The sequence below is a fragment of the Leptosomus discolor genome, chromosome 2, assembly GCF_034619465.1.
Source record: "Leptosomus discolor isolate bLepDis1 chromosome 2, bLepDis1.hap2, whole genome shotgun sequence".
In the NCBI taxonomy this organism is placed as follows: domain Eukaryota; kingdom Metazoa; phylum Chordata; class Aves; order Leptosomiformes; family Leptosomidae; genus Leptosomus; species Leptosomus discolor.
In genome coordinates this window covers 7,732,215-7,852,930 of record NC_141392.1, presented here as the reverse complement: position 1 = coordinate 7,852,930, position 120,716 = coordinate 7,732,215, and the positions used below count along the sequence as shown (strand labels likewise).

At 39.9% G+C, this 120,716-nt stretch overlaps 4 protein-coding genes across 5 annotated transcripts; 3 read left to right on the top strand and 1 right to left on the bottom strand.

Annotated features, from left to right (window-relative positions):
- The first annotated feature begins 214 nt into the window (after positions 1–214).
- Positions 215–58,110, top strand: PLEKHH2 (pleckstrin homology, MyTH4 and FERM domain containing H2). 2 transcript variants are annotated; one of them, XM_086460576.1, is made up of 30 exons: positions 215–316; positions 4,796–4,925; positions 21,513–21,575; positions 22,617–22,766; positions 23,194–23,277; positions 25,149–25,230; positions 27,030–27,212; positions 28,989–29,977; positions 30,980–31,055; positions 31,532–31,626; positions 32,245–32,389; positions 35,035–35,171; positions 36,270–36,380; positions 36,643–36,729; positions 37,254–37,412; positions 38,085–38,165; positions 41,319–41,498; positions 42,309–42,417; positions 42,521–42,633; positions 44,723–44,902; positions 46,708–46,805; positions 47,283–47,460; positions 49,272–49,427; positions 50,815–50,912; positions 51,306–51,447; positions 52,191–52,336; positions 53,933–54,062; positions 54,934–55,020; positions 56,694–56,831; positions 57,928–58,110. In XM_086460576.1, the coding sequence occupies exons 2-30, from the start codon at positions 4,803–4,805 to the stop codon at positions 58,108–58,110; spliced, it is 4,503 nt and encodes a 1,500-aa protein (XP_086316702.1). In that variant the 5' UTR covers positions 215–316; positions 4,796–4,802. The 2 variants fall into 2 exon arrangements, with proteins under 2 accessions (XP_086316702.1, XP_086316704.1); XM_086460578.1 differs by lacking the exon at positions 215–316 and having other exon boundaries at positions 4,803–4,925; positions 27,033–27,212.
- A 5,710-nt stretch (positions 58,111–63,820) lies between these two features.
- Positions 63,821–86,129, top strand: DYNC2LI1 (dynein cytoplasmic 2 light intermediate chain 1). The gene is made up of 13 exons (XM_086482292.1): positions 63,821–63,834; positions 64,562–64,679; positions 65,915–65,949; positions 66,344–66,413; positions 67,395–67,483; positions 69,582–69,768; positions 72,292–72,360; positions 73,753–73,830; positions 75,352–75,428; positions 75,788–75,858; positions 76,303–76,400; positions 78,253–78,345; positions 86,061–86,129. Exons 1-13 carry the CDS (start codon positions 63,821–63,823, stop codon positions 86,127–86,129), a joined length of 1,068 nt encoding a protein of 355 aa, XP_086338418.1.
- A 2,194-nt stretch (positions 86,130–88,323) lies between these two features.
- Positions 88,324–105,175, bottom strand: ABCG5 (ATP binding cassette subfamily G member 5). Its single transcript, XM_009950867.2, has 13 exons — positions 105,054–105,175; positions 104,260–104,381; positions 103,671–103,807; positions 103,356–103,454; positions 101,870–102,002; positions 100,378–100,517; positions 99,119–99,248; positions 96,447–96,660; positions 95,989–96,194; positions 95,015–95,153; positions 91,448–91,633; positions 89,653–89,765; positions 88,324–88,520 (listed from the first exon to the last, which is right to left on the bottom strand). The coding sequence occupies exons 1-13, from the start codon at positions 105,173–105,175 to the stop codon at positions 88,324–88,326; spliced, it is 1,938 nt and encodes a 645-aa protein (XP_009949169.2).
- A 472-nt stretch (positions 105,176–105,647) lies between these two features.
- On the top strand, positions 105,648–119,216 carry ABCG8 (ATP binding cassette subfamily G member 8). Its single transcript, XM_086460575.1, has 13 exons — positions 105,648–105,719; positions 107,084–107,188; positions 107,926–108,082; positions 110,038–110,276; positions 110,695–110,827; positions 112,540–112,809; positions 114,714–114,879; positions 114,969–115,061; positions 115,930–116,129; positions 116,256–116,332; positions 117,666–117,933; positions 118,462–118,589; positions 119,079–119,216. Exons 1-13 carry the CDS (start codon positions 105,648–105,650, stop codon positions 119,214–119,216), a joined length of 2,046 nt encoding a protein of 681 aa, XP_086316701.1.
- The last annotated feature ends 1,500 nt before the right edge of the window (positions 119,217–120,716 follow it).

The following is a 120,716-nucleotide window of genomic DNA, read 5'->3' as shown; positions in this document are numbered from 1 at the left end:
CAGCGGCCGTCTGGGGCAGCGGCGGCGGGGCAGAGGCCCCGGGAGCCCACCCCGCTGGCAGGACGACGGGACTGGCCCCCCCCCCCGGCGCCGAGCGGCTCCCGCCGCCGCCGAGCAGCGCAGGCCCCGCCCGGGCGCCCCGCCGGGGGCGGCCCCCCGCTCCTCAGTGGCCGTGGCGGCCGTCGCTCAGGCGCCCGCGCCGCTCGCCGCGGGGATGGTGGGGCGGGCGCCGAGGGGCGCGGGCAGCCGCGGCCCCGCAGCGCCCACAGCCCGGACGGCGCCCGGCGCGGCGGCGCGGCGAGCCACGGCCGGCCAGGTTTGACCTCCCTTTCGTTGCCCCCTTCCCTTCCTTCGCGAGCGGGGCCGCGCCGAGCGGGCGGCAGCGCCCGGGCCGGCCCCCCGGCTCTTCCCCCGGCGGGGCTGCCCCGGGGGCGCCGCCGCGGGGTGTCGCTCCCCGGCGGCGGGGCGCGGCGGGACAGCCGGCGCGGTGCCCCTGGGTGGCTCCGTCGGGCGTCGGAAGGCGTCACGCGGCGCCGTCACGGCGGAGGGTGACGTTGTGTTAGGTCACCGCGGTGTCGTTGAGTGCAGCGCCCCGGGGGTGCGTCAAGCGGTGTCCCTACGGCAGGGGACCGGCGAGCTTGAGGTCGCCTTAGGTCCCCTAAGGTCCAGGCACCTCTCGGCGGGTGGGCACTGCCATCGCCGTGTCCCCGCTGTCCTCCCAAAAGAGTGAGAAGATCACAGCTTCCAAACGAACATGCGAAATTACGATATTTTTAAGATATCTACGCCACCAGCTTTCAGAATTTCACATAAAAATGAAACATTTGTACCTAGTGTGATGTCACACTGTGACCTTTAAAATTGCAGCCATCAGAAGAAGGATGTAAAATGCTCTTCCACGCTTTAATGCTGTTTGTGACACATATGTGATGGCCCTCCACGGGTGAGCCATCGGTTGTGCCATTCCCCTGGGAAACCGAGCAGGCAGTGGCTCAGTAATGAGTTGGGAGGGGGCAGCCCGGCCCCGAAAATCAGGAGGGCTTGCAGGGGGCTGCCACCAGTGCTGGAGCAGGGCAGCCCTGGCTGACGCGTCGCTTCACGGGAACAACCTCATCAATATCTAGGAAGCAGCAGAAAAACCATTCGTAAGTCAGATTTTGAAGGAAGTTTTAAATAGCTTAGGCTACAGTTTGTCTGAGCAGAGAATTATGCAAAATGAGTCAAATGGAAAATAAAGTTACCACTGTTTCGAGATGAGTAAGGGCCCTGGCCAGGAGCAAACCTGAGAATGGCTTCCTTGATTCCCAAACAGGTCCACTTTGTGTCTCATCATTTCCCTTCCCCAGTCCAACTTTTACGGCTCCGAAAATATTTGAAAGTGCTGAGTTTGGGTGAAAAAGGTGGAAGAAAGGGGCCTGAAATTCAAGAGGTATGGTCCAACTGCGCTTGGGCTGGTGGACATTTTAGGATGGTGTGGGGTATCCCCACCACATACGGCGCAAACCCACTCCTGTTGAAACAGAAGGACTTGCCGAGCGTTCTCCAGCAGAGAAAGGACGTACAGAACGTATGGACAGAATATGAAGTGTTTAGTTAAACACAGCGTTTTGTTAAAAACAGAGGAAAACACTGTCAGTGCGATAAGGAATATGTAAATTTTTTAGCGTGCTTCAAAAAGCTAGAACATTGTTCCCTCCTTCCCCCTGAAATGTATTTTGATAATTTCCAAGCAGACAGCAAAGAGAAGGAAATTATATCAATCCCTTTGGGGAGAATGTGACATTCTGACTTCTTGAAGCCTATGAAGAGGTTTATAAACTTAAAAAATGAAAAAGACAAATTTAATCTTTCCAGACTTGTCAAACTTGTCTCAATTAATTTTTGATGACATGATTAGAACTTACCGCTTTAATGTGCACTTTTTTAGTTTACTTTTCAAAAGGTTTTATTTTTAAAGACTCGGGGAAAACGGTGGGAACTGGAGCAGGAAGAAGGGGAGGACTCTGTGTAGGTTCGACTGCTGATTCAGAGTACTCTATTAAGCCAAGAGAGATGAACTCATTTTTTTCCTCCCTTGGGGAATCAAACAAGAAACAGGAAGTCATTGATTCAGAGTAAGATCATTCACTCCACAATTGTAAACAGTGTATTATGTGCCTGTAAATATTTCCAGAACCCATTGGCTTGTTGGAAAATATGAAGTAAATTATTATAATCTCTAACAAACAACCCACAATAAAAGGGGTTATTTTCAAACTTTTTATCTGTAATGTTTATACAGTGGAATATTAATTAGCTTGGACATTGAGAAACTACTTGGCTGGACGCATTGTTCGCTGCCAGAAATCCATCTACTCAAATGTTTTGTCTGTTGAAAGACAAACATTTTTAACTCCACCCTGTAATATTGCGCCCTACCAAAAAGCAAAAATTAGTTCTCTGCTTGATCCGTTTGTGTTTTCGCTACCACAAACACTGAAATGTCTTACTGTTAACCAGATGTTGGCCGAGTTCATCTCTGTCTTACGTAGCTGTAATTAGTCAAAAAGGAAAAGCAGTGTAAAAAATCCTAAACGGACAGTCTGATAGGAAATTGCCATCCCTCGTTACTTAGGCGAGCAGAATCCAGGCTGTTCGTCCAAGTCAATCTGCGGCTGAAGCTTCTGCTTCCTCTGTAAAGCAGGAGAAGCTGCTGCCTGGAGGTGCCACCTTCCCCCGTGAACGTGGGGTCTTTGCACAAGGAGCGGGGATTAGGGCCAGGACAACGGTGAGCAGCCTGGTTCCCTGACAGTCCAGGGAGTTTTCTGCCAAGCTTAAAAGAAGAGGGGAAATGGTAAAAGGCACGGGCCAAGCAGAAGGCTTGCAGTTGAAATGACTGTGTGCTTCAAGTTTAGAATTTGGGTGTTGCAGGATTGGCTCAGGAAAGTATTTTAATAACGTGCTTAAATCCCAGCGATGCCGTGGGGAGTGGGGGATTCCTGAATAGGGATGGTTGTAACCTCAGGCTTAACAGCTTGAATCATAGCCTGCAGGACCAGGAGGAAGAGACAGTCCAGAATGGAGCAGTTACCTTCAGGCAAGTGATTGTGGTGATCCTCTTCTTCCTTCTAACGTAAGATATAGAATGAAAGGAACAAAAAACTTAGGGTATGTGAAAGGAAAGAAAGTTTTGAGACAGTGAAAGTTTTTCACCTGCTTAGCTGTGATGAACATGAGAGTAATTTGAGACATGGAAAATTTAGAACTAGAAAACGTTAATGTATTGAAGAAAAGTTAAGGACTTTTTGGAATCCTACTCATGGCTTTGACCTCTCTTGCGATGCTTTGCCTTTTCCTTTTTTCTTCCTGGTATCAGGAACAGAGGAAAAGATAAATACATAGGTCCTTCCCCTCTAGCTGATGAGAGCTTGGGGAAGGAACGGAACTGGGGCTGCCTTCTCCAACGGTGGGAGGAAGGGGAGTGCTTGAACCCAGGCTTCTGAAGGACTGGAGCAGTCATGGCCAGGGGGGATTTCAAAGGCATCGCTTAGTAAGCCGTGCTAACTAGGTCAGGAGTTGCAGTATAGAGATCTATATTATGTATGATTTTCCTGTGCCAGCCTCTTTCATCACACTGGAAACAGTTGCTACTCGCCTTTCCTTGCCAGTGTCTCCTTGTCCATGACAAAGGTGACGAACATGCAGCATAACCTTATGACTGGTATTTTTTAGTTTGTTGTGATCTTCCAGCTGCCTTCCACTGAATGGTGCTTTTATGGCTGTTTGTTATTTCAGCGATAAAATGGGTACTTAGGGGAATTCAAGCTTCACTTTCAAAGCCAAACCGATGTGTTCAGAGCCCTGCAAAGGCCAGGGCCTTTGCTTCAAGGGAGCTCCTTGGACTGAATGGATACATTCAGCCATCCACTTACTCTTTATTAGCCTGTGTACAAATAGTTGGAATACAACGGAGCCCATTCCTTCTGCTTCCACACAGATGATTTTCTTGGCTTCTCAGACTCAGACCATGATGAGCCAGCTCTCATCCTGAATAATATTTCCAGCCGTGCCTGTCCAAAAGGGCACTGAGATTAATTTCCAGAAAGCATGAGCAGTTAAATGTGGATGAAAGCACAGATTTGAACCCAAAACATGCACAAACCAGGATGTCCTGAGATCTGCAACAGCTAATGTAAAGGGATTGTTTTTCGTGTGGGGGATCCATGAGGGACTATTTGCTCACCTGCCTTTATATTTGGAACCATAAACTCCCCTTGCATCTCATTAAGGATATTAGATTTTAAAGGCAATTGGATGAAGCATAAGAATTTTAAAACACTTTTTAAAGAGTCATCTGCTAAACATTAAACTTACATAAAACCAAATGTGCTACTAACTCACAGGTAGTTAAACCTATATAAGGCATTTTCTTAGCAAAAGCTCAGTTCTCTACAAGCCTCTTCTATGTAAGAAGGGATATATATTGTAACCAAAGATTAAAATGCGTGATGTGTCTCTGCTTATAAAGGAAAACACATTGCCACCCCAAAATAATTGAAGAAATTAAATTACAATAAACCTAAATATTATCAACAGAGATTTCAGAAATCTCCCAGTTATGATAAGGGCCTTTGTAGACAAAAGGACTTTCACTAAGTTTTATGAAGCTGTACATGTACAAATGAAGCTGTCCATGTACAAAATTTGTGGGCTTTCTTGAGATTTATATAAATACGTTAGTATGTATATTAAAAAAAATCAGACATTAAATACAGACTCAGTTTCACGTGGGAATTTTTTCCCTTTCTTTTTTCAGCATAAATATGGCTGAACTTTCAGAGCCAGAAGGTACTGTAAACTGGAAGGAAAGATGTTTAACTCTGGAGTCACAGTTAATGAAATTTCGTCTCCAGGCAAGCAAGATCAGAGAATTGTTAGCAGAAAAGGTAGGTCTCACAGTATGAATTTTAATGCCATATAAATGATTTTATCTGATGATGGGGGCTGATCACATGTCATGGTTTGAGATTACAAGTACTGGCTTTTTTGGGGGAGGAAAAAAAAAGCATTTTAAAACAAAATATATGGAAAACAAGTATGTTTTAATGCTGTGAAAGAATTTCACACATTAGATTTGCCAGCAAGAAATGTTAATTTTCAAATAAGAACACACTGGCAACTCTCCCGTGGAGAAAATACATATCCAGTAATCACTTTTACAACATTGAAGTTAATATTTAACACAATTTCCTAAGTATTTAAGATCTGATTTAAGACACAGAAATCATTGGGGAGAAAATCTAGAAGTATTATTTTCCCCAGTATTCCTTATCAAATCATATAATTTACCAGACTTGCTTTTCCTATAATAAGACATCTCCAACTATGGCTCGTCATCTCAGTCTAGGGACCTGGGCAGTTGAAAAGTATTATAACATTTAATTTGAAGACTATTGTTTAAATATATACTTTATTTGTTTTTATAAAATATGTTGTATTTATTTCTGCAATAGAGAAACATTTCACTTGGCGTGTTCAAATATGTGTATCCCATTGGTCAACCATAACTGAGCCCACGTTTGACATCTGAAAAACCCCACCATTGTATTTACCTGGTAACATTTTGACCGAATAAGGCAATTACAAGAGTACAAGGGACGAAACATTTCAGAGAATCATTGGAACTATGTCATCATTAATATTCACTTCAATTAATTTCTAGTTAAAAAGTTATTTTGTCAAAACTGTTCTGTTCTTCCTGGAGCTAATTTTGCATCAATTGCTCCCCCCACAAAGAAAAATGAAATTCAGATCATTTTATAGCATGTTAAAGTGACAATGCTTTTCTTTTATACATTTATGTTAATGCTTCGCTTTTGTGAATTTAGCCATTCTCCCTTTGAAGCCATAAATACATTTAGCATCCACATTTAGCCCTCTGAATCATTCCCATTTTACTATAATTTGGTGAGGACAAGAACTAAATAGTATTAAAGCAGGAAGAAACATATATTTTTGCATTTATGAAGAGCTGTGGATGATGTACAAAGTTATGTGGTCCAGTCTTTTCCTAATAATGCTTAACGTTTTGTTTTCTTTGACAGCTAAATTAACCATGAAATATTTTTTCATTCAGATATCTGTCTTAATTACAGGATCTTACTCAAAGTCCTTTAGATTTCTATGTTACGTGTCATTTGTTATTTTATTGACTGATCACTAAATCTTGTAAGGACCTTCTTGTAAATCTTCCTTGTCAGAAAGCTTCTATTATCCTGAACAACAGAATATCATCAAAATCTTGGTCACTTCACTGCCCAATGCCCATGCCCAAATGCCTGCATTGAACAGCATGCAGCCTGAACAAATCTCTGCAGATCTCCACCGATAGTTGCCCGTCACTGTGAGAAGTCATCAATAACCTACTATTTTTATGGAGCCATTTTTTTAAGTCATGGAGGGACATTCCCTCTTACCCTGTGGCTTTGTTTCCTTTAAACACTTTCCAAAACGCAAGTCATTATATAAAGCAGATCCTCCCTATTTCCAGCCTCGGTGATCTTCTCAAAGAACTTCAATAGCTTTGTGAGTCCACACAAACCCTTTATAAGGGTCACTTTGTCTCTTCCCTTGTCTGTCATACTTACCCACATGCCCCCTAATTCTGCTCTTATGGTTTCCGCTAATTTGCTTACTACAGACATCAGACTTACGTATAAACAGTTGGTTCAACTGTATCATCCTGTTCTTGACTGAATATCATTTGGCAATTTGTTACTATTCATTTTATCTGTTTTTGCCCTTATCTCTTCTATAGAGGTACAAAACTTCAATTTGAGATGGAAAAAAAAAGCAATAAAGAATTTTTTTTTTTCATTATGTAGGTCTTTTTTATTAAAGCAAGCATGGAAATTTACAGTGATGTAAAATCATTGTTTAATAATACTGAGTTCCGCTGGAATTGTGTTTTTACAGTTAGTACTCCAAATAGCTCTGCTTTGGCATGACTAAAAATATTGCTGTTAGAAAGCAGTGTAATTGAAAACTCTTAATTGTTTACCTGATCCTGCAGTTTTTCTGTGTGGCAAACTCTCATTGAACAGGTATTGCAGAATAGGAGGTTTTGAAAGAACAACCGGCTGTACAAATGCCATCCTTTGAAATTTCATTTAAAAATAATAAAAGAGGAAAACTACTCGTGTCCTTCATTCCAGTTAGCAAGGCCCACAGATGAGTTAATAAATCATTATCATCAGCCTTGGAGGAAAACATGCATCAAAGAGTACAACACTGTCAGCTGTCGGGGGCGTTAGATGTCATGTGTCTCTTCTGTCTCCTTACCCCATTGGGATCACTACCGTTCGGGATGGAAGTCAAGTGGCTAAACACTGACCATGACTTTTCTAGGGACTTTCCGGCAGCCATAACTACCATGTTTTATGCAGCTGCTCCTGATTATAGTTTTGGCAACCAAAAACTTGAGATTCATGAACAACACAAAACTATCAAAGTTTAAAAAAAAAAAGTTTTGGGAAGTTTGAATTCTTTCTATTTGACTTTTCACTTTGTTCCTTACAGTGTGCATTTACAGGCTCTTAACTGCTAGAAATACCCTCTTAAGTGAGTAGAAATAATCATGTAATTTCAGAAGTCAGCATTTAAGAAATGCTGAGGGAATAAGAATAAGAGGGATAAATTCACAAATCTTCAGCACTGTGCCTGAAACAAAGCATTCAAAGGAAAAGTACTTATTCTCTCATCTGTGAGAAGCAATGACTCCAAAACAGATTAAAAAAACCCTAAGAACTTGTCATGTTACTGCCCTCTTAGTTTAGTTTGCCTTAGCTTTCTCAGAAATTTTAGAAAAAGCAAAGTGTTTACAGGAGGTAAAAATGGGAGAAATATTTTCTGTTGAAGACCATGGCTCCAACAAGTATTCAGTTGGGATAATTTGATATGTTACTCTCCAGAGCAGAGCATTAGCAAAAATGATCCTTCTCCTCACTTTGTCACTTTGACTTTTTAATATGAATCTTTCATTCATAAACTGGAATTCAATTGGGACATGCATCAAAGGCTGGTCAGAGCTCAACAAAATTAGACCATATTCATCTGCAGATTTATCAGTCTTGCACAATTCAAACCCAACAATTTTCAAAATGGGCACTAAAGGCTTGGCTGTATTTATTTGTATGTTGGGTTCATTTGTAACTATTGGTGGTTATTTGTCACATATTTTTATTTTTGAAATTACACAAACAATTCTCAGTATTTGTAAAAGGAAAGATAGACTTAACAGTAGTTTGAAATTAAACTGCATGGAATTGTTACTGAAAAATATATTTGGGCAATAGCGAAGAGAATAACGGAGACCTAATCAGCCAGTATTTGATGGGCATGCTGATACTAATGATGAGAGGAGAATACAGCTGATGTCAGCCTTTATAGGTACTTTCCAGATTTGTTAATTGTTATAGAATGAAAAAAATTTGCAAAGCACACAAATAATCAGTCAATCTTACCTTGATTAGATGATTAGCACAGGCCTGTATTTGTGGTTTTGTTTACAATCATCTCTGTCCTATGAAATGCGTACTAAACCATTGAACAATAGCACCAGACAGTGTTCTACTTAGAAATAGCGGCAGGAATCGCAGTACTGTGGCGTGACAGACGTAAAACCCTCATGGGTATTAAACTATGTAATTGTTGTAGAAAACAGAGTGAGAGTGATACTGTGACAAAGCAGGTGGTCTCTACAGGAACGTAAGGGAAATGAATTGCTGGTAATCCTCCGGCCTTCCTCCTCTGCGTGTATTTGAGAGGTATCTCTTCGAGACAGTGAATCAGGAAAAAGGAGTTTACATCCCATTACACTGTGTGTATGACTTGTCAGAAACTGCTACCGGGCTTTTGCCCTTATAGTTGTTCTATAACTTAGTTTAAAACCAGATTTTAATAAAGGTTTGCTTGAATCTGTCCTTTTTCAATATTTGTGCCTGTGACATATGCGATTCTGTAAATATATTCGGGCAGTGGAGTGATTAATTTAAGTACTCTTCTTATGCACTAGAAATCAAATACCTTTGCAAAGTTATTCTATTTAATAGTGCCCCTGCAAACAAATGAACGATCAACATGGGAAGTCTTCAGTATCTTTTTCTAATAGATGTGTTCTAATTTAGAAAAAAACCCCTATTTACTGGGTTTTGTAAGTCTGGCGAGTACTCATCCATGAACCTCAGTGGTTGAGGAGTTTGAGAAATTTGTATTCTAAGTGTGTTTCAGCAGTGCAGCTACCAGAACTTAGTTTTTTTAGTGAACGTGGGGAGAAGAAGAGAGAGAAGCAAAGGAATATACAATGTTTTCAGAAAACTAATCCATTCACTGTTGTTTATTTGGGGTTTTAATTTGTTTTCATTTTGCCAAGTAGAGACTCTATATTTATAAATCTAACATGCAAAGAAAGAGACTTTGTTGGGAGTTTTAAGCAGAAGCTGCTGCTGTAAGTGGGAGAGGTCTTTACAGGAATTTAAGGAATGATGTAGAAAGTATCCCTAGTACGCCAAATTTAGGATCGCTGTGGAACTGAGTTTTAAGTAGAAGCCTTTATTTTTATGCAGCTTGAATCTTATATATATGAAGAGTTTACTAAAAAAAAACCTTTGTTGAATAAAATATTACCGTATTCTACTGCAAGTTCAGCTCCTAGCTAGCATTTCATGTCATAGGAAAAGTTGGTGACCCTCATTCTTTTCATAGTAAGTACACTTTTCACCTAAAATATGTGTGCAACACCAGCTATAAAGTTAATGTTTTTCCTACCACTAACAGATCATTTTAGTAGAAGAACGACGTAGCTGTCTTAAATGTCCACTTAGGCAGCCTCCACTGAATTTCTTTTTCATCAGACCCCGTAAGGACTGGATATGGCACTATCCCAAATGTGGCACTATCCCAAATGTTGCACTATCCCAAATGTTGCACTATGGGCTGTCCAGTAATCCTCAACAGTCACATGAACGTCTCCAGGTTTGTTTCCTGCAGTGCTGTGTCATTATTTTATGCTTTGAGTGATTTTCAACAAATGTAAATGATTAAAAGAGAGGATTATTTTAATATGTGTATTGATTGGTTTGCTTTTAACCTTCCATTTGGATGTTCTCTGTATACATGCTCAGCTGGCAACTGAGTGTGTACATGACAAATGCAATAACATTTATCCTTTCTGTACAGATTATGCAAATTGAATGATAACTGATTTTTAGGCCAAATACTATTTCCAATATATTCCAAAGCATAACACAGTCTTGACTTTGTCTTACAAACCAATAGCGAAATCCATGTCCCACTGTATTTTTATTCATTTCACAGTCATATTTATGGTACGTCATTTGTCATTTCAAAGTGAAGCAGATGCAGTGTGTTTTGTTATCTGGTGGCATGACAATTTCAAGATTCATGTGTTTGGAGGAAAAGTCCATAACATGTTTGACTTGTGCAGTGATTGCCAATATGAAAATTGTAAAAAAGCACAATGAATATTTCCATTTACATTCAAAGGATTATGAAGGGTAAATTAAAAGGGAGCAAAGTACCATAGTACCAAAATTATTCAAATGAAGGTTATTTTTCCGTATTTCAGTTGCACTTTAAAAACTTATTGTCATGGAAAATAATTCAGATGCAATTAGGAAGATAGGAACAGGAGAAAGCAAGGAATGTTAAAGAGAATAAAAGTTTATATGGTTAGAGTCTTAGATTTGTTTACGCCTTTTTAATACCTGTACATTTTTTTCCTATAACTTCATTTTTATTCCTTGTCCATTATTAAGTTTATGCCATGCCTTTTTATAACAGTGGGGTGTTTTTATTGTTTTGTTGTTTCTGTACATTTTAAACCTTTGTGCTTTCTAAGGAGGATGAAGATGGGGAAAAAAAAAAAAGAGAACTCAGGAAGCAATAAATTAGCTGTTCTTGTAGAGGCCAGGCTGTGTAATGGCGTGAAGAGCACAGCCCCTGCTGTAAGGACAGAGGATAAATATCTTCCCTCTGGTGGTATGGAGATGAGGGCATCAGTTCTCTTCCAGCCCTCCTAAGATGGGGAAGCTGATGGAAGCTGTGTTAGTGGACAGCCACCTGTGCTGATCCTTAGCCGATCTAATACTTGTTTAACATTTCACTTCTAGGATCTACAAGATGTTTTTTCTCCATTTTTTCATGGAGGGAACTCTTTTTGCTCCTAGAAATTATGCATTTAATTTTCATTCTTTCAGAGAGTATTTTCAGGCTTTAAATATCTGTTGTCATGTCTTCAAACTGCATTATGCTGCCTTACATATATTTCTGGAATCTCTTGCTCCTTTACCATTTGTGTTTCCTAGGTGTCCTATACACTTTAATTTAATGAATAAATTAGGTTTCAGTCAAGTTTTCAATTTTTTAAACTTTGACAGTGAGCGGTACCTTTGATTCTTAAGCCGTCACCTGTCAGGCAGTGGCATGGAAAAAAGGCCTCCTATTGCAGATGTTCATGTTGTGGCTCTAATCAGAACTCACAATTCAGCGAGACAGACGTAGCGGAATTTCCACAACGGCAGTGCAATGATCAATGCAAAACAAAGCAGGCAGCAGCCTTTTGATGTAGATGAACAATCATAGAATCATAGAATGGTTGGGGTTGGAAGGGACCTTAAAGATCATCTAGTTCCAACCCCCCAGGGAGGGGGCATCCACCGCTTCTCTGGGCAACCTGTTCCAGTGCCTCACCACCCTCACAGTGAAGAACTTCTTCCTTAAATCTAATCCAAATCTACCATCTTTCAGTTTAAAGCCATTACCCCATGTCCTACATGCCCTTGTAAAACGTCCCTCTCCAGCTTTCCTGTAGGCCCCCTTTAGGTACTGGAAGGCTGCTATGTCTCCCCAGAGCCTTCTCTTCTCCAGGTTGAACAACCCCAATTCTCTCAGCCTGTCCTCATGGGGGAGGTGCTCCAGCCCCCTGATCATCTTCATGGCCCTCCTATGATTTACTTCAACAGGTCCATGTTCTTATGTTGGGGGCCCCAGAGCTGAACCCAGTGTTTCAGGTGAGGTCTCACAAGAGTGGAACTGAGGGGCAGAATCACTTCCCTTGACCTGCTGGCCAATTCTTTTGATGCAGCCCAGGATACGGTTGGCCTTCTGGGCTGCAAACACGCATTGCCAGGTCACATTGAGCTTCTCGTCAACTGAACACCCCCAAGTCATTCTTCTCAGGGCTGCTCTCAATCCATTCTCCGCCCAGCCTGTATTTGTGCTTGGGATTGCCCTCACCTGTGTGCAGGACCTTGCACTTGACCTCATTGAACTTCATGAGGTTTGCACTGGACCTCTCCAGCCTGTCAAGGTCCCTCTGGATGGCCTCTCTTCTCTCCAGCATGTTGACCACACCACACACCTTGGTATTGCTGGCAAATCTGCTGAGGGTGCACTCAACCCACTGTCCGTGTTGCTGACAAAGATGTTAAACAGCACTGGTCCCAATACCACCCCCTGAGGAACACCACTCGTCACTGGTCTCCTCTTGGACATTGAGCCATTGACCGCAACTCTGTGAATGTGACCATCCAGCCAATTCCTTATCCACTGAGTGGTCCATCCGTCAAATCCATGTCTCTCCAATTTAGAGACAAGGATATTGTGCATGACATTGTCAAGGTAGATGATGTCAGTTGCTCTTCCCTTATCCACCAACACTGAAACCCCATCGTAGAAGGCCACCAGTTGCTGATACATTTCTCTTTTCATTGTAAGCACTATGCGAGATTTCTTTTTCCTTGCCTGCCAAAGTGCTTTGGTACATTCTTCCATCTTGCTAAACAGTATCTTCATCTTCACTTCTTTCAAGATTTTGAATGTTAGGTAATGCCTGTTTGTGCTAGAGTGGTGGTCTACACAATTTGTATTTGATTGCATCTCTGCAATTTAACTATCAAGACAAGATCTGAGTTGGAAAAGATGACAGTGAGAAAGAGTGAACGTTCCTAGTATTTTACTAGGCTTAGGAAAGTCCTATGACTGATGTTGGGAAAAGCACAGTTATTCAGCCAATATTACATGCTGCTCATTTGTCCTTCACTACACTGCCTCCCCAAATCGCACTGCTGAATTTAAGTTTTTTAAGTCTGGATATTTGCTGGCAGCTGTCCTAGACTACTAATTCGGGAAGAGTTCCCCCTCTGGGCTCTTCTGTTCTGTATAGTTTATATAGTTTATATAGTTTCCAGAAGAAATCATTAATTTTACTACAAAGAGTTCTGCTGAAATGTGAAAGATTGTTTTTTCATATGTACTTTTCACTCATTTAATGAGCACTAGGAAAACCTTTTGAACTAAGTAATTACTCTTAAAATCATGTTTAAATATTGAAAAGAACTTGAAAGAAGTAAAACATAACTCAATGGTAAAACTGGTCTCTTGTCATGGAGACTGATAAAAATTTTGAGCCTGATCATTTTGGAAACTGAGCAGATGGAGACTGATAATTTTTTTAGGTTTCATTTTGTTCCAAAGAAAAGGCTTTTGTGCTAAACATAGTTCATGGGAATGAGCTAAAGCGCTAAAAAGGAGAGTTAAGAGACACTTGCAAGTAAGAAGTACCTTTTGCCTGACTAGGACAGCAGTGCCCGAAGTTGCTGTAGTTAGAAGTGGACAGGACTGTGGTTCTGCACATCAAGACTGTAGAACTACTAGCCATCTTCAGAAGCAGCAGAAGGAACGTATATATGAGTATGTATGTGTAGGGGTATATACATACATGCATAGATATATATGAAGTTGACATCAAAGACCCAAATTGCTTTTATGCTCCATATTTCTGACTACGATTGAGGCAGAGAAAAGAGATAATCCCTGTGGTGAACAGTCTGAACAGAGAAAGAGATAAAATTAAGAGCAATTGGTTAGATGGCAAATTTGCAGAGGAATAGTTGACACTTCTTTGTTCATGAGAAGAATTGTAGCCTTTTACCTTTTAATTGGTACTAAAAATGGAGAAGACAGGAGAAGGAAAAAATGGGAGTGCACTGAAAAGTGGCAGCTTGCGAGCTGCCAGGTTGTGAGCCCTAAGCTGAGTTTTGCAGTAGTCATAACCTAGGTGGGCATTCAGGTGGGATTTGAAGGAAGAATAAGGCTGTAGCTTTTGGGATTTAAGCCAGATGACTAATTCTTTCATCTAAAGATTTTTTTTTTTCATGTAGGAAATAATAACAAACAGTAAAATTCCATATACTCTGAACCAGTAAAATAGTGAAGGAAATTCACCATGCTTGATCTGTGAGTAGCCTCGAGAACGTTTGAGCCCCATTAAGATTTAGCCTTTAGCATTAGCCCTTTAGGAAGATCTATGACAAAAAGAAGACTGGGTTCAGAAAGCAGTTCTTCTTTTTGATGATTAAATCCACACCATTGAGGAGTATTTTGATAGGTTTCATCTTGTTGTAGGGAAAAGCTTTTGTGCCAAAGTATTCCATTTCATTTTTTGCTGAAGGAATAGTTAATTTTATAAATACAGGTAGGTCTGAAGTATCACTTCCTAAATTTATGAGACAGAATGGATTTCCATTATTTAGTTCAAATGCAAAGCTGTTCTGTAAAAGATAAGTCTTTCTAATTATTGTGTTGCCTTTGGGATAAAAAAAATCATCCAGTAAAGAACAAAGTATATCTTACCCAAGGCATGTGCTAATTCCTTCTTTACAAATTATCTTTTTGTTTATTTTTCCTGTGAAATATTAGTATCTTGATTTTACATCTCTGTTTTCTTTAGGTGTTTTGTCTATGTGGCTTAATTGGTCAGGTCATATTTTAACATTTGTTGTAGTTTATAAAGATTTAGTACTGTCCTTATGGAAGATACATAATATATAGAAGAGAAATCAGTGTCAAGAGAAAAGGAATCATGTTTGAAAATATGGATGGAACATACCCAGTGAGCTTTTTAATAAATGAGTTGCAGTAGCAGGAGGAATATTAGTGTCTTTTCCTAAGCTAAACCACCATAAGAGAGACCTTTATGTAAAAAGAGTAAGTCATGCTTCTAAAACAGTTGTACCATTGCTTGTAGCTAACAAATATATGCAAGGCTTTATACGTGTACAGATTGGGCATAGCATATATTAAAGCAGGAAAACTGGTGGTCATCGAAGCCACTGACAAACAGATGACTTGCTTTTAAGCAGTACTGGCTCTATTCTTAAGGAAATGCAGAGATTTATTGAAATATTTGGGTTTAAATGTAGGAATATAGAACCAAAAGGGGAAATCTTGGTCATATGCAGTGCTCTGGAATAACTGACAGGCATATCCTTCAAACCATTTGTAACTTATCAAGCACCACATAAAAAAATCAGGTCTTTTGCCTTTATAGCTTCTATTAGAAGGCAGTTCCAAAATCTTTTGTAATGTGGAAACTGAGGGTCTTCTAATTTCCAGCCTATGTTTCTTCATCCCCTGTACATATCTGCTTGCACCCTTCAAAGACAGCTGTAGGTGTGTTTATCCCTCACTTGCTTCTCCTGTTTGTCCTATTTATAGAAGCAACCATATACCCATGTTTCTTCGGATTTGGTAAGCCCTATGTGATGTGAGGAGTGATAGTTCACTAAATCTAAAAAAGGACAGGTTTACTATGTTTCTTTTTATGTGGAACATTATTTTTCAACCACAGATGGTTTGGGCCTTTTGTCAGATGAGGAAGAATTGAAAAATTGAAATGCAAGGAAAAAAGCAAACTCTAAAAATACCATTCTCAACTCACTGGAAGTTCTGCACTTAATCAATAGACAGACTGTATTTCTGCTTCAGAAACATTAGGGTTTAACTCATTTTTTTTGTTTTTGAAACCTCTGACCTATTATCAGCATGCTTTGAAAGGCTTGCAGAGAAGTGATGCTTTGCATTTTGTTCATTAATGGTCATATTTATTCCTGTACTTATTTCAAAAAGACTACCAAAAAGTCTGTGTGTTACAAGTGTGTTGTTTATAATATTAAAAATCAGAAGACAGTGTATTATGCATTGATTATAATGTAAATTTTAAATGTGAATGGGACAAGTGGATAATGGTGAAAATTGACTTGGATAAAAAATTAGGTTTTTCTTCCTATAAATAACATACATGTTCAGATCTCAAAAAGGAAAGAATTCCAACAATTTTTATTTTTAAAATAAAGGATTTCCTTTAAAATTATTAAATAACTACTTCAAATATCAGGAAAACTATCAATTTAGTGCTGTAATTTCTCTCTAATGTACATTACAGGAACAATGATCTGTATATATAGGTATACAAATGAAAGTATATATATACATATATGCATACAAAAGGAGTATTTTTGAAATTTATGAGTGATGACTTTTGGATTTATACCCTTTGGTGATTTCATGCAATACACATTTTAATAAAATGAACATTTTTTTTCTTGCAGAAAAATATATGTTGCACATTTCTGAATACAGTCAAGAAACTTCCAGGTGACCTTTGAAAAAGAATCACTGTATGATTTGCTTTTGTATTGTAAAAAATTCCCAGTGACTCTGTGTTGTGCTTCGATGTCCAGACCTCCAAGGCAGCACACCTCTCTGTTTTTATTGCTGCCATGGTTCTCCAAAGCATTCAGTATTTATTCACATGTGGCATTTCACTGTTCATTGTTTGAACAAAAATAGCTCAATTTGATGAGTGTCAGATGTAGAGTGGTTATTTCCTTACAAAGTTTAAAAACAAATCTGTTTCTAACAATAGATACTGTTTTCCATAATGCAGATAATTGATGCAGCATGCACTAACACGTTTTCTGAAAATTATGAGAGGATTTTTACACTTAAAAAGAGAAGGAGAAAGTGCGGGTTAAAGTAGCAGTCTTCTTCTGTACCTGTGTTGATGCTGTTCTTCAGTCAGCATCCGTGTATTTTTTGTTCATGGAGCCTAAAACATTTATTCTTTATATTTAAGACTGTAAAACCAAAACCAGTATAGATTATGACAGGACACCTCTGAATCCTTAATGAATTTGGGAAAGGGCCTGCACCAATCATAGATGTGCGTGACAAGAATATTCCTTACAAGAGGTTTGTTAAACTGGGGCATTATTTCAAATTATCTCATTCAAGACATGATAGAAAATGAAGTTTAACTATATCTCACAGGGCAAATGTCATCAATGACATGCTGGCCTTCCACGTTTCTCCTGGGAAGCCAACGTTATGATGTCTGCTGATACTTTACAGACTGTAGTTCATTCAAGAAATGTCTAGCCTAACAGCTGATAGATACCATTCAATTCCAGTGATACTGGTGATTTGCATAGATGTATATAGAAATAAGCTGGTAGGACAGAGGTCTAATTCAACAGACTTTTTTGGTTTTCAAATCACTTCATACAGTCAGAGTTGGTCATCAATACTCAAGTTGCAGCCATAGGTAAGAGTTGTTTCTTCTCTGCCTGTAAAGCACAGTGACCTTTGCCTCCAAATGTGGACATGGCTACGGTTACCTGCCACTTCCACCGTGAGGTTAAGTTTAGGTAGTATTTGCCCAGTTTGGTTTTTTTTTAATTTGAGGATCTTAAGCTATCTATCCATGGTCTGAAATTGTCTTCACAGTCACTGGGTAAAGAGAATTTACCGCTGCTTGTTATTCTTGACAAGTTCAAAGCATGACTTTTGATTTAAACAATTATCTATTAGCCCAGTCACATATTTTCACCTTCTCTCTCCCCTCTCTCTCTCTCAGTAATGCTGTGGTCATTGTTATGAAACTTCTTACTAACTTAAGAAGAAGGTTTAAGTTTAGGTTTTCTTTGCAAAGAGAAATCGTTTCCTTGGAACTAGTTCCTGTCTTTTGCCCAACAAGTTTGATAACCTTCAGAGTGTTGTAAAGCAATCATTTTTTCTCCTTAACTTCACAGGTCTGTAGAATAGCAAAGCAGTCAGAGTATAGATGTAAATCTTGTTTTTCAGGCAAAACCATTTTGTGGATTGGTTAGAGATTATTTATGCAAATGGGAAAAAAAATATATTTTTAAAGTTTCATTATTGTTATAATAGACACTGCAAAACAAACCTATATAAACTCTAAATAAAGGGAAAATCAGGACTTACTAAGTAATTGTTATGTTGCATCAAATTACTGAAATGCTGGCCAATTTAACTGTAATAGAAGTGCTCCTGTTTGGTAACTATGGTATTCCATTCTTGCTGAATAATATAGATTGCTTTTTTTTAACAGGAGCCTCCTAAAATAAATTGAAGACCCTTTAGCAATTTTCCAAATAAAATCTCACATTTAGTTGTTGCCAGGAAGCCGACTGACGTAGCTGTATTGTGAGACCACGCAAAGCTTCTTAGCATATCTTCTTGATATAGTTAACTCTTAAAGAAGCAAAAATAAACCTTGTTCTTCCATTTTTAATCTCCGAATGCTATTTTTCTTGGTAATTATTCTCTCAGCTCCCTTGGCTCCTAGCTTTACATTCATCTTAGCAACAGCTTTACTCAAATCATATTCTTTGTCTCAGTAGTCTACGTGAACACATTATTATGTTCCTGGTCCTGTGCAACAGTATATATTCCTAGTAAGAGGTGCAATGTGCAGCTTCAGTGCAGAAACATGGAAGGAACTTAGGTCTTTACTGCACTGTATTATCCAGAACTCAAATTGTTGTGTAGAAGAGCAGTGCTACTGCTTAATACTTGTACAGTCGTTCAGTGATTATTAGATACTGCTTGAGAGACTAGTTGTTTTCAGGTTTAAGCCAAGTTGGAGCTAGCTGAGCTGCAGTGGCAGCTGAGTGGACCTAGAAAGCAACATTTTCAGGTTTTATTTCCATTTATTAAATCTACCAGGTTTCTCATATGACCTTACAGCTGAAATTAATTTTACTTATGGGACAGAGATAAATTGCCAGTTACTGCCATGGCAATCACGTTCATTTACAACTTGTTTGACTGTGAAAACTGATTAACAGCTTGCTACTCATCAACAATGAATTTCACATTACAAATATCTGAAGGAGTTTTCTGTCATAATATTATAGAGTATTAACAATGGTCATTATTGATATAATAGCTGCACTCCTACTTGGTGTAGCATAGTGCTTTTACTGCAGTGCAATGTTAGCTGACTATATATTCAGAAATAACCTCAATTACTGAATCCTCAACTCACTGAAAAAGAAATGTCTTAAGAATTGTATTAAAGTGAGTTTTGTAAACCAAACTTCTGTTTGAATATACAAACAAAAAGACAGACGGAAAGTAACCTTACAATTCAAAATTCTAAAAATTAAACTGAAAGTTAAAATATCAACATGAACTCATATAAATATAAATATGAAATTAAATACATGTGACCAGAGAGGAACAAAGAAGGCTCATCTCCCTGTCCATCTGTCTCGACTGTTAGCACATGAATGACTGGGATGATCGTTTCCTTAGAAGTGTTCTTGCAAAACAACTCATTGAGGACCTGACCATAGCCATGCATATTCCGAAATGTTTGTTGCTTTTGTATCAATGGTGTGTTGGGGAACTATGATGTACACTTTGGGTTTTTGTATTACATGAGAAAGTACTAGAAGGTCAGTCACAGCTTTTTTTATGTTAGTGAAAACTCATTTTCTCCATTTTCAGTTTTTGATTGATAGAAAATGATGACTCTGTGTCCTTGTCTGGATGAGGTGCTAAAAGTACACAAAACTGTTTCATGTGATTGACAACATAATTGGGAAGAGAAAAAAAGAGATGAAGAGTGAAAAAGAAACTGAAAGATGCCAGAAATCAAATCGAGTACAAACAGGACAGAATGAAACTGATTATTTTAAAACCAAACAGTAACCTGGAGAAGGAATAAATGGTTTTCATTTGCATTATTTCTATCATATGCTTTTCTACTGAGTGTCTCAATGTTAATTAGTTGATGTTTCATACTCTCCAGATGAACTGAGGACTTAGCTAGGTGTTTCCTGAGAACCAGCAAGTCCTTAAGTCGTGAAATACCTTATGTACTTTCTAGTGTTATTTCAAACCACAGTTTTGGGGTTTTTTTCAAATAAGTCATAATTGTATTGTTCACTAAAATCAGACGAGAGGTCTTAACAAAATGTAAGCAAAGTCTTTCCTTCTGGCCTTTTCTCTTCCATATTCTTGGAAATGCTTTCAAAATAAATCATGTAAAATGCAGGGGGTTTATGAGGCCCGGGACAGAGGCTGAGCTTATGATTTATTAGGCATCATTATAAAATAACGGATCAGGGTCTCTCACTGCTCAAAGGTGACCTGGACTTCTCCATGTTGTGCTGGTCTCTGTCTTCATCCATACTGTGGCTCTTCACGTTTTTTGCTGTGGAGCACCTGAGTCCACCATCTCCCTTCTGCCACATACCTCCTTCTTCCCCGCAGAGGGTGAAGGAGTGTGGGGCAGGCCTCATAGCACAGTTCCTCCCAAAAGCTAAATTTGTTGACTTCATAAGAATTAGCCAAATTGTATAACGTGCCAAGTACCCTTTACTCTTGTTGGAAGGTGTCATGGTTTAACCCCAGCTAGCAACTAAGCACCACGCAGCTGCTCACTCACTCCTCCCGCCTGCTGGTGGGATGGGGAGGAGAATCAAAAAAAAACGAACAACTGGTGGGTTGAGACAAGAACAGTTTAGTAACTAAAATAAAATAAAGTATAATAATAACAATAACAATAATAATAATAAGTGTAATGAAAAGGAATATAACGGAAAAAGAAATAAAACCCAAGAAAGACAAGTGATGCACAATGCAGTTGCTCACCACCCGCTGACTGATGCCTGAGCAGCGATCCTACCCCCCAGCCACCCCCCTCAGTTACATACTGAGCATGACATCCTAGGGTATGGAATATCCCTTTGGCTAGTTCGGGTCAGCTGTCCTGGCCGTGCTCCCTCCCAGCTTCTTGTGCACCTCCTCGCTGGCAGAGCCTGGGAAACTGAAAAGTCCCTGACTTAGGAAGAGCGCTGCTCAGCAGCAACTAAACCATCAGTGCGTTATCAACATTGTTCTCACACTAAATCCAAAACACAGCACTGAAGCAGCTACAAGGAAGAACATTAACTCTATCCCAGCCGAAACCAGGACAAAGGATATTGAAGGAGCTTAGCACTTTCTAAGACTATGAGCTTACATGAGGAAAGTTTCGGGGCTACTGTCAAAGGAATTCCTGCTCTTGGCAGCAGGGAAAGAAAGCAGTATGTCATACAGCAGGCACAAAGTGATAATATGAGGAAAAGTCGTATTAATTTTTTTTCTGTAGAAGAATCTTAACAATGTTTTAATACGGTCATAATGATGAATTATCTTCCCAGTCCCACACACTGTTTATCCTTTTATTTATTTTTATGCTCCTGCCCACAACCTGTCTTTTCCTTTTTCAAAACAGACCATGAAAATACGTTTCACTGTGATATTTCTTGCTATGGGTAGAAGGCATGGCGATTTTACTGTATATTTTTGTGTACCTACAGATGCAGCAGCTTGAGAAACAAGTTATAGATGCTGACCGTCAAGCAGAGAGAGCTTTTCAGCAGGTATATGTATAAACTGAAAAATAACCCCACTAGCTATGTGCGTGTTACTCTAATGAAGGGAAATTGAGAAAATTGCTATTTTTTTTAAGTATTGCTCAAAAGGGAGACAACAGTTTCTTTTTACATCTATTGATTTGTCTTACCAGAGATGTTCTAACACCTTTCTCTGCTCACTATTCAGTTCAGTTCAATAAAGTCAAAGCTAACAGCACGAAACAAAAATAGATACATGCAATAAGCTTCTTCATTGATGCATCATGAGTCTTTGATATATGATGCACATGGAAACAAAAGGGAGAGGAAACAGTGACCTATTTTAGAAAACCGGTAAGAAAATAAAACAAGGCTATCCAATACAGTCTCTACATAGACATAAATTCTGTGCTGCTGGTTCTTCTTGTAGAAGTTACGTCATCTAAAGAAGGAGATTGTGGCTAAATACTTAACCAAAGTTGCCTTTTGGCTATAATGGCAACTGCAGACATTTTAGGAACTGATCTCTGGTATTCCTTAAAAATCCTTCATATCTTACTGTGAGACAGATAGAAACTGAAAATTGTAAGAATAAAAATGTTCATGTACTAATTTGGAGTTAGTCAACATTCCTGACTAGAAGCCAAGTACTTTTTAGCCATTTTTTAGAATGCTTCTGATAATTTGTTGGGGTTTTTTATGCTGTGCAATCATTTGTTTGTCAAAAAGTTGTTTGTTAAGCCCAACAACAGCTTCCTATACATATATTGCATTCTTCCCATCTTAGTGTGTCTAATAGCTTGTGTGTTACAAACCTAAAAGCCTCTCACTGATACTAACAAAGTCTGTATAAGGTCTGTCAATGTTTTGCCAGTCCTGTTGGTATTAAATGCATAGAGAGACATAACAAACTGTGGAATTTCTTCTCAAATAGGCTTCAGAACTTTGAAGGGTTGTCTTGAACCTTAAGTGTGGAGGCAATTTTAACAGTCCATTTTGTGATTAAATTACCAGCTTTAGCTTGGAGTATTGTGTTTCTTAAAGCCTTATGTTTGACCTTCCAAATAGGTGCAGGTCATGGAAGAAAAATTAAAAGCAGCTAATGTTCAAACGAGCGAATCAGAAACCAGGCTGTATAAGAGATGTCAAGATCTGGAGATCCTGATACAAGATAAAAATGACGTAATACAAAAATTGGAGCAACAACTTGAAGAACAGGTTAGAAATAATGGTGTAACAAAAGATGAGCATCAATTCCATTCTTAATTATACAAAAGGAAAATAAAAATTAAGATCAATAGAGGACAGAAAAGTTTAGCATCATTGCTGTTGTTTGATTGCAGAGGTTCCCATTAGAAGTATGTCGTTTGAATAACGTCTATTCACTTGCAAATTATGCTCTGGCTTCCTTTGAAAGACCGTCTAACTTTTAAGAGGGGAAAGAGTTCTTCCTCTTCACTGTTTCCTCTGAAGAGCTTTTATTTTTCCTAGAGGCAAGAGGAACAGCAGCCTCTGTGAAGGACCTATTCATCACTTTTTAAAAAATCACCATGTATAGCCCAGGAGACTGAATTATGTCTGAAGACACGACTCAGGCAGACTGTAGTACTCTGTGAAAAATACGCTTATGTCAATTTTTTTCCAGAAGCAAATAAGACTGCAAGAAGCAAAAATCATAGAAGAAAAAGCAGCTAAAATAAAAGAATGGGTGACGGTCAAGCTCCATGAGGTATAACTCTTGCTATAATACTTACACAGAAAATGTAATGGTGTGACTGGACAACCCTTAGGCTTTGGGGCTGTTAAAGGGCTTTGTGCCATAGTAAAACAAAATGCTTCCCAGTTTCATTGATCTATATAGTTACTTGCTTGAAAGAGGAAAAATGAAAACTGCAGCACAGAGGGCACAGTATCCATGTCACTTAAATTCTGATGTCTAATTTGGTCAGCTAGTATATCTGAGTCCTCTTTATGGAGAAGGGGCCCAGAACTGCTCTCTGGAAGGTCTACTTATCTCCACTAATTGAGAGAGATTAGCTGGCAAACTGAGCTGGCTCAAGCAGATGCCTAAAGTGTGAATATTCAATCCCCAGAAAGCCGACCAAGTCTGCTGGGGCTGGCAGAAAAAAAGACTCGATCATTTTTTATTTTCCAGTGCCCACAGTACTCTTCATCATGAATAGTTTCCAGGGCACCGGCTCTATTCTCGAAAGAGACCAGTTATTTCCCTTGCTCATCTGCTGTGGTGAGATAACCATGTCTTTGCCCTGCCTAAGGCTGCCAGTTTTGGTGTGCGGATGTGCTTTCTCTTCCTCGTGTGTATAGAATTTAAAGTTGCCCATGAAAATCCTACTCTGTTGTGGTTAACTAGAAATTATACTCACTCCAGTTGAAGAACAATTAAATTACTGTTTTTGAAGTAGGAAACTGGAAGTAACGTTTACTATTAGTCTGCGAGGGGAGTTTTTTAAACTATTTAATAAAAAAGCAATTAAGTTCAGCTAAAATTATCTTGAAAAAGATTGGACAAAATCAAATGTGGCTCAAACTATTTACTTAGTTTGAAACATGGAGAATCTCAAGCTAGTGTCACAGAGGTGGCTAGGTGTCACCCAATGGGAAGTGGAATTGCTGGCTCCCCTCTGTGTGATACAGGATACTCAGATTCAAATCTTCTCTTTGCCTAATTCAGAGCAGGAGTTTGAACCAACATCTTTTACCTCCTGGTAGTGGGCTACAGCAATGGGTTGTTGGGTTTTTGCTTTCTGTAGAAGGTCTTCTGCTCGGTATAAAGTTTTTTGGGACCTATTTTTTTAATCTTTGCTGTGAGATGGTAGGAGGTATTAGCACCATCATTCCTTCTAATTCACAGAATCACAGAATGTTAGGGGTCAGAAGGGACCTTGAAAGATCATCTAGTCCAACCCCCCTGCCAGAGCAGGACCACCTGGAGTAGGTCACACAGGAACGCGTCCAGGCAGGTTTTGAATGTCTCCAGAGAAGGAGACTCCACAGCCTCTCTGGGCAGCCTGTTCCAGGGCTCTGTCACCCTCACAGGGAAAAAGTTTTTCCTTATGTTCATGTGGAACCTCCTGTGCTCCAGCTTGCACCTGTTGTCCCTTGTCCCGTCACTGGCCATCACTGAGAAGAGCCCAGCTCCATCCTCCTGACACTCGCCCTTTATGTATTTATAGACACTGATGAGGTCACCCCTCAGTCTCCTCTTCTCCAAGCTCAAGAGACCCAGCTCCCTCTTGGGTTTGCCAGGTGGCACAAAAGTTGTAATTCTATCCTGCTTTTATTAAAAATGCCAACACATACTTATTTTTTCTTAATTATTAAGGCTTTTTAAAGCAGTCTTGGGTTTGCTTGGTTGGGGGAATGATTTTAACAGAAGTTGAGCAAATAATCATTGCAGGGAATTTCATTGTTCAGAATAAATAAATGCCTAGACAGGCATTAAGAGAAGTAGCAGAGAGGAGCTTACCATTTGAACTAGCTTTATCCTTCGACAGGCAGAAATTCAGAGAAAATCTAAACGATGTAATGACTTTAAAAATTGTTTCACCAATGGATGAGATTACATTTATATGCTTTCAGTTAGAGGTGGAAAATCAGAACCTTCGCTTGATCAACCAAAAGCAAACCAAAGAGATGAAAACAGTACAGTCTAAACTGCAAGGTAAATGTACAAATCTTTTTAAAGCTTCTCTGTATATGGCATACGTCTTTCTATTCCCTATTAATTTGTGCATCCACAAAACTGAAACATTCTGTGAAAAGACAAAGATTTCCGTTAGTATGAATTGACATCAGAATGACTCTACCTAAAGGTGTTAGGCAAGCAATAATATAGTTTTTATTAAAAAGACATGCAGACAAACCACTATGGCTTTTTGTTGGGTGAATGGGTATCTCTGTTATTTAAGAGGTTCTGCAAGTAGTCAGATTTGACTGTATTTATGTCAGATCTTTGCTTTCCCTTCTTTATAGCATAGGTGTTCCTAGTACTGTTAAGAAATAGATGAATGCTAGTTTGCATCTGCTTTTTCTATCAAAAGCTCAGCTGGGAATCAGAATTCTGATCAGATTTTTTTAATTACTACATTTGACTACAGTGATCCAAAACTTTAATTCAGCCACAGTATCACCAGGTTGGTCTCCAAGTGGATATAGTTAATTTAAAAATTGTAAAATGTAAATATGGGAAAGAAGAGTATTCCCTCCAAAGAGCATTATTTTGCATTAATCAAAGACAAATTTTATTTGCCACCATATTGCATATTCACCACCCTTCTTAAGTTTGTTTGAAGGTTCCCACATTCCTCTCCATACTTGGTTGACCTGACAACTTCCTATCATCTGAAAATCTTGTTAGTTTGCTACCTACCTAGCCCTCATTTCTTGATAACATCTCATGTATATATGTACAAACACAGACATTTAGCCATGTGTGTATATAGATCGGTGTGTGTGTACACGTAATATGCATAATATATGAAAAAAATATTTACAAAATACATGCATACACAATATTAAGCTTTTAAACTAAGATGCACCTCTCTGTTAGTAAGGAAACTGGACTGTTTGTTTCTTTTCTATTTTTTGATGGGTAGCAATTATATATGCTTCAGCACTTAACAGCTTTAGACAATCTTCCTCTGAGAGGTCTATTCAAAGGTGTTTTGAGTCACTAAGAATTTGTCAGGTGGTTTTCCACAAACATTTAACTGATAGGCTCAAAAATATTAAGAAATTGATTACCATTTGTACTGTCCATGCTGGTAACAGGCTTTAAATTGTGATCATTTGGTATGGTTTTAACCAGTTTACAGGTATGGATAAGGGCCTTTTGTTCCTGGACCTGCCCAGAATTTTTTATAAACAGGGATGGACAGCATTGTTTCATATCAGTTTCTGGCAGAATAGCTAACCCGAAGGAACAGATTTCATATTCTGGAGGCAGTTAATCATTTTATGCTTTCACCTCCTATTCAAGTCCTCCATATAGACCTTCTAAGCCTGGTAATTTACTCCTTTATGTTTTCTGTAGCACCAATTACAGACTCTTTTAGTATTTTTTTCTGAAGGGAGGGCCACCACGTGTTTTAATACTGTTGTTCTACAGTCTTTCCCATATTATATATCCTACACCAATCCATAGGTTTAATTTCAGCCACAGCAGAATCAAATCAGGTAGTTCACTAGGTTTTTCATTCTGTACCAAGTGCATGTTTTATATTGCTGTGTAATTGTTCTTTCTATACTAAAAAATCAGTATTTAAGAACTACAAGTGTAGCTCTGGGTTTCTTTTTATAAGGGGAGGTAGATTTTTATTCCTGTAATAAATTTTTTATTGTCTTTTTGCTAAATTTTAGTTACCTTAAAAAAATGCCAACTTCACACTGCAGAGTAAAGAGACCAGCAGCATAGCTTGCTGTATCCTATTAACACAAGATTTCTGAATTACTGTTCTTCAGAAGCTACAGGCAAGAAATCCGTTACTTCAGCACAAAAACCTGGAGAGTGTCAGCGACTAAGCAGTTTGACTTTTGGATGCTTTTCAAATAGAGCAAGAAGTCCTCAACCATCTCCTAAGTTTGAAGAAATAAGCAAGTCTTCATCTAAAGAGTCAGACTACACTGAAGGCAAAAACATGCTAGGTACTAGTCACCAATACTGCCATTTTATTCTGACGGGGGTGGAGAAGTAAAATTGACAACAATGTCAGTGTATCCAAACCAGCTGTTTTCAAAGTACATGGCAGTACCCTCTCCCTCTTTAATGCCTGTCTCTATTACTAGGAAGCAATCCTATTGAGCACTAGAGTCTCCACAAAACCACTAATACAGTTCGGCAGCTTACAGTGGCTGATGGGTGCTTTGGCTGCAAAGGAAAGAACTTGTTGTGGCCCAGGTTTGCTCCCCAGTAGCATCAGGACTTGAAGGCTGCTGGTCCCCCAGGGAGGGCTGTTATGTTTTTATGCCTGTGTAGAGTCTCACCTAAGTCCTGTTCTTGTATATTTTACCTATGCTACCAGTGGTGTCCCAGTGTTAGTTTTGTGCCCTAACTCAATAAGATCAACTCAGTAATCTTTCATTAGTATGATCAAGGTCAGAAAAACCAGAAGAGGGTCTCAGGCATCTTTTCACACCATTGTTTCCTATCCGAAGAAGGAGAAAGCTCCCGGATCAGTTCATACAATTTCCCCAACAAGCCCCCAAGTCTGGTAATACCAGCAAATTGGCGTGCTGTTGTGCGATTATAAGCATAAGCAAGTCCAGTGCAGTTTGCTACTTCACTTGAGCAAGGAAAAGCTCAGGAAAGAGACTGTTGCTCTGGGCCTTCATCTGAGTCCCACAGTACTATTTATGACCTCTGCATTTTCTCCACAGTTAATCACTGTACCCAAAATTGCAAGTTGAGGTCTGTAGGAAATCAGAAACTGAAATAGAGTCTATTAATATTTTGTATATTTATATTACACCAAGTTCATTATAAAGGTGGGCATGTATTAGTATTTCCATTTTTATAGATGAGGGAATTGAAGTAAGAATCTTCTTTTCAACGGAAAGGAGAAGAAATAGAACCGTAAGCTTGCCTAGATGGAAACAGATCAACTTTTGTCACTTCATTACTTTAATGTGGACTAAATTAAAATCTTTGGCTAATCCAATCCACTCTAACTCCATAAAGCTATATAACATTCACTTTCCCAAGCGTCTGTGTAGAAAAGCCCTAGTTCTTGCATCTGTTTTAACTCAGGGGGAGCATGTTGGCTTCACTGACATGCTGCAAGCTATAGCTCTCTCTTCCAAAACCAGGCAAAAGTGAACAGCAGAAGCAAAGCTTTTTTTAATACAGCATCTCTCCTTAAACATTTTTCATGAGCTTCTCTTGTCTATCTTAAGCATTTGCCACTGGGAATAAAATAATAGCTTGCAGAAGAAATTTCTGTGTACAAACACTGTAGAAATGCTCAGAATACTTGATTTGTTAATGTAAATCTTTTCTGACAAGCTTTTCTTAAATGTTAATTTTCCTTAGATTTAATAAAGCAGCTAAATTTATATGCCCTCTTAAGTCTTTGGCATTTATTGGGTTTTGGGGGGCTGTGTGTTTGTTTTCATACATATGTGGTTTACTTTAAAATATGGCTCCACTTTGCTTATCTTTACATTTATTGCCATTTTTAGTTTGGCTAGAACTTAGAATAATATCTGTTACAGTTTTTTGGCAAACATCACTGCAACTTCAGTTGCATTCAAAAATTGATAATATTTTTCTTAAGGCTTCTTATTTACAGTATTAAAAAACTTAAATGTGCTTATGCATGTGAAATTATTGCCTACTTACTATTTGCAGACATGAGGACAAAATTGTTTAGCAGTCAAGTTTGCTAAAGTAATTTTCTCGTGCTCATTTTATTTCTTCTCTAGAGAAGGATATCCTGGAAACTACCTTTGCTGGTCCTGCACACGAGACCAGTAAAGGTCAGAAGTCGTTGCAACAAAGTTCCTCTGGATCAGAGCAGAATAAAACTGTGAGAACAAGCTGTTCATCCAAAGATATAGACAGCGACATGTCAAAGAACTCCTGCACTACTGGGAGTGACTGGAGCTCAGATGAGGATGGAGGAGACAATAAAGAACTGAAATCCAGGTATGCATCGACTCTTTCAAGCCACACATCTGAAGAGAATGCAAGGTACAGTAGAGTGGGAAGTGAAATGTATTTGACAGCATCTGATGACAGTAGTTCTCTCTTTGAAGAAGAGAGTTTTGGTGTTCAGAGGACTCAGCACAAGAAGTTATACTCCTGGCAGCAAGGGTCCCAAAGAAAAGGCCAGAACAATCCAAGTGGGAAGTGCAACTCTGACTTCACAAGTAAAAAGAAAGACCAAGATAGTTCTTCAGATGAACTGAATAAGAAATTTCAGTCTCAGAGGCTAGATTATTCATCCTCATCCAGTGAGGCAAATACCCCAAGTCCAATTTTAACTCCTGCTCTGACACCCAAACACCCAATTCTAGCACCTTCTGCAGCTTCTCAATGCACAACACCATCAGATTCTGCCTCAAATTTGCCACCTCCAAAGTTACGCAGTCCTAATGTGTTTAGTATAAATTCAGCATTAGCCAAGAAACATCTAAGCCAGCCCCAGCTGAGTTCTGACAGAATGTTTGGTAGAAATAGAAATGCCATAAGCATGATACGTCCATGGAGACCCCAGGAAACAGACATTGATCTGGTGGATGGAGAGGATACTGATATTTTAGAGAAAATGGAGACTGGCTGTGATGACAGAGTGTTTACGTATGACTGCACTGAAGCACAAAATGCTGAAGCCCAGGAACCCTGTGATACAACAAAAAAGGGTGCTAGCAACAAACCTCCTACCCCTCCATTACATCGATTTCCTTCCTGGGTAAGTGTAATTATACATATTTTTCCTGCTGGTGAAACTAACTTATTTTCATGCCTCTATCTACCTTTCTTAGTCTGTGATGACAAGACAGGACGTTACCTTAATTGGAACTAAGACAACAAACTCAGAAGCAAGTTTGATTTGAAGCAGCACAGTATTTCTGCCGTTGAAAAACATAGTCACTATTTTTGTAGATAAGACCAATTTTTTTCATGTCACATCTAAGTTACATACGTCCTTCTGAGTGTATCAAAGGAGGTAGTGCTCACGACTGCATTTATTTATTCATCTTAACACCAACAGAGCCTAAGAGTGCTGGTGTCAATCCTTTGCTATAACCATTATACCACTCACAATCTAGGCAATTAAATTGACAGAAGACAACTACAGATTACAGAAGTTATTGATCACATTTCCAAGTAAAATTTTAAAGCCATCAATCAGGGAATTAAAATAAGATACTAATATGTCTTACACAAAATCCAAAATTAACTGTGACAAGACTCACTGATTCTGCAGTTCCACAGTCAAGAAATTTATTAGTGATTCAGAGATGAATAATGCATTAATGTAACAGCTTCTCTACGTATATACTTTAGTGCATATTTTTTTCATTATAGATTTTCCTATTGTGGCCTTTTAACACAAAACAGTTGAAAAGTTGCCTCCTAATGGCATATCTCTGTCCTTAACACACAATCTTCCATTAAAAAATATTCTCGCTATAGCTTCTTTGGCCCCTGATAATAGTATTTTTAAAAATAAGTTACCTATAGGGCAAGGACTGTGTGAAGAAAGGTTGAAACAGACTATCGATATGATGGGTATGGCATATAAAGCAAGGATGCATTTTTCAGCTTCTACTGATGATGCCATTTTATCAACCATTTTATCACATTGTTGCACTAAGACAAAGACTAGGAGGCTATGGGGAGGCTAAGCAGAAGAAAAGTAATTGTTGTGTTTTAATTATCTGCCATCAAATCTATTCTGCTTGTATAGGAAAGCAGAATTTATGCTGTAGCCAAATCTGGTTTAAGGATGTCTGAAGCTTTCACCGTGGAATCTCTTAATAAAAGTAAGTGGTTTCATTGTCTCATCAACAAAAATTCTCCTCTTATGGTGATTTGTAAGCAAGGACCAAGTGTCCCATGTTCCTTTAAGATATTTTTATGAAGATTTAGTTATCTTCTATTTAAAAAGTATAAGATGATTGGTTATCTTTCCATCATCTTCTCTTACCTTGCCTCTCGACTTTGTGCTGAATTTGTACTTTGTTCACTCCAGTTTTCTTTGTAATTCATTTTGAAGATTCTATAGCAGGTACCAAGGTAAGAGATTATACTCCCAATTTAAAAAGGGTTAGTGATTACAATGTGTTTATACTCCTTAAAACCATTGTAAATGTCAAAAAGCTATAAATCTCACATCCAAAACAGTTCAGGAGTTAGTTTGCTTTTTATAGCAGTTATACAATGCAAAAAATTACATTTCCATTTTGTTAATTGAGGGGTAAATTAGGAAGGTAATTTATAAAATATGTTGCTTTTTTAGGTGCTGTTTCACTACCTTCATACTCCATATCCGGACTATATACATCTCTGATATATAAGAACATGACCACTCCTGTCTACACCACTTTGAAAGGGGTAACTGTTTTACTGTTCAAAGAAAATTTTTAAATACCAGGAACTTGCTGTTTCACATTTGATGCTACCGTGCCAAATATGTCATAAAATGATGTTTAGAGATCACAGAATCCCAGAAGTAATGGAAATGTCAAACAGCTGGAAAAAAAATTACTGCTGCTTATAAAATGTTACTAGCCCAGGTCAGTTCTTCTTAGGTTCCTTGCTGGTTTTTGCCAAAGGCTTGTTAATTATTAAACAGAGCCACATGGTGTTCAATGCCATCATTAAAAGTGTGCGTATGCGTAGATACGTCTTTGTGTCAGTGCCAAAGCTGTTTATAGTCAGAGAGTCACCAGTTACTAATCACAGCATTGTTTGTTTTCTGGCAGCCTTTTGTGATTTGGAAAGACCCATGCCTTGAGCTACCTCAGATTTCTGTTTTAAAGTGTGGGGGTGGCTGAGTATACAGAGGGCAGAGGGAATTCGGTTTTATGTTAGTATTTGTGTGCCAAAACTCAGCACCCAAGTAAGAACAGCTTTGAATGTGTGAAGCCAGCAGAGTTCTGCCACAGTACGAAGGAAATGACTGATACCCTTTATGCAAGGTACCGAAGAACGTTGTGTTAATTTCTGCAGAAAGCAACGCAAATAAGCAACAGCCCATTTATAGATGAGTCGTCAGGATCTGAGGAAGAGGACAGCTCTCGGTCCAGCTCAAGGACTTCTGAGTCTGATTCTCGAAGCAGAAGTGGTCCGGGTAGTCCTCGGGCTATGAAACGAGGTAGGCAAAAACCCTAAGAGTAACTTCTGGCAAGTTTGGAAAACTGGGCAGTTTACATGATCTGCTTAGAAATGGACTTCTTCCTTAGACAGCATGGACATCTTAAATCTAGTCTTTTATCTCAGCTATCAAAGCATAGATCTATTATTCAAGCAGGGGAGGGGACTGTTATAGATGGCTTTCTTTTATTGCTGTTATTATAGATGTCTTTTTAAGGCATTAATCTAGTAGCTGGCTGTAGCCATGAGGGAAAAGTGACTTGTACATGTAAAGCAAGAATCTCCATTTTATCTCTGCACTGTCATGCCAAGGACTTCCTTTGATCTTTAGCTGTAGGTAGGTAAAAATGATGTAGAAAAAAGTAATTGCCATCAGAAAAAAAAACCCACATATACAATTTTATAAAACAAAGTAACAGTTTCATGTGATCAGAAAGCAGGTGGAAAGGTTCCCTCAACAGAGTATTTGGTTCTTGTCATCTTGTCCAATAAAGGACTTATTTAATTTTTACAGTGATTGTCTCAAGGTCTTGTACAAAGATTTAGTTGAAACACTTGAATCCAGTAATGTTCTGTCTTTTGTGGAAGCCAAATCTCATAGCTCTAGGTAAACACACATAATTCTGTGTGTTTTCCATCTGCAGAATGAAAAGAATATGCTTCATTAACATTGAAAGATATAATGAGAGACTTGAGTTGATCAGCCTGGAGAAGGCTCTGTGGAGACCTAATGGCAGCCTTCCAGTACTTCAAGGGGGCCTGCAGGAAAGGGGGGGGACGGACGACACTCTTAATCAGGGCGTGTGGTGATAGGACGAGGGGTAACAGTTTCAAACTGAAAGAGGGGAGATTTAGATTAGACGTTAGGAGGAAGTTCTTTCCTGTGAGGGTGGTGAGGCACTGGCACAGGCTGCCCAGAGAAGCTGTGGCTGCCCCCTCCCTGGCAGTGTTCAAGGCCAGGTTGGATGGGGCTTGGAGCAACCTAGTCTGGTGGGAGGTGTCCCTGCCCATGGTGGGGGGGTTGGAACTGGATGGTCTTTAAGGTCCCTTCCAACCCAAACCATTCTGTGATTCTATGAATGCTTCCTTATCAGGTGACAGTATCAGTGTAATATCCCGGGGAGTATTTCTTCACTGAGTAAACCAAGGGAGACTAAAACCCAAGATCCCAGTGAGGCCAAGCATTAAGTTCGTTCCTTATACATTGCTTTAGAACGGCAAAATAGCATTATTCAGTAGTCTCTGTTATACATGTTAAAATCCCAGTTAGCAGGAGCTCCATTCAGCCACACATGAGGAAGCAGATAGAGCCACTTGTCCGCTAGCAGTTTTCCAGTGCCAGCCACACGTGGCGTCAAGTCCTGCTTCCAGGGATGGTTATAGTTTTGCCACATTAGTGTGAAAAGGACCCATAGTTCCTGCTTCCCAGCAGCTCCATCTTGCTGAGCAAGAACCAGTGCAGTGGCTGCAGACGCAGCTCATGTTATGTGCTTGCACAACAGGAAGGGTAAATTAGCTAATTTAATAGCTGGTTTCACGTCCAATTTATATCCGTGTCTGTAAAATGGAACCATACCTTTTCTTCGTGCTTTCTTCTCATAAAATAGTCCTTGCATTGTTTCATGCATGGAAACCTTTCTTAACCACAAAACACATGTGTACATATCTTTGTTGAGATCACATTGTTTAAAAATCTAGGTAATCACCGATTTCACTAGGCACATAATCAGCTTGCTGCATATTTGTTATTAAAGATCCTACATGAGAAGAACCCACTCTGAAAGCCTAGGTGGCTTACCAAAGCAATAAATAAGAAAAGCTTTTTTTTTTTTTCAAATAGAATTGGCAAGAGTTTGGAAATTAATGAAACAAAGGGAACAAGGAATCCTCATTTCAATCTTAGAGAGTAACCTTTCAGAGCAGAACATGAGTCCTTACAAAAGGACATGTGCACATGTTGGAAAATAATTATTTCTATGATGAATAAGGGAAGAGTTTGAATTTTTATTGCTAATTCACTAGAATTGAAAACAGGTTGCATTTTTTTTTTTCAGGATTAAAGCTAATAAACTCTAAAAAAAATCCTGAAATCTGGAATTCAGATTTTTAGAAAACCTCAGTATAAAAATTCATACTAACTGCAAAATAAAGACAGTCACCTACAGCTTCAACCTACAGCAGATCTTGAGCATAGCTTCTTAGTACACAAGCAGCTGCATGAGAAAGCCAGATACTAGAGCAAATGATAGAAAGGGGAAGGGGAAAGTTGCTTGGTTTAATTAAAGATCCTGTATTAATTTTGTAGAGAATGAGTATGATGCATGGCACTAACTCCCTCCTTAAAAAAGCTGTAGTAATATATCTGAAGATAAGATAAAATATAGAAGGCATTTATTTGTTGTTTCCTTCACAAGTGTCTTAAACTCTGTTTAATTATGAGGAAAATGGGATTCAGGTATTAGCGCTGTGCTAATGGTTCGATGTGCTGATATTTTTAAAAATGCTTGGTTCCTGGTGGATTTATGCTGATACTTGTGTTTGCCTGCAGATCCTACTCAGATATTCTTTCTGCATGGATATTCTGATCTCATTTGTTTCTAATGCAATGAAAAAATACACAGAAACATCTTTCTTCTTTTAACACAGGTGTGTCTCTGTCTTCTGTGACCTCAGAAAGTGACTATGCTATTCCTCCAGATGCATACTCAGTAGATACGGACTATTCAGAGCCAGAGCAGAAACTTCCTAAGACCTCTTCCTCATCTAGTGATAATGGAAAAAATGTGAGTACTGAAGTACTATGAAGAAGCGTACCTGGGGTGCTGTGTGGATATTTACGTTCAAAGACTGCTACCAAATCTCTGTATTCAGTCTTACTGACTCACAGACTTCCTTATAAGTACACATAGCAAAATACACCAACAATAAGTTAGCCATATAAGAGTATAATGATTGAAGGAAAGTGGAGGATAATTGTGAGCTTTCCATATATTGAATGGAAATAGACAACTCCAGAAGACAATTCAAAGTACTTAAGATTTTCCTTTCTTGGAACCAGATCTGGTGTCAGATTGCATATGAAATACTAAAATCAGCTTAAAATTACTATTTGAATTTTCAGGGAAATAGAAGAGCATTCCACTGAAGGAGCTGGAGGCATCAGTAGCAATCTACGTGCACTAATACGTTTCTATAGTTTCCTCATACAGGGAAAATTTTACACAGCAGAGAAACCATAAATAGAGCAACATGCGAGGATAGGTCAAAGAAACCAAACCATTACGGGGTACTGGTCTGTCTCTGGGAGTTTTTTAATGGCCTGTGTTAGTAGGTAGTGTCCTAACATGCAAGCGGATTGACTGCCTGGTGATGAAGATAATTTATTTTAAGCTTTCTTCACAGAGCAAAACTGTGAACTCTGCTCTACAGGTGTACAGACTAGAAGTATGTCTGGGTGGAGCTCTGAATAACAGTGCTCTGTATCTGGTCTGTAAGTTAGGCCCTGAAGTTGGGAAAAAATATGTATTTACACTGTATTCATTTTGCTCCTTGTTTAATATAAACAATTAGAAAGTAAATCAGGAATCATCATACCCTTCATTTTTTTGTATAGTTCTGGGCAAATCACTTACTCTCCTTCATGCACTATAACTGTAAGTAGGGATATTAGTTAGTTATCCCACATGCATTGCATTTGTCTCAACTGATGCTTATAAAAACTTTGTTGTTGGACTAAAAGTCTCATCAAATACTGTAATTATGATTTAGCATGCTTTTAACTCATTAAAATAGCTCTCTGTGTGTGTATTTATACATATCTGTGAGGTGTATATGTATATATGTGTACCTAATGACTTTTTATCTAACTTCTAAATGATCAGGAACCTTTGGAAAAATCTGGGTATCTGTTAAAAATGGGTGGTAAAGTAAAGACCTGGAAACGACGGTGGTTTGTGCTTAAAGGCGGCGAATTACTGTACTACAAATCTCCAGTAAGTATCTGTAACTTATCTGCTATTTAATCTTAGATTGTTTTTACTGAGGATGTAGGGCTGCTAGAAGGAAAAGAAATGCATTCCTGGTGTGTGAGCTGTTAGAGAGTGATTCAGGACTCAGTTCCTCAAGAGGCAGACAAGGTACTCAATGTCTAACTAGGAGGTATTTATCAAGATTAATGTTTAAATCAGTTCTCTAATTATTTATAGCTATTTGTTAGTAGATTTTAAATACTCTTTTTCCATTCTTTCCAAACAGAGTGATGTCATTCGAAAACCTCAAGGTCAAATTGAGCTAAATGCATCTAGCCACATTGAAAGGGGTGATGGAAAACAAACAATTCAGGTGTGTGCTTTTCTCATCTGTGTTTCAGCGGGTATTTATTCCCTCTATCCTCAAAACCACCCCCTTGTTCCAGTCCCTACTGCACTAGAAGTCCAAGTGTGGACTTGAAATTAATCAGTGCCCTTCATTTGAAACCAAGGAATCATTTCAGTTACAGAAACTATAAAAAAGCCTACATGTAGCCTTGTTTATATTGCTGCAAAGGTCAGATATAGGCACATATGAAATATAAATAAAGAGAGTAGTCTTGGGGCCAGCCATTTGTGTTGGGAGAAGTTGTTTGTCTGAAAGGAGATAAATTGAGTTTTCTCAGCTCTTCTCTCCTGAAATTTTCAGATAAAGCCTTAGAAAGGGTCTGTCTGCTCTGCCTGGCCACAGAATGTTTTATTAATAAAAAGTACTTCAGGGAAAATAAACCCCTCAAAGCTGCGAAACTACATTGGGTAGTGTATGTCACAAGCCCCACACCATGGGGTCGAATGTATCATGTTCTTCAAGCTCAAGACTCTTCTGTTACTACATAGCTGACCACAGAAAAACGGACATACTACCTGACTGCAGATTCTCCCAACATCTTAGAAGAATGGATCAAAGTACTACAGAATGTTCTTAAAATACAGGCTGCCAGCCCACTTTTCATACAGCCCGAAATCAAGCCAACCATGAAAGGACTACTTACAAAGGTACTTTTCTTCCCCCAGTCTGCATTATTCCATATTTCTTAAGAATAGTATCTAGATGAAAATGGCTCTACAGTAAAATAAATACAAACAAAACAGACAGGTATTTGCTTTCCCAGTACTTTACAATGCGAACAATCCAGATGGACTACCAACTCACCTACTTTGGCCAGTATTTTTCTTCTGGTTGTTTGATTTGATTGAGTTTTTCTTTTTGTCTTTTTAATTCATTAGTTCCTGCTGAGTTCTCTATTTGCACTTCAGTGGTATCCTAGTTCAGCATATGTTTCAGTAGCTAATTGGCCTACGTTATTTCAGTGGAGTGCTCTCTTTTTCTACATTACTCCCTGGGACAGATTATGTCAAGATAATAAGAACACTGTACAAAAAGGAATTTTTCTCTTTTAATTCTTCCATTTCCGTAGCTTCCACTAATTTAGGCCTGATCCAAAGCCAAATGAAAAACTCACACTGGCCTTACTAGGCTTTAGATGAACATCTGATGCATTAATTCTTATGCCCTTAAATGAGTTATGCAGTTTTAATTATTTGGGTAGTAAGTGGAAAGGAATTTGAACCCAGGCATTTACTCTCAACAGCACCGAAGTACAGCAATAGTAAAATGTAGTCTGTATTTCTCTGACTGAGCTTGTTCCTAATGTTCTGTAATTTCAGGTGAAACATGGATATTCCAAAAGAGTTTGGTGTACCCTAGTTGGAAAAATTCTGTATTATTTCCGTAATCAGGAAGACAAGGTAGGTCCCTTATGTGTTTCCTCAGTGAATGGAAGATAACTTACTGAAGTAGACTTTAAACAGTACGTTACAGCTTTATTAAGGTATAGTTGGCCTGGGTAGTATATGCCCCTTTTATCCTGATTATTGAACATTTAGACTTCACAGATTGTCAACCTGGAAGGTTCCGACCTAACAGACAGTAATCCAGGGCACGCCCATTGGTCTCCTTCTGCTACGGGACATGATATACATTCTGCATCTTCTTATCCCTAGCCGAAGGGGGACAGTTCACGTCTCCCTTTCCGACAGGCATGAGACTCATCAGAAAAGACCTGTCTGTCCTTGACTTCTGGAAGCTCACCCTTTCTAATGCATGCTTGCAGTAGGCAGTGACAGCAAGTTTCAAGAAATTAAATGTTCTTTTTATCCCTCAATTGACTTCCGAATCCCGTTCTTTGGTATGTCACTGTACCTCCTCAGTGCTGCAAGAATGGGGAAAAAAAAAGCCTAGCAGGGTGCAGAGTTTGCTGCTTTGCAGATGTGTGTCTGTGGAGGGGATATTTTCTCATTCCCCACTAGGATTACGGAAAAGGAACTCACTGTCTACAACTGCTTAGGTGGACGCAAATGGAGATGGAGGACAGCAAAAGAAAGGGATGAGAAAGTTGTTTCTAAAACCTAGGGAGAACACTGTTTGAGGAAGAAAAGGAAGAAATGTGATCCAGTCAGCTTTAAGTTAACCTCCCAGCATCACATAACCTGTAGGACACAAGGAGCTAAGGAAGAGCAAGACCTGGCTCTTCCGTATTGGGCCTGACCTTTAGTTCTCTACCCACACTTCTGAATATTGTTGGTCCTAATATTTCCAGTCATATTTACCTACAGAGACAGGACAAAGGACGCTTCTTAGTCATACTTTTCACCTGTCCTTTTGCTCCCAAGGCATTGTATTCTGTCATCAAGAAACATCTTTTTAATGGAGGTGAGTCAGGAACAAGATTTTGGAAACTTCTACAAGAATTCTTGTTAATACTGCTGAGGTTATGAGAATTTGGTTAATAGCCTTATTACCTAGCTCTACCAAAACCACTGCTAACACTCGACAAAATGGTAACAGTCCACCGAGCCATTATAACCAACAGTTAAAAAACAGTACAGAAAATCTCATTTGTTAGTTCTAATCTAACCAAATAATCACACCGGACCCAGTAACCTTTAGTCTTTGTATAAAGCTAGTTATTCCCTTTGTTATCCTTTCCTTTTTTAGCCATTTTTAAACATTCAACTACACCTTATTTCTACAATTATATGAATAAGATAGCGGTAACCATCCATCAAAACATTTTATTGTAATTACTCTTTTAAAAAGTGTAATACAGGGCTGGGGAATCAAATGACTAGAGTATTAATCTCTAGCTCGTCTTACAAGCATTAAAATTAACTTTCATTTTCTCTTATGAATAAATTTCTGTGTTTTTCTGTGAATTTACACTTTTTTTACTGCTGAAGATTTTGGGGTTTCAGTATGCCCTTTAGAAGGATATAAAGATTTTGCTGGATTCTTGTGAACATTTCCCTCACATTTCAAACAAGTTTTGCTGCCCTTTTAAAGCAAAATTGAAACTAATTTGCTAGCTTGTAATAGAAAAAGAATTTAGCTTTTGTAAGCAGAATACGTATGGAAAGTTTTCCAAAGCTAGTCAATTTCTAATGTTCAAGAATTTGCTAATTAAAAACATTTGCTGTAGCTGAATGTGTCTGTGCGGAAACAAATTACACAATCTGTAGTGGTTAATACAGTAACGGAGTCCATTTAAGTGGCCTCCTTTCAAAGTGGAATTCAAATTAAAAAATCATCCAACAGTGTTTTAGTTAAACTTAGTCAATCAATCAGGCTTGACTATTTGTATGTGAAATGGCATCTCTTGGTTCTTAGAATCTTACCTTGTTCAAAAAGTGGAATGCTTCAGAAGCACCACAGAAAATACAAATCACCACATGCATCTTTAATCCTTGCTAGTGAGAGCACTGGAATAAACAGCCTCCACTATGTGATATTTTCTTTAAAGTGATTAACAGGTTACTTTATCAAATCACTATTGAAGAAGCCTGCCCTATATTCAGTCAAACTTGCCAGCTACTCTCCAGTATGGTATTTTCAGTTTCTAAACAGTATTATCAAGAAGCCTCATCTGCTTTTCACTAGTGTTGGTATTTCAAGACAACTTACTTCAGGCTTACACTTGAATGTGGCACAAATAAGACGCTAGTTATTGTAGCGCCCGGCTATCATTTTACCAAAGGGAAACCAACATCCCTCTCTTTCTGCTGAATCACTAAAGCCTTGCTGGACATCACAAACAACATAGAAACAGTAGCCAAGGCTTCTTCACTACAGCATTAAATAACACTCCTGAACATCCTGATGTCTGAACAGCTAAAGAGTGAGCAGTGGTGTTGTGGGAAGGAGGGGAGCTTTGCATAAAATAGCCAGTAAGGACTGCCATCCTCTGCCACTCCTATCAGCCGCTTGTGGAGACTGCATGCTGTATTTGTGTTCGTCGTGGCTTCCTGTTGATAATGACTATGAAGTAATTGCTTCGGTGACAATTGCCTTTTGAATAGCTTTTCATATAAAATATTTCCCGATAAATGATCATAACTACACATAACTTAAGACACAAGCACTTTGATCTATCAGGGTGGAGAGTGAAACCAACTGAGAAGGTCTACCACAGAAAAATTTACCTTTTGAATTTATAGCATGAACAAAATAGATACGTCAACAACACACTGCTGTCCTCTGAAATAACAAGGTTATAATTAAAGTTCTAGGTTTGGCCCAGGGGGAATTTTTGCTTGGAACCAGGTCTGGAAACTCTGAAGAATTACTTCTCTCACCCTAACAGACATTTATTGCATTAACTAGATAGAGAAGCAGACCTGGAAAAGAATTTTTGAAAATCTCACTTTTAGACTTTGGCAGATATTCTGCTTCTGCTGTCTGCAACAGCTGGCTTATCTGACATTCCCTGGCAGCACTGAAATAAGTACAAATGGATATTGATGGTAGTTCATGTTTTTCTTTCTATTTGTAGAATAAGAAATATAAAATCAGCGTGCACTGAAGCAAATATTTGCTCTCTCACCATTTCTGATATTTACTTTTAGTTTCCTCTTGGTCAAATCAAGCTTTTTGAGGCAAAGGTTGAAGAAGTTGATAGATCATGCGATTCTGATGAAGATTATGAGGCTAGTGGTCGCAGTTTATTATCAACACATTACACTGTTGTAATCCACCCCAAAGATCAAGGACCCACTTATCTTCTTATAGGATCCAAACACGAGAAGGTAATAAAAGGACTTTTTTATGAGTTTCAGTAACACATCTGTGAGTATGGTGCTATGATATGAGTATTTCTTCAAGAGGAGGAGGAGGAGGGAGGACTACAAGTCATCTGGCTTGTAGTTTGATGTAATAAGCAAGGAGAAGGTCCTGCTTCATTAACATCGATCAGAGTTTGTCTGTGAACCAGTGCTACCATAGGTAATCCTTTTCTAAACAGACAAAAATATACAGGCTTGCTTACACAAGGAGATGGTGCAGAATATGAAATGTGCTGTAATTGGAGAATTTTGCTGACATTACACTAACTTGTAGACAGACCCATTTCCCTTCCCGAGAGGTTTTTGGGATACTCTTACCCATTTTCACTGATGAGACTAACAGTAGGGAAGACTGCCCGAGTGAAGTGAAGGAGAAATGAGAGCTATGGTTAAAACCATTATTATTGTTGCTTTGTTGTTCTCAAGTAATCTTGTAGACCTTGTTTTGCTTTCTGGCCTTATCCCCAGGTTAGCAGGGTCTGGCAGTGATAAAAAGGCACTTAAGTTAGCTTTCTGAAGAGGAAAGGAAGAATGCCCTGATAATTAGCCATTATTTCTGAGGGTAAAAGACTTCTGAAGAGAGAGCCCTGTCCAATCTTCCTTGCTTAATATTTGTAACATAGAGAGCATGAATACAGGTGTATTCAAACAAAGACAAACTCCTTTGGGATTCAACAGGAGTGCATGGTAGTGTTTCAAGTTGAGAGCAAAAATTCTGATGAAGTGGTTCCTTCCAACACAGAAGGAGTGAGCTGCTACGTTTTTCTGCTTTAGGACACGTGGCTTTATCATCTGACAGTTGCAGCTGGAAGTACGAGTGTAAATGTTGGATCTGAGTTTGAACAACTTATTTGCAAATTATTAAATATTGAAGGTGACACCAGTAAGTTTGGTTTTGTTTCAACATACTAATCTTCTGATATTTATTTACTGAATGTACTTATGAACTGAATTAATTGCAAAGTCTATATATTTTATCCGCTTAGCTTCTCAGATTTGGAGACATCCTACTCTTTGCCACAGCAAAGAAGGAATTGCTTCCCCTCTTACAACGTTGCCATCAGAAGCCTTGCAAACTGAAGCAATTAAATTGTTTAAGGTAAAACCCTAGCAGATGCAGTTTTTATTAACTAACTTGCTATTTTAGCTAAAGAATGGCCATTAGTTGGCTTACTAGAGATGTTCAACATCTTTACTCTTATCTTCCACGCAGGTAACTAATGGACAGGAGCAAAATGCCCCCATATTATCTCACTATGGACTATCACTTCCAATGTAAAGAGATCCCTTTTAGTTGTGAGGGAGCAGTTTAGGCTTCAACTTTTGGCCTGTCTACTGAGGTTATTGATAAGGTGCAAGTTAGTAGAAAAACCCACAGCCCTCATGGATGATAGTAACTTTATCATGAAGTTCATAAGCCCCAGAGAACCTAACAGCATGGATGGATCTCTATTCAGAGAACTGTATCTGAAATACTATTTTTTCCGTTAGATTTCAGGAAGAACAAATGGTAGGCGAAAGTTTTGTGGTAGATATATTTACATCAGCTACAAGACATTTTAAAAATTGGAAGAAAAGCAAAGCAAATTTCAGTTTAAGCAAGTCAGGGATTATTTCATATGGAGATAGAGGGCAGAGATTCTACTGCTCTTTTTAATAAAAAGAAAATCTTTTCTTCATATGGAGTAGCTATTCTTAAAACACTGATTGGGTATTCTAGTAATATAAATAGAGAAAATATTATGGAGTAAAATTACTGAAAGTATTTCATAATGGTTCTTTGAATTAACTTCCAAAGATTTTCATACACCTTTAAAGATACACATATGTATATCTCCCAGTAGCAGTGAAAAGGCTTTATGATAAAGAGATTTGTAATGGTTCGTAACTGCTGTGCTGCAGCTTGTTTCTTGAGAATTTTTGTATGCCAGTAAGACCTTGTATCTTTCCCAGTTAAAGGCCAGATAGGTGGTTGATATCTATGAGAGGGAGTATGCTGCAATGCCATTATCCTTCCTTCTCCTCTCTCCTGCCCTCACCCAGGTAAAACTACTCCTGAACATTAACTAATAGCTAGGCTATAAAGTCTGTTTCAGAGACAGAATTAAATCTTGCTGTTCTTGTGGACGTTGTGAAAATAAACTACAAGTTGGAAGACATGGAGCTTGAACTTTCTCCACAGAACTTACACAAGTCTAAAGACCAAATTCTCTCAAGCATTAGTTATCTGGAGAGTTCTGATGTAATGGTTCGGATTAGAAAGGAATTCAAGACAAGCACCATATGTTCGGTCACAGCCACTTGTAGGCAAAATTTCCAGCTTGTTTCTCTGAAATGTTTGAAGCACTTTAAAGAAGTACATCCATCTTATTTTCTGCAATCCTGCAGCATGAAAATTTAAAGGGGAATGGACTTCTCTGATAAAAATAAATTTATATTTATTTGGAAATCACTTTAGATTTAGAAACAGATCAAGACATGTGCAGTTATTCTGTTGCTGAAAAAAATTAGTCCTATGCACCCACATATTTTCAGATAGACTAGAAAGAGATTTGGCTTCCATCCGTTTCTTGTATTTGCTTACACACCTTGAAAATTCATCAGCTATTATATAGAGTCCATGCAATGAGAGCTAGGTAAGCTTTCCTCTAATACAGCACAACAAATGCTTAACACCTGGCTTTACTGGGGATAGGAAAGGTTATACTTACCCTACAGTAAAAATACCAGTGAAAGCCAAAACAAATGGCTCAGAGTTATGGTTTTCTTACCTGTGTATATTCTGCCATGTTGCGCTCGCTGCTTGCACAGGCATTTCACACGGGCTGCCACCGAGAGCTGTACACTTTGCATTTGAGAGTCCCATAGAGGGGTAAGCTACGTTCAGCATCCTTACACTTGCCTGCCACCACAACTGTTGCAACTCCTCCTAGAGCTCACTCCAGTAGATACAGAGTGAAAAGAGTGGGTTTTAAGAGATGTTTTTATCTTAAGTCTCCCTGTATAGCTTTCCATCCATTCTGGCCCCTTTTCACCACTTTTGCAAGGGCCAGCAGGGTTTCCTTAGTCTGCTGGTACACTGACTAACTATGACTTCAAGTATAGCACACCTTTGTCATACAGAATGTCTAAAAGATTTGTTGGTGCTTTTTGTATGTAAACTGACTTGCTTATTATTTTATATCTAGACCTGCCAGTTGTTTATAAATGCTGCAGTTGACTCTCCTGCCATTGATTACCATGTATCTTTGGCCCAAAGCGCTTTGCAGATCTGCCTCACGCATCCTGAACTTCAAAATGAGATCTGTTGTCAGCTTATTAAACAGACTAGACGTCGACATCCACAAAACCAGGCAGGACCAATTCAGGTAACCCAGTACTTACTTTAATGGTATCTATTTCAGCAGCAGTGAAAGAACTACACAGACTGTTTAGAATGGTAAAGGGGCTCCACTCTTCTGTAGCATCTGCTTACTTAAACTCAGATAAAAACCTGAACTAACATCTTATTACTGCCGTGTCTTCCTGAAATGAAGCTGACGCCATCCTCCATCAAAGCACCTGCATCTGGTGATAAAGTGTATCTGTGCCTGCGTGGTTTTTAAAGGCTGGACATACAATGGGCTATCTTCAAGTTAAGCGTTGAGTAAGACATCATGTGTGGAACCTACTTCTCTTTTCCTGCATCTTTCCTAAGAGAGGTGCTGCATCAGGAAGCTAAACCGCATGGCAGATGTCTTTATAGCATGAGTGTGAAGAAAAGCTGTAGTGCCATGTTGTGGAATCTCAGATACTCTTAGGGTTTCTGTTAGGTGTCACCCTCTTGTATGTCATGCTGTTCTGCACCCATCCTGCATGCTAGATTATAAATACATACTTCAAATTCTTCACTTTGTCCACTGCCAGCTATTCACTGGTATCCAAATGTCTAACAATTAAATGAACTGAAATTGAAAAGAAAGCCAATACTTAACAGTTTGTGTAGAAGTAACCAAACTGGAACAGTAATGCTTATGATGGAGCAATACCTACAGAACTAGGAGATGGATCAGAAAATGAGAAATTAAGGCTTTTGTAATAGACACGTATTTCTCTTGCCACAGAAAGTAGAACATGACCAGCAGACATACCTATTATCTAAAAACCCCCCATATGTGGCATATGGCCAGTATGTGTGCATCGCTAAAACATCCCCAAAGCTTTTATAACAGACATAGCACAGTCATGTCAATTAGCACACACTGAAATTACATATGGCTGGTGGAATTTAAACTAACCATAATCCTTCTTTCGTACTTTTCATACCACTGGTAAGGCCTTCCCTCTAATACAGATAAACAAATTGTGGCTATCATGCATGATTTTTAAGAGTTAACATGTTCAGTAAAATGTTGGCAGCCTCACACTCATTTTTTTAAGTCCTGAATTCATGCTGTAGCCTCCCAGGCTTGCTTCTACTGCAGTGTCTTCCCGAAACAGAGCCACTGCTATCCTCCATCAAAGTACAGGTATTTGATGAAAGGGAATATCTGTGCCTGTGCTGTCAAATTTCTATTTAATACCAGGCAAGTCAGATAAATCAAGATAGAGAAACCCCATTTTCTAAATTTCAGTATGATGCATTGGTAGAACTGTGAGAAGAGCAGTTGCCGTATTAGTAAGTGTACATCCAGAGTACACAAGAGCAGTCTGTATTAAGTGAAGTCTATGGATACCTATTGAGCAATGAAAATATACCAAAATATTGAGTAATTGTTTTTTCAATAGTTACTGTCTACTTGGTAGGAGGAAAATGTCTAATGGGTTGATTCATAATATATGTGACAGGACAGCTGAATTAAAATTGCACAGGCCTCATTTCTTAGTGCTTGGCCTTGCAGCCTTAATATATTTTTCCTGTATAGTAACTGGTATTTATACAAACTGATCTGCTTTCCCATTTCCAGTTCCAAAAGAAACTTGCTGTACACAAGTAAATAGAAAGAGAGCATTTTGGCCTTCCAGTGAGGTGACATGCTTATTTACTCAGCTTTTTCTCCGTGTTTTGGTTTTTTATTCCTATTTAAAGCTGCCTGTTACTTGGCACAGTAAGCTGCACTGCTGGCCAGCAGCCACAGCAGGAAGTTTTCCTTTGTAAGATGTTTAAAACAGTGAATGTCTTCCTTTTGTCCAGGGCTTGCAGCTCTTGGCTCTCTGCGTTGGACTCTTTCTGCCCCAGCACCCATTCCTTTGGCTTCTTAAACTTCATTTAAAGAAGAACGCAGATTCCAGGTGTGCCTGAATATTATTACCCAGCTAGTCAGCTAGTCTTTCTGAAGTACCTTATTTTCAATCTTTCATTTAATATTTCAGATCTTTTGACATATATTTTAAAATAAATTTGAGTAGAATTGTGCTCCAGTGCTACTAAAATGTAGTACATGTTACTTCTATGCATCACTTGGGAAAGTTATCCTTTGTTTTGAAAAATACTCTGGGGTGGAGCTCTTGACTGTATGTTGCAAAACCATGAAAACCAATATGTGGCAGTTACACAAAACACTCTGAGCCATGTTCACCTTTGGCACAATTCTGTTGGTCTCGGTAGACTAATTCTCTTTATAATTCCACATGGAAAACCAAGTTGGAAATCTCACAGAGTGAAATCTGAGTGCTCCTCCCATCTGGCATCCCCACAGAGATTTACTCACAGTTTACTATCCTTTCAATCAGTCCCCAAGAATTGCCTTATTTCTCTTTTTGTCACAGGACTGAATTCGGGAAATACGCAATATATTGTCAGCGATGCGTGGAGCGTACCCAGCGGAACGGAGACCGAGAAGCCAGACCTTCCAGGATGGAAATCCTTTCCACTCTTCTGAGAAACCCCTACCACCATTCGCTGCCCTTTAGTATTCCAGTTCATTTCATGAATGGCATATATCAGGTAATGTCAGGTAGACCAGGAAATCTGAGCTCTCCCAACCCCTTGCTATTACCACATACATGAAGTAGCATAGCAGAAACAAAACTGTAAGTGTTAAGGCAAATATGGTTCAAGTTTCATCCTGTGCCAGTGCTAGCAATGGCAGGCAAAAGGTACCTGTGATCTGATTCGATCAACAAAGAATAAAGGTTTGGGGAAAAATCTTTAAAAGAAAGAAAAAACATTAAAACCTCCTCAGAGTGAGAGATACTAAAGTTCTGTCTCTTATTTAACCTGACCACCAGATGAATGAATTAGCCTGAAGAAAAGCCAAAGGTATTAAATTCCACTTCCTTTCATCAGACATCTTGAAAGCTAAATATCTCAGTGAAGGCCTGGAAGCACAGCTGTAACTCCCATTATCAGCCATGAAGGATAACCATATTTGTTACAGAACAAACACAGCTTTATTCTTAACTCTTTTGGGACTTCAGCAGTCAAAGCCTGTAGGAAACTTTCCATGGGCTTCCATGCATGCTGCTTCACATCCTGGTCTGTGTTGCTAACTGTGAGATCTGTCTGAAAAGAGTTTTTTAATAATTCACCGTATTCCTAGACAGAAAGCAAGTTTTTATATGAAATCAAAGCTATATCAAATAAACTTTCCATTTCAGGTCACGTAAGAACTTTAGGGTTTTTCACCTCTTAGGTTCTTAATTGCTTACTGCTTGCCCAGTAAAACAGAAAAAAACCCATGCATTTAAATCATCCTAACAGGTTTTAAAATTAGTTTGAAGAAGAAAAGGAATAACTGCTCATTAGTTAGTTATTGCTCCAAAATGTATACATCCAAGGGCTATAAAAATTGTAATTAAATACATAAATTACTTCAGTGGGATCAGTAAATAACCAATTATAATGGTATTGAAAACTCTTGTATCCATGCCTGAAGCTAGATTCAGATTTTTTTTTAATGCCAACCACTGAGAAGCCCAAAACAGAAGTCCAACATCCATTTTCAAGGCATTTCTTTAGCAAAAGAGTAAAATACCTACAACACATCAAATAGAGGAAAACGCCCTCAAAACAGATTTAAGTGAACATCAGCAAGTAGTATCTGTATAAAAGCTATTTGCCATCTCTTGCTAAAATGCATTAATACTAGTAGCAACAGGCAAAAATACAGATTGGGGAAAATAAACCTTAGAAGGCTCTATAGATTATCGACCTATGCAGTACTGACAGAGCAACATCTGTAAAATATTTAGGATCTGCCAATGTAGATCTTCCATCTAATATCCCTCTGAAGTTGCACGTGATGAAAAATGATTAATTGATCTAATTTGTTGCACCACCATATTGAAAAGTGTAGGAAATTATAGTTGTCTTCATTTTTCAAGTGCTACTTGTCACAAAAAGCTCAGATGCTAGACTGCTTTCTGTTACATAAATTCTGTAGCAGAAATTCAAGTGTTAGAAGTGCAAAGAAACCAGTATAAACAAAGAAAATAAAAATATTACATTTGGAAGCATTTTGCTAGTGAGTTTGATTTCATAAACAAAATTCAATAAGGTACAATCTGCTGGGAAGTTAATAATTTTTTGGATGGAGAAAAATTCCACTAAATGGACTTCCCATGTGGAAATCTTGAATCTTTTCCAGACCCTTTATGGAAATTTTTTGTTTCCAATGACAATAAGTTATTCACAGAAGAAGGGATGAGTCTTATATTCCCACTGTTATTCTAGAGGTATTATCTTCCAAAATCTTAGATTTAAGGGGAGGGGGGTTATAAGTTTGATAGCAAAATACATTTTGGCTGCTTTTTTAGGTTGTTGGGTTTGATGCGTCTACCACAGTGGAGGAATTTCTGAACACCCTGAACCAGGATACAGGTATGAGGAAACCAGCTCAGTCAGGATTTGCCCTGTTTTCTGATGATCCCTCTGGCAAGGATATAGAGCACTGTCTTCAAGGAAACATCAAGGTAAACAAAAGCCTTTAATGAGCTCTGCACATAAAACAACAAAATATCTTCATTTTACAGAGCTCTCTTCAGACAATGTAGAGGAAAACATTTTTCAGGCTGAAAACTGTCTTTATAATGTAAAAGGAAAGATTTTTTTTATAAATCGCATTTTCAATTGCTGAAATTCATTCAGTGAACTATATTTAAAAGCTTTGTCTAGGAGACTGATATTATTCAGACAAGTAACACTTGGGTTAAAAAAGAAAAAGTACGGTGTTACTAATTGGAGTTCTTTAAAACTAAAAAGTCCAACATGCATTTAGAGATTTCAGTTAACATTTCTGGTATAGCTAAAAGATGACCATTTGAGGTCCAAAAAGTCATTGATACTGAGGTGTGGAGATCCTGGGGAAGAATAAAAAAAAAAAAGAAAGGATTCCTTATCTAAATACAGAATAATTAGTGTTCAATTCAGGAAATTTCCAATGTTTGCCTTATCGTTCTGAACTCTGAATTTTAGTTCCCTCTATTGCTAGAATTCTTTGCAGTAGAGTGGCAAAATGCAATACAATCTATGCTTTATTAAAATATTAGATATTTTTCAAGCCTTTTAGCAACTAATGAATAATGAATTTTTTGTGCTTCTACCAAGTAGTCTTTTGCATCCATTGGCCAATGTCCACAGCTGCACTTGGAGTTACAAGGTGCGGTACGACCAGGCCTTAGTGACAAACAAGCGGGGTCATCACGATCAGCTGTCTTGCCCTATCACATAGAAAGCAAAATGTATAAAGAAAATACTTATTTCTTTGGTAAACGTAACTTTAGAAGCTGTTCACATTACTGCTTCCAGGAAGGCTCTTTCATGAGGGAACGGTGACATGAAGCCCAGTTGGGCTCCCAGGGCCTCCGATCCACCTCCTCCCCATCTGCCCACCTACACCGCTCATTATGAACCACTCGGGCTGCACTTTGTAACAAACTTCATACAAACTTTAGAGCAGTTACTAGAAAGGCCCTGAAAAACTCCAGCTTGCAGCAGAAAGAGAAGGAGAGATCAAAAGCATTTGATTAATTATATAACAGCTCACTCTCTATAATTACACATTCACTGGCTGCTGCTAAATCAAGTACCTGCCCCTTCCATAGAAGCACATTGTGGCTCATTTCCAAAGGTGGGGGGTGTGTGTTGCAGGATAAACAAACAGCAGAAATGTCAATTATTAAATGCTCCAACTAAGAAATGCAAGTAAAGTTTCCTTTCAGGAAGTTTAAAAATCCAAGCTATGTATGTTTCTTACATGTAAGAGGTAAAAGATATTAACATAAGTTGACAATTTCTAGTCAAAGGTGTTTTCAAAGAGGAATATATGGCAAAGTCAGTTTTGTATTGCTTTCCTTCCAGATCTGTGACATTATTTCAAAATGGGAGCAAGCCTCCAAAGAACAACACCCTGGGAAATGTGAAGGCACAAGGACTGTCCGCCTTACTTACAAAAATAGGTTTGTTTAGCAAGTATAACATCTCTGCTTTGTCCCAAGATTTGTTTTTAATTTCTGCAGAGTTTCTTCATCTGAAAAATACTGGCTGACTCTAAGGTTGCAACAAAAATAGTAAATGGGCATAACTGGAAAAATTTTTTTTTAAAAAACACAAGAGTTAATTTTTTCAAGTGAAGCGGTAAGCAGGGCTGCCAAGGGGAAAAAAAAAAGGCAACACTGAACTCAGAAGACTGAAATTAAATATTTGCCCACTGGTTCAAGTACAAGTGTTGCTCTGCTAATGTGTTTTGACACTGACGTAAACATGTCACATTCAGAGCAGATACCGCTAATCCTCAGGGCTAATGCGTTTCCCTATCTTCTTTATTTAATAACTTTCTGTCTTTTCTGTAGGCTTTATTTTTCAGTTCAGGTCCATGGGGAGACAGACAGAGAGAAGCTGCTGCTAGTATATCAGACAAATGATCAAATAGTCAATGGACTCTTCCCCGTAAACAAAGAACTAGCGATGGAACTGACAGCTCTCTTAGCTCAGGTAATCCTTGGGCATTAATGACTCACACAGCAGTTTTACAAATGAAAAACTTGAATAAAGAAACTGGTCCAGGATTGGTTGACAGTCAAGTGACCTCCACCTTTTACACATGATGGTGCAGGCAATAGACTGGGCTGGAATCTTGGTGTAAGGCTACCTGTGCTTCAGGGGAAGCGCTCTACAGCTGCTGTTGGCGCCAGCACCGAAGAAACCTGCTTTACCTCCTACATGGTCAGGCCCTCTTTGATTGTACATCATGTAATCCTGTACCATTTCTTCATTCGCTATTCCTGACGTGACTTCTGCAAGTTAATACACCAGAGTAACAGCTGTTTCATGAAAGCCTAAGACTCCTTTACTAGACATGGTCTTGATCAGATCTGGTTTATTTTTAAAAAATTAAAGGCTCAAGGGAAGGTTATTGAGAAAGTTATTTGATGGTGTTACTCAATAAATCTAAACTGGTTTGTGTCAGCTGGAGATCTAGCAATCTCAGAGCAGAACTAGTAAGTATTATATTTGTACAATTTATACTTGATAGTTATCATTTTTCCGTAGTAAATATGAAATAAGAAAAGTAAAATTACTTGCATGACTTTTATATCGGTGAGAAATACACATTAATTGACAAACTGTTTTCATTTTTCACTTGGTAAGACAGAGGAAAAGAGAGCTCATAATACACAGCTAGAAAATTACGCTGGAGTAACAAAACATTTTCTTCTTCGTGGTCTTCCCCTTAGGTAGAGATTGGAGATTTTGAACGGCCTTTCTCAACTCCAGCAGGGCAAGTCACTTACCAGTCCAAGTCCAATCAAACATTAAAACAAGTTTTGGAGAGATTCTACCCTAAGAGATACAGGCATGGTTGTTCAGAGGAACAATTAAGGTGAGATGTATTTGGTGACTCATATTCTCTAAAAATCGAGGAGTGAAATGAGGAAGGTTTAAATTGTCATTAGGTACAACTTACTGTTTTGCCATATTTGCCCAAACCTGTGTTGGAAACTCATTTTCTTACTAAATTGCAGAACCCATTTCCTCTGTATGTTTCTAGTTTAGACAGAGGACCGTCATTAACCGGGCATTCCAGCAAAAGCTGTACCAGTTCCTACATAGTGTTACAAAACCCAGCGATTTTGAAATTCTTATTTTTCTTACTCAGCAAATCTAAACTAAGTCTGTGCATGGACTAAAGAACTACTGAAAGTAAAGGATGTGAGGATTGATCTAAGTGTTTGCTATTCAAACATGCAATCTCGGGCAGCCAGTCAGATTGGCAAAATGTTAATTTAGCGGGCTTGCTCGTAAGGTATCACTTCATTTAAAAGTAATAGCCTGCAAGTAATTTCAATCAACACCTAGTAACATGAAGATGAGCAGAACAGTGTAATAAATTATCCAAAGTCAATGATACTGCAATTCTGAGGTCAAATAAACCTCATAGAAATGTTTCTCTCCTTCTTCACTACAGGGTTGAGAAAGGTTAAAGCTATTATCGTATGCACAAAGTAACATTTTTACATACTCAGAAGATAATAGGAACATTCAAAAGTATACACACAACAAATAGAAAGTTACGCTATTAATTTCAAAGAACAAAGTGTAAGAGGTCCTAGATTAGACTAACTCATGGAGTGTAAGTCATCTCTTGAACTGTTCAAGTAGGCCTAAAACTACAAATTGCCGGAGCTGGAAGTCTGTGGCAGGGAAAGAATCACTCTAAACCTGCCCTGTTGCTTGTATTCTTTTGCTGAGGGTGCAGTCGGACGTAAGTAAGAGTAGTAAATGTAAACGTTTAGTAAGAGTAAGCTGCAAGTGAACGATCTCCCTTTACTACACATTCCCCCTCCCTTTTCTTGGGCCACATCTAATCATCTTGTGGCTGCCGGGTAAGTCATTTCTGCAGGTCAATGTGCTAGAAAGGAATTCTGGGGTGGGTTTTTTGGAGGATTTTCCAAAGGATCATTTTATTGAACCAACTCACCACGGGGTCACAAAAGAAAAGAGCCAGTGTGAACGCATCATGCCTCAGAAGCACTCTTTTTGGTAGCAGCACGCAGATACACTAAAAAAGAGCACAGTTAAGCTGTATCTTCCACATCTACTACTAGCCACAGGTAAAGAGATGGGCTAAGCTGGATGGATTTTTGCAATGACAACTGGCATAGCTGTTGAGTACTGATAAAGGTAGATTGATTATCTGTAGAGACACTTTAAAAGCTGTCCTAGACTTTTTCCCTTTATGCTGCAACTGCTACATCAATATTTAATCATAATGTTGCAGAAATTAGAAGATACTTCATAATTTTCATGTGCATAAAAATATTAAATGACATTTTGGATTTATTTAATACTGTATAAGTGATAGTTTTTGTATTAAATTATCATTTTAACAAATGGATTCTTTTTTGCTCATTAAACTCGCTATGGGTAAGCATTTAAATTCCTTTCAATAACTAAATTACATATTTCATTTCAACAGACAGCTTTGTCAGCGGTTGTCTACAAGATGGATGGCTCTCCGGGGGCACAGTGCTGCAGACTGTGTGCGCATTTATCTCACTGTAGCCAGAAAATGGTCTTTCTTCGGCGCTAAATTGTTTGCAGCAAAAGTAAGAAACTTCACTGAGTTTGAGTGATGGGTTTTTTTTAATATAGATATAAATTGCAAATAGTAATACCTTTTTGTTGAACACGAGTGTGCTATCCATGTGCTGACTGAATCTCTTGTCAAATTACTAACTTGGTTAAGCCATATACTGGTGAAATGTAATAGCCATAGTACTAAGTATACTATAATACTAACTTTCCAACACACTTATTGCTTTTACATTATTAATCTAGGTGATATCGTTTCATTTTCTTATACCTTAGTTTGAGATAGCCTTTTTGTTCCAGACTTTTTTTTTACTTGGTCAGTAGTAGAGTATTGGAAAGGCATCACTAACTGGCCATGGCAGCTGAACTTTGCAGAAACACTAAATGTTGTTAAGGGTATTTAGAGCACTCCCTTCTGTGCTGGCCTCTCTCAGTTTCTCTTAAACCACTTAGTATCTTAATTCTCTTGATTCAAATAACAGCTATGTTAAACAGAACTGCCACCTCACCCCTTATGTTTTATTAGGTAATCCCAGCGTACATACATATAATTGCTTATCAGCACTCTGTTCTTTGCATATGTAGACATAAGTGCTAGTGAACAACTTTAAACCTGACTTTTTTTTTTTTATTTTATTAGTGAGACTATATATTGGACTAAGCACCAGGGGAGGCTTCAAGAGTATTAGGCTGAGTTCGTAGTTCTGCCACTGGCCGCCTACATGGCTTTGGGCAGCTACTTCAATTCCTTGACATCAGTTCCCTCCCAGTGTAAGTCTCAGTAAGATCTGCGGATGGAGAGAGCTCTAAAATAGCTGAGAGTTAATAATTATTTACATATTGCCTCATTTTGAAATACTAATTAGAGAACATTTCTCTTTGTAGCCTCTAGCAACATCCTCAGTTGAGAAGTCCTTCATATGGTTTGCTGTACATGAAGATGGCATAAGCATCCTAGATTACAGCTCTATGGTAAGTGAAATTTCTTTTTTAATTTTGGTCAAAGTAGATGTTAATACTGAGTATATGGAGAGATTCACCACCATACTACATAAAAGATGGCATTAGCCTTCCATGCTAAGTTATCTAGTCTTTCTCTTAAAGCAAATATTCATCCCTTTCAAAACGCTTTAATGTTATCATCATGATAGTAGCACTAATAATAGAAATAAGTAATGAATTCTTTGCACAGAATTTATTTTTGTTTATCAGATACAGTTTTTATGTCTTTTAATGAAATGTTAATGTTTTAATCATTCAGATGTCAGAAGATCCGTAGTTACAGTTCTTACAATAACATTAATTTCCTTTTCTGGAGACTTCATTTTCCATTATTATTCATAATACATAAACTCTGCAAAGAGCAGTTACTTTAAAAGATTGTTATTTTCATTGTATTATTTTTGTTTAATAGTAGGTAATATAACCCAGTGTTATTTAATTATGTCATTTTAGGCTCTGATTTTTCTTTGATTTGCAATAAAAGTTTCCCCAGAAAACGACTCATGGCAATCAGTGTGAAAAAGCAGTTTCTGAGAAGATCCCTGCTTTAATTTATATCAGGCAAAGAAACAGAACGGCATGGCGCTATTAGCAAGTGCTAATACTGAATATCAGAAAATTAAAATCTCAACTTCATAATTGTACTGATAGGAGCCTTTTCATTACACTTCTTTGCAGTTAAAGAAATAATAAAACAAAGAACATGAGAAGAGCAAACAGCAGCTCTGTTCAGAGAATGAGCTGGCATCAGACTGCAGAAGGCTCTGTGAACCCTACCTGCTCATAGAGCCAGCTGTGGCATTGCTGCAGAGCCCTGCCCGTTTACAGTATCGACAGGCCTTGCTTGCCATTCCACAAGCATTCAGTTTCCAGGGAATATGCCGATTTTCTATAGGAAGGATCAGGGTTATCAGAAATGATCTTGCAAGGCGTAGAGAAAACAGTATTTCAAAATAAGAGCAAAAACTGAAGGACGTTAAGTCAGTTATTGTACAGATACTGTCTTATGATTAATTTTAAATGTGAACAAATGCAGCAAATTAATGTGAGTCGTGATGACAAATTAAAAGCTCATCATAGACTCAAAGGCCACTAGTGTGGTGTTGCACATGGAACAATGGAAGCCGAGGCATGGAAAGCAGAGGAGCCTTGAGAAGCATTTCTGTTTCATCAGAGATGTGCAAAAAAGAGAACACTGCATCACTGCACAAAAAGAAGTCCTGGATTTAAATTCCTTTAGATGTCTCATACTCTGCCATTTAATCTATATAGACACTGCTTCCATTTCAAATGGAATTCCTAAGATTAACTTCCCTCAAAGTCAGTCAAGGCTTGTGTAAATTGAATTACACACTTGAGTTGAAACCTGCTTGTAATACCTTTGATCTAATTAATCTGGAATAGAAACAGAGGTCAAACTTACAAGAGTTATCATCTGCAATGGAAATTCCTCACAGTGAAGGTGTGAATGAGGCTATCCCAAAATTTACAATTAATTTCAAGATTCATAAGAGGCTAACAGTAACATTTTGAAAAATGCACATCTAATTATATTTTTAAAAGAAGTATTTGTCATAATCTGTTTTTCCTGCATTGTCCTGCTTATAGCTTTGTGTTTTGGTTTTTTGCTTTTCTTTTTTAAGCGATTAACAGTTACATATACGTATCAGAGTCTGATGACTTTCGGAGGCTATCAAGATGATTTTATGTTGGTTGTTAGCAATGCTCAGACAAAAGACAAATCAACTGAAAAACACCTTTTCGCCATGACAAAACCAAAGGTTGGTATATTACCTGAAACAGTTTCCCACCATCTGCCTCTTTTCTGCTTTTTCTAGTGGATAATCCTTAACAGATGTGAGAGATGAAACACCTTCTTTATTCCTAGCATTCTCAGATGATTGAATTTTGCCAGATGGTTTTAGACAGCAAAACAATTAGTAATATAAGAACTAACAGTGACAATACTGACGTGTTCCTTTTCTTTTCATGTCCCTGTCTATAACATTCCAGATTTTTCATAGAAGGACAAAGAAGGCTATTAAGGACAGGAATTATATGCAGTACCTAAAAAGTAGTCTGTTTGCTTGATCAGCACTAGAGAGAATTTTTAAGAAGGCACATGGTGGAACTGTAGAGCACGAGACCTGAAAGATCAGTCACTTCTTAAAAATCCTAGGATATTTTTACCTTTGGTAAAGAAACTGTTCATGCTTTTAAATCTAGATTCTCGCCTTCGCTGGTAATAATGACTACATTTTTTTTTAAAAATAAAGATTCCCAAGACTTTTGCTGTTAGTCAGAACAATTTATGAAACAGAATACAAAATTCCACATACAAATTTGGGTCAAAACACAACTCTTCATACAAATGCGCACAGTAAAATACATCTGTTCAAGTTTCCCTCCGATTGTGCCCTTATAGGCAAGGTTGTGTGGACTGCAAAGAGAAAATAGGGTAAAAAGCTCCCAGAAGTCTTTATTCCTTTTATCTACCCTGTGTCTTTAGTTCTCTGAGCACTGGATATTTTCTAGGAAAACTGAGGGAACACATCATGAAAGTTTTTTCTAAGAGCGTCACCTTTCAGACTTCAAAATCTCTCTCAAAGTGAGAGAAGACATCTGTTTGAATCATTTAAGACTGGAAGACAAAGTATCTAGCATACTGATGGGAATAACATTACATTATTTGCAAGGAGCAATAGAAAAAAAAGCTCTATTAGGCATCTCCTCTCTCCCCGTCATTAACGTGTTTGATAAAGTACAAGTACTTTTCCAGTTGATGGTGATTGTCACTTGCTAAAAAGTTAGCTATTTTTTCAGCAGTCAAAACACATCACTGTATTTTTCAAAGAATTTTGTATGTTCCTGTTATAGATTCTTGAGATCACTCTACTGATTGCCAGCTATATTAACAACTTTCATCAGCTGAAAGGAGCTGCTCATCACCTCTCTGCTCCAGCATTACTGACACCTCCAAGTGGACAGAAACTCAAGGAAATGGGGAGTCAGCCACTTCTGGCAAACAACAGACCAACTAAATGTCCCACTTTGTTATGAAAGGATTATGGATCGTGATAATGCCTCTTTCTTACAGCACTTCTACACTGGTTGGAAACTTTTTGATGTACAAGGCGTAGGGCATAAGCAGGTCCATAAACAAAAGAAAGGCGGACGGGTTTACATTCATTTCGGGGGTATACAACAGGAGGAGCCTTTTAATTAAAGCCCCGGCCTGAACTGGAATGATGATGAGCCAATTTAAGGGTTACGCTTTACTGGTGGTGGCCTGTGCCTACAGCTCAGAAATAAAGGTGTCTGTTGAAAGTGATGGGGAAAGGAGGTCTTGGGAACAATTGTATAGATTTTAGTAGATTTCCAGATATTTACTCAGGGACTAAACTGTCTTCAACTCTTCATCTCTATTTTTCAAAACTATACAAGTTGTATAACCTGCATTTTGAAATGGAATTTTTGTTTAAAAAAGCAGTCAAATACAAAAATATTTTCCACTTCCATCACCTGTCCTTATTTGCAATACAAGCACCATGGGACTAAAAAGAACAAATTGTTTGATTTGTATAATTGTTTCTCCTTTAAAAAAATCCATAAGCACATCATGTATCTACTATAAATTTAAAGAGTATTCTCATGATACACTCTAGCCTTTGTTATACAGCTATTTTACTTTGCAAATCTTCAGCCTTGGTCTGGTAAATTTCTAAATAATCCCTTTCTGCCCCAGCCTTTTGGAAAAATCTAAATTGGACAGGCACTGTATTTAGTATAGTTTTGTTAAACAAGATCCTAATTTCTTCTTTAATCCAGCATAATAATATAATACAGATGCAAGAATGACCTACAATTCAAAACACAAGAATAACACAGAAAACCATTGCTTGAACTGTTGTGAGTAACCTTGGAGACATATGTGACATATAAAATCCATGTATAATGTGTATAATGTATATACATTGATTCAGAATAATATTTTGTAAAAGTTGTACTTCTTGTTTTTCATTTGTATCGATCCATTCCATATTATAATACTAATATAATGTTCTTGCACACTGAAGGCATAATGCTGCATCTGCACTACTGGACCTAGGAGCACCTTCCAGTTGCCTTTTTCAGCTGCAAGCCTCAGTGCTACGTAAGGTCAAACATACAGAAATTACACCCATTTTTTCTTCCAATCCTCACATTTTCGATTCCGTGCAAGTAAAACACTTCTGCAGGCTCTGTAATGGATCAGCAGCACACTCTAATAGATAATTTAGGTCCCACCATAGAGAAGGTAGTCAAACATAAATCACTGATTTATATACATTTCACAATTTTCACTTCTGCTCATGCTAATGATCATGGATCATCAATCCCTTACTGCTAGCCCTCATAGTTGTTTTTTGTTTTTTAATTACTTTCAACTGAAGCAATTTCACCATGATGAATTTTAATATTTGAAGGCTGAAAATCTCCTTTGTTTTGTGACATTTAACCATTTCAGATACATACACACTTGTATTGAGAGAAAAGGAATTTTCAGCTGTTTGCCTTCTATGAAAGGTAGGGAGTATCCTCCTGAAGAAGTAAAATAGATTGGAAGGGAGAGGCAGGCTGTGAAAAGAGCACGCTCTTAAATAGTGGAGAGCCAAACTGGCAAGCTGACTTCATAAATGTGTTTCTTCTGAAAGCTCTCAAAGTCCTGCCACAGCTGCTTAAGTCTGCAGGACTCAAGCACCACTTTATGAATGCTCCTATGGGCCAGTGCTGAGTCTTGAAAATTACAGCCCGATAACGAGCACCCTGTCTAGGTGCTTTCACACTGGCAACGCAGGAAGACCTTCCTGGTGACTTCCAGCCTTTGGTGGTAGTTGTGGCACTAGATCCTTCTCTTCCAACGCGGCAGGGCCAGCAGCAGGAGGTCTACCTCCTAGTGGGCAGCCGTCTCCTGCCCTGCCATCACCAAGGACAGTGCACTGGAAGCTGCGAGAGACCTTGGCACCAGCTGCAGCATCTTTTTGTGCCGCACCCCACGTGAAGTGATGCAGATTCCACGGTGAAATCGAGTTAGGAATTAACATCCCTTTGCAATCAGCAGAACAGTTACCTTTCAGAGATTTGAGGGGGGCGGGGTGTTTGCCAATTCAAACAAATGCTACTGCATCAGTTACACTCAGGCCATAGCCTAAATCTTCTCAAATGCGATGATTAGTACAAAAATTGTCAAGTCATCGTGAAATTACAGTAACTGTCAACCTAGAATACTCCAACTAGTAATTCTCTCCTACTTGTCCAGTTTTAAATGAATGTGGCAGATCAGGTTCTAGCAGAAGGCAAAAAAAGTGGAGCATTGTGCTAGTGAGCTTGTTCATGTAGTTTTTAAATTCTTTGTTAAATGTAGGGATGATACACAATACAAACAGCTGATGTGCAGATTTTGAGTCTAAACAGTTTTCATTGACACTGTTTTATAAAGCAGGACACGATCCATGGAGTATGACCTTCCTGCCTGCCCTTGGGCAGGTAACTCTAGACATTGCTTTGCTTTTTAGTGATAAGCTCTTGCTGCTGCAGTATATCCCTACATCGTGGTGCCAGAAGCAATCCGTGCATTAGTTTCCCTTTGTTTGGCAGCACTTCCCAGACACACTATCACTAACTGCTCATTATAGGTCACCATTAATCCCATGTAGTCACATTACCAGAAATGCTGCGTTAATTTTTATAACATAAATGCATTTAGAATCACAATTACCGTGACGACACTACATTAAACAATAAAGTTTCTTCCAGGATTTTGATTACCAAGAGTGAGGTTTCCAGAGTGACAGTAACCTCCCCAAGCAGACGCTTCCCTTCAAGTTACCAGGGTCAGCAAGTAAACTCTTACACACGCAAGCACACTTCCGAACACAGCTATGCAAGTTTCAGGGTGACTTGCTCCATGTTACCCTAGCTCCAGAGCTACTTAGAGGATATCCCCCAATGTAAGACAGCAAAGCTGAACAGTCCAGGCAGATAATCAGATAATTCTGCCCTCCCCACCCAGCCTGAGCTTTACGAGTGATCCACATCTCAGTCTTAACCTGGAGTCATCCACCAAAACAATTTGTACCGTGCTACCTAGTCCATGACTGAAGCCCAGGCAGGAACTAGACCTTTCTCACCTTCCAATCTTCAGCAGGGATGACACAATGGGAGCTGTCAAAGGAGCAGTGACTTCTGGGACTGATGCTGAAAAACTTCCCATGCTCAAGGCTGGCAGAACCTAGGTTGTAAAAATATTCTCAGCATGAGATTAATGTGTTAGCACATGCAAGGAGACTTCACCTTCTGTCACAAACTTGAGAATGTCTTTGCTTGCTTTGAGCTAGTGGTCAGGACCAACAGTCAGTGTGAATGGTCAGTGAACCCGAGCTGATAATGACTGAGAGATCACTGGTAACTCCCTGCATAAACAGTGACATTGATTTGAAATTAGCACTTGGAATGCAATGCAAATTCATGTGTTACTTGAACTTCACTTTGCCTTGTCAGTCTTTGCGCAGCAGTATCAGTAAGCAAACTGCTCATTTCTAAAACAAACAAGACCTATTTACTCCTGTAGTACAGCAGGCAAATGATAGAGCTTTAATACAATCCACAAAATTAGTTTCCCATTATTTTAAATTTGGTTTATAGTGAAATTTAAAATAGAGGCATATATTTCCGTATAAAAGAAGGCTGGTAGGTAGTTGGTGTTGGGAGTTCCTTGTCAGACTAACATAGTTTTTATAGGTTTTATTTTTTCCTGAAGGAAAAAATTCATCCTTGCATAAAGGAATGCACCACTTAAAGCTTTAAGGTAGAGCTTTAATGGTCCATACAGCTTAGTGCAATCCATTAGTTTAATTTTAACTAAGTGGTTAGTAACTCAGTAATAATGAATTAGGAAGAAAAAAGTATTTTTTTTTTTACAGTTTCTTAGGGCAAAGGAAATGAAACTGAGTAAGGTGAAACTTAAAATACAGAAAACTCCAACTTCATTTCCAGATTGGACTTACTAATTGTACACCCCTACACTGTGCTTTGCAGCTCAGATTTGTACTGCAGCATCTTCCAGATTTGCCACCTCTCTGCCAGTGTGTAAATCACTGTAAAAATACTTCACTTTTTAGTCTTACAGTCTTGCTGTTGCAGTGATATATGCCCAGATGATAGTGCCAGGAGCAATTCCCACCTTAATTTGCTACCTTTGGCAGAGCAAAAGCAGCTTTGTGCAGGGGTTTTACCACTTCTAAGTGCTGTTATAGATCTAGCCATATACCAGATATGGCACTGGCTTCATATACCAAGGTACCAGAAACGTTTTGTTGAAATGAAATTGATGAAAGAAATGCACTTGGAAAGGCATCAGCACGACCTGCCACAGTACAACACTAAACAATGAAGCTTCTTTAATGAGCAAGACCATAGTTTCCACAAGGGGTTAGCAAATGCTTTAGAAGATCCATGTAAAAACCTCAAATTAAATAAAGACAGGAGAAAATAACCGTATGAAGGCTTCTGAAACTGAAACTGAGTGATTATGCAAGTTAAACTTAGAAAAAGCTCTTATTTAAAGAACAAATGTAACTTAGGGTCTGTAGTAGGCTGCATAAGACTTCTTTGGGGAAGGAAGAAGGATTCTGAGTTAATCATTATGAATGAGGCCACTTTCCTGGTTTTGATCAAACAGATAAGAGGATTTTACTTAGGTTTTTCTGCCTCTAGTCTCTCAAGACGCAGAGCAGCTACTGGTGGTCAGCTGCAATTAATTGCTGGCCTGCATTTTGGGTCACTTCCCTGATGCAGGGCACTTGTCGGGTTCACCTACATCCTATACCCTTCTCACACGCTGGGCCACCCCGCTGGTTTACTGCGCCCTTGAAATCCTACTTTCTAATCCAACCCTGACATGGTATTTGGATTTCATCTTTGACGGATAGATGGTATTTGAAAGAACCTAGCCCCCATCTCCTGTTTGTTACAGCATCTCACATTTGTAATGGTTGATGCCTATGCCCTAGTAACTACAAAATAATTACACCTACTTTCTTACACAGCTGTTCACTTATTGAACCTCAGGTCTTGTTTCACTCCCTCCACTGTCACCACAACCATCTTGGGGACCAGGAGTTTATCAGGAGTCAATGCCTGAGGCGGAGGTAAAACAAAAGCCTCCCGCCACTCCTGACTTGCTCAGTCATCCCTGCCTTTCTCCCCAGCCGAAGCATTTCGTCTCTTCACAACAAGGGCTACCGAGGACCCGGCCACTCCGCCGCCCTCGCACCAGCTCCGCTCACTCCGGTAGCAAGGCGGGGCGCCATCTTCAGCACCCGCAAACCAGAGGCAGCTGCGGGCCCCACGAACAAGCCCGGGGCCCGGGAGCGGGCGGGACACCCGGCGGAACCGCTTCGCGCCTTCACTCACCTCAGGGGCGCGGCGGCCGCGGCCCCCGAGGCGGCGGAGGAGCTTCGTCCCGCCGCGCCGCGGCCGGCGTGGGGGGGCGCCCCTGCGCCGCGAACGGCGCCGCGGAGGCGGGGAGGGCAGCGGGGCGGGGGGGAAGCAGCGCCGCCGCCGCCACGGCAGCCAGCGGCGGGCCGGGAGGCGGGGCGAGGCGGCGGCACGGCCCCGCCGGGAAGCGGCCTCTCTCCCGTTCCGCCCTCCAGCCGCGGAACTACACTTCCCACCGTGCCCCGCGCGGTTCCTATGGCGACGGGGAGCCAGGCCCGGGCCCCGAGGAGCGATGCCCAAGGCCAGGTAACGGGGAGCCCTGCCTGGGTTCGGCGAAGGGGGCTCGGCAGCCTCCCCTGTCTCCTCCCGAGGGCTCGGCTCCGGTGCCGTGTGGGGAAGGAGCCGGCGGCTGGGGAGGACAGCCTGGAGGAGGCGTAACAGGGGCCGTTTCGGCCTGCGCCGGGGCCGGGGGCATGATGGGGGCACGGCTGGCCCTTGGTGCGAGGAGCCGGTTGCTCCTCTCAGGGACCCCACAGAAAAGGGGGAGGCCTAACTCAGCCCCACCGCCCCGCAGGCAGCCGCGGGGGAGCCCGAGAAGGGGAAGCCCCGAACAGTAGCTCCCCCGGGGCACCGAGGGCAGGTCTGAGCCCTCCGAGCCCACGGACCCGTGACCGGGAGCTCCCGACCCCAGAGACTGCCCTCCCGGGCTGCACGGTGCTATGGAAAGCCTTAGGTGTTAAAAAAACTTTTAAAAGGTGTCTTAAACGTCCTCAAAACAAAGCCTTCCCACCACACAGCTGGTGTTCGCTCAGCGTGTGCCACAAATGGCTGTTGTTGGCGTTACCTGAGGGATTTTACTTAACCTGGTTTTGTTAGAAGCACTTCGACAAGCAGAAGGCATGTGATGTGGAACAGTAATTAAAAAAAAACTGCAATAGCCTTTATTTATCCGTTTAGCTATTTCCAGGAATTATGGTCTAGTGTCCATTGTTTTTTCTCTAATGACACTGTTATTCTGTTTTTTTCCAACTAGTGATACTTTGTGGGATCTCGCTATAGCTGAAGTGGAGAAGAGAGAAAACCCTGATGATGATGGCAAGCGTGTCGAAGTTTGGGAAAAATCAATATTATTTATGGGAAACAAAAATGGGGTAATGCTAAATACTGTACAGTTCTGTGCTTTTCAGCATAGTTTGTGTCAGGGCAAATGTCTGTTATTTTCTGATATTAAGGTCTGCTTAATTCTTCTAAAGACAAAATATGTCATGTTCTGATTCTGCAGAGAGTGAGCATTCCACAGAGTGTGGGCTGGTTAGATATTATTGCAGTTCAGAAATTCAAGTTTATGGTTTGGAGACTCAAAACTTCAACCATTGTTACTGGTGATGTGCTAAATCTTTGAGGTTTGGCTTTGTTAATTTTTGTAAAAATAACTGCTGGGAATGATGCTACTCTCTTTAATTGTTTGACACGTCAAATTTCCCCTTGTAAAGTTTTAACTGGTAACAATCCAATTTAAGTGCACGGATACCAATTTTGTTGTAGATAAAGGCCTTGACGTCCTACTACGAGTTGTGTCTGTATTACATCAGACCTATTTGAACACGCCTCATCAGTGATTTCATACTTATCATTCCACATGCCTAAGGTGGTTTTAACTTATTGTCCCTTAAGTTTGGTCATCAGTAATTTAATATTTTTCTTCTGTTAGCATTTTATTGTGAAGTAAATAAGGAAATATTTGCTTTTTTGACCAGGTGAGTCATATTTTTAAGAATACAATTTTTATTTTAAAAGGATTGGTATATGTGCAACCTCTTAATCAATAATTTTTAAAATACCTTTTTCAGATAAAATACAATAACTGTTCAGATTTACCTGAAATTCACTGATTTTTGAGATAGGAAAGGACACAGGAGTAAACTGTAGAAGTGCTGGCCCCTTCAGTGTAGAGTGGTACTCAGTGTCTCAATTTCAACAGTGTAAAGACGTATTTTTCTGTATTTGTATTTTAAGCATTCTTTTTTCCATCTCATTGGTAATAATTAATGGCAGGGAAACCAAACATCAGATAAATGTATTATTAACAATTAAAAACTGTTAAACAGTTTGACAGAGTTGGCCGGGTTGATCACTAATGCCTAATTTTAAGCACACAATTCCTGTTACTGAATTTGTCATCTCTGTTAGTTCATAATGATATGAATGGTAGTGTCACTTGATTCTGAGCGAAAGTTGGCAGTCAAATTTCCATTGTAAGGCTACAAACAATTACATGAGTTTACACTTTTCTGGTACTTTATTATTGGAATGTTAATCGAGTGAGTAGCAATTCAACTTCTATGCTCTTGACAGTACAGTAGGGTTCTTTGTTTTTAATTTCCAGGGAAAGACCACTATTATACTGAGGTGTCTTGAGAGGTAAGCGTTAAATTTTTAGAAGTAGTTTTCGACCGTGGATTAGACTTTTACATCAATAGATTTATTGTGCAATAGTTCACAATACGTGTACACAGACGTTGTGTTCTGTGACCAGTTGATCACTTATGGATAAACTTAATTCACTTCATTGCTACCCGTCATCTGACCCCTTCAGTCCTCCTTCTTCAGTACGAGAGAGCTCACATGGCCATCTCATCAGGTTGGTGCTGCTGCTGCTTCAGCAGCTGAGACCTGCTGTCTTACAGTGTCCTCTCTGTGCTGCTGTTTCTAAGCCAAATTCTGAACTGGCTGATAAATGTAATTTAGTAACTGTAGAATTAACTTTCTGTATTTAGAGGATCTTGACAAAATAAAGTTATACTTCCTTGTATAGGGAAGAGATTCCAAAGCCAACATTAGCCTTGGAATATACTTTTGGAAGAAGGGCAAGGAGGCACAATGCAGTGAGTATCCAGAAAGTATAGTGTACCATAATCTTTTTTTTTTTGGGGTGGGGGTGTATATAAGTACGTTTTCTATTTTTATGTAAAAGAATCTTAGGGGTTTTAGCTTATTGTTTGTGAAACAAAAAGGTTTTAAAAGTAATTTTATTTAAATTAGCTAACTTAATTTTGTACTCTCACTAAAAACAGTAGATCAGAGACCAAAGTATAACGCAAAGCGATCAGATTCATCTATAAAAACTACCTTGTTTGTCGTGTGTGAGTGCTTTTGTTTTCCCCTTGTAACATAGCACGCACGCCGCTGCTTTTAAAGTGCAAAACAAGTACCAGCCAATGGAGGTACTTTACAGCCAGTTTTGTGAGAGAAGCAGTCATCTTGGAGGATGTTAAATCATAATTACGTTTTTGGGTTATGTGTCCGTATCGCTACATTTTGCGCTGCAGATGATGTTAACAGAAATATTGAACCCTTTCCCATCGCAGCACAACGCTGCCCGCAGCAATAGCTACTGCTGCAGGTGACTGCTCTTTCTGTTACTGAAGCAGGGAGTGGAACATCTGACTCTGAAAGTCACTTAAAACTTTTCCCAGAAACTTAAATGCAAAGGTAGCGATTAATTACTTTTCCAGTTGCAGACTTCTCAAAAAGCAGTAGCCTTGAGCTGCAATAAACAAAAAGAAAGGGAAGAGAACCTGATTTTTTTATGTTTATCATTAATCATGCGGCTTCCTGACTTTTTTACTGTACCATAGTCATTTATTAAGACAGTCATAGGCATGCCAGGAGTCTTTCGTAAGTGTTGTGTGGGATTTCTTGAACATGGGGAGGTTTTCATTTGGTTTTGTTTCTCAGAAAATACTAGTGAAATAATACGTGTTCTTGTTCTGAGTCCTTTGCATGAAAAGCCAGTTTATCAGATGATGAACTTCTCTTGGTTGCATGGAAGCACACGTTTCTAACATAAAGAAACTCTTTTACAGCCTAAAGATATAGCTCATTTTTGGGAACTAGGTGGTGGAACCTCATTACTGGAACTGATTCGGATACCAATCACTAGCAACAACATAAGGTAAGTGATTATTATTACAGTTCCAAAGTTAATTTCAGCTTTCCTTCAAACACAAGTAAATCTCTAGACCTTTTATTGTGGTCGAAAGCTCTTTCAAAATGTAAGATGCAACACGATTTTTTTTCTAAAAATCATTGTAATACCGCTGATGCTTTGCTTTGACCTTCCTTTTCATGGATCTCTCCTAATAAGCCAAGTTCTTGGCCATCTCCAACAACAGGAGAAAGTGATAACATGAAGGAAATAGTTGCCTTAAGTAGATAGAACAAGAAATACAGAAAAAGAGAAGGCGTAGTATCTTTATGTCCAGTGAAAGAGCAGAAACTTAGGGCCATATGAAAAATAAAATCTGCTTCCTCCTTCTGTATGCAAACACAGATGCTGTCTCTGTGAGGGGCAATATTTTAGGGTGAAAAAACAAGACAAAAAATTGCAAACAAAAAAAAAAATCCCTGGATTTTTGGGAGGTGAAGTGACCATCTGATGAGAAGATCATACAAGAGAGATGATGTTTCTGAGAGGGACCAAAACTATTGAAAATATTTGAAGACAAAAAGAAAGAATTAGGAGAAGGTAGTGAGAAAAATCCATAGAAGTGACGGAATAGCATTGGAAGAAGAATTGCATGAAGAGTTGCATGAAGAAATGAGAAAGTTTATGTTTTTTCTGGTTAGGGAAGATGGAGTTGAAAGTGGAAGGGGAGAAAAGGATCAAAAGATACGTCTGGTATTATGATGCATTGCTTTATTTCTTTGGTAGTGAGCTTTAACTTCTGTGTGGAAAAAAAAAAAAAAAGAAATAAAGGAGGGATACAATTTTTATCATGTAGGTTTGCTCCTGTTTTGGCTATTGAGACAATGCTGTTGTTTGGTAAGAGACTAAGACAGAAGGAATAACAGAAGACACTACTTCTGGCATGTGAAGCTTTTTGTTTCTAAAAAGGCATGGGGGGAAAAAATCAACTATCATGTTTCAGCTATTGTCTAAATGAACTGAGCTCCACCTCCATCAGTCTTTTCTTCCCTTGTTACTGATAAGGAATCTTCTGATGTGGGTGATCTTAAAATTCTTTGATGGGACAGCAGCATTGTTCTGCAAGATCGCTTCTGTTCATAAGGCGGTATTTCAACATGCTACTCAAAAATTCTACCATTTCAGCCTAAGTATAAGTGCTTTTCATTGGTTTTCTCATCTGTCTTGCTTATTTAAAAGTTCCATGAACTATATGTAGTTTCACCAAGAGACTTTTCACCAGATTTTTTCCCCACAGACTTCTGAAGTGAAATTGGACATTCTCTTTGCTTTGTAGTCTTTCTATTACTACTCTGGTCTGGAATCCCCTTTTTCAAGTCAGGGTGGAATGTGAAAAAACGATTGCATCCATTCAAATGGCTGCATTTGCCATGCTGCTCTTAACAGTTGCACTTCAATGCAGTTAAGGGTTCTGGGAGGCAGGGTTTTAGAAGGAAAGGAGTTTATATGCAAAACATTTCTCATCATAATCCACCTTTAAAAGCCTGGTAATTGTTAAGTGTGTCTCGAGTACTCTCACTTCTTCCCTTTATCCTTCAGGAGATTTTCTCATAAACCCATTTGAGGTACCAGCTAATTGGCACAGTCCATAGCACAGAATATTGCCCTTAACCATTTTTTTTCCATTTGATATTACAAAAGAATAATGAAAGTGTAGAACTTCCGAATACATTAATGGTTAGGAAAGATCCTAACCATTTGGCCACATTGCTTCATCTGGGATTGTAGTTATGAGATGTCAGGGGCACATGGTAGTGATGTGCCCAGTCGTACAGGCAGAAGGAGCTAAATGGGCTCAGGATATTTGCATATTTTATTCTCCAGAAACTAAGTTTGATATATACAATCCCCCCCCAAGCCTCTGATGGAAAGTTGCCGAAGTAATAGTTCTGAACAAGAGAACAAGGGAAAGGTTTCTTCAGAGCTCAGAGTATCCGTAAGACCCATCTTCCCTTGCTGTCATGTTGAATTCTATCTCAGCATTTGTACTACAGGTAGGGTTGTATATGGAAATGTTGATTGTCTCATGTGCTAAAGATTTGACCAAATAATGCCTTTTTAATAGGTCATTTGCTGTAGTTCTTGTATTGGATCTGTCCAAGCCTCATGAGCTTTGGACCACTATGGAGAAACTTCTGCAGGTCACCAGGAACCACGTGAACAAAATTTTAACCAAGTTAGAAAAGACAAATCCCGAAGTAGCTACTGAAATTAAACAGAGGATGCGGAACAATCTGCAGAGGGATCATCCAGTAAGTTACTTCTAATATTTTCTCCAGATGTCACAGGCCTTTATACAGTTAAAGATAATGCTTTTGAAAATCATAAACAACTCTTTTAGATTTTTATGCATGACTGAAAATCCATTTGATGTAGATGAACCTGTTCACTGGAAAATTATAGCAATTTAATAAAAATTCAATAAGAGCAGAAACAAGGAAAGAAGGTTTCTTATATCTTTTTGTTAGATATCTAATGTGATTGTTATGGCATGTTACACCAGTCAAAAGAAATAGTTTTAGAGTAGCAGTTTGCTTCCCCCCCCTCATCTTTTTAAAATGAAGATGAAAACTAGAACGTACAAAAGTCATCTAGCAAGAGACTAGCTGAAGGTACAAATTTAAGCAAAGAATATAGTTATAGCAGCCATCAACATGACTATATACTTTGCATTTATTTAAATGTCTATCACAAACTCAATGCCTTTTGATAATCTGACAACTAATTAAATTATAAAGTTTCAGAAATGTTAACATCAGTCCTTTAAACATAATTGCTAACTAAATCTCTGGAAAAGCTAAACTAGATTATGCGCAATAGAAACGAAAAGTCATTGTGCATTAAACCTCTGCAAATGTTGTGTGTATATAATGCCTAAATAAGTACTCACCAATTCAAAGGCTTGGCACGTAAATCTAGTTACTGTAACTTCTATAAAATGCTGCAATACAGCCAGTGCTTATATAGCTCAAACATTTAAAAGTAACTTAAGATTTATGAGAAAGCAACATATGCGACACTTCGTAGATTTAGAGTAAAGGGGTTGAGCTCTGTTGGATTATGATTTCGTTTTTTATTTAGAGAAGGTAATTCACAAAAAGAAAATGCCTACAAGCACACTTGGCATAAATCATCACCACGGTGTCAAGTTTACGTACAGGGGCTTGCCTATCAGAAAACTGCAAGCTTTATTATTGAATAAGTAAAAATAATGCCATTAATTGTTGAGAAGAGAAGACTTGTTACACTTGCCCTGTAGGGAACACAGTCAGACCTTCTAAACCAGAATTTCTGTTCAGCCTTTGTTATCAAAACCGGAACGAATGCAAACAAGATGTTCTGTTACTCCTTGGTTCTCTTTTTACTTTCACCATTGTTCAAGAAAAAATTATGTCAATTTTGTGTGAGGAAATACTATCTTTTATAGTCAAAGTAAATGACAGTTTATGCAGATTTTTATTTGCCTTTTTATAGCTAAGCATATTTTTATGATAAACAGGAATTGATGAGGTTCTTAGAGGTTTATTTAAGGATTAGATCTATTCCAGTGGCCTGGATAAAGACTTATTGGCTATGATGATAAAGCATAATTGTATCAAGTGCAGACCTTGTTTAAAAAGGCTGGGTGAACCTAAAGTAGTCCGCAGTCAAAAATTAATTCTGTAGTCAAAAGCTGGATAGGGTTCAGTATGCCAGTTTTAATGTTTCTGATGTTATCCTAAAGTAATTTTTTCGTAGTTAAGAAACTAAAATTAGGTTTTTTTTCACTGCTATCTTCTGTACACCCAGGTAATTTTGCTCAAAGCTTTTGCCTTGACAGAGCATGAGAGAAGCCATTATTTTTCCTCTCAAAGTAGAGGATTTTCAGTATGTGCAGCTTCTTGCTGATATAATGACCATCATTTAACCTGTACGTGAAACACCCGGTTTTAGAAGGGAACAGTTAGGTCAGCCTCTGCTACACCACCTCTCTCTTCCACTCTGCTGCAACCAAAGCGGCTTGACTAAATCATTGCCTGAGCACACGAGGGGATTGTCTTATATCACATGGACTGCAGGAAAACCTTCCAGAGAAGTTGAGAATGATTGTAATCTACTTAATAAAACTTTTATCAGAACTTAGCAATTTAACAGTTAAAGCTACACCCCCAGAGCTGTTTTGGTCCGTTGGTATTGGTTAGCATTTTGGTGGCTGTTAGGTGGCGTTTCCTCTTTCTGCTGACATGAAACATTTGAAAATCACATTAAATATTTCTGTAAGAGTTTGGAAAATGTGATGTGGGGAGGACAAACGTGTGACACAAGCGAGTCGTTCAGCTTAATTTTCTTGAGCTTTTGACTGTATTATTTTGGATATACTGTGAGGAGGGAGAACACATCAAAAAGCCAGCTGTTCTGGGAACATATGAAGTTTTTCTTCTCTTCCCTTCCCATATACTGTTGGAGCTGGACTACATAGTGTAAGAACCCTATTATGCCAGTAAGTGTTCTGACTGCTCAGAGGGATTATTTCCTGACCATTTATGAAGAAAATGAGAAAATTGTAGGACATGGTATGGTGTTCTCATCTTAAATCCAAAACACAGCACTATACCAGCTGCTGGGAAGAAAGTCAACTCTACCCCAGCCAAAACCAGGACAATACTGCCTTAAAGTTTATTCATCCTACTTGAGATTTTGAAAAAATAGAGCTTGTTTGCTGTGAATTAATTTTAACAGTTGCAATCTTCTATAGTTTGTTTACACTGCTTAACTGTCACATATCTGTTTAATAGGATTATGAATTAGTTGACCCTTTTCCAATACCCTTGGTGATAATTGGAAGCAAGTATGATATTTTTCATGTAAGTAATACTTTTTTTTTTTAATTTTTTTTTTAGTAATTAAAAGATTCCTGATAAAGATTCTATGTACTAAAATCTTGGTAATATAATAGTAATCATTTGAACAGGAGTACAGCCAGTCAGCCTTCTATCACAAAAAACCCGTTTCTGTCTAATAGCACTGTGGAAGACATACTGTCATTCCTCCACAAAACACTCCCAAACTGATGATTTTTGAGATGTACTTGAAAAATGCTGAGATATAAATAGCTTTAGACCAAAGAGGGAAGCAAGAAAACATCACGTTGATGACTTTCATTTATAATGAGAGAAATCCTGCTCCCTGTGTCCCTTCTGACAGCAGCTGTAAGTTTATGGCAGTGAAGGAGGGGTGTCTGTGAAGTCAGATGGTCAGATTTTTTGGTAGTTGTGGCAGCACAAACAGTAAACTGTCATTTCAGTCTAGAACTTTTTTTTTTTTAAATACTTCTTAAGTTTTTAGAGACAAGTGAGCATCTTTTAAGGGGGAGAGGAAAGAAATACCATAGTACTGCTGGATTCTCTCCCAGGACGTTAAATACCCAAACAAAAGCACACTCAATTTTCAAGCAGCACTTGATCATGAGAAACTAGAACAGGATGTTTGATTTTTAGCTGCCATGCTGGCAGTCTGTGCTTCTCTGGATGACTACGTAGTGTATTGATACTTGGCTGACTCTTTGAGTTACTGAATTCTTTATTAATAAGGTTTTATTAGTAATTCGTTATTAATAAGGAAATATTCTTTCATACTGAGGCACGACCTCTTTAAAAATCAGTGACTCCCATGTGATAAGCACACAATAACAGCCTAATTCCTTTGGAGTCTATGGACAGACTCCTGCAGGCTTCACTGGGACCAGGTGTTCACCCACTTTTCCAGGGAAGGCCATCTGTATGATTTTATATTAAAGAAACATTGATGAAAAGGTATTTTTATGCACCTTTCAAGTCTTGCAGGTATTAGAATTTAGAGAGCGTATACCCAAAGGTTTACTGAAAGGTAAATATTTTCACAAAAAGAAAAAATCCTTGTTCTTCTAGTAGGCAGTATTTCTACTTCTAAAAATTTAAACTAAAATTAATCAAATTAATTGAAAATGAATACATATTCCCAATTAAGAAACTTTTCCTGCGCTAACGTATTGCTGGGATTAGGCCCCCTCTGTGAAAAAGAAACAAAGGGAAATTGTGACATTTCTTTTCAGAGCAGGCTGTTACTGATTCTGTCTTAAGATGTAATTATGCTGACAGCTGAAAGCCTCAGGTATTGCAGCCTGAGTGCAGCGCAGTTTATACAAAAACCAAAAAGTTCTAGCTGTAATATTTTGGGTTTTGTTTCTTATGTATACGTTCCAATATCAACTTTTTCAGGAGTTTGACTCTGAAATAAGGAAAATAATAAGCAAGACACTTCGATTTGTTTCCCATTATTATGGAGCATCATTAGTGGTATGTATATTCACTTTCTAACTAAGGATAGAGAAGATGAGCAGTATTTGTGTTACTAAACAGTATCTTAAAAAATAGAAACGTAAAACTCCTAGAGAAAATGGGACTTATTTGGTTTTACAGTAGCTTTCTTCCAGAGCTAATCTGTCAGAGGGGTTGCGGGTACTGGCAGGAGATGGATGGATACACCGCCTGAACAAACCAACCACGTGATTGCCAGTGTCAGCAAAAACTACACAAAAATACTTACCTGTTAGCCAGCTCAGTTCCCCCGTTGAGTTTACTGCATGTCTAGCAAAATTTTTTGGGTACAAGAAAGGACAGGAAAAAGCAATCGCCCTAGATAGAATTAGAGAACTGGCCTTTTTGGTAGAAGCATGAACTTACGTGTCTGGTGACCCGGCTTCAGTAGATTTAAAAACTTGGATCCAAGGGCTCACCTCCACAGCAGTTTAAGCATACCAGGTTACCACACTGAGAGTGTTGAAGACTAAAGGCAGGGATTTTTTTACAGTAACGAGTAGGAACTGCCAACCATGAGGACAACGAAGTATTTATGTGGGTTTATAAATCGATCATTTCCTGAGTGAAGGCAGGAACATGCTGAGGTTCACAATCCAAAAAAGCTGCCTCTCCACCTCAGAAGGTGGTTTGATTGTATCAACCATCACTTGTGTAATAAATAACATTTAATAGTGGCTTATTTTGATTACCAAACAACGTATGTTTGCTTTAAATTGTTATAGTCACAGCACATCCTTTTGCATCCATGTAAAAACGACCAGCTTTTGTACTTTGACACGTGAACTCATCTTTTGTTGGCTGAGAATACAACTGTCTGGATTTAATAATTTCTTTTTTTTAAGTATTTAAGCATTATTGTAATTAAAAATGAAAAACTAGGAGACTAAAACTCTTTGGCTGCTAAATCCTGATTCCCATTGACAGGAGTGAGAGAAACTTAATTTCCCACAGCTTTCTCAAAGGCATGAATCTGATAGGATACAGGAGCCCTTAGACAGCAATAAGCATGCTCTTGGAGAAGATATTCTGGGAGCTGCTTTCCGATGAACCTGTATCAGTTCTGCCACTCTCAAGCCGCTTTTGTGATGCGTGAAAAATTTTACAGTTATTCATTACCTTTCTAAATGGTTATGGTATTCTGGATAATTTTTAGTGTGGTTTAAAATCTTAACTCATTAGTCTTGGGCAAAAGGTTTGCATCTCTTAATGTGCATACTTCAGAAGGTTTAAATCAATAATTTTAAATCTATTCTTCAATCTTCATTTATGCTGTTTTTCATTTAATCTTTCTTGATCTATATATTCAGTGACCAATACGTTCGTGTTTTGGAAAGGGAGGGTGAGATTCTTATTCTAGTAAATTCAGTGAACATATGCCAAATTTACTGATATCAGGAATTAGCCAGGCTCTGTCTGAAATCCTCTCTGTAGGTGACGTAATGTAGTATTTCTGTGATGGAAGATCATAATGTCTGTTTTGTTTTCTGATTCATTTAGTTTACCAGTAAATCTGAGGCTCTCCTGCTGAAAGCCCGTGTTCTTATTAATCAGTTGGCATTTGGCTATGATAAAAGGTAACATAATTATTGTTCAAATATTAAATGCCTCGCCCAGAGTCTAAAAGTACTTAATAAAAAAATATTTTAATTACCAAAACATTTTTCTTTCTTAAATGTGATCTCTGTAAGATTCTTGTTCATAGACTCTGACTCCTGTGTCTCAGCTACCTCTCTCTGCACATGGCAGGGATAACTCCTTGGGTTTGATCCTAAAACTGATGGATTAGAAACATGGTCACCACTGGAACCGAGTAGATTTTTATTGACATGTATTTGTATGCAGAGCCCAGTAAGAGTCTAGTCTTGGCTAGAATAATGTCGTCTCTCCTTGATTGCTAAATGCTCACTTGATACATTTTCTTTTTTCTGTTTAGCAAGTCCGTGTCAGTGGATCACAGCAAACCTCTCTTTATACCAGCAGGCCTGGATTCACTGAGCCAAATAGGTGAGGACATTTCCTGTTCATGATGTTCGTTGCTTAGTTGCTTTTGAAAACAAGAAAAGAGTTTTAAGCAAAGAAAAAATAATGTGAAATTATAGCACATCGGCATCAGTTTGAACAGATATTGAAGGAAATGGCTTAGAAAGTTTAAAATTACGATTCAGTATCAATATGATTGAGAATTACTTGTGCAGGTTTGTTAGGTAGTTGGCAGGACCGCTTCAAGTCGTAAAGTACCACAAACTAAGATCTGACAGACAGTGTGATATACAATACCACGCAGCCTGCTTCATGGTAGGAGATCAGTGGGTTTTTGGAACTTGTTGCAGCTTGTCACTATAAAAGATAAAATATTAAAATAGATGGATGATTATCCAAAATGATTTCATAATTTATGTTGTTATGACAACATCTTGTATCCCTTTGTGGTTGTGCTGTAATCCTTAGGACCACCACCTGCCTCTGATAGCGATATTGGAAGGATGCGGGCCAGCACACCTTTGGAACTGTGGAAAAAAGTATTTGAGAAAACATTTCCTCCCAAGGTAGGTATTTACCTGTCTGCTGCACAGCTTATTTTCTCAGAGAATAGTAGTAATATCACTTGTAGTTTTTTGTCTTTCAAGTCCGGTGACTGGAATTTCAGTCTGACTTAGCAGTTCTGTTTCCTCCAATCTCTTTAATTCATACCTTTTTCAGAGATACAGATTTGTATTTATTAGCTTCTACATCTTCGGTCACCTTCCTACACTTAGTAAGACTGGAAATACTGATGTAACCCTTTCGTTTTTCTGAAGTTCTACCGTTGCCTTTCATTAGATTTGAGAGTTTTTGGAATTTTGTAAGGTGAGGCATCCCCTGATACCTAAACCAAACGACAATGATATTCCAAGAGGAGAGCTGTTTCTGGCTGCAGCAATCTGCTGATCCTCGTTCTTCTAGGGCATGAGGCTTTGAATTCCTTGCCAAAATCTGTCATAGGGCTATGGGAAGCGTTTGGATTTGCAAGGTGATCGGAATCCCTTGGCACCTCTGTAGTGGTAAAGCTTGCACATACTTCAGAAGTTCCCAGTACCAAGAGGCAAACCCCCAAATACTTATTTTCAATAAAAGTAATTGCTGTTGTTAGGAAATCAAAATTCTTTTCTATTTGACCTGAGCAAACAGAGGCTGCTGCTCTCTCCCTGTGTACTGGCCTGTATCACAGTTCTTCATCCCTGTCCATTTCGGGGCCTGCAGCTTTCCTGGGCAGGCAGAGTCCTCAGGCAGGGCTACGAAGCTGCGCCTCAAATTGTGGTGCACAAACTGGGCTTTTTCTAGTTTTCAGTCTATGGATCTCCATTCTGGGCGAGAGGGAGTCTGAATTCACCCTTTCCCACTCACTTGGCTGCTACATATCGAAGCCTACAAATTACTTCAGGTGGTTTGTGACCAGAATAAATTACCACTAAGATGCTATTCGCAACAGAGTATGCTCCAACGTGATAAAGACTAAAATTTTCTTTTCAGGAACTATAGACAACTGTTATTTTTCAGGTTATTTTTTCCTCATAGCCTTTTAAAACACAATAAACAGGCATTCGCACCCACTCAGTAACTCCTAAACTCCCCCTGAAACAGCTGGGGGAAATGAATATGTTTCTCATCTTGCAAGCTCCGTCAGTGTTCTAAGGTATCGGATTAATTAAAGAAGATTTGCCCAGTAGAATCCCACTCTTCTGTTGTGGTTCCAAAATGTGCTTTAAACTTTAAAGCTGTTTTTATGCATCGTAAATTTCTTTTTCCATTGCCTCAACCAATAATAATTCTGCTTTATTTTATTCTGTCCTGTGTATGATTGCCGTCTTGCAAGAAATGTGTAGGGCAACATTTTAAAAAAAATCTTTATTTGATAGTGTTTCCTTTTATTAGCGTGTTTGCTTCTTTGGAATTAAAGTTACAGTTCCCTCAAGATTAGTAAATGAAAATTCAGGTATTTGGCAAAAAGATAGTGTACAATTTCTCAGCTATTGAAGTAATGCTTCTGGTAACTGGAACTGAATTCTAGTCTGGAGTATTAAATGCTCCAGCAAGAGCAACCTTAACTACGGCCAAATGTCATGGGCCAGAAAGGATATTTTCATTTTGAGGAGAGAATAACAAACAAATACCAAATAAGAGTATTTTCTTTCCTTTAAGACCTAACTGCACTATGACTTTCTCATCATTTTGCCAATCTTAAGGTTCTGGGTTTTATCTAATCCGTGTCCCGTAGCACAAAATTCTTCCATTAATGCAAGATTTTAATAGGTTTGTATTAAAAGCAAATACTCCATTAGATCTACAGTGTGGCATTTTCTCGTTAAAAGAACAGAAGGTGAATTTTATCGTGTGGGGTTTTGTCATTTCTTCTTGTAGAGTTCCTGTGATTTACAAGATACCAAGGACCCTGCACAGGATTTACAATACGCCGAGTACGAGGTCGATGCCATGAGAGCTCAGAAAAACCAGGTGCGTGGTAGTTCTCCAGTTGCTGTTCACGGTCAGCTATTCCAGAGCCACCAGCATTGCTGAATTAATTGCAGAACATACTCGTCGTCCCCTTTTTGTCTTCAAATAACTTCAGCTTTCGTTTTCAGCATAGTAGTACGCTGGGTTTTTTTCCCACTGGTAGACATTAAGCCAGTAGAGCATTGTTAGATCTCAAAGTTTTGGCTCTGTAGTTTCTTTAGAAATGAATAATCAAATTTTCCCTCTAACTCTCTTCCAGAATTATTTCTCTAAAGTAATATTGAAGCAAAGCTGTGAAGCTTTCTTGGCAGTCATTTCTTAATTTCTGCACCCTGTACTCTCACTGGGGTGGTGACTAGCAAAAAGTCTAGGAAGTGGCATCAAGGTTTGGGATGGGGGCTGCTGATTTATTTTTGTCTTTCTCCTTCAAAACTTGAAACTGGAAAGGTAGAGATGGTGACATTTCTGACTACGTACATTGTATCTTAAACAGAGTGAACAGAATTACTCCACATAGTGATACTTGGCTTAACCCCTGAGTTCCAGGAAAGACCTTTAGTGGGGAAAGGATCTTTTTTTTTTCCTTAGTAATTTTGAAGTCTTTTAATTTCCCTCCATTTGTGGTAAATTAATTGTATAGAAAAGTTCTGTGGCAAACTAGACGAAGGTTAGAACATTGCCTTGTAGATATCAGTGTATAACACCACATGAGCAGAAATGCTATATTTAGTCTTTGTCAATATCATAGGTAGGGGCCTGTTGCAGTCAATCCAAGATACGTGTGTTTTTCCTTCTTTGGAAGAAGTATCACATCTGAGTCTGGCAACTCTCTGTTTCGTATGGATTCATTTGTTTCACACACAGAAAATCCTTTGCTAGAATGACTGAGAAACATTCCACACTGTTGTGGCAGCTGGTGTGCGGGCTCTTCATACACCATTTCACTTCTTTGGGGACCAAGTTGCTGCGGTTAAAGGAGATTTTTCTAACAGGGCTTTAAGGTGACGGATTGTACCAATCCAGATCTCACGTGCTTTTACAGAGCCCCACTCTTAAGATGAAAGGCAGTTTTATTGAACTGCACTGCAGTTAATCTCCACTAACCCTACAATACCATGGCAAATTGCATCTTTGTGCATGCTTGTAAAAGAAAGCCAAAGGATTAGATATTACTGCAGAGTTTAGTTAGATTGCATAAGGCAGTAAACCTGTAGTTACCTGATCCAAAGAAATGTATTAATAATGTAAAAGAATAAAGCCATTTCAAGAATCCCCTGCAGTCTTTGAACTTGCACATTACCTGTAATATCCTGTTAATGTGGGCATCAGTTCTGAATTTCTGCTACATCAAGAGCGGTCTTAGAAATCATTAAAATTGGTAAAGCACATCATTGCTTTTGGAATTTATAATGTAATCTCATACTCAGTATATCTATACATCTCAGAATAACTATCTGGTGTACTGGGTTTGTTATTTTTAGATAATACTTACATCTTGCAAAAGACGACACTGGTATGTGTTGATTAAATCATAGAGGAAATTATTAATTTTCTGTTTTTAAACAAAAGAGGCAAGCTTTTAGAATTTTAATCTGTTCAAGGGCATTGCAAACCAGCGTAGCTTCTTTTAGTTGGACTACCACAAGTAATTTAAGCATTAAAGAGAAAATTACTTTTGTTATCTGCAGCTATTTCCTAAACTTCTCTGTCATGAAGTTCCATTTTTACAAGATTATTTGCACATTATTAAAATGTTTTATACTCCAAGAATTTCATTCAATTTGAAGTGCACCACGATAGCAATATACATCTAAAAGAAAAGAACTCTGTAGTTGCACTGATTCTTAAAACGTCTTTGGATTTCCCAGTTATATGAAAAGTGGCACAAAAATGCCATTTTTAAAGCAACATTTTAAATGCATCATAAGTCTGGCATTCTTTGTAGAGTCTCATGAAATCTGTTCTCTAGGAGGAACAGTATATTAAAGTGTTTAATATGCAACATGTTGCTAATGAAATCATGGGACATAATGCAAAATGAAAGTTTCATATGATGACAGTGTATATTTTAAAACCATTTAAGTGCATGTTATCATTTTTCATGGTTACTTTCGGTTAATTAATATGCCACTTTGGACTCTAGGTGATAACCAGTGGGCTTGTTTATCTCAAAGATAAGCTTTAAGGGAAAAATAAACACAAAACCATAGCAACAGAAACAAAATACAGCCCCTCTCACTGAGTCTGACAGAAGAACTAGCATACCTGACTGACTCAGTCGTGGTCAGGACTGCTCAATAATCCTGTAACAGATTTATAGGTAACTGTGGCAATACAAAGTTTAATTAAATCCATTCCAACTTAGTAACCTTGGTTGAAATGTTTGTCTGCAGCTAGGGTTTGTATGCTCCAGCAGAATAGAAGGTTAAATTCTTGCTTATAAAATTAGAAAACAGATTAAACAAAAAAGTACCTGGCTCCCTCCCATGTACTAGCTGTCAGCTAATATTTATCAGAGACGCGTTTTGGCTGCATAAGTTGAGTCCAGCTCATCAGCATTCTGCCACAAGAGTGTTTTCTTTTAGACCAGATTATTTTGTCTCCTTAATATTTTCAGGATTAACTGTGAGATGTACCACTACCATTTCTAGACCTTTTGGTTCTGCAAAGCTGTCTCAGGCTCCCTTTTCCTCACTGTGCCTTTGTTCAAGACAGAGCACATGTCGCTTTCTCAGCTATGTCTTTCCAGAATTCTCTTCCTAGTTCTTACCCCACAGGCATACAACGTGCAGGTTGATATCAAGTAGTGCTGTTGCAATTGTTTACTGCTTTTTCATTCTCTGGAGTTAATCTCTGAGAGAGAGAGAGAATGCAGCACCAGGGACCTTTTGGGAAGTTACATTTTGGATGTATTTCTTAACTGGAATTACTGGAATTCTGTGCTCTTTTGCAGGGCTTTCAAGACTGAAGAAAAACATTCATTTTTCATAGTTATTAGGCCTTAAACGTGTAGCTTTAACTTTTCATATAGTCTAGCTAAAAGATAAACAACGTGGCAAACTCATCATCCCTTTCTTTCTCTGCCAGCTTTTTGGCTTTTGATGCTCTACCGTCACCTTAATTTCATTTGAGACACACGTAATTTGAGTAAGAGTGAGATCTTTTAAAATGCTGCTGTCGATTAGAGCTGCACGTGGGCCTGCACCCGTGAGCAGCCCTGAGCACATGGAAGTCGTATTCCTTAGTCCCTTGGGAACGCCGGCGGCAGCGAGATGGCCCAGGGGGCACCTGCTCCGCCCCCTTTAGCAATGCTGGCTGCCGCAGCAGGGAGTCCTTCAGCTTTTTGAGGGGTTCTGTGCGTTGCAGGCCTTAGCTAGCCTGTTACACCTTGTACTGCTAACGATCGAAATAGTCCTTGGGCCTTTCTCAGCTGCAGCTCGTCCATTGGAGCAAACGATAAAGCTGCCCTTGAGCTCAGAATTGGATCGCCTCCCAGTCAGGTGCTGAAGAAGTCAGTGTCACGCAACGCCACGAAGGTCACACTGACTGGTCCCTGTTACCCAAAGGCATTACTTCAGAGATTGGTGCCAGTTTTAGCTGAAGCTAGAAAAAAAAAAAGCTTAAATAAAAAGGTAGATGCCTGGTGCCGTTTGGTGTCAGCTACCGAGAAGGAATGGGAGCAGATCTCAACAAACAGGGCTGTAACTGTTAAGACTTCAGCATGTCACAAACAGAAGAAGGGGAGGTTCTACAACACCTCGCAAGGAAGTGCAGTCCTGTTTCCCCTAAAACAGGAGTGACCTAATTAACCATGTCATTCACAACTAAAAGTCATTTCAGTATCAGACCTGCAGCTGTCTGTCTGAGGTGGGGACTGTGCTGGCCAACAGACCAGGAGCCATATTTTTTCAGCATACTTTGCTGACCCGATGATCTTGCAGGAGACAATTTCAATCTCATTCCACAAACCAGAAGATTGCATTGTGTGATGAACCTCCTTGGTCACACCAGTGTTACTGGGCGGAGAAGTATGACAGGCACCTCAACGTGGGTAAGAGAGCAGTAGCATCTTCCCTTTTCTCCAGAGGAGGACGAGTGCTAGTCTTCATATAGTGGAGAAAAAGTTATTTAGGATGTTTACTCAGCTGCCAAGAATAAGCTTTCTTGTTTTCACATGAAAGCGTGTCCGAATGGATACAAAAGATTTTATTTCTTTTTTAAATCAACTTAAAGTGCATTATTAGAGCACTGTTATTAAATTTCCTGCTGAAGTTTAGGTGCTTAAGATTTTTAATCCTTGTTTCAGTACTTGGTTATTTTCACCGTGTTCCAGATTGAGGGCACTTTCAGTAAGAAACGGCATGAAAAAGAAAGTTACATTCGTATCAGTCCCTCAGAACTGAGGAAACGCAACCATTAAGGCTTCTCCTACAGTCTTAATTTTTTCCTCCTTGTTTGTAGACATTATAGTATTGTCTTTAATTACATGATCATATACTATTTTGCTGATGTCTCAATTCAATTGTTCAGTATTTCTTTTCATCATCCTTATTCTTTGTGTACCTTATTTCTCAACCTGCCATTCAGACACTTCAGTGAACACAAAAGTATTAATTTTTTTTTCTCTGAGAATGTGTGGTAATGTTATCGTATCTGAGTGCCTCACAAACATCAGTTAAGTCTTTCTTCCCAATCCCTCTATGAGATTGTGATCTTCCCCATTTGACAGATGATGAATTTATAGAAACACAGAAGTACAGAAGCATTAAGGTTTAAAAAAAAAAGTATTTTAAAATCTCCTTTATGCCAGTGTTGAGACATCTAGGACAAGTTGCTAGCCCTAATAACGCTTAAAGCACTCAGAGCACATTGAAAGCGTATTTAAATTGCAATTGTTAATTCTTTGTAAATCTGCTCTGTGCCCCCTACGCTTGGTACTCAGAAAACAGAGGAAGCATAATGCTCACGAAAACGCTTTGGAGTACTTCGAGATACATTCTTGCCTAGGATTGTCTTTCAGTTTGGAGAGAGGCTCTCTTAGCTGATTGCTTAGTTACAGTACTGAATTCTCCTCATGTTTGTAGTATAGGACTTCATGAGCAGGAAGGTACCCTTTTTCAAATGGGTCTCTGAAGTAATCTTTACGCTGTATTTGAAAGATTTTTCCATTACATTCTGACTTACCGGGATTTATTTTACTTCCCATTTTACATGGAAACTAAGGAAGTGTACTTTCCTGACAGCATTTTTCCTCCCGAATCACTAAATTTGTTAAAGATTATTGTTTGTAAACACCGTCCCATTTAATCCCTTTTTTCCCCTTTCATTTCACATTGTTTAAACATTAGTCTTACCTAGATATTTATCTTTTTCTTCTGTATGTCATGGAATAGCTACACAGTTTTAATATATGCTGTGCGTTTGATACTTTGCATTTCTGTATTGTTTTGAATTGCCTTCTAGCTAGCTAAAATTACAGCAAAATAAATTCTGCTAAATTACCTGCCTCTTTCTTGAAACAGTTTAGTCAGATGATAGATCTGTAAGGCTCATTATTTAGGCCACACCTGTAGACATGAACCCCAGACAGCGTTGTCGTTACATGTAAAACTTCATTGTCTAATTTTACCCCTTCCTGTAGCCTTTGAGAAAGGTGTTAGAATTGAGATTATTTACTCTGCATAAATCAGGTTACATGTGCTCCTTAAAATATCACAGTATTCTTTCTGCCCCTAACTGCTGGCAAGTTTCCAACAGTTCAGTATGTTCCAAGATCACAATTACGTTATATTAATAATGAGGGAGCAAAAATACTGAGTAAAGACTGGCTTAGAGACAGAGCAGTTCAGTAGTACCAGAGCTGTATTTAATAGCGCAACTTACTAGGTTTAGACTAGACCCAGTATGTTCGGTGTCGGTCACCTACGCGTTACTTAACTGCAAAACTAGACTCCTGCAAGCATCGTGAAGAAGATGCACTGATTAGGAATCCTCTTACTGCTCATAAATCTGTGGTGCTTTCTGAAAATTCTGCCTTGCTGACAAAGCTGCTGAAGTTCTTTCCTGAGAGAGAGAAAAATCCATTTATTATTTCCACACAATTTTTAATGATGGTTTCTTTGTTGCCCTGCCCTTTACTTTCTTCTTCTTCCTTCTGTGCTCTGGATTGAGACTTAATACTTCTGTTAAATTCACCAGGTGTGAATGTGGTTATTTTTGTCAGTGCTGCTATCTGTATAGCTGCAGTGAAACCTCCCTTACTCTGTTCAGTCCATTCTACTGAAATCAGAACAGCAATCACAGAAAACACATGCCCACTTTTGAGGGCCTTTGCTACATTTGTACTGTTCACTGGCTTATTATGTCCACCTCTTTTCCTGATCTCAGTAAGATACGATGACTTTTCTTGTACTGCAAGCAGTGCATGGTTAGGTCTTACAGTACCCCATCAGAGTATCTTCTTTCTGCAAACATGTTGGAAGCCTTCTTACTTTTAGATGAAAAGCAATCACAGTGCTTTCTAAATTAATTTTTGCTGAAAAAAAACTTCAGAAATAATACCTGACAGGAGGCACCACTACATAAAATTCAGAAGATGAAACTGTGGATTGGAAACGTTGCCAGACCCTTTTATTATAAGCTTCAAAATTCCCAGTAGCACTTTTGACTGAAACGAGGCCATTTGTCTACGTTGCTAGTACTCGGCTGATGTCGAGCAGAGCATGATGTGGCCTGCCTCATCTTTCATACCTAATTTGCTTTATTCATACCTCCACCATTTGAGCCTCTGGTTGCTTTTTAATCTAATTACCATCCAGAAGATGCATAATTTTAATTAGCACATTGGGTTTGCCTTTTATTTTTACACCCAGATGCTAACTTTTCAATCTACTAAACAGTAGCACCTGAAAGAGTATTTGAACTAATTGAAAAACAAAACAAAAGTAAAAGCATGACATCGTTGTCTGTCAGGAGTAACACACTTCCTGCAAAACCCTCAAGCAATGAGGAACAGTCTGTCCACAAACACCCGGTACCACAGCCTGCACAGCTACGGCAGGTCCACTTCCCGAAGCCCCACGGCAGCCCTTTGGAGCGTGGCTCACCTGCTGCCTTCCGGACAAGCCCTGTTCCGCAGGGCTTCCTAAGGGCCGCGGCCAGCTCCCCGAGTTGGCACCAGCGGTGTCGTACGAGCTTACAGAAGTTCATTTTAGTCCTGTGCTTAAAAAAACTACAAACAAACCAACCAAGAAAGCGGGCTTTGTTCTTCTCACTTCTTTTCAGTGATCTTAAGGAATTACCAACCCATTTTGCTTCTTGAAAGGCCCTGACTTCACGTGGGTGAAACAGCAGTTTCTAGTGGGTAATTCTGGTTCCTGTTTTAAAAACACAGGTAGTGTGACATTTCTGTCTGTTCATAGGGAGCCTGGTTTCTCAAACTGAGTGTCTAAGAAAAGACAAAATTTCTTCTTCCCTAGAAAGCACCTAGGTATAAACAAAGAAATAAGTAAAATCCAGCTCCCTGTATGACAGCAAGTGTGGCAAAATTTGTAGCACTTTCGGTATAATTTTGTTAAAGATAACAATATAGTACATTTTTTCCACAGCGAAAAATGTTTGTACGTGCTTTAAATGTTCAAGTTGCTAGTGTATGCATCTTCTAACTTTTGGTAATGAGGAGATTAGATTAATACGTGTGTGTGTTTCTGTTTTAGGAACTCGAACAATACAAAAGAAACGCCTCTAAATCCTGGAAAGAAATGGTTTTTGACTCTGATTCATGAACTGCTATAGGTGTCTTCAGTTTGACATTTACAAAACGAATCATTTTAACATTACACCAGCAATTTAATCTCATGCAGTTGAAAACATACAGTATCCAACTACACAATATTTGTTAAGCATTCCTGTTGCTGTTTTTAATAAAAGGAGCTGCTTATTTATTCAGTCCAAATGTAAGTATACCTTGGTACTGACACAGTTTTGAAAAGTGGGGAGAAAGGAATTCTAGATTGTTCAGAGATGGGTTTGAATATGAACTGGCATTAGTCAGTTCTATCTATTTTATAAGTTATAACACATTATTTGGTTTATTTTTGAATGCTTCTGCCCTAAGCATGTATTTAAATATAAACAAATTTTCTCACCCAAAATATGAAACTACACAGCAGCATGTGCTAGGCATCTGCTCCTAGTTGTCTGCACGTACAATTCGAAAGCAAAGCTTAAGAATATATTTGCATCATGGTTTGATGGATTGGAATAGGATAGGTCCACACAAACTGGCAGAATAAAGTAGAATTAAAACCACGTGTGACCTGAGTTCAGAAGTTTGCTTTATCTCTGTTTCAGTATCGTATAGTTTAATACAGGAGTTATTTCTTGCAGTGTATGATGTTGTAAGAACTTTGCGTAGAATTTAGAAGACAGACATTTCTGTCTCTTCAAGTGCTAGGAAGTCAGGCTAAGCACTTGACAGACCCCTGGTGAAGGGTGGAAGTGTAACTGGTTCGCGTTCAGCCTGGTGCCATGCCGGCCTGAACTCGAAACAGCTTCTTGTCCATGGCCGTCCTCGCTAGCCTGAGAGGGGCTGAGTGTGTGGAGAGTACGCAAGATGGCCAGATTCAAGCCAGAGGTGTCCCTTGAGAGCTGAGGCTTTTGTCAGAAAGTGGCTGAACAGTCACTTGCAGACCAGAGCGCAGGAATGTTCCCTGATGAGCAACCCTACCTGCACCTGAAAATGGGAAAGACAAACTAATGTGGTATCTTCCCAGCTTTTTAAAGTTGTTTGTTATTTTTAATATATTTGTTCACCAAATGGTTCTCTCATATAACATTTCTATCTCAGATTATTATACATAAAGATATTGGAAAAAAAATTTGGCCTCACACTTCAGTGGAGAATTTAACTTGAGAATTTCAAATTCTTCGTTGCAAAGTGCATCATCTCAAAAGGATCAAATCACATGATTATGGAATTTCAAGATACAAATATACGTATGTCCTCAAAGAAATCTCTAGCTATCCTTCTGTAATAAATAATTTCTTCACTGAACATGAAAAGTAAGTTACAGACTTTAGGAATTCGGTGTCTATTAGGCTTTCAATTTTGAGAGGTACTTACATTTATTAAATGGATAAATTAGATTCTTTAGGATGTCAGTGAGCCCGTAAGAATAATCGCCAAAGCCGCAAACCACATCACTTCCAAGAACTGGCAAACAACTTCTATGAATTTTTTTCCCTGGTTAAATTAACATTTTATTAACAAACAAAAATTTGTTCTAGTAATTCACGAATTGCTTCCAAAACAAGATATAGAATTTGATAATGAAAAGAAGGAACAGGTACAAATAACGTAACCATCTTCTCCGATTTCCCATCAGTTACAAGACAAAAGCATGTTTGGTAACTTTTCTGTTGCTTAAAGATCCTGTGCTCTTTGGTTGTATAGTATGCATAAGATTAAAGTGGAGTGATTTCTTTAGTCTGTCTTTATTTACACGTATTTGGTTTGTTCCCTTTCTACCAGTCCCCAAAATGGTATCGAAACAAAGCATAGCGCTTAAAATACAATTCTGGAAATGAGATTTGCTAGTAATTGTACCCCTCTGCTTATTGGTAATGGTTAAAAAAAACAAAATAGTGGGGAAAAAATGAGAGCACCATTGCTACATTATTAAAAAAAGACAGCAACAGCTGACTAAATTAAATTCAAAAAGTCCTTTAGAACATGTAATACTGTTGATTATGGCCGATCTGGGAGTGGAGTGGGAATAGCAGCAGCAGGAAGCCATTCACACTCCTAAGAGACCTTTGTTTCTCAAGATGGAAAACATCTAGTTAGAAACAAACAGAAGATCAGTGGGTTTCTGTATGTGTAATCACTTACATTCTACCTAAAATCCAACAATTTGAGCCTTCAACCATACTAAAGTTAAAAGTGTAGTATTAGCCATTGTTAGAACTGCTACGTTTTTATTGCCTGCCAGTAATTCTCTCTCTTATTTTGAAGCTCAGAACTGCTATAAGGGCGAGTCCTGGTAGAAAAGCATAGAGTATTAGGAAATCGATTCTGAACCGGGACGATGCACCAGGAAAGTGTTTGTCAATGAACTGAATGCCATGAGAGAAAATACACGCAGCGTTAACTGCAGTGGAACTGTTGGCTCCACCTGTCAAAAGAAAAAAGTAGTTTCTTTAGTAGGTGAATCAGTGAAATTGAAACTCAGGTTTCAGTATCTAGCTCATACCTTTAATGTACCCAGCCCTAACGTTATTTTAATGATGAACCGTACCCACAGCAGCATTTCTCAGCATTTTGGAGCAGGAACAGACAAGCCCTATGTTTCTGCAGTTCATCTATGGCATATTTTTTGAAAGGTCAGCTTTCTGTTCTGCTCATGCCAAACAAAAGAAGATTTATGGCTTTTCAGACACGATATCTGGAGGGGCCTCAAGAAGCAAGTGGCCCAACGTGGTGGACTTACAGCGTTCGTATTTATTGAGTACTTCCAGAATTCAAGAAATGGAGACTGTCTGAAGGGCACATTAAAAACCAGCTGGTTATTATTACAGCCGAAGTCATGGAGTCATTTTCTAACTGTTGCCATCTATGCTCTTGTAACAAAGAGCAACGGGAGGGCTTAATGGATAAAGAATAGGTAGCCTTGGAGGGGAGACCAGACACCTGGCTACAAAGCCCAAAATACTTTGGGGTAGTGCAGAGCTGCAAGTTTTCCCCCCATGAGGGATGTTGGCTACTAACCCTGCCAACCTGACTACTGATTCTAATGCTTTGACGTTCTCTTGCTGACAACCAGCAGAGCACAACCTGACAGGTCCAAGCTGCTCAATATATGCCGAGGTAACGTGCTGGAACCGAAGCCTCGCTCATACTAGAGGACAAAGCTGGTCAGGTGTTACCTGTCAGCGCTCCCTGCGCTGATCTTTGAGCTTACGTGGTGCAGGTCTATTGATCTTCTATTTGTGTAACACAGCGCGATAAGCCTGGAACAGGCTGCAAAGTTTACCCTCCAGATCACCCCCAAAGGGGGGGATAAAAGAGCAGGTGAAGAAGAGGAAGATGGAAAACAAGAATGAGAAATGGCTGGGGGGGGAAGTCAAACTTTTGTTCTAGCTTGCTGATCTGGTGTTACAGTCTTTACTGATAAGCTTTTTTTAACAACTCCATTTATCTTTATTTTATCAGGATACTTTCATGTACGTAGGAGGAAAATAAGCATTCACAGCTCAAAGTTACTTACAATGGACTTAAAAGCTGCTTTTTTTTTTTTGAACACTTACCACATGTGAAGTTTAAGCCATAGAATTCATTGACTATAAGAACTTCACTGCTGTATTTTTGGAAGGTAAGGTAACTGAGTATTTTAAAAGGTGTCGGCATTTCTTCGATGGTCCTTAAAGAAACAGAGAAGTTAAACTGGCTTTTGTTGCGTTCCGGGAGCCAGTTCTACCCCAAATTAAAACAAGCTTTCATCTTTGGTCATAGCCTGTTACAGAAACAACTCTTGGCTGTACCTGTAGGTACGTTTTAGTGCTAAATGAGGAGACAACCGGGAAGGCGCGCTCTGACTGTGGTACAGTGTCATAACGTTCAGCCCTGACTTGTTTATGGACAGTCACAAACAATTCCACGAAGTTGTTTGCTATTCACATCGCAGTGATAAACTGAAAATGGCAATACCCAATATAAACCTTAGTTGCAAAAATGTGTTGCTTCCAAAGTAAGAAACCACCCCCACACACACACACCCGCTGTCTTCAAAACCAAACCAGACTTAATTCACTGGTACAATAATAACAAAAGAAAATTGAAGCAAAATAATGAGAAGAAAAACAAGAGTATGAAAATTTGGAAAAATTATTCAACAAGCCTGGGCAATTTCTGCACCTAAAATACTGTGAGACTTTATAATTAAACAAATGAACAGGAAAAATAAAACCAAACCAGCAAACCAAGTCTCAGTGCGATTTTTAATGCCCTTCATGCCCTATCAAGTTCAAACAAAGAGATTCACAATATTAATTAGCAATGTCCCTACTGTAAAATAAGGTTAGAAGCTACTCTAATGCTTTTAAAAAGTTACCATTAAGGCATTAGACTATGGTAACAGGGATAACTCCTGTCACTATGAACATCTTCCTGAAATTAGGCAGGGACCAAATGATTAGATATTAACCTGGTTTTGTTTGCTTAGCAAGTATTAGCGGAGATCTGCTTTGAAGAGACAAAGCCTCAACTTTGTGAAGACTCATGCTTTTCTCGAGGACAACTTGACATCATCTGTTGTTAAGCTTACTTCCTTTTCATTGGAAAGCTCTCAGGTGAGCATAGCCTACTTCCTCAACATCTCAAGAAAACTTTTGACCATAATGCCTTTATTCTGGTATGTTTCTCAAAACACCTGTAATTTCAGTATTGACAAATACAAGGGGGAAACTGTTCAAAGTTCGTGCAATTACAATGCAAAAACATTTATTTGCACAGTAACAGAGCAAGTGGATCGCAATTTTCCTGCACATTTACCACACTACTTTTTCATTTATTATTATTTTTATGTAGCTCAGTCTGCACAGGTACAAAAAGTGTCTGAAAAAGTTTAATGGCCAAACTGGAGAATAACACTAATAAGACAGTTGAGAACAAATTTTTTTTTGTAAACCATCATCCCCAGTGTTTAATGTCTGATAAGTCCCAGCAGTTACTAAGAGCTGTAGGAACACTTTTTGGGAGGCTCCTTTAATGAGGACAGCGTTTCACGTCGTAATGTCAGCAAAAGTAAAAGAATTCAGCTGAGCTGATAGATCTTAATTGCTCAGTTTTGTCTTCAAGTACTTGCAAAAAGGAAAAAAAAAAGTTAATATCTTTGTTGCTATCTAAAGTTACTGTCTGGCTTGTGTGTTCAGTACAAGGTCCATCATGATCAGGTGGGTCTAGCTCTGAAGGGTAACTGCTGCACGCTCTTTCTGTTGCTTCCTGTGCATTGTTGTGCTCCTGCAATACAGCCTGTCCATGACAGACTTCGACAGGTCGATTATTTTAACATTAATACCATAATGAAATAAAACTTCTTCCTACCTTACTAGTCCTGTTCCCACTATCACACCTGCCGAATTCAGTAGCACGACGCCGCTTTGGACTATATTGGGGTTTTGAACCACGCCAAGGATCACAAGCGTCAGTAGTTCACCAATTACATGAGATGCTAAGACAACAGCAAAGAAAATTCCAAACCTGGAAGCATCAGGATACAACCCTGCAGTCCTGTACAAAAACGAGCAAAAGAACATTTCAAAACCGGTGTTTGGGTACGAAACTTGGAAAGTAGCTTTTCCTTTTGTTTTTATTTATTTTTTGCAATGACAGCTCATTCAGTGAACAGTTTATGCCTTAACCCTTAGTAGCCCCAACCTAAAGGACATCCACTTAATATCGTGACCTAAGTGCAGATATATTAGGTTTTCTCCATCTGATTAAAGAGGGTTATGTAAAGACGAAGCAGAAACCCGTGTTGTTTCAAGATAACCACTGAGGCTTTTACAACCCCTGAAACTAACATCCTCCTCCTTTTAGAGTCTATGCAGTGGGAGTTATTTATGTACCTCCCATATTAAAGAACGTCTTTATGCAGATAATTAACAGATGGAATCTTGCACTGCTGATACTGTGCATGTGAACATAAAAATGGGCACACTCAATTAAATAGGAGGCTAATTGAAGTCACCACCCATGTAATCTATCCAAATGCAATTTCCTCCATACTGCTGCACTCTTTAACACAGCACACTGTTCCCAGCTTTTCCCTAGTTAACCAAAGGACAAAAGTCCTCCCAATCTCTGCTAAAGATTAAAAAGTTAAGAAAGGCTGGCAAATGCCTGGCAGACTTAACTCAGCCTTGTCGTGTGCGTGGCAGATGACAAAAGCTTTTATTACAGGGGGATCTACCAGTCTTTTTCCAAAATACCTCATTCCAAAACTGCCTCATGCTATGTTCACACCGCATGCTTTGCTTAGCTAACAAGCAGCTGTTCAACACTGTATTTTCTTTTTCATTACTCAGTGCAAGGCTGTATGTCTTTTTTTTTTTAATCCACCATGTTTGAACATGGTCTTAAAATAGAAGTATCAATTTTCTTACAGGCTTTCCTGTAGCATTTTTCATGTGTAACACCAAAATAATCTCTGTTATAAAGAGATGGCTGAACATTAACTCTTCAAGTATTAAACATTCAACAAGGTAGCAGGTATTTAACAACCTTTAAGCACAGACTGGTGCAGAAGAAACAGCTTTCCAAAGTCCTAGCATAAAAGGATCGCCTTCTCTGAGGTGCTCGAATACTTTACAGAGACGGTGTAGATAGACCAGTAAAGCTGTGGTAAGAATAGAAAGAGAAGAGAGCCTACAAGAGAAGGGGAAAAAACCCAAACAACTCACAAGAAAGAATCTTACAGCAATAGAATGTAGGATGATATAAACATGTTAGAACAATGGAGGTATCTTTAGCTAGGAAAATCTGCCTAAACAGAGTATATTTCCTTGATTGCAAAAGTGGCTGTATTTGTTCTCGGCCAGCCCTGCCTCGTGTCTGTCTGACCCAAACTGTCCGACCTGACAAACACAAACGCTGAGACAAATGGCTTGTAAGGACATGCACCAGAGGCTATCAAAGCCTCTCCAAAAGTTAGTCCATCCAGGAAAGTTTAATCCTGCACAGATACAATCTTCAAAATTTCATAGAGAAACTGCTTGCCCTAAGAGGTCTAAGGGCACTATGAACTCCCTCTGACACATCACTGATGGCTTCCAAACAACCACAAGACAGCAAAGATACGTGGAGGCCAATATCTGTAAATATTACCCATTAACTGGAACCACACTTGTTATTGTTGATTGTGCTTGCAGCTGCCAAAGCACAAGGGCAAAGTCTCTGTCCGTACAAATCTCCTGTTCGTGGAGGAGTGAGCGTGACAAACAGTGGCTCCTGCTTTTCAGGAGCTCCACAAACGTTCCCTCACTGACCCCGAACCAGTGCTTTCCACATGGCCGCCTGCTCAGCAACCAGCTCCCTAGCAGGCAGGAACAGAAGGGCTCTGGTGAGAGCAGCGCATCCTCTAAACGCTTGGGGGTGGGGTGGGACGAGGAGTAATTTCTGCTGGTCTGTGAAAAAGGACTTCTCAGGGAGTGCTGCCTGAAGAAGGCAGCGCTGACAGCTTGCGGCAGTGAAAGCCCAGGTCGCTAAGGGCACAAAGAGAAAGATGACCTTGCTTGAACAGAACTGCTGCTTTTAGTATCAGCACCAAACTATAAAAAAAAAAACCATCCATGCACACAAGTCCTCATATCTGGAGGAGCAGGAATCTCACCCTCAGGGCTTTTGTCTTTTCAAGCAGGAGCTGACAGTTACCGAGATCCCAAGCGGAAGGGATTAGGTAAACGCTGAGCACTTCCCCTCGTTACCTACTACAGACCAGGAGGAAGAAGAAAACAGTGATCTTTATTCCTGAGTTTTTCTAGATGGGAAAACAGCTGCTGCAAAACTCCCATGGCAGACTAGCTCCCTGTGCAGTTCTTACTCAGCAGCGCAAGCAATTTGGTGTGGTTTTACTTCATCCAGTTTCAAACTGCCCAAGGGCATCTTATTGCAGAGTAAGCGCTAACATGCACAGCTACAGCGGAATACCTCCTGTACTTGGTCTCTTTTGCAAGGGTCTATCTGCTTACCATTTCTCAACAGCTCGCCAGGGAACACGCATCCAGGACACAAACCAAGCCTGCTATCCATGTGTACACATTTTACTACAAGCTGCCATCTGGTTGCAACTTTACTATCAACTGCTACGTGAAACAAAAATGAACTTTCGTGCACTACACAGCTCTCCTTTCATAATTAGGAAAACAAACAAACAAAAACCAGGAAAAGACTGAAGAAGAAATTGGTCCTTACTGCTTTGCTATTAGCTTACATAAGCAGCCACGGACTCTATTTGAGGTTCAGAATAAGCAAGTGGAAGGTGACAAATCAATAGAACAGAGATGAAGAAGAGCAGACCTGTAGGACAGATAAGACAGCGAACAGATGAAGTATTTCATCAGCCCGTTCTGAAGTGCTGCTTCACAATGATGACAAGAAGTGAACGTAGTGGGGGAAAAAAAGCAGGCTTTACAATCAAACCCTTTCTCCCTCTATCGTGCCTTCCTCTGGAGAGTGGGAGAGGGATCCAGAGCTCATCACTGCCACTACTGCTGTAGCTAAAGCCCAGTTGGCCCAGGAAACATGAAGCTTTGTTACTGTCACGTACCTACTGTTGTCTTCCTCACCTTTTTCCCCTCTTACTTGCTATCTTTTGAAATGTAATGTAGAAGGACACTTCCCGCTTTTGGTATGACACAAGAACAACTGCTGTCCCAGGCCCATTAAAACTTCCAAGTTACCTAGAGATCTGGTAGCTGACTAACTTGGAAAGTGTTTTAACACTGCTTGGAAGAGAAGGGCTAAAATTGTGTTATCTTTCCTTAAGCTTTCTCTGTAATCATTCTGAAAGACAACAACAGGAAGCCATGCCAGGAGGCCTGTTGCTGACATGGGAACTGAAACTGATAACAAAAAGAAAACCACAATCCAACAGACGGTACTAATGCTTACCAGTATATAAAGGTGCTGAAAATCGCCATGCTGATGACACTGAAGGGCAGGAAATGTACTATATAAGCTAAAAGCATATGCCACTTCTTGTACAAGCCATCTTTACTTTCTTGGTCACTGATAGCACGTAAAGGTGGGACTGGGTAAAATACATAAGAAATAAATTAAATCACCATTGAATAAAGAGGATATATCAGAAACATTCTGTCTAAACCAATCTGGTGACTTTTTCCCCCCATTATAAATGCAAAACGTGTGCCCTGCAGATTGCAAAAGTGGGTAAGTGCAATGAAAAAGGCAGCATTCAGCACAGCCTTCTCTTTTTGCAGATACAAATTAAAGACATGAAATAACAGCCATCGCTGGATAATTTCTTGAGGTGTTCTGATCTCAAGGTGATGACAGCAGTGTATGTTCCCTGCATCAGCAGAACAGTTTTTAGGACTGTAAATAGAAACTACTGTTGGTGTTAGTATGGCAGCTGTAAGAGAAACACCCTCTAAAGATGTAATCATCACATAATACTCTTAAATCTAAGTACGGTTAATTGTTGTCAAAGCTGTTTTGTACTTCCATCCTTTCGTGTGTTGGTTTTGATCTCACTTCAGATGTTCACTACAGACCTAGACTTTGTCCTGCCTTTGTAATACCACACGCAGGCAAGCGAAGGGCTCTTGCACCGTTCGGAATAAAGCCTCCATACACAGGCCAGCCGTAAGAGGGAGAGGCCGGGATCAGGCATATTCCTTCATTAAGTGCAGTGAACCTGGGGGCCCTCTGATGGGCTCATCTTTTTCTGTGGTGCGAAGCTGCCTTTTGCTTCACCTTTGAGCTTCAGACTTCTGTGTAAGCTCTGACATGACCTAAAACTGTTAAGACCCTTTAAACAACTATCTTCAAAAAAGACTTCTTCCCATTTACGACACAGCAGCAGCAATACCTGTTGTTGCACATAATACAGGACAGAAACTCACAAAGGGCAACAGCATTGAGCATCCCTGTGTAGGGGGGGGCACTCACACACTGGTAGACAAGCCCCACACGGTCCTGCACAGCTCCTTTTACCAGGTCATTCCTTAGTCTAAGAAGGAAAAACGCTATAAACAGGCCAAATAACAGATTCTGGAGGAGGCGCATGATGATGCCCATCTTATCTCTGGAGAAGTTTCTTGTTGTCCTCCTGACAGTGAGACAAAACAATGACAATATACTTATTAGCTACGACTGATCACGCATTGGTAGGGTATTTAGCTTCGAACAAATGTGACACACACAGTGTCCACAAAAAAGTAATATATTAAAAAAAGGACAAGGACAAGTACAATAGTAGACCAAAACAGCCAAGTAAATGCATTTATATATGGTGGAAACCCCATAAGATTAGTGTATAAGAAACGATTTTTCTTAAAGAAAGAACGAAAAAAAGTCTTACCGTAAAAGAATCCATAATTTGTAAAAGGCACTGGGTGAGTCTTTGTTTTTGAATGGTATTGGTGGCAGCTCTTTCATACACTTTGATCTTTCAATGGCTGACAGGACTTTGCTAAAGATCTCTGAGTTTTTGTAGGCTGATACAATTACCTGAACCCTACTGTAGGTTTCGAGTTCACGTTCCTTGCTCCGCGTGTCCACAGATGTCAGATCCACTGTAAATTTACAAAGTGTTTACTATATATACACATCCTTTCCCCTTCATATCCCTTCCCTCCTTGCAACTAACCTTTCCTTGTCTCGATCCTAAAATTTGCAAAGAAAAGGTGCATTGAAAGTATTCAAGGTTTTGTTTGTTCCTCCCTTCCATGGGAAGCAGCACGAACGAGTAACTGTGCAGCCACAACAAATCTCTGTGTTTTGTGGCCTCTGCAGCACCCTGAAGTTCGAGGCCTTTATCCGGACAAGCAAGGACTGGGCAGTGTGCTGGCCAGGCCTTTAGCGTTCTCCTTGCACAGCCCAGAGCTGTGCCGCCGGTGCAGCGCTGCTGCTGCTGCCCAGAGCAAGACAGAGTACCAGCTGATGAGGAACATTGATGAGGATGGAGAGACGAGTGTCTGGTCAGGTATTCCTCAGGTTTTCAGGAGCATGCTTGGACACGGCTCCCTGATTCCCGCTTGCCCTCTGCCTGCTCTTCCCTAAGCACAGAGCTTTATTTTTCGGTTTGTCTGAGCTCATGCTGCAGAGAGGCTGCTCTTCCCTACTTGAGCTGTTACTGCATTGTTGCACTGGGTTTTACCCACCTTCTCCTCAGACATACTCCTGGTTTAATATGAAGTTAGAGGATGTTCAGCAGGCCAAGTTCCCCATGCAATGAATTATCTAAGGTTTCAAAAACCCAACTGTCGTTCTCAGGAACAGCCGTTCTTACTGGCTTAATTTTTATATTACTCTTCTACATCTGATAAGATGTCTTTGTCACTTATTTATTTCTAAGGTTTCTGTCACCCTTAGATTTCAGTCTCACAGTGTTACGCTCAACTTCAAAATACAAACTGAACAAGAGAAAAGGAGGCCTTGTTCAAGATTCTTAATTTGTCCTCAAATCCCAAACTGAGCTTATGAATACTTCCCTGGTATTCTGAAAGCTGGAATTCAGCAGAATTGTCCTTAATGGTAAACACATCCAAAATGAATTCTTCACTTTTGTAAATATGACCGTCCGAAATGCAGACACACTTTTTGAAACTTGGCCAGCGTGACTTGCTGGAAGTCACACAGGAAATAAATGGCAACCAGGTGTGTTGTAAAAAAAATATGATAGCACCGAGTAGTCACTAGACCAAATAGCTAACGCCTACCATGCATTTGTACCTTTTTTTTATAAACATAACATGTGACATTTCAACAATATAATCCACACTCAATACATAGGATCTATTTTCCTCTGATGTTGGTGTAAATGATATCAGAATCTGTCCCTTCACTCACATCATTAAATCACACAAAAAATATAAAATACCAATTTCCCAAAGACTAAATATTCTGATGATTCTTTGCTCTAAACTGTATTTTTTCCTTTTCTTGTCACATTCAAATGTTGACATTTAAAGAATGCAGTACTCTCTTTACCAAGCTTTTTTAAAAGTGGATCTAAATCTCAAATCATCTATGCTTTTCAAGACTATTCAAACTCATGAAGGCAAAATTATCCTTACTGTCACACCAGTACTTTCAGCTCCATCCCATTCCAGCTTCATGTCAACAACCATCCTCTCTTCTCTCTGAGTTTAGGATGCCATCTAGACAATAGGAAAACACTGCCTCCTCTGAATAATGCAGCTTTTTGGATTGGTTAAATTCCCTGGTTAATGCTCAGCTAGTTTTGTCAGAAATCAGCCTACACACTAGATTTAAAAAGAGAGACGTATCCACATGTATGTGTATGCGCACACGTACATGCACACACACAAACACATACACATTCTCTTTACATGTGTGTCTGCACAGACAGGGACACAGATGCCCTGCAGCAAAACCAAGCCTCATTTCCACACTCTCACGCTGACACGTGTTTTCACCCCGAATTGGTAAGACAGCGCTCTCTTCAGCTTTTGCCTCCAGCTTGCTGTCGTCATCTCCTGAAGAATCCATATGTTCTGCTCCAGTAGCTCACCCAGGTATTAGCAACTCCACAAACTTTCAGAAACCTCAGAATCTCTGGAAATTGATGCCTCAAGTCATCCCGTGTTTATCCTACATCCTTCCCTTCAGGCAATAACTGTCTTTAGTTGCTTGGCATCACAGGGTTCACAAGAGCATGGGACTTTCCACAGTTTTGGGATCAAATTGGTTTTCCAGTGCCCAGTGGACAGCCATAGGGAGATGCCATCAGGAATCCTCAGGCTTCATGAAGCTGAGATTCCTTTTTCATTGGTAGTTTACTCCTTCCTGCTATGTTTCAGACCTACTGCAAACTTTTGCCATTTTTTGGAGTCAGTGGAGGTTACGTGGGCCCAGCCCTCTCTCCCCTCTGAGCTAAGAATAATTATGAAGTTGGGGAAGAACGCACACACATTTCTATCTCTGGAAAAACTTGAATTTGGGGAAGAAAACAACTTATTCATCTAAAGGAAACCCGTATTTTTACCAAAACAATTTAGACAAACTTACCATAGAAGTCAAAAGGATTTGATTGCTCGGGACAAGAATAGCCACAGCCACTAAAAAAGGTGATCATTTCCATAGGGTTCCCACAGAAAACCATTTCTCCAAAGCTCATGATGGCAATTTTGTCAAATAACTGTGTGTGGAGGAAATCAATATATTAGCAATTTGTACTGAGAAGTGCATTAATTCTTGAGTACAGCTACTGTCTTGATAATAAAAATGCTTTGACGTGAAAAATAGTTTTGACACATTCAAACTTCCTTAATATATTTCTCTCAAAGCAAGTTTGTCCTTTGCTTCACTCCTCTTGGCGGTTATGCAAGATGACACATCTTTAAGCTCTTAAAACCAGTGGTTCTCAAAACTGTCAGTAACAGCAGCATGTAGAGGTAATCCACAAACAGCCATGGACTTCTGACTTCACTTCTAATGCACCTTCACTTACTGACTGACCTCCTTTGGTGCCTAATAGCCCCAGCCTGTAAAATCCCCAAATGGTTGGGAAGATTATCCTGATGTGTCTAAGGACTTTAACAGCTCTGCTCTTTGGGTGAACACTCGCCAGGGCAGGGTTCCCACCAGCTATGATCCATCCATATTGCCAAGGCGCCAGGACTGCTTTCAGTCCAGAAAAGCACCATCCTCCCCTCTGGCTTCATGACCACTTACACTCAATTCAGCCAGCCAGGGAAGAGGGGTCTTGCATTCGCGTGGTGGGTGGTGAATGTGTCAGAAGAGCAAAGAGTGAAACATAATGGGAAGGGAGAAATACTCTCCGCAGCACAAGCTCTGTAAGGCAGGCCTGCCCCACCACATGCCCAAGGTGTACCCACATCACTTGACAAAGAGGAAAACAGATAATATATTCTTTTTTTCTTTCCACTCCACATCATGGCTTCATCTGTCTCAAGCTGCAAGGGTTACCGAACTATGAATACATACAGATAAACAAAGTACTAGTTTTTACAGTGCCTGCACACATGGCTTCTCCCACTGTTTTTGATTTGGGTAGCTGCATAACACAAAGGTTAGGCACGCAGTCAGTGTGCATACTATTTTCACAGGGCAATATGTGTCCCACAGTGCCCTGTGACTGGCAGAAGGCCAGAGCTGTAAAGTTCAAGACAAGCCTGTCTTTATGCAAGGGGGAAGAAAGAGAGCCTTTGAAGGTAACTATACTGGATCTTGTACTTTCATTCTGAAAAGAACCTAGGTACTAAAAAGGCTGGTAAAAAAGCAAATACTGGGTAGGAATCATTTACCCTGAAGAGTTCTGAGCGAGGCTGATGAATTGTAATAATCACAATCCTGTCTCTGTGTGCAAGCTCTGAGAGAAGCGAGACGATCTGGTTTGCAGTCAGGCAGTCCAGCCCTGTCGTTGGTTCATCAAGTAGCATGACCTCTGTGAAATGACCAGGAATGGCGTTAAAACTCAGGGAAATCAGGAGCAAATGTTATAGCTTCTGCCTTTGAAGCTAATTTGGCAAGTACTATAGAAATTACTTTACATGTGAAGTTCCACATGTAAAGCAGAGCATGCATAGATATTGCCATGATGTGACCTTGCAGCTTTAGGTAGCCTCGGTGGTTCAGTTTCAATGACTAGGAATAAGGACATAAAAAGCTACTGCAGGATCAGAGCATAATCATTTTTTCTAAATTCAGGTGAAATCTGAAAAATTACCGAAATAGATGGTGTATATATCTGCTTCCAAGAACAATAACGATATATTTCAACATGTATATAAATGTAAGTATAACTGACATAATTAGCTAGAAGTTATAATCTGAATTAAATATATATATCTATATGCACAGAATTTGTTATAAACAAACTAAGAGTTGTTAAAATACAGCCTGTATAATTCCACAGATTACAGAGATGGGAGCAGGAGGATTACTACATTTTCTTCGTTTCTTCAAGTTACAGTCAAATTTATTATTTTTAGAGATGAGACGTAGCACAGAAGAGAGCAGTTCAACCTTGGTTAGGATAAGGGGGGAGGAGAGCCTTCCCTTTAGGTTTATCTACACAGAATTACCATAGTGTTTACTAAGACTTTAGTGAATTTACTGAGCAATTACTACACCCAATGCACTCTCCAGGAGTCACCAGTAGCAGCAATACACCTCACTTTGCTATTTAAATGCTGCTTCCTGCCTGGTATGCAGTCCTAGCCCATCTGCACCGCTACAAGGACTCCAGAATCCATAGATGTGTGCTATACATTCACTCCCTGAGATTGTGGCATCTTTAAGAAACTATCTCAAAACCAACAAAATTTACAGTGCTGTTTCCCATGGCTAATCCTTCTAGATACTCTGCTTTAGTTTCTATTCACTGGAATTTTTTTGGCTTGGGAACATCCATGGTGCTCACACATACGTGGCTCAACGGCACCTACTCTGCTACAAGGCTCAAGGCTTGCATGTGTATGGCTCTAACGTGCTGAAAAACTATGAACTAATGTGTCACAACCAACACCTCAGACATGGGATGAGTGAGCCCAGAAAGAGTTAAAACCTATGTTCAGTCCCTAACATTTTAAAGTTGTCTGCTTTCCAAGATCAACAGATAGATTAACGGCAGACCTGAGTTACTGCTCATCCGTTTCTGTCATTGCTAGACCAGCTCTGGCTGAATTACAGAATATAAATGCTTTTGTATTTTAAAGTGGTTTATGGAGGCCCATGGTAGGAGCAGAAAGTGACACTGCTTTGTTTTATTTTGAAAATCCACGCAGTGGTACTTACTGGGATCTTGTAATAGCTGGGCTGCAATTGAAACGCGACGCCTCTCACCCCCAGAAATTCCCACAAAAATACGGCTCCCAATTATTTTGTCAGCAATGTGGCTGAGACTGAGCTCAGCCATAACCGCATCAACCTGAAAAGTAATTACAATTTAGGAAGACTAAACACAGTCCAACTCAGATACCTGTGTACAAAATGAAAAAATGGAAGAAAAAAAGACATCATTTTAAGCTATGGCTTTCCCAATATGCTGCTTGCATCCATTCTAGCTGGAAGCTATCTGGCCTCGTTTCTATTTGATTATTTTTAATATATTACTTCAATTATTATTTTTTAAATTTTATTTTCATGTATTCTGAAACGAGTAGAATTTTCGCTTCAGTTGACATTAAAAGATGAAGACTCCAGAGGCAGGACTAGAAGTTAAGGTTAAGAATCATAATGTGCTGGTCTGGCTTCCAAAACAAAGAAGCACAAAGCGAAGTATGAAATACCGAGTGCAAGACAGGCGAAGAGAGAAGACAGAGAATAAGAGCCTTTAGTCAGGAATACCTGATCTTTACTCTCAACAGAGGCTGAAAAGAGTCCCTTAAAAGATCTGCAACACACCTATTTTATCAAGAAAGTAGTTTGTAGGGGGCTTATTAGACCAGTGCTTTTCAGAGCTTAGTGAGAGACATCCTACAGGGGCCAGAGTAGTGTCAAAGTCACCTCTGCTGTCCACGAGGCTTGCCAGCACACACAGCCCTGAACACCCCAGAGAGCTGGGTTTCCCAGCTGGGGAAGGGGAACTGACCCTGACACCAACAGCAGCACCTACTGCAGCTTTGGGCAGGAGAGTTTTGTCCCAGCATAATAGTGATTCCCTGGGGCATCAGCACAAGCCCCCTGCAGAGGCAGGGAGCACAGACTCACAGAATGTTGGGGGTTGGAAGGGACCTCGAAAGACCATCTAGTCCAACCCCCCTGCCAGAGCAGGACCACCTGGAGTAGGTCACACAGGAACGCGTCCAGGCGGGTTTTGAATGTCTCCAGAGAAGGAGACTCCACAACCTCTCTGGGCAGCCTGTTCCAGGGCTCTGTCACCCCCCCAGGGAAAAAGTTTTTCCTTATGTTCATGTGGAATCTCCTGTGCTCCAGCTTGCACCCGTTGCCCCTTGTCCTGTCACTGGCCATCACTGAGAAGAGCCCGGCTCCATCCTCCTGACACTCGCCCTTTACGTATTTATAAACACTGATGAGGTCACCCCTCAGTCTCCTCTTCTCCAAGCTCAAGAGACCCAGCTCCTTCAGCCTTTCATTGTAAGGGAGATGTTCCACCCCCTTAATCATCCTGCTCCTCAGCAGGAGGACTTCTCCCCATTTACAGAATGAGGATTACAAAACCTTATAAACGTAAAACACGACCATGGATGGAAAGTGCTGCTGGTGAAAGCATACATGACATCATGTCTGCCCTTCTGGTGGAAGACGATAAAATACAGACCTTCTTTTTGATGAAGTTGTTGGAGGATTTCTGAAGAGTCAGTAAAGCAGTGTAGGTCAGAGACTCTTGTATAGTAAGGAAGGTTAACAAAGTATCACTCTGGAAAAAAAAAGGTGAAGAAGCAGTTAGTCCTGTAGTGATTAAGACCTTGGCCCTGCTCACACAACCTTCATTCATTCATACAATTTATTAACTGCTTTGTACCAAATTTACTAGTAAAATCACAGTCAGATCACATTGCTCCGTTACACTAGCAGCTTTACTTTCTTTACATGAGAAGAAGCCCAGTGCACAAAAATAAATGTGGAAATCAACCTGTGGCACATAAGAGAAGCAATCTCTAAACTGTTCCTTCTTCAGCTGACGCCCATTCACGTACACTTCGCCAAAGAAGTTGTCTTTATGTCCTAGTCTTCCTGATATTGCATCCAGAAGTGTTGTTTTCCCAGATCCTTTCAAACGAAATAAATTAATCATGTGATGAGGTGAATTTTATGATCTCAAGAGTGTTAGCCTCACTTGGATGGAGACGTATGAAAAGAAGAAAGTAATTTTTGTCTCAGTAACATTAAAATAATAGGTTCCAAACATACAGCTAGTTAAGGGGAAGTAAATGGGAAACCTAGAATGTGTGTGAATTAGCATTTAATTCATACAAATTCACACTTCATAGTGAACCATTTGGGTTTAGAAGTAACCTGATCTTCTATTGAAGTTATAATTGTTAGTTAGATGACAGAAGATTGAACTCTGAGAACCACACACCACGGTTTTACAAAACTGAGGTTAAAACCAGCTGCAATTTCATTATTTAAAACACAGACCTCAGTCACGTTCATATCACTGTGGAAGTCCCTGGTATTAACTCCGATCTTATGGCTTTTAAAGTACTGGAAGAGCTTACCAGAATTTCCTAAAATCCCCATAATCTGGCCACTCTCTATGTGAAATGAAACGTCCTTAAGTATTTGCCGGGTCCATTTTTTATGATACACAGAAACATTCCACCATGGGCCAACACGTTCTCTTGGAAAACAAAGATTAAAAAAAAGATTAAATAGAGAAGATTCAAAAATTTGGTGTAAAGCAAGTGAATTGTTCATAGCTACTTCCATGTGGGATGGGAGCCTGCGAGGATTTAAAAATACTGAAAAATAAACAAACAAATAAAATCTTTCCCCTTGCCCCAGGCTTTAACTTTTTAACTTGAGCGTTTACTGAAAGATAGAACAAAGTCTGAATGGATTTTTAAGAATGACTGCTAGGAGGCTTTCGGACTACAATCAGAAGAGGAAACTTGAACCGAGGTTTTATCTGTGGACGATGTTTGCCAGCCATTAATCCACCTGGCTTTCCTTAGGGCCTCACATTATCCTCCTGGCAACAATAAGAAAGGCAGTGGGAAAGGGCACCATCTTTGGAAAACTCCTCTACAGCATCTCCTTCAGAGACACGTGAAGAAGAGCTGGTGACCCCTCCAGAGGACAGACTGGCTCTGCCTCCCTCAGGCCATGCACTCTGCCCCCATGGCGGGCGGCCCAGCGCCATGAGGCGGGCGGCCTGGCAACGTCCCTCCCTCTTTACTGGGCTGAAGCCAAACCCACAGCCCACCGGTCCCAGCCCCTCTCCCCGCGGTCCCTGGGGTCGGAGCAGCTCCTGGTGGGCAGAGGCTTGCCATGCCGCCCTCCCTGGCCCTACCTGACGGCATAGGAGACGCCCTGGACACTGATGGTGTCGGAGAGCTGCGCCGCGGCCTTCACCTCGCCTGTCTGCCCACCGCTGCTGCTCCTCTCCAGAGCAGGAGACCCTCTGCCCGACATCCTCCGGTGCTGGAGCCCCGCAGGCTCCCTCCTTCCTCCCTCCCTCCCTCACGGTGCCGGCCAGGTGCCTGACGCTGCCACCGCCATGCCTCCCCCGGCACCGGGCAGGGGCAGCTCCCTGCTGTCCCCGGTCGGAGCAGGACACTGCCCCCAGCGCTGGCCGCCCAGGAAAGCACTTAAAATAGAGAGGCTCTGAGTTCTTTCTTTTTCCTGAGAACAACTGATAGGCAATCAGTTGAAGCCACTATCTGATGTACCTTTAGCCCGAGCAGTTACTGTTCCAGAGGAGGGGAATATTTCCCTGTCCGCAGGGTCACGCCAGCTGCAGAGATGCAGCGCGCCAGGAGAAATGGTGCTGTGGTGAAGGTGCCTGGAAAGGGCTGAGCTCAAAACGAAGAGCAGAAGGATTTCCACAGCATTCAAAGAGCCGATAGTCAAACCACCACAGGCAGCGAGACCTTCCACTACCAACATGAAAGAAGCCACTGAAAATGTCTCTCTGGATGGTGCCGGTTGGAGCCAGGTGGCGTGTGAAGGCTTGCCGGTGAGTGAGACCTGTGGGGAGCAGGGAAGGACCCGACGGGCTCGGCCATCCCACAGCTACGGCGTTTGCCTGGGAGCTGAGGGAGGCAGGGGGCCAGCCGGCCGACCGGGCTTCCGCAGGCAGGCAGCCCTTATCTCCTCCAGCTCTGAAACGGGGAGCAGAAAGCCTCCTCGCCCCCCACAAGAGCACACTGGGGACGAGGCCAGCGCCATGCAAGCCATGCTCAGATGCCACAGTGGTGGGGCCGAGGGAGGGGATCTTCAAATACGTGGATGGAGCAGCAAGTCCCGGAGCATGGCCTGGACTGGCTTTCCCAGGATATGCTTTCAGGCTGTAAAACCAGCTCCCCACATTTGCTGGGGGCCACCTGTTTTCTTAAAAATTAATTTCAACATAAGCCAGAGTGCGGAGCGCTTTGGCAGCAGAGGGAGCTTGGAGGGCTTGAACACGGCTTTTCAGGCTGCTAGGTGTCATGCTGCTTTCCGCTGCGTCTCTAGAGCGAAAAGATTAGCCTCGTTTGCTGTGAGGGTAGGAGGTACACACAATGGTTGTGGTCACCATCTGCCAAAGGTACCACCGGCACAGATAGGGTCTGCTACACCGGGGACAGGTACGTTTGCCTTGGCTAGGAAATGAGTCTGACTCTCAGGAAAGACGCAAGGCTCTGGGAGAGCTAGGGCTGCCTGGAGTAAAAACTACAGGAGTGCACACAGAATTGAACCCGAAGCCAGAAAGCTGCCTCAGCAAAGACTTCTTAATTGCAGTTATATGCAAAAGGCTAACCAAGCCAAGTAGAGACTCTCTTATTATAACTCGTATCTCAGGACACCAAGTTCCAGTTGACAAACTGTGAATTTGAGAGATAAGAGAGAGACTGTACTTGTGTTCGCACACCTACTTGCTCAAAAAGCCTCCAAGTTAACGAGTCCCTGTGGAATTCAGTAACGAACATACTTCCAGTGAACCTTAATTTTTAGCCGTCATAACTTACGAATTTCAATACGCGCCATTTTGATCTAGTAGACCAACATTGCAGAGGCAGTACATTTTTTCCCTCAAAAAGAGAGACAGAATCCAGTCTCTTTACGGTAGCATGAAATTTACCTCCATTTTGAAAGTGGTCCCATTTAAACTGACAGCAAATAGAAGAGCATAGCACAGCGTGTTTGGCCCTCACACATGCTGCTAGAACAAAGTACATTTCACACTGATTAGCAGATAACTTGTCTCAAGCCTTCAGACATCTGCTTTACAGTAACCTATCAACAATGCTGTTATATCCCATAAAACACACTTCTCTTTAATTTTAACAACATTTTAAGTATTGTAATTAACAATTGTAATTAACCTAATAACTTTTCCAGACCAAGGCCGAGGACAGTATTTTTTGCTCTGAAGAAGATAACAGTCTGTATTTCACATACAGTGGAAAATCAAATGTTCTCGAGGTCAAAGAACTCAACTACCAGGTAAAAGTTGCACTTTATATACCTCTCTTGAGCAGAAAGCACAGCCAGCAGTTCCCATGTCTAGATGCAAGCCATTTTAAAAGCTGAACGAAGTGAAACGCTAATTCACACGACCATTGCACAAATACACAAAGGTTTTGTAAGGAGAATCATACTCTTGGCTGCAATATTGACAGCAGGCTAAACTCTCCATTGTAAATATCTCCAGTAAATCTAGAGAATAAGACAGGAAAACAGGCTTGTTTCTAGGCTCTGTTTTTTCTCAGTCTTGAGACAAATTATTCCTCTGAGGGCTGGGGCAGAGGGACTTTCCGTTCAGCTAGGGATGTTGGGAGCCCTTGCTGGCAGGAATGAGCATGTGGAAACAGAGGATGACAAACATAAGGAGGATTTCAGGGAACCAGTGAAATTTTTCATCTCCCTTTGTGCTACCACGGCACCTGAAGTAGCCTTCACAATTTCCAGTTTTGAGTAATTTCAAATTTTATAAATAAATTAAAAAACTTAAGTTTTACAATAATAACAAATTACCAAAGTAACAGAGGAGAGAGGGAGCTTTAGTGTTTAACAAGACTAAGAAACAAAAGCATACTTGGCTGTAGAAGAACTTTCTTCCATGTATTTCTGAAGATTAACAGTATTATTTTAGCATATTCTCTGCTTGTAACGTCATAACTCTGAAGATTTTTATTGCGACGTAGTTAATTGTTGAAGGGGCTTGTTTCTGCCTTTGTTAGGTTAACATGTCAACCCAGATTCCCTGGTACGAAAGCCTCGCGCAGATGAAGATGCCATGGACCTGGAAATCGGATCCGCATTCTCGTGTCTCAATAATCCAGAATCTGAATTTAAAAGTTCAAAGCGGTCAGATGCTGGCTATTATAGGAAGCACTGGTAAGAGCAATCACATTTCATGATTTGACCAACTCTCAGGTAAAATGTACACAGCCAAGAGTGCTCTGCAGTCTTCCGAGTGGCGAAATCTAGTTGAGAAACAACTATTGGAAATGTCACTTAAAAACATTCTTTAAAACGCATGCGGAGACAAGGAACGATACCAGTGAAAAAAAAAAAATTCACATGTATTTTCAAAACCAATTTTGTTATGACTTGTACACATTTGCTCTTTGTTTCCTGAGGTGTAGTGGGGTGGTGTTGTAACTGTGGCCTGCAGTCCCAGCTCTGCTGGCCACGAATCAGCTTCGTGGCCCAGATTCAAAACAGGCCAGCTGCAGACCTTACCCAGTAACCCAGCAGACAAACAAGGCCAGACCCCATAAGAAAGATCAGTGGCAACTTGCACAGCCATAAGCAGGAATTCCATTCAGATCAAAAAAATTCTAACAGGATAAAATATCGCATTTGGATTCATTAAGAGAAACTTACAGAGAAGAAAAGGCAGTGCCTCTTCTGTTTGGCTTTAAAATGGGTCTGTGCTTTCTTACTTATTTTTTTTTCTCTTTCATTTTCTGGTGGGACTGGTTTAATCTTCTCCAGGGTGAGGCTGACTAATGGAGAGATGGCCTTTACCCCATGTGGTTAGCTCAGTCTAAGCTCATCTAGGGGGATAAGAAGTAGACACATGACCTGTCAAACCGAAGTAAAAAGTACCCATACTTTGGAGGTAAAAACCCCCATGCTGTGTTTCCACTAGACTCTTACAGCAGGTTAGCTCAGTGATTCAGTGAAGATGCTCTCTCTCAAAGGTAAGGCATATTTGCCAAAGAAGTTTTAACTTTATTTCTACAAAAGAGGTTTTTCTTTCCCATTGCCATGGGAATTTTTTCGCAGCACATACCCTTAACGTAACTGAAGGTGTACCTTAGAGATTCTCCCGATAATAAAAGGAAAAGCTTGTGACAAAATAACATATTGAGCTATAGATATAGCACCTTTGTAAGGCAACATACGCTGAGCACAAACCCCTTTCAGCAAACTAGTCAAACTATTTTTAAAAGCTGTTTATCCTCTATTTCATCAAATGCCTTAGCAAAATGGATTAAACTGCTGATGGGTTTCACATTGTCAATGGCAATCAATATGTCAGTCTTCAGTAGAGCAATATGTGGTTTACAGACAGATGGGTTTCTTTTTTAAAATGTATATATTAAGAAGCAAGCGTGGAGTTAATCTTTCAACAGGGAGACTAGAAATAAGTGACATCTAATCATAATAAGAGAGCTCTGTGTGTTTACATACAGTATCACACAGCAAAAAGGAAAAATTCATTTGCTATTTAATTCCAAATCAGGTGTTTTCATTGTTTCTTACCTCTGAGTATAAGCAAGCTTTTCTTAATTATTTAAATGACTTTTTGTCTTATTTAAGTAATAATAATTTTTATTTCAATCATGATTAAGATTCTTATTGTCTGTATAATCATTCAGCGCCTTAGTCATTCAGCTGTTCCAGCTGCTGTTTCTGGATTGACAATTCCCTCCACAAAGCAAGCTCTTGCCGAGCATTTAGGTCCCAGCCCTGCAGCCAGCGCAGGATAGCACCTTGCACCCGTTCTTCAAAAGTGAAAGAGAGGTAACAAGAGGACAAAAATATCTTGGCTTCCTGAGTTCCTGGAGCTATCCTCAACGCCCAACTACCCAGTTCTGCTGAGAAATGACAAAGGTTAAAGCTAGGTGCTCCATTCCAGCAGGGAGAGATTTCCTCAACATGAGCTTGTACTCGGTATTTTCTTTCAAGACCATTCTGTCTTTGTGGCTTTGGAAAATCTTCAGGAAGGGTTGGGGAAAAGCTGTTAAGGAACGAAAACTTCTCTCTTCTGTCTGTGACTAAATCACTTTTCAAAATGGTCCCTTGGAAATTAATTTAATTTTCAATTTCCATTTTTCTAGCTGGTGGAAAGACATCCTTGCTTGACGTGATAACCTGCCGGGATCATGGAGGCAAAATCAAGTCTGGTCAAATAATGATCAATAACAAACCCAGCACTCCCCAGCTTGTTAGGAAATGCATAGCACATGTGCGGCAGGCTGACCGACTGCTCCCCCACCTGACTGTCAGAGAAACACTATTGTTCGTTGCAAAACTGCGCCTTCCAAAGTTTTTTTCAGACTCACAAAGGAAAAAAAGGGTAATTAAGCTGTTGGGAAAAAAATAAAGTTGTCAAAAATGTGTCTGACAGGAATTATCCAAGAGATCCTGTGTGTTTGGAGTCAGAACAGCTAATCTGGCATTTTTTAAAGTAGATTATGAATTATAAACCTTTTTCTTCTTTCAAGATAGAAACCAGCAATTGTTCCAAAGCTCATAAAAAATGACAATCTAGAGAAAGCATTAGAGAGGCTGAAAGAAGAACTAAATTGCTGATTGCTGAGTCTTTTTGAATGTTATCGCTAAAATCAAGATTTGTTTTCAAGTGTCTCTTGATCAGATAGCACTGAAATATCCAGATGAATTTTAACCACATTAATCATACTTTCAGCTTCATCTACGCACGAACGTGCAAATAAACTCTTGCTTTATCTCTGTTACCCTGTGGATCCCCCCAGGTAGAAGAAGTTATAGCAGAACTACGCTTGCGTCAGTGTGCAAACACCAGAGTAGGGAATGAATACCTCCGGGGCGTTTCGGGAGGCGAGAGGAGGAGAGTGAGCATCGGTGTCCAGCTGCTCTGGAACCCAGGTGAGCAAAACCCTGACACCTTCCTTGTGCCCGCCACAGACCACTGGGGGAAATAGGGCAGTAAATGAAGACAGGAGCTTTCAGAGAAGGGTCATACATGCAGCCGCCCCTGGGGCAGCTTGAGGAGTTCGTACTCAGGCCACTTAACAGGTCTTGCACCAGGGTCTGCCAGAGGTTACCTCTCCATAGCAAAGTCAGACAGAGCGACTGGGTGCTGGTCCATTTGCTTAAACTGAAACCAGTGCTGATCACAGACAATCTGGTAATTAATACAGGAATAATTCTGTAAATGGAGCATTTCAGCAGCCAACCTGCTTTGCTTCCGTCACTTTTGCCAATGGAAAAGTGGTGACAGAGCCAGGCAGAGCCCCTCTGGGAGCCTTCACCCACTGCTCTCTCATACCACCACCACCACACAGACTAGTGAAAGTTGCCTGAAGTCACCCTGACCGCAGTGCCCTGGTCTGTGCATATCAGCAGGAGGTTTGGGTTTTACCTGACCGCACACCACAAGTCACTTTGGGAGGCTGCCGGCCTGTTGTAACATCGGGCTGTTTTCCTTTCCTCCAACCCAGCCCGTTTACAAGCACAGCGTTAACAGGGAAGGTCATTTCCTTGGCGGCACAGTCGGTCTTTGAGGTCTTGTGCAACTCACTGACGTGGCTGGGTCACGCCACAGGTCAACTAGAAATTTCCATCCTTCTCCGTAGAAGCAAAGCACGAGACTAAACCAGCAGTTGATTTTGCAGGACTGAATCCCCTTTCTGCTCCTACATATATCAAAAGCGCTACTAATCTTCGCTGAGCCTGTTGTTGAGCAAGGTTTCCCATCAGCTCTTCCACTGGGAAATGGATCTGGAATTATTTTGCTTGTATAAAGTTACATTTTTGTAATTAAGGGGAAAGCAGAGGTCTTTTTTTGGAAGAAGTGATGCTCAGGAATAGATGTGCTGCTACCGAAGTAAAAAAAATACTTAGTTTTAGGAAAAATAAGTAAAGCTTTCTCTACATTTCAAACACGTTATACCCCTCGGCACAGAAACCATGTCTGCGTACAGACACTGCCTTGCTCTGAGGCCATTAAGCTCTATAACAACACAAACACTGCAAAGTAATAAAACACTTCCAAGTTTGTAACAATCAATTGCAAAATAACAAAAAATCGAAACATATGCCTATCTCTTCAAATACATGCACAAATAGGTGCAAAATAGAGCACAGGTTGGGAGAAGGAGCTATCTAAATTAATACTTTGTGAGTATTTACATATTAATAATGCAAGAGGTTTAAATATCAAGCATGGAGGTTAAAATATTTCAGTAAGCAGGATACAAAACTAGTACTACTGTATTAATTAATATTCATGTGCCTGATATTTGCACAGGCAGTACAAAACTGCAGAGAAGAATGTAAATTTAATAAGGGACCTAAATCTGCATTCCAATGAAAAATAATTTTAAAAAATTATTTCCAGTGGGAGCAAGATAAGATTTAAAATAATTACTCTTGGTCATCATGTTCAGTAAGATAGTGGAAGAAAATGCCATTGTGGAATATTATGTGATGCTGGTAAGAAAAATACTTTGGACTTAAAATTAAAAAAAAAAAAGGAATATATCATGGGGTTTCAGGCACTAGCACCATTTCACTTAGAACATATTTTCCAAATCAAACATGCTGCTTTCCACAGCTAAACTTACTGTCTTTGGCAGGAATACTCATCCTTGATGAACCCACATCTGGACTGGACAGTTTTACTGCACATAACCTTGTGATAACATTATCCAGACTGGCCAGAGGAAACAGATTAGTTCTTCTTTCACTTCATCAGCCCCGGTCAGATATCTTCCAACTGTTTGATTTAGTTCTTCTGATGACTTCTGGAGTCACCGTCTATTCTGGAACAGCTAGAGACATGGTCCAGTATTTCACAGAACTAGGCTATCCCTGCCCAAGGTACAGCAACCCTGCAGATTTCTATGGTTAGTATCAAGCACTGCCATAAAAAGACATTACTGGAAACCATTTGCTTTCATAAGTGTATCAGTAACATTGACTTTTATTGACCATAACTGTCTTAGAAACGCCTTATAACTGACTCAAATTAATACTGCAGCAAGTTCAGTTTTTAATAAGATCCTTATTTGCCAGTACAGGAAATGTAACAAAAACAAGAGGTACAGACAAAATCAATTTTAAATAACCCTCTTTCTGACCCTGCCACGTGTAGTAACTCTTCCACATGTTTAGCACACTTATTCTCAGGTTTTAGCTGGTTGAAACTTTTACCCTCACTCGGAAAGACATGGGTGAACTGATCAGTTGCTTTCTGTAGCCAGTTCTCTGACTTCTGAATCAAGCAATGTAGAAAGCTAGTTTCCCAGGGTGAGGAATAATACACACCTGGGCAGTAAATGGGAAAGAGAAGCACTGCCCAACAGAGCAGTCCGGAAGGGAGGAAAACCAAACCCAGAACAGCAGGTTTTTTATTCCACTTCTCTGGGAAAGTTAACTACATGGTTCCAAATCCGTTCTTCTGGGTTTTTTGCCATGTGCAAAGGGAAGCTGGCCCTGTTAATCCAATGGCCGCAGTCTGTTACCACAGAGGTTAGTTCAGATCCAGCCCTTAGGTGTTTGACCTCCAGTTGGCTCAGAGTCAGGAGTAACCTCTGAGGCTGCGTCTATGTGGCAGGCGGCGTCCACTGGTATCAGCTGTGCAGAGACAAACAGAAATTAACCTCCATGTCAAGCCCTGCCAAAGGACCTTTGTCACCGCCGGGGCTCAGAGCAGTCCTCAGGCAAGCGCAGCCTTGAGAAGGCTTGTGGCACCCCCGAACAGGAATGGAGACTACGAGGCAGTCCTGGGGAAACTTATACCTACAGCCTGGGGTGACAGAGACAACCCTCTACAACGTGGAGGCAGCGAGGGATGAGAAAGGGAGGTGCAAGATCATTTAGGAGTGTGCATAGAGTCAGTACCCATAGGAAGAGAAATATGGGCAGCAGGAAGGTGGAAATGGGACGGGATGGTGGAGGATGCCACAGCAAGAAGGAGCACCTGACGGAAACACACGAAGGCTGGCTGTGTGTCTGATAGAGAAACGGGAGACCGTGGCAGAAGGGAAGAGGTAGGGCAGATGACTGCAACTCATTTCTGATGGACTTCTCCTGAAGAGTGGCTGAACAGAGTCGGTCAGCCCAATGGAAGGAGGTACGAAATGTGCAGTGATGGTTCTCTCGCAAAGCATCTGCAAAACATCAGGTATTGTCACTCTACACCGCAGGTCAGCATTGGAAAATACTATACAAATTTAGATTTAAAAAAGACAACATTTTGTAAAGTAAAAAAAACAGCCAAGTCAGCTATTGCTGCTGCTGCTACGTTGTGCTTAGCTAATATTCTTCTTGGGCTCTCTCAGTATCAGGCAAAGTTTGTGGCACCTCTGTAAGATACAAAAAAAGATGGTAACTACCATTTTGGAGATGGAGAAAAGAATATGTGATTTAGGTCAAAAAATCGCATAACAGATTGTAAATGCCTATAAGTCAGGAAGGAAATTCAAACTTTATTCTCAGCACTCCTCACGAGCCACTACTAAGTTTAGAAAAATCTGAAATAGTAGTTTACAATATTATAATAAGCAATTATGAAATCTCTCAGTGTTTCATTGAATGATTAGGTAAGAAAAATCTCCCCCCAAAAAATATACATTAACAATCTGTTCTTCTCTAATTACCTAAAGTAACGGATAACTTTTTAACCATTGTAGCTTAATGCATGCACACAGGTCGTACTGTCTGTTCACAATGAAATCTCTGATTCTGAACACATCATGAAGTTATCACATCTGTAGCATGTGGACACATGTCAAATAATGTCTTGCAGTTGACTTGACCAGTATTGATAAACAGACTGCAGAAAAGGAGATGGAAAGCCGAAAAAGAGCAAATACTCTTGCCAACTTGTTCCTAGAAAAAGTCAAAGATTTTGATGATTTCTTATGGAAAGCTACTGAAGGAGACAATGTTGCAACCCCACTCAGCAAGCAAAGGTAAAGAAAAGAGAGTTATACAGCAGATCTGGACTAACAGCTATAGCCTGTGCTAATGTCAATTTTTTTTCCTCTTTTATTTTGGGCAGGTCCCATTTAAACTCAGAAGAGGCTATCAACATGCCCCACCATTCAAGTGATCAGTTACCAGGAGTCTTAAAGCAGTTCACTATATTATTAAGGTAACCTTACCTCCAGCATAAAGAGTTACGTGTCATGCCCGTTTGTACTTTAAAGCATAAGAAAGAAGCGCAAAATGAGAACAGAGTGTGTGCTGAAAACGCAGAGCGAGCGCTAGGCCCGAGCAAGCCGTAGAGCAGAGGTGTTGCTGTACTGGCTCACCCCAGCCCCCCGAGCAGGACAGCCCCACCTCTCTGCCCCGGGACTCCTTCCAGACACACTCACCTCCAGCTCACATCGCTGGGAGCCCACGGCTTCAAGCAGCAGCAGGAGCCTCCAAGCTCGGGAACAGGCGTCCCAGTTTTGGGTCCTGCCATCCTGATCACCAAGCGTGGTGACTCAAACCCTCAGCAAGCCCAGGCAGCCACACAGCAGGCTCCGGCATCGCCATCCTCACACCTCTGCCTCAGGTTTGAAGCCAGGAGGCTTCACTGACTATAGCCAACACAGACGGGTATCGTAGTTGGGTCTCATGCCCGTGTACTCAAAAGAAACACGATCAACTGGTTTAATACAGGTAGAACATCATGACCAGTACCAGCTGTTGTTATCGTACGCTACAGGTCCTTAGCAGAGTGACTGCTCTGACTGAAGTAATCGCTTCTGCGTCCCCGAAATCAGACTGTCCCACCCCCAATACCTTCCTTCAATCTTTCAGCACTTCAGACCTGAAATCCTGGGCGACTACAGACGCTCAATAGCTTTGATTAGGTCAAATCCTTCACAGAAACTGACAGCCCAACTCCTGTCCCACTCAAAGTCCGCAAGTTCCACGAAATTGATTTTAGCAGAGTGTTTGGGGCAACGTATCTGAATATAACTGGCATTAGTAAGTACTGTACCTTATGGTCAATGTTGCTGTTTTCCTAGTCGTCAAGCCTCCAATGACTTCAGAGATCTTTCAACGTTATTAATCCATGGATTTGAGGCCCTTCTCATGTCATTATTAATTGGATTTTTGTACTATGGCCATGAGAAAACCAGACTCTCTATTCGTGACACAACAGCGCTGCTATACATGATAGGTGCACTAATCCCATTCACAGTGATTTTGGATGTTATTGCCAAATGTAAGTGTCAGTTTTCTTGTAAATGTTATAAGCCTTCAAAATCAGAAAACTCCTAAATCAATGAAAAAATTATTGCTATAAATGCAACTCTAGGTTGAAACCAACCTGTTTATTCCTACCCTGCAGGTCATTCGGAAAGGGCTATGCTGTATCATGACTTGGAAGATGGAATGTACTCTGTTAGCCCATACTTCTTCGCTAAGGTAATTGGTTTTGCTGCCAGGAAATACCAACAGCTTGCTTTAACATTAAAAAAAAAAATCACAAACAAAACAAAGCCTTGTTGTAGAAATGATCACGTTCATATCAGACTTTGTTCTTTTGTGTCTGCCAGCTTCCTTGGCATTAATGGATTAAACCTCATCCTACTTTAGATGTGTTGCCATAAGCCATCGCTGAGATCCCACCGCAGGAAAGCCAAAGAACCATCTTTCACTGGGTTGTTTGGCCAAAATTTGAGAAATCTCAAACCCAGAAAATCAGAGAATTTAGACAGTTTTACGTACCTGCATTTTCCATTTGTTGAAGCATCTTTGGAAGCTTGATTACATGTCTTGATCTGTAAAACAAAATATTCATATTAAATGCTAAAGCAAAGGTAAAGCAGAAAAAACGTTAACTGTGGCATTTCCAGTAGCTGTTTGGGCCTGTACTGGTCAGAGACAATTGCATTAAGTGCATAAAGAGCCAGAGTTTCTTGAAATAAATTTAGAACTTTTAAAAAAATTACATTCTCTTTTTCACAAGGGTTTAGAATAATCCCTTCTTTGTGATGTTGCCACTGTTAGATGAGTTCTGCCTGCCATGGCATCTGTAATTTAGGTTTCCATTTCTGCGCAAGATTTTAAATGCTTATTAGTAGTTGCCAGAGAAAAATATTCTTTGCATTGTGTCACAAAGATTGCACATTATTCATAGAGAAATCGATGTAATTTGTTACAACCTTAGTATTAGACGATAGTAGCAACCTTCTTTGGAAGGAAAAATCATAATACTCTCTATACATATCTTTAAATATTTGAGAAAATCCTAAGCATACTTTTGTTTTACAACGAGTTAAGTAGTTACTAACTGGACCGCCTTTGGGACAAAGTGGGGAAGTGACCAACAGCCAAATTTGTCTCAAATTTGATCTCACACTAGGTTCAACCAAATTTGGACAAAACATAGAGCTGCCATGAGTCAGCAACAGTATCGCTGTTACCGAGCACATCAGTCCTCAGGGAAAGCATCTTAAATTCTTAGAAGCTGCCAAAACTGTAACAAAACAAGACATCTAATCTGTAACAAGAATCCTCTCAATTTAACAATTAGCTACAGGAATTGTCACAACTGGAGAAAAAATTAGCGAGGATTTCAATTTCTGTTGTGGATTGTTTTTGCCTGTCACTGACAACGCCTTACAGGGAGACTTCTACGGGAGTATTTCCTGCAGTTTCTATAAACAGTCCGTAAGGACATTAAGGTACATCTCTCAGGTGGTTTTGTAATTATCATTCAACTTTGCTTTTACCTTTTTCTCCCCTTCCTGATCAGATTTTGGGGGAGCTCCCAGAACACTGTGCTTTTGTTATCATTTACGGGGTTCCCATCTACTGGCTGGCAAACCTCACCCCCGAGCCAGAACATTTCCTGCTGAACTTCCTCTCGGTGTGGCTGGCTGTCTACAGCGCCCGCGCCATGGCGCTCTGGGTGGCAGCGCTGCTGCCGACGCTGCAGCTCTCGGCCTTCTTCGGCAACGTCCTCTTCACATCCTTCTACCTGAGCGGCGGGTTTGTGATAAGCCTGGAAAACCTCTGGACAGGTAAGACAAAGCTCGCACCATCCTTCCGAACTGAAACATCAAGGGCTTGCAGCAGCAGCTGGGTGTTGGGAGGCTGAGTGTGTCCCGTGCAGGAAAAAGCTTTACTCCTACCTTTGCAATTGTCTCCTTGGGTGGTGGAGTCGGATCGTTCATTTTACATCAGTTTCTCCCTCTGAAAATGAGGTAGCAAGAAGTTTGGTCAAAAAAGCACTAGTGAAAGACTTCATGTGGTTGCTAAATTTTTCAGTAAAAAGAATTATACTCAGTAGATAAAGGTTGACCTCCAGTGACTTGGTTGGCAGTGGGAGTTTGATGGATATAGGTATTAGCTCTCTCCTAATTTTCCACATAAAAATATAAAGTATACCTGCCATTTTGTCCAATAATAAATGGTTACATGTTTACAGCCTTTGGTTGTCAAGAAATCAGACAAACCTGCTGTATTTGGTAGCAACACGGCAGTTGTTGAGGTCTCAAGTCCTGGGTATGCGTATCAATGTCTTTCTTTCTGCCATTCTTTTTTTCCAGTTCCATTTTGGATTTCTAAAATCTCTTTTCTCAGATGGAATTTTCAAGGCATGATGCAAATTCAGTTCACTGACCTCACATACGAAATGTCTGTTGGAAATACTACTTTTAAAATACCAGGGAAACTTGTAAGTCACTAAAAAAAATGGTTACAAACATTTGATAATCAATTAGAGTGCTATTTGTATGCTCGTTATTTAAGTAGTTGTTGGAGGCCCCAAATCTGGCAAGCACTAAATCAATACGTCAAGTCACGTAACACTTGGTATATTTCAAATTTGTCCCTACAGCAGTCACTCCTTTCATGCCTCTCTCTTTAGTGGAAGAGAAAAAAGAAAAATAAAGAAAAGAATAAAGGGCAACTATTTTCCACACAAGCCCCAGCTACGCGCTTGCTGAAATCGCTCAGAAGCTGAACGGCATTCCCCTGAAATACTGCAGCCACCAGACCCAGCGTAGCTGTAACCAGTTATTAAACCACTCTGAAAGTCACCTCCAACTGGAAACCAAGGGGAGACGCAGCAGGGGCCAGGGGACCTCGCACGTAAAACACACTTCACAGATCCAGCACGGAAATTTGGTGCCTGTTCCTAATTTTGCGTTATCCGTGGTTACAGGTCACTCAGGCTCTGGACCTGGACTCCCATCCTCTCTACGTGAGCTATCTCGTCCTCGCTGGTATCATCAGCGCCTTCCTGCTTTTGTACTACCTCTCTCTGAGGTTCATCAAGCAGAAATCAAACCAAGACTGGTAGCGGCCAACCCTGCAGAGGAGGCGGCAGGTTACGGCGGCTCTTGCACGAAGCCAGGGCAAGCCCCCGAGCTCATTTTGGGTCACCTCCGCGGCCGCCCGCGGCGGGGAGAGCGGGTACCGGCAGCCCGGCTGGCCACGGGATGGCAGCAGAGCTCCAGGAGTGGGAAGGCAGGCTGGGCTCCTCCACAGCGCCGGCAGCACACGGGGCTTCGGCCCGGGGCCGGGGTTTGGGGTGGGGGGGGGTTGGGGGCTTCGTTTCTTTGACATTCGGGTTTTATAGGTGACAAGACTCTTAGGAGTTCTGCCCGCCTTGGAATATTCTGAGCTATGGGCCACGCCTCACTTCGCAATAGCTGGTGGTTTAGTCCACAACGTTTGAACACACAGTGACCACGCGCGTAATTCGGAGAGTTCTAGGAGACCAGGATCAGGGCACCCAAACCACCGCTTTCTGTTGCACGTGTAACATTCAGCACTCGGAAGAACGGCGTAGAGGGAAGCAACGCAGAAGATTTCACCGATGCTTCAGCTGAACGTGTCAGGATGGAACACACAACTGTTAACCCGTGTGTGTTGTTTCCAATTGCTTATGCGTTTTCAGGCTCTGCCTTTGTATTCCCGTTAGATGCTGTTGATGCCCAAAATGGCACTGTACAGACGATTGCTTGTAATAGGTAAAGTTATCTCACCTGCTTGGATTTATTGTTACAGTACGAATGCACACCAGTTGATGGTTATTAATCACATCTTCTTCCATGGCAAGACAAACCGCAGCAATTTGCCAAGTTTGGTTCTAAAGATTCTCAGGTAGAAAACACCAACCTGCCCCTCCAGTAATTAAAAAATCTAATGATGCAATCTATGAAATGCTTGTAATTGTGCACCTAGTTATGCTCAGCCATAAGGCACAAATGCTCAGAACATGAGTAACAGCAAATAAACGGCTGCAGTTCACACCCATGGTAAGTGCATGTGAAAACCAGGTGTACAGTTGCTGTGAGCATTTTATGAGATTAGCTTGCTTGATTTAAACGTTTGGATGCATAACTTTGTGCTTGTACAGAGACCCAAAGCACATCGTCTACTCTACCGTCATTTACGTGTTGCACACAGTGGAAAACTCCCAGTTGTAATCGGCTACAACGCCCCGGACACTGTTATGTAAATCCCCCTTTAAAAAATAAGTATTAAAGTACATCAGTATTTTATTATTCTGTTTGGCAATTAGGACTGCCACCTAATTTTCCACAGGCTCCACATGGTAATAAATTCCAGGAAGACCCTTGTCTAAAGACGTTAAGGAGGGCTGATAAAACAACAGCTTCAGCCCCAGGCAGCAGCAGGAATCCAAAACACTCCAAGGTTTTTCTAAGGTGAATTCTACCCATTTCTTTCTGGTTCTGCTGCATTTGATTTTGAAAAAACCCACTCGATCTGATCTTAATGCCATTTTGAAATTATCAGATTTTCATTGCCTTTTAATGGCAAAGCCAATTCTTTC

What these genes read in the sequence shown, in the direction of transcription:
- PLEKHH2 (XM_086460576.1), top strand. Translation starts at nt 4,803, where the DNA reads ATGGCTGAACTTTCAGAGCCAGAAGGTACTGTAAACTGGAAGGAAAGA. An exon ending in TCTACACCACTTTGAAAGGG is followed by an intron (nt 31,627 to 32,244) that starts GTAACTGTTTTA and finishes TAATTTCTGCAG; the next exon opens with AAAGCAACGCAAATAAGCAA. An exon ending in CTAAATTGTTTGCAGCAAAA is followed by an intron (nt 54,063 to 54,933) that starts GTAAGAAACTTC and finishes TTCTCTTTGTAG; the next exon opens with CCTCTAGCAACATCCTCAGT.
- ABCG8 (XM_086460575.1), top strand. Translation starts at nt 105,648, where the DNA reads ATGAAAGAAGCCACTGAAAATGTCTCTCTGGATGGTGCCGGTTGGAGC. An exon ending in TCAAAGAACTCAACTACCAG is followed by an intron (nt 107,189 to 107,925) that starts GTAAAAGTTGCA and finishes TGCCTTTGTTAG; the next exon opens with GTTAACATGTCAACCCAGAT. An exon ending in CAACCCTGCAGATTTCTATG is followed by an intron (nt 112,810 to 114,713) that starts GTTAGTATCAAG and finishes AATGTCTTGCAG; the next exon opens with TTGACTTGACCAGTATTGAT.
- DYNC2LI1 (XM_086482292.1), top strand. An exon ending in TTATGGGAAACAAAAATGGG is followed by an intron (nt 64,680 to 65,914) that starts GTAATGCTAAAT and finishes TTTAATTTCCAG; the next exon opens with GGAAAGACCACTATTATACT. An exon ending in GCATTTGGCTATGATAAAAG is followed by an intron (nt 75,429 to 75,787) that starts GTAACATAATTA and finishes TTTTCTGTTTAG; the next exon opens with CAAGTCCGTGTCAGTGGATC.
- ABCG5 (XM_009950867.2), bottom strand. Translation starts at nt 105,175, where the DNA reads ATGTCGGGCAGAGGGTCTCCTGCTCTGGAGAGGAGCAGCAGCGGTGGG. An exon ending in AAATTATGGATTCTTTTACG is followed by an intron (nt 96,195 to 96,446) that starts GTAAGACTTTTT and finishes TCTCACTGTCAG; the next exon opens with GAGGACAACAAGAAACTTCT. An exon ending in TGGCTTAAACTTCACATGTG is followed by an intron (nt 88,521 to 89,652) that starts GTAAGTGTTCAA and finishes TTCTTTTGACAG; the next exon opens with GTGGAGCCAACAGTTCCACT.